Raw genomic sequence first — 135,565 nt, 5'->3', positions numbered from 1 at the left:
AACTGTGACGTTAATGCAGAATTTTAACTATTTCTGTCAGTTCTATAACAAACGATTTATTGGTTAGAGATATATAGGGGCTGATAAATTAAATATTGAGGTTTGGGTTTGTGTATATCATATTGTATATAAAACAAAACAGCCGCAATCTTAATCACATTAGAGACTTTTTTTTCTCAGTCCTATTTTTTTTGAAAAAATAAAAGGCTTGGCAGATTTTTGGGGGCAAGCGTTTTATTAAAAAAAAAACAGAAAAAACTGCAATCAAAGCAAAATAACGCAATAATGATTTTGGCTGTTTTTTTTACATTGATATACCCAATCCCGACCGTCAACTGTCAATAAATTAGCCTCTAAGTTTTAAATCCCACCACAGAATCTGCACTGCTCTCTCCTCATCTGTTGTTGCTGGGGCGTTATCACATTTATCTCTAAGCTAACAGGGCAGGCTCTGGTGCAGCAGCTTTTGGAGAGGTCCTGTCGGCTTGGTGGCACTATCTGGGCAAAATCTACCTTAAGACCACACCAGAAGGCTTCTAGAAGCATTTTTATTTTTTCTGACCCTCTTGTTTTGGTGATAAGAAAACATATAGTACCAGCCTCATTTGATAAGAGGGGTTATATTATTCCCTTAAACAATGTTTTAAGATATACTAATAAAGCCATTGCCCTGCCTAGGCCTGGCCACATAATATTTAGGTGGCTATTTATCATGCTGTGCAAAAAAAAAGGCAACCAAATAAACCACACATCATCAGGTACTGGTGCATAAAATAGCTTACTTATCAAGCTTTGTGTAAAAATCCGACATAAAAGTAAACAGCCGCTTGAAAATGCCATGACAAATAGGGAGTGGTATGACACTTGAGGTTAACAGCATCAAGTCTGGCATTTGTGCAGTGTAAATTAAAACCCCCACCTTGATAATCTGGTTGTTTATTTTACACATCTTTTTATACCATTTTTTTAGCATTAATTGTTTTACACAGTAGGATAAATAGGCCCCTTAATGTGTGAATCCGATGAAAATCTTCTGTACACTCCACACCCTTTGTTTTAGAATCTTCAAGCATAAATATTTGACTCTGACTCTTGAGTCTGTGATAGAACCAGTAAAGTAAGTTGTTTATATTTTATACGTGAGCTATGTTGAGACATGTGCTCCGGTACCCATACCTGTATAACATTTTCTTTGCATTCCAAACATGTATTCTATATATTTCTATCTCACTATTCCATAATGTGTATCCCCTTGCTCATGGGGTTAATGGGAAAACATCAAACCTAGGGATTGGGGAAAATAATGCAATTACATAAAACTAGGATAGGAAAGGGGGGGGATTATATTCAGTCGCTTAGTTCTCATTTATTCCTTTTAATTCAACCTTGTATACCATGTATTTTCTCATCCTTTACTACTGTTTGCTTGGATTTGTGTTTGTATTTCCTTGTACTCGCCTAATTTTGTTGCTGTAGTTTATCCACAGCTCCCATATGCTTTTATATTTTTCATAAGATCCTTGTCTCATTATTCTAATTTCCTTATATTTCTTAATCTCCTCCATAGCTGACAGCCACCCTGTCAGCTACCCACCCTTTCTCTCTGTAAGTACCTTCCCATAAAGTTGGAAAAATGAATAAAGAATTTACAAAAAAAACCAGTAAGATAAACTGTGCATGCAAAAATCAATATTGAATATATAGATAATGCCCCATTATCTCACCAGAACTAAGAGCCCTTCTGTGCAAACCAACCTTTTCTTACAATTCTCAAAATGGTACATGCCAGTCCTAGGTGGACCCAAAAAATAGGAATAAACAGGCCATTCAATACCACATTATTTATAATTTCATTACGTTTAGGATAAGACATCGAAGTTTGAAATTCAGAAATTTGGGGATAAGCCAGTCTTGTTGTTTACCAATGTTTCCAATGCAGCAGTTTCTGACAACATAATCTCTCTTTTGTACATTAAAAACCTCTCTGCACTGGAATTTCTATCATGTTTTGGTCAGTTGTGTTAATATATATATAATACACAAAAGCCATGAATATCTTGTAAATTATATCCTTATAAACGGTGAGTTCTGATGTCATCAGTTATAAACGGTGAGTTCTGATGTCATTGCTGTCACATGACTTACTGAAACTTGTGTATTATAATAAATAAAGTACCCCCAGTTGTGAAATATGAGGATATTAGAAGTTACCTCGGAGTTCCATGACCTGTATAAAAACACTCGGCCTTCGGCCTCGTGTTTTTATATGGTCATGAAACTCCTCGGTAACTGATAATATCCTTATATTTTACAAGAGGGGGTACTTTATTCACTATATATGTTTTTTAATTTGACCATCAATCACAACTAAGACATCCAAAAATGAATTGGACTGAATTAAAATGTAATATGCTCAGTTCTAGTCTTTAACCATTCCATGAATGACACTAATGACTACAAGTTGACCCCAAGGTAGCAAAACACTTCTATGGATCTGCACAAAGTTAAACAATGTCTTATGAGATTCATCTGGATACATGTCTAATCCTCAAATGTGTAAATATATGTATCAGTGCAAGGGGGCAACAGTGGAGCTCATAGCATTCCCTTTACATTGTAAATCAGATATGTATTTCAGATAAAAATAACTGTCATACAGTATTAAGGCAACCCAATCCCAAAGGTTGTAGATGGTACAGTTACACTTAAACCTTGGTACTTTGAGTATGTATTAAAGAAAAAAAAAAAAAAACAAAGCTGTTTATTTATGCATACGGTACATGTTTGCTTTTCATGTGGCAGCAAATAAGGCAAACCATGGAAAAAATATTGGAAATTGTCAACTGAACAAAATGAAAGTGTTCTTTGCCATTATTTTATTGGCAAAATGAGCTTTTCATTGGATATGAGTGTGACGGAGAAAAGAGCTTAGTCCTGCCCTGAATGAAAACTGAGGGATTAAAGAAGGAAAAGAGTTTCATCCTAGGGATTTCTCTGGGCATAGCTGCAATTATTTCTGTACTATGGAAGACAAATTATAGAGCAGGTGAACACAGTCTATGAACTCTATGCATAAAAGCTCACAGCAGGCGGAAGGCCCTTAACTATGTGTTCAGCAAGATCTTATTAACAGTCAATATACTTGTGTACTATGTTTAAAGTTTATGTGTTGATTAATGAAAGCAGTGAGAGAGTAGAGGAATGGTACTCATGAACAATACTAATGAGCCTACAGATTAAAGGTGCCTTTGACTTTTTGTGCATTCTGTTTGTGAAGACTACACAAAGGATAGCGGCTGGAAGCTGGATCTAGCTGCTAAAATGAAAGCTCTCTTTTTATGCCTTTGCCAGCTCAGGTGACCACAAATCAATCTCAGATTGTAAATTTACCTGCTGATGCATTTGCTGTTCCTAGCATTTTGCAATGATATGATGTATATACAATATTCACTCAGTGGTCTGAATCAACTGCTGAGAGGACCACTCTTAGTTTACATCAATTTCTGGGGGTCAAGATCTTTAAATAAGAAGACCACACATTCCCTATTTTAACACTGATAGGAAGCAATAGGGGGGAGAATACATCTGGTTTAGTTTGCTCATTTCAGTAGTATCAAATTAATATACACTATCCTTGGCATTCGTGGCATTTTTTTCTTACAGTTTTACTTAACACACTGACATTAACTGTTCAGACTGAATTCTTAAATGTTTATGACATGAGTGAACAATTATCTGCAATACAGAAGTGGCTTATAATGGCTTGTAATTATTCATTTGAAATTAATAGACAGACTAAATGAGATAGTGATTGCTAAATAGCTTTGCACTTTCTTCCCTCTGCAAAAAGTTATTTGTTTTGTTACTATTAGGAAGAAATAAGACTGTCATAAATATGTACATTGACTTTCTAAATGTTGTAGCAAAACAGTCTATGGAGACTGTAGCCCTAGTTACCCCTTACTTCAGCTTATTAGTATTATTAATATAGCACCATTGTTCCCCATAGTGCTTTGCAGGTACATCCTACACCACGAGTGGTTGGAATCCCATGCAGTGGTAGCTACAGTGTAACTATAAACATGCATTGGCACATGCTTTTTGGGCCCTGGTCTTTCTGCAGTGGCACTAATGGGGAACCCGAGTTTGGACACCATAAAGGTATAAATATAAAATATTCCTGGTTAAAGATCGGGACAGGCTGTAGACATCAGAATGAATAAAACTAGTTAAAGGTCAAGGCATCCTGCAAATTTAAAGTTCAAGCTAGGGTCAGGGCAGGCAGCAATAGAAGTCCATATTGACATGTCAAAATAAATACATGCATACATGTCCATGTAACCCAGTGGCGTAGGTGTGCAATGTCAGTGCAATATCATTACATCACTACAAAAGATTTCAATACAAGCAAAATTATAACTATCAGAAAGTACCTGCCGGACAGGTATAATGCTCAGATTTCCATCAGAGTCCCCTTTGTAATGCAGGGACATTCAGGAGTAGTGGGAACCTAAAAAATAAAAGGTAAGATTATTACCTACTGAAAATTCTTATTGTATTTTAGCAAAACATTTATTGATTTCAGGTCATTGGCACATTTTGTGTCAATTGCCTGAAATCATAATTGATTAGGTATATGCACAAACAAACAGAAGTATATAGAATATAGGGAGATCTATTTCATTGCATCATATGGTGTATTTCAGTTTAGAAATTCTATTCCTCACGTGGACACATTGTAGGACGTGTATTTTAAACATTTATTAGCAAGTGAAATATTCCTTAATGGCAAATTTTTTCTTGTATATGGATTTGTGAAAGAAGAGCCTTTAATAATACTATTACACTGAGCTCTATTTAGACATGGAAAATTGACATCTATTATGGCTAGCAATTTCTGTTGTTCCTTCCTTGTTTGGTGCATTTCCACAGGTATTACAAATTTATAAAAAACATACCTGATATATGTTTTAACAATCTACTCATAACTGTATAACTGTCAAGGCCGAAGGCGTAGTTTGCAGTGCGGACCAAGGAGGAAGCAATGTATAAATAACATAGTTCGTGGTACAGAAGGGTTAGCAAGGAGAGTCGTCAATCCAGGCAAGGGTCAAGGTCAAGATTCAGGCAATAGATCAAAGATCAAGAATTCAGACAATAATTACACCCAGGAACACTATGTAGTAGAACCTATAATCGGGCACTGAGTGAATCTTCAGGCGAGTTTTCGCGCCAAACGTGCCTTGCGTATTGAAGCTGCATGCTGGCATCCAACAACCACGTGGTCACCCCTGGGCACCGCCCATAAATATGCCGCAATATTAGAAAATAACTGTAGCCATAATGCTCATTATTCTTGCCTGACTCTACTAGATCAGTGTGTTATGTGCAGAGTTACAGTATAATACCATCCCTTGACAGAAAGCAAATTATTTAAAAGTACAATAAATCTTTTATTTATGTAACTCAGATCAATGACACATTATGCATTTTCTCACAAAAAATACATTTTAGGTGATAAACTGCACCAGTTTGGCTACTCATGGCAGCCAATTAACAATTTGTAGTTATGATCCAACTAAAACTAGTTATAAAATTAAAGCTACATCTGATTGGTTGGCACATGAATCACTGGTTCAATTTATCAACTAAATTAGTCCCCCTGTAGATTATTATGCATCTTTCCAGAAATTACCATTTTTGTGTTTTATATTCCCAGTATGAGCTAAAGACAGACAGGGCTGCCATCAGGGGCAACAGGTGGGAATTGGTTAGGAGCCCTATGGAAGTAGGATGCTCAGACTGATTAGATGGTCTTATTCATGGATTGAAAATAGGAAATAGGGATAATCTGGGCAGGTCATGGACATGTTTGCCTGTAACAGTATGTGGTTTGAGCAGATAAGAGGCATGGCCAAGCATGCTATATAAGTAAGCATATTTTTTATTGGCACTCCATTCCAGGCGGTTGACAATGCTCATCCCATCCCAAGGGCTTCTAGCTCCCTGACCCTGTGATATCTGCTGGTGGATCTGCACTCACAATACATATGAGTGCAGCTACATATTATTCTCTGCCTTTGTTTCAGAAGATTACAATGCAGATATTTTTCAAAAATCTGGTGCAGAAATACCTCAGACATTTAACAGCAAATTGTTCGCAATAAACTCCCATTCTGTAGGATATTTCTCCTCTCTATTTCTGCTTTATAAATTATGATATGACATTGTAAACACATTACAGCTGCATCTGACAGCACAACAATGCAAAGACAATGTATGCGTAATTTTATAAATGGGCATTTATGGAATTATAGAAATGTCCTCATTCCTTTCAGTATGTCTGCAAGCAACTCCATAATAACACTGTCTTACTCTACTCTTAGCACATATCAGAAATAAAGTGCTATCATTTATTTATAACTTGTTTCTGGCGCAGTTGTCCTTTTCAGCTTGCATTTTATGCATTAGGATTAACTCATTAAATGGTCCAAATTACCAATCATTTTTCAATCATTAGTATGGATGCACAAACAAATGTGATTTCAGTGCAGCTCAGTATATATTAAAACCTTAAAATGTATAGTAAGGTTCTGTTAGTCCTGTGTCACTTAAGTCATGTTGATCACTGCTACTTCTGCTACTACTGCCACTTGGGGTCATACTTTCCATTGACGCTGACATGAAACTCCATGTGATGCTTCCCACTGACATCAGTCTAAAGTCCTCCAGGCCTGTGATTATCTTTAGAAAAAGTGAATGTGTAGAATGCCTTGCATTGCCTCCCATTCATAGCAATAGGAAACAAACTATGATGAACACTTGGGATTGTATCATACAGGGAGATTATTAGCTACCAGGAATAGGTACATGGTTTTCTGTGGACTGCTATTAATCTTCCTGTATGACATATGTGTTTTTGATTTTAAAGATGTATGGTGAAGTTATTCTTTGCATTGTTCTGTCCAAAACTTTGATTCATTTTATTATTGTGTCTCACATTCCACAGAAATAAAATCCATTGATCTTATTTTTCTTTTTTTCTATAGGCTGAGTAACAAAGGAGATTTAATGATTGCTCCCAATCTATACAGCCTTTGCCGACAGTTTCTATTTTTAAAATACACTTAAAAAATGCACAATAGCTAATTAAATACACATCTACTTAAATCATTGATTCTAGACTCAAGTGAACTGACTGACTTGCACTTTTTTCTAAATGCACTTACAACCCTGCTGGGCCTATTGGTTCCATTACATTACATTACACTACCTTTGTTCAGTTAGGAAAGATTCCTATATGCAATATATAATTAAAGTTCTCTTACGCTTTCTATAAATTCTTTCTTAGCCGCATTGTGGAAAACCTTTATTAGAGATTCCAGTAAAGGACAGTACATGAGAGCTGCCCATACAACATCAATGGATGATACAACTGTGTCCATCGCTTATTATCAAGAATAAGCTTAAATTTAAGTTGTAGATTATTATTGTGTATCACATGGATAGATGATAAAAAAGGGACCTTATGGGTTCTATTAAACTTTGGAATGTAAGGCAGTTTTGTATAGTCCTGGTTGTGGGCAAGTTTGCGCCAATCATTTTGAGGGCCAGATCCTAGTGGTTCTCCAATATTTTGCATAAATCTACAGAAATAGAACATAAATCAGTAGACTATTTTTGGATAGTTCAATTAATACCTATATGCGTTTTTTAAATAATTTTGGATACTCAACAATCTTATCTACAAGTAATACATATAATATATTATATGTAAATCCGGCCTTGTGCCTTTGTGCTCTGTACATTACTTATTTAATAGCAGCTTCTATTACTGTAGTTGAAAGTGTAAATGCATTATTTTATTATAGGTTAAAAAAAATCTTGAGCCACCATGTGGTGTAATGGAAACCGATTGTCTTCTCCAAGATGGCGGCCAAGATGGCGTCCAAGATGGCGGCCTCCTGGATCCTGCTGGTCGCAGCACTATGACATCAGCGTCTTTTCGCCCTCGGATTGGTCGCCGGCGTCGGAACGGACGCCGGCGTCAGAATGTGCGTCGGCGTCAGGACGCTGGCGTCAGTGCGTCCGCGTCATGACGTCAGCGCGTCCAAAATTGGCGCCAAACCCAGGCCTATTTAAAGCAGCTTCAGAGTCTCCTCAATGCCCAATTATAGGTTTTCGCTTGCTGATTCCTGGGTGTGTTTATCATTGATTATCTTGTGTACCGACCTTGCCTGAACTCTCGTCTTTGAACCTCGTCTGCCTGAACTGATTCTACTGCCTGTTTACGACTATTCTATTGCCTACTCCTTCTGTACTGCGAACTCGGACTTTGTTACCTCCTCCTTGGTCCTTACTACCTCGGGGCCCTCGGGCCTTACATTATAATTGGGCCATGGACCCTACTGAGGAGCCTCATGTCCCTACAGATGTCGGCAGAGCCGTTTGTGGTTTGGCTTCCCGCATGCAGACCTACGAAGCCCAGCAAACCCACTTCGGCCAGGCACTAGAAGCAATCCTGGAGAAATTGTCTGCCTTGTCTCCAGTGGCTCCAGTTCGTCCGCCGGTTCCAGCTACTCCACTCCAGATTTCCGAACCTCCTCTGTACAGCGGTGATCCGGAATCATGCCGTGGTTTCATCAATCAGTGTGAGATCCAGTTCACCCTGCTTCCAGGTCAGTTTGTCTCGGAGCGAGCGAAGGTGGGCTATATCATCACCCGCCTGCAAGGGAAAGCTCTGGAGTGGGCTTCTCCTCTCTGGGAGAAGGAGGATCCGGTCATTGACGATGCCAAGGCCTTCATCCGTGACCTTCGCACGGTGTTCGACGCCCCAGGTCGATCTGCTTCAGCTTCTGCTCGCTTGTTCCAGTTACAGCAAGGCACTCGTACAGTTCCTGAGTATGCCATCGAGTTCCGTACCCTAGTGGCTGAGACTTCGTGGAACAACGATAGCTATCATGCTGCCTTCTATAATGGGCTGGCAATGCGCATTAAGGACGATCTGGTGTCCCGTGAAATGCCTCCACTCTGGGAAGATCTCGTTGCCTTGGCAGTGAAGGTGGATACCCGGCAGAGGGAGCATCAAGTAGATCGAGAGCGGGCAAGAAAATTCCAGAGATTTCAACCAGTACTGGCTCCTCGCTTTCAGAGACCATTTCTTTCCCGTTTGGCTCCTTCCCCACCCTCTCCTTCTTCTCCTGCGGCTCCTGCAACTTCTTCTCCTGCGGCTGAAGAACCGATGCAGATAGGACGGGCTCGCCTTTCCGAACAGGAGAAACTTCGGAGAAGGGCTGCTGGTCTTTGCCTTTATTGTGGGGGAAAGGCCCACTTCGCCTATGAATGCCCTGTGAAGCCGGGAAACGCCAACACCTAGGTATGTTTGGGGAGACTTACCTGGGTGGAATTGGTCCTTCTCCCCATTATTCTACTCTACGTTTCCTTCTTCCTGTACAGATCCGGTTTGGAACCCAAAAGATTTCTTCCCAAGCTTTCCTCGACTCTGGTGCAGCAGGGAATTTCATGGACAAGGATTTTGCCGGAAAACATTCCATTCCTCTCCAACCCTTGGCTGTTCCCCTTCGAGTTCTTGCCATTGATGATCGTCCTTTATCTTCTGCTATTATTTCACAGTCTACCCTGGAACTTTCTCTCACTGTGGGAACGATGCATCTAGAAAGACTGTCTTTTCTTTTAATTGACTGCCCTTCAACTCCCATTGTACTTGGTCTGCCCTGGCTGAGTATCCACAATCCAGTCATTGATTGGTCTTCTGCTCAGATCTCCCGCTGGAGTCCTTTTTGTCAACAGAACTGTCTGCCTGTCAAATCTCTTATTAAAGTTTCTTCTGTGACCCCGAATTCTTCTTTACCTCCAGTTTACCAAGCCTTCTCAGATGTTTTCAACAAGAAGTCTGCTGAAACCTTACCTCCTCATCGTTCCTATGACTGTCCTATTGAACTGCTTCCTGGATCCCTGCCCCTAGGGGCCGCACCTACCCACTTTCCCCTTCCGAAACTTCTGCTATGAAGGAATACATCCAGGAAAACCTCCAAAGGGGGTTCATTCGTCCATCTTCCTCTCCGGCCGGGGCTGGATTCTTCTTTGTGGAAAAGAAAGACGGCGGTTTGCGGCCCTGCATTGACTACAGGGGTTTAAACAAAATTACGGTGAAAAATCGTTACCCTCTTCCTCTCATCTCTGAATTGTTCGACCAGCTCAAGGGTGCAAGCCTCTTCACCAAACTAGATCTGCGTGGGGCCTACAATCTTATCCGGATCAGAGAAGGAGACGAATGGAAGACCGCATTCAATACACGTGACGGGCATTATGAGTACTTGGTTATGCCCTTCGGCCTTTGCAATGCTCCTGCGGTCTTTCAAGAATTCGTTAATGATATCTTCCGGGATTTGTTGGGGCAATATGTGGTCGTTTATTTGGACGATATTCTTATTTTTTCCAAAACCTTCAAGAACATCGTCATCAGGTTCAAGAAGTGCTTTCCCGTCTACGAAAGAACAATCTGTTTGCCAAGTTGGAGAAATGTTCCTTTGAAGTATCAACCATTTCTTTCCTAGGATACATCATTTCCCAACAAGGCTTCAAGATGGATCCAGCCAAGGTTTCGGCAATTCAAGATTGGCCTCTTCCCACCAGTGTCAAGGCTGTTCAAAGATTCATCGGCTTTGCTAATTATTATAGACAATTCATTAAAGGTTTTTCGTCAAAGATTGCTCCAATTCTTGCTCTTATACGTAAAGGGGGTAAACCTCAGCATTGGTCTCCACTAGCCTTGGAAGCTTTCAAGACTCTTAAAGAATCCTTTTCGTCTGCCCCAATCCTTAGGCACCCTGAACCTCTCCAACCTTTCTTCATCGAAGTAGATGCCTCGGATATTGGAGCAGGAGCAATATTATCTCAAAAATCCTCTTCTGATGGTAAACTGCATCCGTGTGCCTTCTTTTCCAAGAAGTTTTCCTCCTCCGAAAGAAATTATGACGTGGGGAACCGTGAGTTACTGGCTGTCAAACTTGCTCTAGAAGAGTGGAGACACTTACTTGAAGGGTCATCGGTCCCCGTATCCATCTTCACCGACCACAAAAACCTAGAGTATATCCAGACCCTTAAACGCCTCAATCCCCGACAAGCAGATGGGCACTGTTCTTCTCACGTTTTAACTTCATCTTAACTTTTCGTCCTGGTTCAAGAAACAAGAAAGCGGATGCTCTTTCCCGAAGTTTTACCCCGAAACCCATCTCTGGAGACCCAGAATCCATTGTGCCTCCTACAAAGATCATTGCCGCCTGTTTCCTTCCCTTGCTTCTCATCTTTTGTCTATTCAAGCTTCTGCTCCTGTGGAAACTCCTGTAGGCGTAGCCTTTGTTCCTCCTGAGCTTCGTCATTCCATTCTGGTCCAATCTCACAGCTCGAAGCAGGCCGGTCATCCTGGAATTAAAAAAACGACTGAACTTTTATCTCGTCTCGTCTGGTGGCCTTCTTTAAGAAAGGATGTTAAAGACTTTGTTTCCTCCTGCTCCACTTGTGCTGTATCCAAATCTGGACATTCTCCTCCCAAAGGCCTACTTTTACCTTTGCCTGTTCCTTCCCGCCCTTGGACCCATTTGGCAATGGATTTCATTGTGGATCTTCCTGCTTCCTCCGGCTACACTGTCATCTGGGTGGTGATTGACAGATTTAGTAAGATGGCACACTTTATTCCTCTTCGGAAACTTCCTTCAGCTCCAGAACTTTCTTCTTTATTCATTAAACATATTTTTCGTCTCCATGGTTTTCCTGCTGAGATTGTCTCTGACCGTGGGTCCCAATTTATTTCTAAGTTTTGGAGGTCTCTTTGTAAAGCCCTTAATATTTCCCTTCAGTTTTCTTCTTCATATCATCCCAGTCTAATGGAGCGGCAGAAAGGGTTAACCAGGCTCTTGAACAGTTCCTCCGATGTCATGTATCCCTGTGTCAGGATGATTGGGCTGACCTCCTTCCTTGGGCCGAATTTGCACATAACAATGCCTTGCACTCTTCTTCTGAAAAGTCTCCTTTTTTTTGTGTTTATGGTCTTACCCCTTGGCTTTTCCTCAAGATCTTCTGCTCACAAATGTTCCCGCGCCAACGATCAAGCTGCCCACATGTCGGCCATCTGGCAGGCTACTATTGTCAACTTAGAGAAGAGTTCCCTTGCACAGAAAAAGTTTGCTGACAAGAGGAGAGTTTCTTCCCCTCTGCATGTTCCTGGTGACAAGGTCTGGCTGTCTACTCGCAATATTCGCCTCAAAGTTCCTTCACCTAAACTTGGTCCCAAGTTTATTGGTCCTTCCCTATCACCGAGATCATCAATCCTGTGGCTGTGCGGTTGCAACTTCCTCCTGAGATGCGGATCCCAATGCTTTCCATGTTTCTTTGCTTAAACCTGCAGTTTTCTTCTTCTTCTTCTTCTTCCCCAGTTCCTGTCATTGTAGATGGGCATCAAGAGTTCGAAGTAAAGAAGATTTTGGACTCTCGGATTTCTAGAGGCGCCCTGCAGTACCTCATTGAATGGAAGGGATTCGGTCCTGAGGAGTGCTCGTGGGTAAGAAGCTCCGATGTCCATGCTCCTCTCTTGGTCCAAAGGTTTCATCGACAGTTCCCTTCCAGCCCAGGTGGTCCTGAGGCCCCCCCTAAGGAGGGGGGTACTGTAATGGAAACCGATTGTCTTCTCCAAGATGGCGGCCAAGATGGCGTCCAAGATGGCGGCCTCCTGGATCCTGCTGGTCGCAGCACTATGACATCAGCGTCTTTTCGCCCTCGGATTGGTCGCCGGCGTCGGAACGGACGCCGGCGTCAGAATGTGCGTCGGCGTCAGGACGCTGGCGTCAGTGCGTCGGCGTCCGCGTCATGACGTCAGCGCGTCCAAAATTGGCGCCAAACCCAGGCCTATTTAAAGCAGCTTCAGAGTCTCCTCAATGCCCAATTATAGGTTTTCACTTGCTGATTCCTGGGTGTATTTATCATTGATTATCTTGTGTACCGACCTTGCCTGAACTCTCGTCTTTGAACCTCGTCTGCCTGAACTGATTCTACTGCCTGTTTACGACTATTCTATTGCCTACTCCTTCTGTACTGCGAACTCGGACTTTGTTACCTCCTCCTTGGTCCTTACTACCTCGGGGCCCTCGGGCCTTACAGTGGTCGCATGTCTAATAAAGGGGTCCTAAATGATTAACTTTGCCCTACTGCACAGGAAGCCCCGCATACTAATGAGTGCCATGTGGTTATAGTTATAGAAGTTATTCCCATTGGCCTCCATTGAATTAGCAGTTCCTGATTTGCTAGTTTAGAAAAATGTATGGTTAACTTGATGAAAAATTCTTAAATGTTTTTATACTGTCACAGTAGTTCAGCTACAAGACCATTCCTCATTTGAGGGCTTAGCTGAGAGGGGCACATATTTTTTTGTTTTCATGTTTTTTGTGTTTAATCAATCTTGAAGATTTAATTTTTGGAAACTTGAATTCCAATTTGTGATTTTTGCCCTAAACATTTATGGTAAAAAAACTCAAATACGAATGTTGATAAATCTGCCTTGTAATGTAACAATGCTCTACTCTTTAAGAAGATGTGGTCATAAGGGAAATCATTCAACCCCCTTCTATCAGGTACCTTTAACTGACACCATTTAATTCAGGCACATCTATGTTTAGATTGCATAAACTGTACTTTCATTTAGAAGTAAGTCTTATACACAGTTCACAATCTAAAGCTATTATTGTTTTCATATTTGCTATTTCATACAGTTTTGCATATTTTAAACATGTCTCTGATGGTTCATAAATGTCACTTAAACTACTTCTGATTGTTCCTGACAGCACTGCAAGGAAGCTCATGCCACATTTGTTTTAAGGGTGGGCTGATGTCTAGGACAATAGAGGATCTCTTTTGTCTTTATTTTGCTTCCTTGCACATTCTTAATAAGCGGCCGCTTCCAGCAATTTCACCAACATCACTAATACATATATATTTTTGACCTATATGTACCTGCCATATTTAAATTGATGTAACGTAAGTATATTAACAAAGTTTCTTGAGGAAGAAAGAAATGCTAGAAAAAATTTGCTAAGAAACGTTCACACTGATGAATTTTCGCTGACGAAAATACACCAGCGTTCATTTTCCGAGTCAAAGTATCGCATGTTCATAAACACGCGGATTTGCTACAAAATAACATCTGACATAGGAACATAGTTAGGTTGAAAAAAGACACACGCCAGTCAAGTGCAACCTTTTTACTTTTTTTAACCTGCCTAACTGCATAGTTGCACGAAGTATGGCGGAGCCTTCCGAAGCAAAAATTTGCACATAAGTAAATTTGCCCAATGTATCAGGTGGTTATTTTCACAGTGGGTGCCAAGGTACTGTCTGTCCTACCCACTTTAGTCCCTACAATCTGATGAGTGTTTTATAAGGAGTTAATTCTACAAGCTCTACTAAGAGCACAAAGCTGCTCTTAGTAGTATTTTATGCTATATAAGCATGCTATATTAGGTGCTACGTTAAAATCTAGAAGCCTTCATTCATTTCCCATTCATCCCAGGTATTAGGCAAACTTTATGGTCCTGGCTTCTCCATACCCTAGTACCAGATGGAGACCAAAGAGACAGAACCATGTGCCCTCTTCCTTTTATAAACTAGGCAGAATAAAATGTCCACATTACCCCTGGGCCAAATAGCCAATACAGCATAGGGTATACTGCCTGACAGTTGAGATGGTTAACTCCTTCACATTCCTTAAATTGGGAAGAAGTTTATTTTCCTTTGGGAAATCTGAGATTAATTCCTGTGGCACTTCTATTGTGTGAAATGCTGTGATAGTCTAAACAGAGTTTTAGGACCTCATTTCTTACACCTGATCTGTAAAGAAATAAAAAATATGCATATTTTAATGTAGATATATCTGCATAAAACTTGTAACTGGATTTACTGAATATATTTACTGGAGGTTATTTTAAACTTTCACTTTATATGAATTTATGGTATGCTAAAAAATAGATTTAGTTTATAGGGCTCTTTATTCAGTGTGCCGTCGTTAAAAGATAAATCCATTCAAAGGTTAATGATGGCTGCAGCATTAATGGTCTAGAATTTATTCATCTTAATTTTTTAAATCACAAATAGGCTTATAAATCTCACAGCAATATGCGATGTGACATTTAAAAGAAACTGACACATGTACAGTATACTGTATGTTGTTATAAGGCATTAGAAAAGAATTAGGTACCGGCACTCAATATGATTCAAACAGGGGACAAGACCCTTGCATGCTTATTGCATCACAACGTTTTCATCACCTGAAGAAGGGGGAACACCCCCGAAACAATAAACACGCAAGGGGCTTGCCCCCTGTTTGAATCGCCTTAAGTGCCAGTACCTAATTCTTTTCTTGTATCTGTTTTGGAAGTGGCGTCTTCCAGGGTCTGTGCACCAGGCAGAAATCTAAATTGAAGGGACCGGGTGTGCACGTGACTTTCTCTCTACAGTAGAACATTAAAGAGGTACTTTCATGCACCTATTTTAGGGTAATAGCACAAATGCTGAAAATCTAATTTATGAAATTATCTCCCTGGCAAAAATAAATGTAGAGCTTTAATACCAAGTATATCTAGGACAGTAAAGATGTTTTACCCACAAATCTGACACTAACTGGCCTTCAAGCTGGGCTTTCAGGTGGTATATATATATATATATATATATATATATATATATATATATAAATAGGCAAAACTCTCACCTTAGGTTAGGCACCCCACAGCAACCTGTGGGCAGCAACCTGTGTATGACAGAGGCCCCATAACCCCTAAGGGCCCTCAGTCATAGATTTAGCAACTTGCTGATGCCATGCCCCCTTCATGCTTGTACCTTATACTTAACCCCTGCAATCAGGGGAGATCCGGAAGGAGCAACAACTAATGAGGTGAACTTAAGTGTAGGCAAGGACCAATACACATGGAAAACATTGACTCAGAATCTGAATACTTCCACAGCTACCCTACTTCCCAGTTTACATTTTCGCTGGCACCATGACTAGCCTACAGAACTCTACTGTACTCCACAACACTTGGAGAGTCAAGCAAGCCTCTAGTTAAAACTACTGGAAGTTGACTCCCTGTGGGAGTGCAAGTAACTTTTGCTGATCCAGCAGGGGTGCAACCTAAAGGGAAGCTATTATATCACCCCATGAGCGATGCATGTCTGGGTGTAGAGATTCAACCAATAAGCCCAATTGGGCTGCCAATGCGCCAGACCACATTGTGCAAATATATATTAAGTTCATAAGACATGGACATTTAAAATGAGTACTTTCATCTCTTTATTAAATCTGTACAGATGTAGACTGTAAACAGAGAGAAAGAAAGCCATTGTAAACAATGATGCTTGGCAGCCATCAAGATTGTTATTTGTTCATATTGTTTTGCTGGACTTTGAACCTTAGTATTTTGCATCTCATGGCATTGACAGCAGAGTAAAAATTCTGCCAGAGTTTGTATTTTGCTTGATTTTGTTTTGTGATTTTATTGCTTTTATGACCTCCAGCCCTTTTCTAACCATTGTCCTTAAAGTATGCTTCATATTTGTTTGTTTGATGCCTACTTTGACCATGGCTTGTTCTTGGCTACAGTGGCTTCAATGATCCAGACCAATGATCCAAAATATTCCCCTGGTGTTACATTTACTTGGTGGATTCTAGCAATTTCACTAGCCCAAAAGTGAAATATCTTACACCATATGCAATTCCTGTCTGCACAGAAAGTGAATATTGCAGGTGATAAAAAATATAGAATAGGACAACACAAAACCAAAACAAATAGTTCCATTGGACCTCTAAAAGATAAAACTCTAGTTCTTTCCAACAGAGATTTCCAACTGGAAGCCTGTGGGCTTGATATGATTTTTTTCTAATTTTCTCTAACCAGTCAAGGGCTTCATATATACATGTATGGGACTTGTTATCCAGAATGCGTGGGACATGAGGTTTTCCAAATAAGGGGCCTTTGCATAATTTGGATCTCCATACCTTAAGTCTACTAAAAATAATTTAAACATTAATAATACCTAATAGGATTGTTTTGACTTTTAAAAAATTTTATTATTTTATTAAGAGATGTCTTCCCCTCACTTCGCCAGGCATAAATTCGCCTGGACAATGCTAATTTATGAAGATCCGAAGTTGCGTACAGGGTACTGAATGCTGGCGAAATAATCATTAGATCGAACGATTAAATCCATCAAGGATTTTAATCCATCGATTGAACGATTTTCCTTCAATGAAAAAAGCTAGGAAAGCCTATGGGGACCTTCCCCATAGGCTAACATTGAGGTTCGGTAGGTTTTAGGTGACGAAGTAGGGGGTCGAAGTTTTTTTTAAAGGGACAGTACTTCGACTATCAAATGGTCGAATAGTCGAACGATTTTTAGTTCGAATCGTTCAATTCGAATTCGTAGTCGAAGGTCGAAGTAGCCAATTTGATGGTCGGAGTAGCCAAAAAAATACTTCGAAATTCGAAGTATTTTTTATTATTTTTATTCTATTCCTTCACTCAAGCTAAGTAAATGTGCCCCCTGAACTACCAACGGAGATAACCAGCTACCTGTCAGTAACTGACACCTTTTACTTTGTTTTAATGCAGTCTACCGAACAGGTCATGTAAATGTCCTTCTTTTGTATTGTATCTGACTAAAAATCTAATTGGTGTATGGAGTGTCTGGCATAAAATCAACATACTGTACTATTTATCCAAAGACATCTTTTCAAATAAAAGAAAAAGTAATAAGGCAATGATTACTTCACATGGACCCAGCTACATCTACAGCTTTGTTTATGTTGTCTGAAGTATATTGTGGGTTAAATGCCAAAAACCTTTTCATTGGATTGAAAAATTACTGAGGATTTAGCTTTTGATCTTAACATCTGCTCATCCCTTCCAACTAGGCTTATGTGGCATTTTTGTTCATCAATTTGTATCCTAGTAACAGGCCCCATTCTTTTTGTCAGTGAAGAGATAAACTGGATTATTCTCCATTTGTATAAAAAACACATCCTCATCAAACTTTCTATATCCTACATGTAAGTCCTTGCTATGATATTAAGCTAAGATTCTCCTATGTATTAAATAATATCAAAATAATCATTTTGCAATATATATTATGTATATATATATATATATATATATATATATATATATATATAATATATATATATATATATACACATAGTGTAAGGAGGATCAGCACTCACTGTATGTTAGGTGAAGAAAATTTGCTTTTTATTTTCAAGTGATTTTACATCTTAATCCGACGGGGACCTTTTTCAAGGATATTGTGTAACAGTGATGTGATCATTAAATACCCACATCACTGTTACACAATATCTTTGAAAAAGGTCGGGACCGAAACGTCGGATTAAGATGTAAAATCACTTGAAAATAAAAAGCGAATTTTCTTCACCTACAATACAGTGAGTGCTGATCCTCCTTACACTGTCTATGCAACCTTGATCGTGCACCACTTGCAACATAACGATTTGAGTGCTGGTGCTTTGGGATAATATATATATATATATTTGAGTGCTGGTGCTTTGGGATAATATATATATATATATATATATATATATATATATATATTATCCCAAAGCACCAGCACTCAAATCGTTATGTTGCAAGTGGTGCACGATCAAGGTTGCATAGACAGTGTAAGGAGGATCAGCACTCACTGTATTGTAGGTGAAGAAAATTCGCTTTTTATTTTCAAGTGATTTTACATCTTAATCCGACGTTTCGGTCCCGACCTTTTTCAAAGATATTGTGTAACAGTGATGTGGGTATTTAATGATCACATCACTGTTACACAATATCCTTGAAAAAGGTCCCCGTCGGATTAAGATGTAAAATCATCACTGTTACACAATATCTTTGAAAAAGGTCGGGACCGAAACGTCGGATTAAGATGTAAAATCACTTGAAAATAAAAAGCGAATTTTCTTCACCTACAATACAGTGAGTGCTGATCCTCCTTACACTGTCTATGCAACCTTGATCGTGCACCACTTGCAACATAACGATTTGAGTGCTGGTGCTTTGGGATAATATATATATATATATATATATATATATATATATATATATATATATATATATATATATATATATATATATATATATATATATATATATAGTCAAATACAAGAGTCCTCTGCACTCAACCCATTATCAATATATTTAAGACAGACATTTTGTGCATACTGCTACTGAAAAATGCCTTACCCTTTAAATAAAACAGGGATTGTTTGTCCATATATTGCAATATATTTAAGCTGGCCAACTACGTCAAAGTCATCCCATATCTGGCCAGTCCTATGCTTAATTTTCATCTGATTCATTAAGAATTCAATTGCTTCATTATACATTTTACAAAGGGCCTTAGTTTTGCCTGCAACTTACTTGCTGCTTTCAAAGTAAAACTCCCAAACTTGGCTGCCCTTTTATTAGACACCAGTGGGATCACCTGACTATAGCTGGGAAGGGTGGGAGCTACAACATGGAGCTGGTCACTGCTCCTGTATAACTATAACAATACAGTGTCGGACTGGGACACCAGGGGCCCACCAAAAACCCTTAGACCAGGGGCCCAAGTTTTTATGAGAAAAATCATTTTGGTTATTTTTCATTGGTCCAGCCTTGTCTTGTTCCAGTCCTGAATTGCCTAGTAAGTTTCTAACCTACTTAACCTAAGCCATGATTTTTTTAAAGTGAAAATTCGCTAAAGGTGAAATGACATGCAGTTAAAGGGGTTGTTCACCTTCTAAACACTTTTTTCGATTCAGTTGTTTTTAGATTGTTCCCCAGAAATAAAGACTTTTTCAATTACTTTACATTATTTATTTTTTACTGTTTTTCCAAAATCTAAATTTAGAGTTGCATGTTTGTGTCTGTTGTGTTTGAGTCTGGCAGCTCAGTAATTCAGGTGCAGATTCTGAACTGTTACAATTTTGCAACATTTAGTTGATACATTTCTCAGCAGTGTCTCTGGAGTATTAGCAACTATTGTATCGATTCTAACAGCTGCCTGTAATGAAACCCAGAGATTCTGCTCAGCAGGGACAAAGATAAGAAATGTATCAACTAAATGTATCCATTTAGAACAGTTTACAGGATCGGCGACCCCCCTCCCAGAGCTGCTTCAGAAGGTGAAAAACCGTCACACATAGAAAATAGAAAGTCATTGGAAAAAGTCTTTATTTCTGGTGATCTTTCTGAAAACAACTAGTTGTTTGAAGGTGAACCAACCCTTTAAGGCATTTTTAACTCTAATCTGTTAGAGAACTCCTTTCCACCCTGTTACAACTGTTATTCAACCCCAGCATGGTACGTGGACAGCCTCTTAGACAGACAGGGAGAGGGCTGGGTGGAATCTTATTTGATGGATTGATGTGGAAGGCAAGGGGTACATAATAATCACGACTGTGTTTTTGCTGATTTGTGCCGTAAAACTATACAAGGGAGAAAAAGTTTGCTCGTTGATATAATGCAGTACTTCATAAAAAAATGTATGCGTATATACTGAATACACAGGTTACTGTAGATCAGGGGTCCCCAAACTTTTTAACCCACCTTTTTTTGAGCCACATTCAAATGTAAAGAGAGTTAAGGAGCAACACAAGCATGAAAATAATTTGAGGGAGTCCAAAATAAGGGCTGTGGTTGGCTATTTGGTAGCCCATATATGAACTGGCAGCCTACACGAGGCCCTGTTTGGAAGTGCACCTGGTTTTTATGCAACCAAAACTTGCTTATGAGTTGCTTAAGAATTAATAAATAAGCTCTTGCTTTGAAGCACAACATCCAAGGAGATGGTGAGAAACATGTTACTCAAGAGCCACCAGTTGGGGATCACTGTATATAATTTAATTAATTTTAAAACCTTCTATTGATTGGATGAATGAGGCATAACTGTCTGCTATATTTTGTCGGATAAATCCCAAAGAAACAAGGACATGGCTGATCCATTTGTTATAAATGACCCCTCCTTGTTTTAAAATGGCACTGGTCATGTAAAATGCTTTTACTTACAAGTAATTTGTAAAATTGTGTATTGAAAACAAAGTCAATCCCTGGATCAAGACATCTAACATTTATTTTTCTTCTCTTATGCCCAGCAAGATGTCAAGCCAGACAACAGATCTGAGATAGCACATGACACAACAAAATTTTTTAATTTTTTCCAAATGTAGAAAGATTTACTCTCTCTCTCTCTCTATGCATTCTTACAGCGATATTCAACATAGAAGCTGTCTGGGGAAATAAATGAAAATGGAAAGCAATATATTTGAAAGAGATGGAGATTAGAACAATCTTACCAATAATTTAAAGCATAGACTGATGGGTCTGCAAACTCACAAATGGAATCACAGGTCACAAAACACATTTTCTGGAGTCAATCATTACAAAGCTATATTTTGCTAAGCCAGAATCTGTTTTCAAAGAAACAACCAAAATATGTTATACTGAGATCCTGTCGGTGAGGAAAAATATTGTGTGCAGCTGTCTTTGTTATCTCATGGGGGCAGATTTACCCATCGCTCCCATCGAATACGGTAATTCACTAAAATGCAACATTTCGTCCTCGGCTCCAAATGCTGGTGACTTTTCGCTAGCATTACTTCAGCTGTGCAAGCATTTCATAGCAAAGATGCGCTAGCATTCATTTGTGCCTAGCGAAACTTCGCTAGTGATTTTTGCTTAGGTCAATTTGCATAGAGTGGGAAATTTAAAGTTATATGGAGGTCTTTATTATAAATGTTGGTGCAAATGGTTTAAGTCACCAGTTTGTATTACACATGTCCAGGGAACCTTAATAAAGACAAGAGAGTTAAAATAATGCCCTACATATGCGCCCACTGTAAAATGAATGTTCCTTATGTAAGGAAATATCTGGAAAAAAACAGTTCCCCAAAAAAAGTTTGTTAGGACTTTTGCAGGCAATCACTCTGAAAAAAGGAAAAGACACCAGCATTTTTTGAACTTTGATGCATTTTCGGCTCACTGGATATGATGTAAGTGACAGGAGATTGAGGAAGATCTACCTGGAAGATCACTGGTCTGTGGTGGTGAAGGCAACTCTGGCGAAACAGGTAACGTTTAGTAAAATCCACATTTTAGTGAATTTGCGGAGTAACGTCTGTTCGCCAGAGCGAAAAGTCACCTGACGATAGAGGGCGAATAGCCGCTAGCGACTGTCTTTTTCCCCAGTGAATTGCCTCCTATGCCCCTGTGCCCCTGTGGATGACAACGCTAGCATTAGCCACTTCGCTGTTTAGTAAATCTGCCCCTTCATCAGACAAGTGACAAGCTCAGTGTTTATACAGGGGCCAACCTTACTAGGACTTGGTCCCCTCACACAGTAGGGGTTTTCTGTATATTTATTACATCACTGTGTTTAAAAGAGAGGGAGATATATCTATAACTGTTTTTACTGCATATACTTAAAGAGAGATACTGTAAAATTAAGGAAAATATTGCAATGTATATTAAACATGAGCGTCAATATTTATTGGACCTTTGGAAGGCTGTTTGGGGCTATTTCGAATCTCAGACTGTGCCTTTGTGTTTAAGCTCACAATTATATATCGCATAAAATGAGGTCTCTGTGGTGCTAGTTACAGCAGTCTTACCATTGATATGATTGATAGTCGAGGACACTATTCATGGAACCATTGAAAGGGATACTCTCATCACAAAATTACCCTATTTCATAATAATAATAATACTAATAAAATATATTTTTAAAACAAGCTTTAAAGGTGTTCTTTATTTATTTATCTATCTATCAGAATTCCTATATGTATATAATGAAGCACTACTATGCCTTTCTTTACATTGCAAACCCCCCTTTTGGTATTATGTAATAAAAGGTTCAAAGTAGCTTTTGTTCTATAAACCTATAGAAACTAAGCTGGTATAATTAACTGGTCACCTGTGTAAAAGCAAACAATTTAATTGTTGTTATGGGTTACTGTTTGCCAGAGAGGAAATAGAAATAATTAGCAATAATATGCACCAGAATATAAGCTCCCCCATTCAAAAAAGATCCAATGACATTACTTTGTACAATATTACACACAACTATCTTAATTTGCTCAATGTTTCACATTGTTTACAATTAAAACACTGTGAACTTTATCAACAGTATCACTTTAACTTTTCTTACGACATAAAAGGCATTACATTTAAAGGTATAGTATGTGACAGAAGATCTACATGATTCTTCTGCCAGATTCTAGTGTTGGCTCTAAACTCATTCTTAGATTATTCAGTCAGTGATTTGTCTGTTAAAAGCATTCAGCATCTGAAGTTCAACAAACCAATATGGTGGCTCTTTTGCTACTACTACAGTATGTTTCAGTAAGATAGTTGGCCCTCATGAGTTGATTTGTAGATAAAATTAAAAAATCTTAATTGCATACATTTAAAGTATTTCATATGCAATTGTTGGTATGAAGTACAGAGGAACCAATAAGTAATTATTGGATATAAAGTATGAGCCTCTGTTTTATTGGTGTGACTTGCACATCTGCTTTTTTGTATTCATGTTGATAGTGTCTATGTTAGGTTCTAACTTAACTACCAACGTTACTGTTGTGAAAACAAAAACAAAACAAAATGCACTTCTTGAGACATTATTAAGACAGTATCCCCATTGTTTTATCTTCATCTATTGGCATCCCAATCTGTTTTTTCTAGAATGCTGCATGTGTGTGTTTGTGTGAACACAGCCACTTTTAACTGGGTATCTTATTGGCCTGTGCACAACACAAAATAAAGGTGATCCAAAGCAATATCTGCCAAGGGCTCATCATCAAGATAGGGATTGGGTTGGCTATTAAATCCCATGGGATCAGGTGGTAGGCACCCTGGGTCAGTTATTCAGATGAATCAAATTTGGGGTGACCAGCTGTGCAAAAATTTGCTTCTTTATATGGCCAAGAGTTATTTGCTATTTGGTTGACATGACTTTCTACCTGTTTTTGTAAATCCCACCCTCTTTCACATTATCAGTGGCAATTTTTAAACTTTGGAACACTAAAAATAATGATCAAAAATAATTCAAAGAAGATCATATTAAATGTATGCTATGCATTGTCATGAAAGTCATCTTACAAGTTTTATAATGAGATCTAACCTGTAATAAGATTTTGTATCTATGTGGCTACTGCAAGACTGATTTCATTTAGCTAGCATTGTCATTTACTTTATATGACATTGCAAAGTATTATACAGATTAAACGTTAGCATTTTGTCTACATCTTTTAATGAAAAGAACATACATATCTATAATGGAGATTCAAAGCAGCCTGTATCTTGGTATGTAAGCCTTTGCATTCTAATTTCCTTCTTAAAGGCTTCTGTGCTATGGTTGTTCTCATGTTGCAGTAATTTATGTAGCATAAATTGGATTTCATGATATTGATTTAAAAAAAATGTATAGCTATCTGGAACAGCCAAGCTTTCAAACTAAACACTAAATCATATAAACAATCAAATAAATATAGGTTAGTGCAGGAATGATATAACACTGGGAAGTTTATAGGAAGTGCTGTTTTGGACAAATGAAAAAACAGAAAAAACTAATTAGGTTATAAATCTATTTCGGACCAGACATCCAACCTTTCCTTTCTGCAGACTTTTTACTGAAAATATTATTTTTGGCAAGAAATCTGTTTCTGATTTTAAACAATTTTTACTTGGCATTTCTGGAATTGGTAGTAATTACATACATTTTAGTCACTTTAAATGAACTTTTAGAAAACTGTTTAGAGGTCAGTATGAATGAGCAGTAGGAGAGGACTTGAAAAAAGAAAAACAATTAAAAATATCAATAAACAGTACCTCCCATGCCCAATTTTAGCTTATTTATTAATTAAAAAACAGGATTTAATCGGATCTTGGAAAAACTAGATAAAGTCAAGCAAAAACCCAAATCATACGAACTTTTCAGGATTTTTCCCGAATCGCTTGATTTTTTGAATTTTTGCCAGAAAACCCCAAAAAGGTTGAAATTCAGGCTAAACCCAGAATAGATTATAGTAACTCCGATTAACTTGAGTTTTTGCCCTAAAAATCCCATCCAGATAAATTCGAGGTTTAGTAAATAACCCCCTTAATGTCTAAAAGACTTTAGATACAGTGCACTAAAACCACTTATGTAATAAAAGTTACTAGACTTGCTTAAGAGCAGTAACCAATACCAACCAACAAGATGTTTGCTTTAAACAAATGACAAGTAAATGCTACCTGCTGATTGGTTGCTATGGGTGAGTGATCTTGGGCAAATGCCTTTTATTACATACAGGTGCGCTGCGCCAATGAGGCGAGTTGAGTAACTGTAACTGGAAGTTTATGATTTGAGTAATGAATCCTTTAGAGAAGCAGGTAAGTATAACACTTGTAACTCTCTTAGTGAGTCAGAGGTAAGTTATGGATTACCTAAATTAATGATGGGAAATTTCTCCTTTACAGGAACACAAGAGTTATGGAGAAACAGTCCTGGTAAAGGGGAAGTTCCTGTAGGAGGAAGATAGTTCTTTGGAAAAGTCTGATCTAATGAATCAATTGTCTTTTCCGAGGTAAGTTGGCAAACAATTGAAGCCAAGGAAATTAATCAGCACACAAGCAGCCAAATACAGTCAGGGACATGATCAATTCCAGGAACCTTCTGAGTTTTAGCCAAAAATACATCCAAAGAAGCGAGGTGCAGGAAAGGAGAAACCAAGAACTTGCCGAAGTCAGGACCAGGAACAGAAAGGAGCCAAATGTGGTGAGTATCTTCCGTGGAACACTAACTATAACTGCACGCAGTAGTGCACATGCGTGTTCCAGATAAGCCATAGTGTTAAGTTGCAAACATCAGACCGGCTGCACCTCACAGTAGCTGGCCTCAGGCTGCAGTACTGAATGGTAATTCGGCTCTTCTAGTGCAGAGAGCAAAGATGCAGCCCCCCCTGGACCCCCCCCCCTTCATCGCAGGAAAGGTAAGCACTGTGGGCGAGGGGGAGCAGCATATCTGGAGCCTGGTGGCACAATCTTCAAAATCATCCCTGATTACGTAACCCCCTAAATTACAGAAAATAACCTTATCTGGACAATCCCAGGTCCCATGCATTCAGGAAAATAGATTCCATACATGTAACAGGTAACAGAGGGGCAAATCTGACTAGAGTTAGTAAATGAGCTTCAGTGTCTTGCATATGATACTGTCATAGACAGGCAGCTGAAAAGTACTTAGGTAATGATCATGACTAATCCAAATCAGACATGCTCCATGGGACCCCCAACCAGTTATTTTAAAGTGATACTGACAAAAAACTAAGCTACTCATGTTGAGTAGTACTACTGTACATGTTGATCATTTTCTTTGGTGATTGGTCTGCATTTGTAATTAATTGTTTCTTGAAAGTTCCTGCCCACTACTGCTGCACAGATATGACATCCTCTCATAGAGGAGCATGGGGGATATATGACACAATTATTAATAACATGTAAAGACAGTGTTACGATAAGTGTAAAAAAAAAAGTTTAATTTCTGGTCAGTATCTCTTTAAGTTAAAATGCTAATTGTTAATGAAACAATTAAAATACATTGTGATGTGTTTCATGTCTTGCACTAACACTAACCATAATGATCATGATTGACATTAGTTCAGGTAACATGATGGTATCTTCTGGTGTTATTATGTACACATGAAATGGGATGCATGGGAAGATACATTGTAATATTAGGTTAAGTATAAAATAAGGGACCAACAATATGAAGTTCAATATTTATCTATCTGTATTGAGGGATTATCACAATAGCCATCTGTCATTTCAAAACAATACATTTAATATCATTCTTCTGGGGTAAACTCCTTTTAAAATAAATATATTCGTCAACTTGCTTTTACACCATGATGACCACCATCTATATTCCTACTTGCTGCAAAAAATGTGAATAAAGGGGATGCTTGGATTTTTTAAGATTTGGAATAACCTTTTATCTGAAGCCTATGAGCTTACACAGTTAATACACTTTCTACAATGTCTTTTGAATGTGTAACAATTCTGCTCATTGCATATTATCACACATTACTGCACGGTTACAGAGGTTAAAATGATTCAAATTGAGCCTCTGCTAGATCCTTTTTTCTAAATACAATTTTACTTTAAAAAGGCAAAAATCCTAGCGATTTCCATTTTATTCTCTGTCTGTTTCATTTTTTTCATGTGATTCAAAGTTCTTCTCAATTATAAATATTACTAACATTTCTGTCTCCATTATTATGTGCCTAAAAGGAAACTGTACAGAGCATTGAGTGTAATAAATATTTATATAATGTGTGAGCAGGACCAATTTGGCTTCCAGTGTGCATGCTCCTGTTTGGTGATTTACGCCATGGAACCTGGGCACTGTTTGTGCCCAGTCATGGTGGCCACCAAGGTTGCTAAGCTACTGTATATTCTAAGGCCTGGTACAGAAAAAGGGACGGCCTCTGTGAAGTGCTTGCTGCAGTTCTAGAGGTGGGAGACAGATTCGGGGGAGGGGTACTTGCAGAACTTGTAGTGTGGTTTTGCCATTTAATATTGTCATAAAGGGGCCTATTTATAATGTTGTCTAAATATTGGAGATAAACATCACTGATGATGTTGCCTATAGCAACTAATCAGATCTTTGCTTTTGTATTCTAACTTGTGATTGTTGAAATCTACTTGCTGATTGGCAGTGATGTTTTTCTCCAATGTTTTACACAGCATGATAAATAGACACCTACGAGTAAAACAGAATTTACAGTTCAGATATTCCTTGGAGGGCTAATTCCACTTTGGGGAGTTCTAGGATGTTATGGAACTCAGTATGTAGGATATATATATATCACAAAATCCTGGATAAAACATACATTTGAATACAGGGTTAAGTGTTAAAACGTTAAAACAGTATATTTTGCACTGTTTGTACATTTTGAACTTTAAATAACCTATTGGGAAATCGAAACATTGATGTCAAGCATATTACAAAAGACTGTATCATTATTTCATTTAGAAGGCATCATTACTCAGTTACCTACATGGTGCTTTGGTCTTAATTTTTGCATTTGCTAGAAATAATGGTTTGTCTTTTAAATAGATACATTAGCCATGAAATCATAGAGCAACTCTTTCCTTTTATTTCATTTATAGCATGACATGTTGGCAAAATAATCTATTAAGAAAAAGAACAGTTACTAAAAGCTTGCCTTTGTGCTTCCTGGAGGCCCATTATAGTTTAAGGACCAGTGCAGCTGTAGTGAGCTATTCAGTTGAACAATGACACGTTTAAGATGGTTTCAAGGGTGAGGATCATTGATTTTCATGCCTTATAAAGACCATGATTTACAAAATTTAAGATGCTCATTTGTCCTCCCAAAAAAATGTCACCCTAAGGGATAATAAGGTATAGACCCTGTAGTGATCCACACATGCAAGAGTTTAAGATTTGCTATTCATTTGGGTTACTTCTCATTGCTTTAGGAACTCCAGGCATAGTATAAACATGCAAACCCATCATAGAAGTGTTTTTTTTTTGTGCCTGTGAAATGTATTTTAACTGAGATATCAGAGTCTGTAAAGCAACAATAACCATCATTTAAATAACTTAAATGGACCTGCAGAATCTTCATACACTGTAAGAGCAAGTGTTTTCTTCCAGTTGCAGCGACCAACTTTTCTAGTAATCATTCATGACCTTGCTACAAAGAAAGCAAGATTTCCATGCCATTTCTGAAATAATCCTCAGTATCCTCTTCCTGGCAACCCGTCGTTATGGAACGTTCGTTAAGATGACTATTCGCTCTGGCCAGAGTTGACTTTGCCACCTCAGACCAGGCAAAGTGCTAAAAAGAAGCTAGATCTTCCTCAATCTTCTGTCACTTACATCATATCCTGTGTGCCGAAAATGCATTAAATTTCCAAAAGCATTGGTGACTTTTCCTTTTTTGATGCAGGATTGCCTGCAAAAGTCCTAACAAACTTTTTTTGGGTAACCTAAAAAGCTAGGCACAAACGAATGGTAGCGTATCTTCGCTAAGAAATGCTCACACTGCCGAAGTAACGCTAGCAAAAAGTCGCCATCGTTCGTCGCCCGGGCGGAACTCTGCATATTAATGAATTACTGTAGTTGTAGCGCATTTGCGCCTGGCAAACTGGTGTGAGCTGTGCGAAGCTGACACTGGCGAAAATTTGGCCGTTAGTGAATCTACCCCAAGGTTTGCAAGTAGAAAATCTTAATACATGTCTATATCTACATTTAGCAAAAGGCTTTTGCAGAATTTAGGGACGTTGCCAATTTAAGCAAATACACATTAACATTGAACAGTGGTTATATAAACAATGACGCCAAACTTTCCTCCAGTTCATATACCTGGATACACCAGCATCTCCCAAAAGCCAAAGTAAAACATGAGCCTGACATCCCTGCTATTCAGGATAAGAACTAATTTTGACTTTAAGATACCGTAGCTTTGCCAATTTGTGTTGCTCCTAAACCAGGTGGAGCTATGTACACCTTGAAAACAAAAAGGGAGAGGAAAAATTCATAATGCATAAGACATTACAAGTCCCGGCTATTTTTAGTAATCCTCGTTATCTCTAGAAGAACACTCTGCAAACATATTTGGAGTTAGGCACTTAATATTCTTGGCAGATTTCATACAGTTACAATCCTGTCAGTATTTAACAGCTGTGTACTTCATACTGCAGAATATTAAGCAACATTGTATCCCATGCTATATCAAAATCATTTACATGTGTTGGCTTGTGTATTTTCACTTTCTTAGTCAATCTGTTATTATTGAATATTACACTTTTTGGTTCATGTATAAGTAATAAAATATGTTGTATCCTGTTTAGTAAGAGACAGACTACCAAATCACTTTACAAAGTCTTGCCTCAGAGTCAGTAATTCTCAGCCCTGTTGGGATTTCAGTTACTGCCTTGGCTGAACTCACAAGAGGAAACCAATCTCCCCTCTGTATCAGTTGAGGTCTAAGTTAAGCAAGTCATGTCCCTTGTATTACCTCTATATTATTCTCTAAAGGAATGCTATAAAACATAAAGATTTAATCAGCCTGCTAAATATAGTCCAAGAAGTTTGTGAATAATGCTATAACAGATGGTTACTTTATTGTCAACAACATGGGAAAATTTTCCCTCCTACCAAAATGTCCATGTGGCCAACCATCTGGAAAAGCCCTGAAAACACATAATTATATTTTAATACAGTATAGAAAACAAACCAGGATTTTTTTTTTAAATAAGTTTTGAATTGCTGGTTCAATCCCATACAGATATAAAGTACAAATACAACCCCGTAACTTGGAGACACTGCAGAAATAGCTCAGATGCTAGTTTTTTACAACCAGAAATACTGTTCCCATAAAGTCCCATTCTGAAAACATTTAGTATTAAATAATGCTCTCATTGTAAAAAAAAATATGCATTTTGCAAATGGAAATTGTGCATTTTGTCAAAATAACACCTTCAAAGTTTTGCGTCATATTTTATTATATTTTTATTGCAGTTATCAACAAACTCACCTCAGTCACACTGAGTCAGCTTACTTAGCAATTATTATGATAATCACCATGATATGGTTAGCCATATATCACACTACAGACGTTAACTTCTTTGAAATGTCAAAATCTGGAATTAGGAGATATATTTTTCAAATTAAATTTCATACTGTATGGATTATCAGTACAAAGCAACAGTTTACCAGATTGAAGAAACCAGGCACACCGATACGTTCTATTTTAGAGCCCAGCCTAAAATCTAAAAAAAGGATCAAGTAAAAGGAACTGTTTTATTATTGCAGAGAAAAGGGAAATAGTTTTTTTTTTACAATTATTTGATTCTTTCTGGATAGCAGTTTTAGGCATATCCTTCAAGAAATTTTCATTTTAATGGCCCCCTACATGGCCCTCGTCCCAGCCACAACTACCCCTCCACCCCCTTTCCCCCAACAGCCTATACCTCTTCTATCTGCTCTTCACAATTGGGGCAGGTGGAGGTTTACGGGGTGCACAATCTAATGAGGCCATGGGGAGCACTTTGGGGGGTTTTCTCAGTATCCTGCTGGCCCAGTCCACCCTGTCTGCATACCTAAGATTTCCACATACTTTTTTACATGAGAACATTGATATATAATAATACAGCCCCCAAACATGTGAATACTGATTGACTGACCTGCAGCATGAAAAATCATAGGCAGCATTGTTTTAATGAATATTAGCATGTTACTGTAAAATCACTGACCACAGCCAAGCTTTTTTCTCCAGGACAGTTGAGACCAATAGCGAAATCAATACGTTTTTACTATTCATCATATAAAACAATTTATTGGGAATGTTTTACGGCAGCTTCTGGGAAATATTACGGCAATGCAGAATATAGAATCAGAAAGAATACGCTGTTCCATCTGCGCAACATATTAAAAATATACTTTACTTAGAAATAGGACATTGGGTAAGAAGGTTAGATTCAAATAATAGAACAGTGCTTTAAAATACAAGAATTGTGCACAAGACTCTGTTCATACATATTTAAACCTTACATTATTAGGCTTGTATAAAATTCAAGCAAGGCATGTGGATTACTAAGAGCATGAATGTATACATAAGCAGTTCTTGGAACATGGACACATCAATATCCATTTTATACAATCTAATTAGCAGGAAGAACCCCGGTGATTTATTGGAACTCACTCTCCATATCCTGAGATCATAAACAAGTAGCCTGTAACAGATGGGGACACATGATCTCTCTATCTTTAGTCGCACATACATGACACTGCTTCAGAGTTATGCATTAACCTTATGTCCTAAGAAAAACTAATTCGCCTATTACACTAAAATGTGCTTAGCTGATTAAAATATTAGCTACCATAAAAACGTTATCTAAAATTGTTAGGACCATAGTTTACCCGGATAAGTGAAGTTCATGCTTTTTGGGAAATACACATAGGACATGCTTATGCAACTACAAAAAAATGTGCACTGAGGTCAGCTGCTAGGATGCAGTAAATAAAAAGGCTCTGGTAACATGCAGCATTTACAGTTACTGGAATTGAATAAACAAACTACAGCTGCTTCAAAACAACACCACGTTTGCACACAACAGTTTTAGGGTGAAATCCAGTACAACCAGTTAGCTGGAGAAAAAAAGTTATCTTTATATTTGTTATTCCACATTGGCAAGAGCTATATACTGCCTTGAAACAGTGTTTTGTTGCTTTCTGTTAGCTCACATGTTTTGTTCTTCCATGTATGGAAATGTTTGTCTGCATAATATTAAGTATAAAGCATTATTCAAGCTTATATTTAATTGGTAGCGTTGATGAGCAAAATATTTTGCTGCGCTTCGCCGCGTAAGAAAAAACAGGGATAGATTTTAATGTATAGTTTAAAAAATGTTGCACGGCTTAAATAATGTTGCACAAAAAATGGCCATTGACTTCAATGCATTTAACAAACTTTATGCTGTTTTGCAAATTTTCAGAGAAGCAAAATAATTCAGATTCGCCCATTACTAATTGGTAGTACTGTGTGGGCATCATGATAATACTATATATTCCACTCTAAAATGTATGGAGATATAAGAAGTCTCCAAGAATTTCTGTGACCTGTATAACACTAAGGGGCAGGTTTTTCAAAGGTCGAGTTTTAGAGGTTTGTAAAGTTTTTTATACTTCAAATGAACTCACAAGTTGAATATTTTCTGATTTAAGAAAAAACTTGAATACTAAAAACTCAAATCTGTGGGGTGAACAGACAGAAAAATCGAATTAATCGAGTTTTCCGCAGGAAAAACTTGAATTGCTCTAATTAATCTAGTTTTCTAGTGAAACCCACTGAAAAAACTTGAACATCATGAAGGCTATTAACATCTTTAAATGGTTCAAGAGACCACTGCCATTGACGTCTACATGACTTCGACAGCTTTTAGCTGGAGTATATTTTTTTTAACAACAACTAGAAAAATTCTACTACCCTTGAAAAGCTCAAATATTTGGGAAAAATACAATTCGTCCTTTGACAAATCTGCCCCTAGGTCTGTGGCCTCATGCTTTTATATAGTCCCTGGTGATCAGAACATCAGATGCATTATCCTCTGAATCATTTACATCAATGGGTGAAAAAGCAATCTATATTAGCTATACTGAGGCTTTGAGTTGATTCCAGCAATCATTTGTTAATAAAAGTAACTGCATTTAATGGCATTTTTGTCCACTTTAAAGTCAAATCATGGGGCAGATTTATCAAAATGTGAGCTTAAATAAATAAAAATTAACCCATGTTCTCTTCATTCCTATGGGATTGTAGAACTGCATTTATCAAATGGTGAGTTCTAACTTTCACCCATTAATAAATACAATTCTAAAAATCAAAAAAGTAGACGGCACTCCAGTCAAGGAGATAGCAGGTTTATTGCAACTCCCACAAGGATCTCAAGCCCTATGCGTTTCCGAAAAGCGTAGGGCGTGAGATCCTTGTGGGAGTTGCTTTTATGGTTTTGGTGTGATAAAAGCGGTGGGGGCGCTGTGAGCTGAGCAACCAACAAGGAGGAAACGGAACAGCCAATGGGAGGGTAAGCTTTTTAGCGGTCTATTTGGTCTAAAAATCAAAAAGTCACATTTTGATAAATCTGTCCCTAAATGAATGCAACTATTGCTGTATTTCTGTCAAGGAGAAATGTTATCCTTCTAACTTGGTTTTTATTCTGTACTTCTCACAACTAATGGTTTAATTACATGAAATCAGTGTGTTACTATTCATGTCCTTGATTTCCATGTTACATGTGGCTCATAATTAGTCTCTGTGACTCCAATACCTGAGGCTTCCTTTTTATTTAACCAAACAATCCTTCATATTCTGTGCCTCTGGTTCTGGTTACATTTCTTCTATCAATTCATATTTGTCCTTGGCCACTCTCCTTCACTCTATATTCATCTTCTCCATGCATACTAATTACGGCATTTTGATTCTTTTATCAGTACATGAAACAGTCAAATATATCCACTTCTTCTATCTCTACTAATCTTCTTTAAATATCTATCTGTCCATCTGCCAGTTCATCTGTTAAACCAGGCATTTTTGAAAATGTAAGTACTGTTTGTTGAAAATTGAGCCATATATATTTTCCCATTCTCTCGAGTTTTCCAAACCCCTACTATCTCCATAGTAACTCCATCTTCTAATCCATGACCTACATCCAACTCCCTGTGGTTATCTTGCTCAGACCTGCTCTAAATTGTTAGTGTTTTTTCAATACCTTACTTATTCAGAGAGAAAATACCCACTGTTTTCTTTAAAGCTGTTATGAGTTTTGACAAACTGGGATTGTTATTGTCACATTCTCAACATTATTATACATTTCTCATTATGTTCTTCCAACTTTTGCAGGTAAAAAAAAACAAGATAATTAAAATGTGAAAAGAGGAATACTCCATTTTGGGTTATAGGAAAGTAAGCTAAACTAGGAGAAAGATTATATGTAGGTAGAATTAAGAAGGACACTCATGATCAGCTAGAAATCATTTGGTTTGTTTGAAATGTGGCAGGTAAAAGGTAGAGATGTTTGCAGAGAGGAAGTCTTATAAATAATGATACATTGGAAACATTTGATATTTCAAAAGTGTTCATCTACACCCTACTACATTGTTTCATCTCTGTTTTTGTAATGTTCAATTACAAAAACTGGCCTTGCTAACTGTTTAGCTATTATTCTGCTCTGCCAGTAAAATTCCTTTACAATTACAGAAATAATGAATATAATAGAAATAAAGAACAAAGCATTGGAATCTAGAGTAATATATAATCATTAGCAGAGGGCAGTAGCAATGATTTATTAGATAGGAAGCATGCAAGTAAGCCCTTGTCCAACCACTCCTTTGCCATTTAAAAAAGTCGTATTTGTGTGTGAGAACAGTAATGGGGGACATATTTTCATGTTTAGCCCCTTTTCTGCATTGAGTGAGATGAGTATTTCTGTGGTTCCTGACAGAAATAAACTAGAAGACTGCTGCAGGTGCACATGATGCGTTAGTAAGAAGGCAATGGCACCACGTGCATGTTTTTGTGAAGCAAGTGCAATCACATCACTTTATGTTGCATTAGCATGTGGTTTTATTGGGTGAGAACCATAGAATTGCTGGGTGAGTGCATTGGTGCTTAGCACGATTATATGGAGGGCAAATATTGAGCAGCAATTCTGCATGTTTTTGCAATTTGCTCCTTGCCTTCAAAACTGTCTGAAATGCCATTAGCTCCATTAATACACATGGCCTTGTCCTTACCACCTGCCCTATTTTTTTTTATCCGGCATGAAGTGCAGAGCTTAGCCAGACCGAGGAAGAAGCTCTGCCTGATTGAGCACTAAGGGGAGCTCTGTTGCTCTTCTTCTCCTGTTCTTTGTAAATTACCCGGTGTGTGTCCAGGCAAAAATTTCAGTCTGCAGCACCTTCCAGATGCAATGTAAACAAAATAGCATCTGATTTACTTGTCACAAGTCAGAACCCTGGAAATCACGTATCATGTTCAGGCTGGTGGCCGTTCCAATGTTTTTAAGCATCCAGGTGTGCACATTCACACCTGGATGAGAGCGGACTGGACAGGTGTACTTGCATTCCCTCCAAGTAGTCACAAGTTGCTAGGAGCTTGCATTGGTGCAAGTGCCTTTTGTTAATACCATCAATTAGTGGTAAATAGTGATAAGTGAAATGGGCCCATTTTGTTTGCTGAAATATCTGCTAAAATCTGCTAAATGGCAACATTCTGCAACACTGCTGACAAATACATTGGAGTCATTAGGCATTTTTTGCCGCATTTTTCTTTCACGTCAAATGCATTTAAGTCAATGGGCATTTTTTCTTGAGTTTTTTTCTCATGCCAAATGCAATGAAGTAAATGGACTTTTTATCTTGAGACAAATGCACTGGTCAGATGGCATTTTTCTTGCATCAAATTCAATTGCATTGAACCGGAACACCCGTATTCACATTTATGTTCTTGATCCATTATTAGTATATAACTGTTAACAGGGAATTTTAAATAATGTTCTACACAAAACTCAAATAGTCCAAACAGGATTATACTAATGAAAGGGAGGTTTCAAATATAAAGGGGTTGTACACCTTTGAATTATCTTTTAGTATGAAGTAGAGAGTGATATTCTGAGAGAATTAACAACTGATTTTTGAGTCATTCAGCTTTTTATTCAGCAGCTGAACCAGTTTGCAAATTACCCTAGCAACCATGCATTGATTTGAATAAGAGACTGGAATATGAATAGGGGAGGTTCTGACTAGAAAGACGAGTGATAAAAAATAGCAATAACAATAAATTTGTAGCCTTACAGATTATTTGTCTTTAGATGGGGTCAGTGACCTCCATTTGAAAGCCGGAAAGAGTCAGTAGAAAAATGCAAATCATTACAAAACCATAAAGAAAAATAACTAATGGAGACCAATTGAAAAGTTGCTTACAAGTGGCCATTCTATAACATAACAAAAGTTAATTTAAAGGTGAACCACCCTTTAAAGTTTACAATAATACTAAAGCAGTTATGGTCATCATTATCATCAATACAGTGATATGGATTTGATAATGGTGACACATGTGACCCACAGATGTTGAAAGATGAAATATAAATTGCTCCACACCATGCAAAAATTGCAGAGGAACCCCTCAATTATAGGTTAATAACTTGGACAGGGAGAGTTTGCATATATGCTTCATTTTCAAAATTTGCTGTTTATTTATTGTTATTTATATTTATTATATATTACCCTTATCATCCCAACTGTACTACTGATAATAGTTTAACTGTTCATATTAAGCAATAAGCTCACTAGTATGAATTATCAGTAGCAGAACACAGCCTTTTTATCTTCATCCTAACCATACATTTTGCTACCATGTATATAACTTTGGCCCCTACCCAAATGGCATTATTGTACTGCATATGTCCCCTCTGTTTGCCAGCGCCATCACATTTTATTTAAAAAAAATAGCTGCTTTCACCCAGGTATTATTTTCTCTCTGACACATAATCTGTGATATTTACTTGGCCAGCGGGCCCAGTTCTTGTGGGCCCTACCTGCCCAGACATGCTCACTGCAGAAATGATCTTCCAGTCACCACACAAAACAAGTGTGCATATGTAATCTCAGGGCACCCTGAGACAGCTGTCCCCGTGGGCCCCGGGGTCCGCATTCCAATCCTGGACATTTACATTTGCAAACACATGCGCTGTAAAGCATGCTGCTACTTGTAATGGTCGTTAAAAAACGTTCTAATCAATTGCTACTATCATACTAAGGGTCGAATTGAAAAACGAAAAAATTCGAATTCAAACAGACCAACCAAAATTAATTCGAAGATTTTTTTGGTTTAAAAGGTACGTTTTTGATCGAATAGGTCTGTATTCAGCCAAGTTTGAATCGTACGAATCTAAGGAATGGTGTATTCGATCGATTCGGTTCTACATTTTTCCCAAAAAAAACTTAGATTTTTCAAAGTCCACTATTTGACTCCAAGTAGGTTCTAGGAGGTCCCCCATAGGCTAAAACAGCAATTCGCCAGGTAATAGATGGTGAATGGTTGAAGTTGAATTTTTAAAGAGACAGTACACAAAAAATAGCGAAATTTGAATTTTTTTTCATTCGAAGATTCACCTCGACCTTTGATAAATCTGCCTCTAAGAGTTAACTCAAGGGTGGACAACTCCTTTAAATATGACATGGCAGATTTAACAAGGGTCAAATTGAAAATTCTAATTTATAAATTCAAATTTCAAGCTAATTTTAATGTATTTCGACTAGGGAATAGTCCAAATTCTAATCGAATTTGAAAAAAATTCGAAAATCTGAATATGGAAATTTATCATGTACTGTCACTTTGAAAATTCGACTTTTGACTATTTTCCATTTAAAACTTGCTAAATTGCGGTTTTAGCCTATGGGGGACCTCCTAAAACCTATTTGGAGTCATTTGGTGGACTTTGATCGAATACGATCCGAATTTGAATCGAACGATCGAATACAGTCAATTTACCTGAAGTTAAAAAATTCAATTTTTTTTTTTTAAATAAATTTGGTCTTTTTTTATTCGAATTTGGAGGTGATGGGCGTTTAAAAAAACTCCCAACACCTCGAAATTCGACCCTTGATAAATCTGCCTCTAAATAAAAGGCCTCGGAAGTAACAGTATTTTACTAATGGCAGCTCTGGCAGTGATCATATTGAGAACCGATGTTAAAACAACATTTTGTGAGTATTATAAGCGACATTTTCTATAGCTTTATAATCTGTTTTTGTATTGATAAGAACTTCTGCCGGCTCGACGTTTCCTTGCTGACTCATTCAACCAGATGGAGAGATTTCAGGCTTGTACAGTACAAAACCCACGTAATCCTCTAACGCAGCTTCCAAATAATCAATGCTATATGTAATTCACATTCCATCTGAAGATGAGAGACCAGCAGAGCATTAGAGAATCAAAACCAATATATGGTTCGTATCTTCCTCAGTAGCCTGGGAAGAAGTTAAAAGAAATATTTTCCTGAATTACAAGACTAAATGTACCGCTGCACATAGGAACTTAAAAAGTCATCAACTGAATCATCATGTATCCTGTTCCAAATTCAATAAAATGGCAGTCTAAATGTACGCTAGGCTACGCAAGTAATAGAGATGTGATCATCTTATTGCAGCATGCTTGACATCATTCAGTGCAGACTTTCAAACACAAAAAAATCCCTGCATGCGTTTGCATTAGAACTGTTTTCTCTTTTGTTGTCTTTCCCTGGCTTTATCTGTGTGGTGCCCAAATCTACCTTTGGAAGCCCTTCCCAAAGAGAAAGGGTTGCACTTAAGCAGAAGTGCATGCTGAGCTTGTGAAATGACAATGGTTTGGTAGTCTCACATTAAAAAACTAAATATAGTAAGCTTTAACGGAGTAAGTCAGTCCAACTTGTGCAACTCCGTCCATACACTCCTACTTTCAATGGTTATTGTTGACTGTCCTGGTATACCTATTTTTGTTTGATGCACCGCCACATACCCTATCAACCTCAAGAGGATACATGCAAAGCAAATTTAGTCTACTCCTAGCCATTCTCCTACTATAAACTCTCTCTTTGCAACCTCCTCCATGTGCCACTAGGCAGGCATCAAATGCACAGGCTATAATAAGTCGTATTGCACCAGCCTATTCATATTTGTCAAAACTTAGGGAAAATTCAACATATTTACAGTAAAACCTTTGGCAAAGTCTATTAAACACAGACGCTACTTCTGAGTTATACTGACACCAGTCATCATCATTGCCACAGGCACTGAAGCTCTTTGCAGGATGTTCCAGGATTAAACAGCTCATCCTGCTCCCCATGTAGGCACACAATGGTCAGAACATGTGCATTAATCTCCTTTGCACAATATCCTATACAAAAATACTAATTGCTTGGCCACAGTTGTCCACAATCACTCAGTAACCTAAGCCACAGATATACTAGTGATGATATAGCCTCAGGAGGAGGACTATGAATAGGCATCAATACAAGTAGTTCTTCCTAGATTCTATACTGATATTAATTCACTCCACAGTACGCAGTTACTCCTCTTTAGCTGCACATTTACATAAATATCCCATAATATTATATACAGGGAAGTTCCAAGCAGAGAAAACAGTTTTTCTCTTTTTTATATCTGGCTTCATTCATAATGTAGTCTATATCCAACATTCACCCTGACCTGCAAACTTATGACTTGTCCTACTATAAGTAAACTCTAGGGTTCCATAGATTTGGGTCAACCCACTCATCACAGTTAGGGACTGAGAGAGACCTGGAATACCAATGTGCAGAAGTCCAGAACAGAAGAATCATTTAATAGGACCAGAGAATGCACAAATTAACAAATTCCTTTATTAATGGAAATATTTATTGTAGCCATACCAAGATGCAGTTATTCTGTAATATTGTTTTGATTTGAAAGCCCTCAAAATACGATTTTATTATGTCACAGGGTAGTATTAAACTGATACATATACAGATATAGAGATTTGATACAGTATAGAGATTTGAAAAATACCTCTCATCCAAAACACAACATACAAATACCCTTCATGAATAAACATGAAGGTAGTAACCCATAGCATAGCAACACCACTTCAGGCATTCGTGACCTGATGTTCAGAATGCGAAAATCCCCCAGGAAGAGCTTGAGGCTATCACAGCCTAATAACAAATTCAAGTTTAAGAAGTCTATTGCAAAGACATTCTTGATAAAGTGCATATTGTGCTTATGTTGCAGCAACCAAAAGTTTACATTTTGCAGTTATGTGTCTTTGACTGAAAATTCTAGCCGAGTAAGGTATCTAAATAATGTATGACTGTGATGTCTAGCACTGAATTATATTCCATTAATATTTCATTCAGGATGCAGAGATTATTTTATTTACTGGTTCACTGTGAGATTAGAGAAACATAGTTTTAGAATTATTTTTCAATAAAAACAAGAAGCACTGTGAGAGTCATTGAAGACATGCTTTGTTGAATTTATCCCATAAATAACTCAGAGCTAGGCAGGTTGTGGCTCACCAGCTCTTTGCAGAACAGTAGTGAGGCTTTGCCCTGATATAGGATATTTACGGGGGAATGTAATAAAAATCGCTAACGGAAAAACTATTCGCAATGCGAAAAGTTATGCCTTTGTGCGAACAAATTTTGCTTTGTGCGAATTTAATATGGCTTTTGCGAGCCCGGAAACTGTTTAGCGACCACTTCCGACAGTGAAAGACCGTTTGCGAATTTTATAGTTTGCGCCAATGCGCAGTCAATGTAATAAAACTTCTTACTGAAAAAGTCGTTATGTTTGCTCCAAAAGATTACGACACCTTCAAGCACTTCTTATGAGTGCGCAATTAAAATTCGCAATGCGCAATTAAAATTCGCAATGCGCAATTAAAATTCGCAATGCAATAACAGTTTAAGGAACAATATTACATTGCGAGATGTGTATTTTTAGTCTTATTGGTGCGAATTGTTTTGCTCTTTGCGACTTTTATTACATTCCCCTGTTAATGTTAACTAGTGATAAGCGAATTAATTAGTCAGCCATAGATTCGCAGCAAATTTCTGAATTTTGCCATGTGCAATTTCTTTCTCGAAACTGCGGCAAAAATTTGTCACGGCGAAAACGCCCATTGACGTTAATTAATTTGGAGAAAAAAGTCACCATAGGAAAAAATACCCATTGACTTTAATGCATCTGGAGAAAAAAAGTCGCCATCCATAAAAAAAAACGTCCATTGACTTTAATGCATTTGGAGAAAAAAAGTTGCCATAAGAAAAAATGGCCATTGACTTTAATACATTTTGAGTGAGAAAAAGCTAGTTTTGACTTCAATGTGTTTCGAAAAAATGTCAGCGTACTTCAGGTACTGCCACCAGTTAGATGCTTCTGTATTGCCTTTAATATGCTTGAGTGTGTTTTAGTAAAGCATAACAAATGTTATACAGTCCAGAAACAATTAAAGGGCATCATTGTGTCATTTTAATCATTAATGAACTTTGTTGTCTTATTCTTAAAGGGGACCTGTCATCCAGACATGAAAAGCCAAATAATAATGTCCTTTTCAAATTAATAATTTTCCCTTCTGTTTCTTATTCATAAAGGGGACCTGTCACTGTATAATAAAACTCCTTTTAAAATTAAACATGAAACCTAAATTAGTTGTATTTATTTTTTATTTATTTAAATTTTTTATTAAAAAAAACCTGTCATAAAGATATTTAAAAATCTCAGCTGCCAATCATTTATTACCTTCCCACCTCTATTCCTCTAAAGGCAGGGCAGGCAGTTGCTTTCACTTTCCATTCTGCATTTCATAGATATTTCTGCACTCCTCGCAGTCTAATAATTGTGTAGCCCGTGCATGGGCATGGGCATTAGGTCCTCGATTCTGGCACATAAACAAGATTTTGAGATGATTCACAGCTTGTCATAATAACAGTGTCCATAAAATGGCTCCTGCCTGCTTTGTTGTGATTGTAAATTCCAAGACTGAAGGAAACATGTATATATTATAGTGTAAGTAAAGTTTATTTTGGCTGCCTAGCACAAAATAGAAGAATTTGGAATTACTGTATATCTTAGAATGACAGGTCCCCTTTAATGTTAGCTTCGTAGTGGTCAGAAATGTTGCACTACAGATGGAGCATCCCTAAAGGATTTCTCCAGACTGCTATCCCAGGCAACATTTTCTACCTTATATGCCAAGATAATTATTTTATTTGGCACATGAAAAATTATATTGGAATTGTTAACTCAAAAGCATTCTGTTCACCTTGACCCTTCTGAACCAAATAAATCAATACCCAAGCATACAGCTTAGAAAACATTCACAGACAGAGATAACTATAAAGCTTTACTAGGTCAGAGGAAAAAAAACATTTCTTTAAAACAATGTTTCTTTAAACGACATCAGTTGTTTTCATGACATGAGCAGGTGTGAGCTCTCTAAAACTAGAACACTTCTACTTTTTCACTTAAAGGAAAACTATACCCCCAAAATGAACACTTAAGCAACAGATAGTTCATATCATGTTAAGTGGCATATTAAAGAATCTTACCAAACTGGAATATATATTTAAGTAAATATTGCCCTTTTACATCTCTTGCCTTGAGCCACTATTTCATGATGGTCTGTGTGCTGCCTCAGAGATCACCTGACCAGAAATACTTCAACTCTAACTGTAACAGGAAGAAGTGTGGAAGCAAAAGACACAACTCTGTCTGTTAATTGGCTCATGTGACCTAACATGCATGGTTTGTTGGTATGTTTGTGAGTACAGTGAATCCTACGATCCCAGGGGGCGGCCCTTATTTTTTAAAATGGCAATTTTCTATTTATGATTACCCAATGGCACATACTACTAGAAAAGTATATTATTATGAAAATGGTTTATTTACATGAAGCAGGATTTTACATATGAGCTGTTTTATGCAATATCTTTTTATAGAGACCTACATTGTTTTGGGGGGTATAGTTTTCCTTTAACTGGTTAGTGCAGTCTTAGACTTGACTCTCTACATTTTCCTGGTTATGACTCTGCCAGGAAGAGGAAGTATCAAAGTGAACCACCTATGCACAAAAACATTTAAACATTATATTTAATTCTTCTCGTTGTGTTGTTGAAAAGGCAAGTTGCTATTCTGCTTTATTCCCATCCACATACAGAATATGCAATATTATGAGGCCTTCTGATTGTATTTGAAGTGGCATACCATAATTAAATCTAACATCTTATTTCTCTTACTAAATGCCTGTTCACACAAAGTACAGTATATGATTCAAGTACCATGTCAAGTTGTGACCCTTTCACTGTGCTTTTCATACCACCTGGATATTAGTCAACTGCAAAATGCTGGTTGGCCATGGAATTATATCTCCCTATCACAGCAATGGACATGTATAAACAATGAATTACTTATAATTTTTTTTATTAATACATATTTAAAATGAATTATTGTTGAAAAAAACTAAAATAAATTGGAAGCTGAATGGCTAAGTTGTGTTAATGTGTTTGAAGCATTAGGAAGTTCATCTTTGAAGTGCCAGGAAGCTACACAGCCTCAGCCCTCCATTAAAGGATGTGTACTGGATAGTTACATGACTGCAGTTGGATTAGTGATTGGCCTGCTGCCATTTTAACCAACATGGTTATAGAATAAAAGATTGTCACCTCAACTCAACTTGTTCTTGAAGGGGTTGCATATACATATAATAGTGGATTCCATAATAGGCATCCAGGTCTTTAAAGGACCAGTAAATAAAATATTTTTTAAAAAATTAGTTTCTATAACGAAAAAAAAACCACCAAGACATATTTAACTTTAAAATCTCAAAATCTTTATTAAGATATATGTACTCTAAATGCAAAGAATGTGTCAGTGGTTTTAAACATATGAGTGTGTATGGAAACATGCCTATATACAAAACACTATCTTGGCCCACACGGTGCCCCTTGTCCTTTATTGTAGCAGAACATGTGCTATATTCCAACCATATGTTTGTGCACTGCCAGTGAGAATTACAGCGGTTCTTAAAAAGGTTGTAACAATTTATTGGACAGGCATGTTCAAAAACAGTACCACAGTATAAATTAATGACAGTATGTAGAAATGCATATTTATACACCAGGAAGATCACCTGCCTCAAACATGCATCACTAATCAGGCCATTCCTCCTTTCTACCCCATGAACATACGGAAAGGTAAGTGCACCATCTGATACTCTCTGTGGAAACACAGGCACAAACTATGTAGGGATTCACAATATTCTTACATATAAATATTGTTTTTTTTATTATCAGTGCAGCATTTTCCCCCTCATCATTCTGGCTGCAAACTGATTGTCCCCAGTTCAATGGAGTTGAACTGAGTTCATGACTGCAGGTAAAATGGTCAGATTGGGGATTGTGATTGTGTCATTTCTGGCAGGAAGCATTAAAGTGTTATTACAGTGTGATTGTTTTGACCCTAATCTTTTGATCCTATTGACACAATGTGCTGTGGGAACCATGGAATGACTGCCAAGTGCTGGGTGGTGGTAGTTCCAGTGTTCCCAGGAGACACACTTGCACATGATACATCAGCAGACAGATGGATGTAAGGATTAGGGTTGCCCCTCACCCCTCTAAAACGGAACACATAAAGAATCCACAGCCTGCATGGCTAATTAGCAATTTATTTAGATGCATGATGCATGGATGCACATAAATCAGTTCAGTCTCCAGCATGCATCTAAATGAATTGCTAATTAGCCATGCAGGCTGTGGATTCCATGTGTTTGGTTTTAAAGGGGTGAGGTGGCAACCCTAAAGGATGTTGTCAATACATGTAGGAGGTGAATTACCCTTTAGCCTCTTTTATGGATGTAGAGAATTGTGCAAAGTGCAATTTTCAGATGCAAATCACAATTTTATACCTTCAATGCAACATTGTTTACCAGAATTCATCATAATTGCAAGTACACAATAAATTGCACCAATATGAAAGCATATTGGCATCCAATCTAGCAATTTGCTGGCATGTTGCAATGGACACCATTTCCACACAATTTGATCTAGCACAGTGTTACTATTATTGACTCAAAACACTTCAGGTAGGACAATGCAACTTCATCCGACATTTCTATCTCTTTCCTTATTTTTATCGCAGGCGTTTTGTCGCAGAGCGTTGGATCGTGCCGAAAATGGCCATGTAGTCCTACCCTTCAGGAACCCTAATTACCACCAGGTCTAGGCTTGCAGTAATGTCAGGGGTCCGTTGCATTAATGTTTGCACTTACACATAAATTGTCAGAGAAGGCTAAAGGGATACATTGGCCACAGGTTTAAAGGTTTGCACTAAATATCTTTCTATATAGTGTGAACAATGACATATCAGTTACACAGTGTAGTGATGCTGGCAGTTATTGTTATAATTTGTTTTTTTTGTGTGGATATGTGTGTTTTACTTTGTTGAGGGGCTAAAGGATTTAATGGATACAATTGTATCAAGGGGTAAAATCTATATTGATTAATTGCTAGTTTGGATAAAGACCTGCCTTTCGACTAATATGTTGATAACTGGGATTGTTTTTTTTTACAGTGCCACCAGCAGAACTGGAAATAATTTGAGGTATAACCCCATGTGACAGGTAATTACTCTTCCATCTTGCAAATGTGGCTAGATGGAGCCAGTGTCACCCCCTTATACTTAAAAGCAGTTCAACTTCTGGCTCTGACTCACAATAATAAACAGCACCGTATGTTGCAAAAGTCCCTCAGCCTGAAAAAAATCTATTTCTTTCTTTTAAAAAATACTTGATTTTTTAATGTAATTTATTTATTGTGATTGAGAGATCTGGGGAGTCCCAGTTCCAAAATCTGTTAGATCTTCTTTTGCCACTACTAGTAGTACAGAACAGGTTATCATCTTCTTTTTATTTTATATTTTTATTGTTTAATAAAGATAACAGATTGTGGATAATAATATTCAACATAATATCATCCTCTGCATTGGTAAATGGAAACAACAATAAAGATTATTTTCCTTCAATGTATTTCTTTGTCTCATGTTTTCTTGATTTTAAAATGTTATCAAAAGGTTGTAATAATAGGGAACAGCAGTTCAGTTGTTTCCGATGGTAAATTCCTGGATTTCTTCCAGTCGAGTTTCCAGGATTTATAAGACTCGCAGTTACCATTAGGACTATTATCAAATCTGTCTGTGCATGTTAAGAACAAAGTATAAACTATATAAAATGATTTAAAACAATAAAATACAATATAATATGGTACCTTTGGTGCCTCCTACTTTTCTTCACTCTGTCTCTGGTTTCTGTAAACGGGAAACAGTTATTTTACCATTTTGGTTATATTTGTCTCCCTATTTTTGTTTTAAATATTAATTACACTTTCTAACTAGAGAGGAGGGCACGGGTTGTACCAGATGGGACAGGTCATCGTCTTAACCAGTAAAAGAACTGTCCTCACCAGCAGCATGTTTCAAATAACATATACCAAAGATGTTTTGTCTTTTGTGCCAAGGACAAATAATTGCACTGAGTTGTGATTTAAGATAGTTTTTCTACCAGACAGATTTTTGCTTCTGCTTTTTAGTGCTGCATTGTGTTTTCTTTTTTTTTTTGGGAGCGAGCTTGTCATGGCACCCACCATAATAATGCATTGCTACATGCATCGTGCTATGTAGCCTAGCAGAGTATTGGATAATCTACCCGTGGGTTTAGGCCTCTTCCCATCAGCATGTTTTCATTTATGTCATAAGCCTATATGAGACATAACACCATCTGCATCTTATTGTTGTGAGAGTCGACCCTGGAGATCAGATTCTTTTGAGGGCTCTAGTAGATCCAGTCATACTGTTGCCATGGCATCTTTATAAAATGTTCATCTTATATGAAACATAGCTGCTGCTTTGGGTGAAGAATCCTTTTCGCCATCATGTTTTGGATGAAATAGACATTTTTATTAAAAAAAAACATTATTATTCAGAGCTTTACTTATTGTATTTCCAAAGCGTAGTCACCCTTTCTGGGTTGTGAAAGTACCACTTTCCCTTGTCCTTCAAAATGATCAGGTTTTTTACAATGCTGCCAAGTTTGTTGATTTATAGATATATGTTGTTGCGGGGAATGCTACAAAAACACAACTTAAGCTTTTTGAAAAGTAACACAATTTCCAGCAACTTTGCAACATACATAAATTAAAAAATATGCAGACTTTTCATGATTTTTAATGGTTTGGAACAGTTCCCTAAGCCTAGCCCCCTGCTCTCATTTTGATCTCTCTGACTACTTTGCTGAGCTGGCTGATTACTGTTACTTTGTATCAACAGCCAGCTGTCCTCAGCCTGCATCCTCCAAACCCCACAATTCCCTGCACACATGATTTCAATAAGGAAAGGAACATCATAGTGCAATGCATTGTGGGTTATGTAGTTCCTGCATGCTGCCTATAAGCTGTGGAGAAGTTGTTACAATTTGTAACATCAGTGTTTAGTCCCCCCTTCCCTGCCAGGATTTCAGATGATGCAGAAAGAAAAGAACTGTTAAACAGCGGGATTTCAGTATAGAAAATGGCATTTACTCATAATTTTTGAAGAAACCGATAACTGGGCTGGGTATATTAGGGACTTCTGTGTTATGTGGGCGTCTTTATCAGATTTTGGTTTGGAAGCCGGAGTTCCCCTTTAATAATACTAATCCAATTGCTTCTTGGGTACTTACATTAATCTCTTATTGCTAAACTATAACTTTCAGCAACCCTTGCATTAAAATAATAGGTTTATATAGACAGCTTGATAGATGGCAGGTAAATAACCCTTGGATTTCATACACATTCATAACCTACAGTGAATTGCTAACAAGAAGATTCTTGATTTTCCTAAGCTGGTTACAGGGCTCTGGGGTTCAATGTCGGGCCCATTCTTCCCTATTTTATACTGGTTCTTGGGCTGACGATTATAGAAAACACCATGTACCTATTTGTAAACTGATTAGTGTGCCTGTCAGCACTTCTTTTTCCCATTATGAGATCATTATGTGGATCACTCAGACCAGAGGGCTGCAATTTAAAGTCAAGAATCTATAGTAAAGTATATAAGTAAGTAAATATGTTGTGTTTCTTCCTGGCACCCATAAGTCAGATGAGCAAGCAGGGTTTTATCTGGCTTTTGTTCTTGTTTTTAAAGTGGGGCCTTCTATGCTGAAAAGTAATCTGTTTGATTCAGTCACCTTCATTAATAAATCGGAGGCAGTCCTGTTTGTTGTCATTCACTAAACAAAGCTAAAGCACTTATCCTAATTGTACTCCTCTCTCTATAGGGATGAATGGCATGTTTCTCCTCATTTAAAAGGCTGCAGTGGTTTAGTGAAGCAATTTTGTAAATTGTGCTACAGAAAAGCTGCAGTGACATCTTGTGGCTATATGTTACAGTGAAGCTAAAATGTAACTAAAGGTATCAGTTTTAAAAAATTGATGAGTAAAGCTTAAAGTAAAATTAAGCAAATGGTGATACATGTGTAGGGCATGTTATCTGGAATGCTTGGGACCCCATGGTTATCTAGATAATGGATCTTTCCACAATTTGGACCAGCATAATTTTAGGCTAAAAATTGTTTAAACATTAAATATACCCAATAGGATTGTTTTGCCGCAAATATGGATTCATACAGCTTAGGGACCATCAAATACAAGGTACTATTTTATTATAGACATTTTTTAAAAATGTTAACTATTTGCTTGAAATGGACTGTGTGGGAGATGGTTTTCCTATTATTTTGAGCTTTCTGGTTAAGGGATCTCATGCACTAGGATATGATTTCAGAGAGTGACAAAAAAAAAGTAAAAATGTTGCCTCATTACCTGAGTGTACATGGGCTGCTAGGAGACAGCTGCATAGAGACAGGGTGATCATAATTCTCAAGATGAGCAGTAATTGATAGCATCAAATCAGACATTATACATATACACATGGCAGGAAAATGTGTCTGCCTTGCATGTACAGAATTTCTGTGCATTCCACCACATGGCAATGCATGGGTTAACTGCTCTCATGTTTCCCAATGGGTGTGTACCAGCAGGAACAATATTGAGACTGAATGCAAAGTAAGTTATGCTCAGCTTTTCTTTCGATTCATGTGTGGGTACAGAGCCACTGGGAATCATGCAGGCAGTTAACTCATGTTGCACTGCATAGGAATTCATAAAGCCCCTGGTAACTGGCCGCACCATGCTGCCTGAGGCACAGGCTCCCCTAGGCTGTAACTTAGGGGCTCAGTGTGATCAGGGCCCATCTAGATTTTTTATTATTTAGATTTTCTTTTATATTATAATATTTTAATATTTATTTTTATTTGCTCTACTGGATCTGGTCTGGCACACCTGCTGAGAGAAAAAGGCAGGCAAGACATGTGCATGTGCTTGGATGTGTGCAGATCCAGTGATGTCACTAATGTGTGCCGAAACTAGCCCAGCATGGAGAGCTTGGTGCACATGTGTCTGGTTCTGCGCACATCCCGACCCAGCAGTAGCATAGCAGGGGGTCCTATGTGGGGGTAGCCTAGGGGCCCACATGTCATTAATTCACCACTGACTGTGGGGACATATCCTTTTCAAATTCAATAGAGGATGTTATGGACAAATTGTGCAAGAACATTTTTCCCACAGAAAATATTCAGCAACTTGTGAGCAGGTTTTACTGGTGACCCACACAGCATGTGATAACTCAGCACTTTCATAGCTAGAACAGTATGGAAGGAAGAGAAAAAAGAGAAAAACAATAGAGAGCATTTATCAATGAACAATCATTAATAAAATATCATCTAGTGGCCATTTTTATATAGTACACTGAGTTTAAGAATGTATGTTGTTGCCAGGGGCGTAACTACCGGGGGAGCAGGGGGTGCAAATGGGCCAGGGCCCCCGCGGAAGATCGTGTGCGCTGCAGCCGGCTGGAGTCGGCTGCATCGGCAGAGAAAAATCGTGCGGACTAGGGTGGGGGCAGGGGGGGGGGGCCCAAAAGGGTAGAGGAGCTGTGCAATGTGTTATTGGGCAATATTGCAGTGGTAGGTTCCCTTATTTACCTTTAGGAAAGTCTTTAATGTCTTTTTGGACCAAAATTTTGGGCAGGATTACTGTAATCTAAAAGGCTACAGTTAGATTTCATTTGGAGAAGTTGATTTGCAATTTACTTTTTTCAACCCAAATGAACCATGTAATTATGCAATTCCATTTAACAAGTAACCCTATGCCCCAGAGCAAAGACTTTCATCATAGGGGACAGGTGGCCTGCCAGGGGGCCCATCAAAAAGGGGAGTCTAGAAAGGCACAATGGCCAAATTCAGTGGGGGTTCTTCAATTAAAAGTAGTCATTCAGTAATATTGTTTTGAAGTTTTTTTTGGATCAATAGAAGTACTGTGAATACGTTTACGTTTTACGTTACATTTTTGGGGTTTTGAACAACAGATAGCAACTGCAAACAATAGTCTCTTGTATCACTAAGCAGACTCCAACAGACTTCTACTTTTGGTTCTTTAAGACCTACACTTCAGATGCTTTGAGGGCACCTAAAGGCATCACATTCATGTTTGTGTTATAGAGGAAAAGGATAGTCATTGCCATTTTAAGCAATTCTAAAGCATTTCATAAACATATTAACTGAAAGCATACAGAAGTAAAGATTACTTGAGCAAATATTTTCACTTAATTACTATGTATATTTTCAAACAGAATTTTTTTTTCTCAACAGAAATGTAAATGGCTGTATTGTTACCCAAAAAAGACAGTTGGTACGTCATACCAGCTCTTTTCATCATTCCTCATTTATGCTTTTTGGTAGACTAAAATCGTTTCTGTGAACTGTGAGCAACATGTGTTTTCCTCTTGATTTTTTCATGTTTTTTTTAGCACAAAATGGATATTAAAATTCAAGCGTAGAAATATATTTCAACATACCCAGGTTATGGCAATACCTTATTTGTGTTCACTGCGCTTCAGTCAATTTCAGAGAGCTGTGGGATGCTTGCAGAGTAATAGAATATATGCCGGGTTATATAAAGTGACTTGGAATGTTTGAAAAATTTGTGTGGCTTATTTACTCCTGTGAGACTCTTGCATCTTTTTATTTTTCTGATTTGATCACTATAAGTCATCTTTATACATGTTTATCTTATAAAACCCCATCTGGTGTAAGTTGTACCTCCAGCCACTAGAAGGCTTCAGGTGGTATTGAGTGTTTCTTTTTACTGTTGAGCTTTACAGGAATTAAAATATTGTTAAAATCACCTGCTCTGTATTACAAGATTCTTGCATAACGTCTAAATTTCTAATGTGATTTTAAGAATAACAAACCATAAATATGGTTACATTTTCTTTAAAATTATGGCAGGGACAGAGGAGCAAGAGGCAAAGGGGGTAGGCGAGATCTGCAGAGGAGAGCGAATCCGTACTAGGGGAAGGCAGAAGAATCTTGAACAGGCACCTGCCCAGAGCCCCCCACAGTGTTGTGCCCTAGGCAGTTGCCTTATCTGCCTACCTCTAGTTCCAGCCCTGCATGGTTTCAAGAGACAGCTGATCATTCAGGAAGGGCAAAAGCAGTGTCAGAAGGGTTGCACCAGCAGCTACCATAGCAGTAACCATTGCTATAAGTCCATCACTTGCTAGCAACATGTTTTGATACAAAATTTGGCAGCATTTTTAATAGTACTTAGCTACTATGCCAACATGCAAAATATTCAGGCAAATGTACAATGTGAAAACACAAAGAAATCACAAACTGGCAAAGAAGGTTAAAAATCTGCAAATAAATGGAAAAAATATTGAAGACATTAGGAGACAAATTTGCTTTGAGACAAATCTTCACAAATATTCTGACCACCCACTGTCACAAAACTTAAAAGAAAAATGGGCTGAAAGGGAAAGTTAAACCCTAATGGTAACATTCTTAGTAGTCTGCTGTAAAATATGTTATCACTATATATGTGACTGCTGATAATAAACAATGCTAATCATCTAGTGGGCACACATACATTATACTGCAACTATTTTTTTTTTTGTTTAACTTATGACAAACGATGACAACCCAATTACAGTAATGAAGTTAGAAAATAACTTTATTTACATGTCCTAATGCTTCCTTTTTTACAAATGTATGCTTTAAAATACTTTTTAAGAAGTACATTATAAATTAATGCAATCACATTAAACATCGGACCATTGCAGCAGTGTTAGTATTTAATATGCAAAACATAGTAAGTCTGATTTCAAACATAGCTGAGAAATTGCACAAGTGCAGGTGTTCTTCTGTATTTGCTTTAATTTTCTAACTTGTAGTAGACTGTATAAAACTGCTGATACAAATGCACTTGTACACTTTAGCACCTTTTTATGGTAATCAGCCCCATAATATGTTGCACAGTGCACTTTTTAGGCTAATAGCAGCCAATCCACTCCGTCCAATTCCCTCTATGCTTGTGTGTTGGCAAGCACAGGATCAGCTATTAATCCCTCAAAAAGAAGGGAAGATTTTCGTGTGGAAATGCTAAAATTTAGATTTTTATGTTCTGTTATGACGTGCCGCTACTTCACAGCTGCTTTTTCCCAAAACTGGTCTATATCCTTTAACTGAAGTCCCTTGTCTAAATTTATTGCTTTGATTGGTCATTTGTCCTCCTTTCAGCAGGGTGTGTGGATACATTGTACAGTCCTTGAGAGATTCTGTTCTGCGGAATCTTCTTTTAAAAACGTATTTAAAAGCACCGATTTTTCTTTGGAGTTCCTCCACTTCATCCTTCGGTTTTGGAACCAGATCTTAACCTGTTGAGAAATGTAAAAATATATAACTTATGGTGTCACAAGACTATAAATCAAAAAAAGCACTATATATTCTGTCTGATGACATGACACTCTAATATTTACAGTGGCTTCATTCTTTGGCCCCAAAGAAACAGAATATTCCAACTATAATTTCTGAATAATGGATTCATTCACCCAGAGACTAATGTCATCTGTAAGCCATCAACCATAGGCACAATTAAGTCATTATTCATAGACTCCCTCTTTCCTACTTTCATCTGTTGCTTTATGTTTTGTCCTACAGTCCAGTGACAAATGATAATACTGGGTTTACGAAATATCTTTCAGAGATAGAAGTGCAAAAAAACCTACATGAATTAGATATAATAATTACTGTTGAATTTCTACATTCACACAACTGCATGGTCACAGAATCAACTGGAATAATTTTGAGAATCAGTTGTTGAACAGCTCTGCTAGGCTATTAACTGTTGATAACCGGCTGCTATGAACAGGAAAACCACACAAGGACCTATACTCGTATATGGGGAGGTACAGATCTTCCCTGCTAAAGGGCTGTGGTTGCCTTGGGCTGGTATGGAAGCTCACAACATAATGCACAACATTTCTAACCTACTTCTTTAGTTAGGCTTTAGTTCTCCTTTACTAACGCAGTCCTGCACCTCAACTTTATTAGACATGTGAGTGTAGAAGTGCATTTTACCACATATTGTCATTGTGGAATTTATATATTCCTAGTTCAAAAAGCATTAGCTCACCATACAGACTGTATATGTAGAGTAAGTTGTACCTGAGATTCCTTTAATGCAAGCTTTACTGCGAGCTTCTTTCTGTCAACCTTGCTGATGTACTTTTGCTTTTGAAACATCTTCTCAAGAGCTTTCCTTTGCTCCTCAGAAAACACCGCCCTTCTTAAAATGACACGCCTTGTCTTGGAGTTTGCATCCTGGCCAGATAAGGGCAGCAGCATTTCATTTCCTACAAAAAAGCATTTAAATTGCATTACAATCATGGTGTTTATTTGATAACATGCAAGCGGACATGATTACACTTTACAAATACATTGGAGGATATTATAGAAAAATAGCAGGGGACCTTTTTACCTATAAAGAGGCCACCCCTTCAGACTAGAAGAAAAGAACTTTCATTTGAAGCAACGTAGGGGGTTCTTTACAGTGTGGACAGTGAGGTTGTGGAATGCACTGCCGGGTGATGTTGTGATGGCTGATTCTGTTAATGCCTTTAAGAATGGCTTGGATGATTTCTTGGACATAATATCAAAGGCTATTGTGATACTAAATTCTATAGTTAGTATAGATATGGGTTTATATAATATATGTGAAAGTAGGGAGGGGTGTGTATATGGATGCTGGGTTTTCATTTGGAGGGGTTGAACATGATGGGCTTTGTCTTTTTTCAACCAGATTTAGCTAAATGTGTAACAGCGATGCGCAATATGTTGGCGCTCTATAAATACATGTTGACAATAATGATAACACGACAAGTAGCATACTGATAATGCATGAGATATAAATCTGTAAGAGGCTAAGTACTGTTTTTAACTGACAATATACTGTAAAGGGCCTACAAAGAGACATGTTAATATTGAAGGGAACAATGTTATAGTTTAAAAGGGAACTCCACACAAATATAAAGTTAGCATTTTGAGTTAAAAGTAAACACAATTTCAAATAACTTTGCAATATACATCAATTTAAAAATATGCAGACTTTTCATGATTTTGAATGGTTTGGAACAGTTTCCTAAGCCTAGCCCCCTGCTCTCCTGCTGATCTGTCTGACTACTTTAATGAGCTGGCTGACTACTGTTACTTTGTATCAACAGCCAGCTGTCCTTAGACTGAACCTCCAAACCCCACAATTCCCAATCACTGCACATGTGATTTCAATAAGGAACGGAACATCATTGCATTGTGGGTTATGTGGTTCCTGCATGCTGTCTGTAAGTTGTGGAGAAGTTGTTACAATTTGTAACAGTGTTTTAGTCCCTACTTCCCTGCCAGTATTTCAAATGATGCAGAAAGAGAAGAACTGTTAAACAGCTGGATTTCAGCATAGAAAATGGCATTTATTCATACGTTTTGAAGAAACAGGTAACTGTGATGTGTATATTAGGGGGTTTCTGTGTTATGTGAGCCTCTTTATCATGGTTTGGAAGCCGGAGTTCCCCTTTAAATAAATCAGCTTAAAAATATTTACTTAGTCACATAAACTAAGTACTTAAATAAGTTTTAACGAATGCATACCCAAACAAGGAAAGGTAATACTCGTGCAAAAAGGAGCCAAATGGGTAAACCGTGGGGAAGAAATAAAAAAAAAACAGTGGAGAATACAGGAGAAGATTAAATGGAAGGAGGAGGGAAGGCTTTAAAATAAGAAAGGGAAATAAAATGGAGAAGGGGAAGAGCAGAGGGAAAAGATAAAAAAGAACAATGAACAAATGAAAGTGAAAACAAACAGGAGAGCAGTTGGCAAGTAATGAATGCGAAGAAAAGAGTGAAAGGAAAATATAAAGGAAAGGCAGAAAAAGACTGGAATGCAAATTAGGAGTTGAGAGAGCATAGTAAATATGGAAGGTAAGAAATTCTCACACTCTTTTATTCAATCCATATTTACTATCCTGATATAAAGGTAACAGAATCACATTGACAATGGTGGATGAATCAAGATAGGAGAGAAAGACATGAGTTCAAAACGGGAAAAGTAAAATAAAAGAGAGAGGGAACAGCTAAATAGAAAACTGTATGAAAAGAGGAGATCGGAGTAGAGTCTAAAGCATGGCAAAACAAAAGCGCAAGTAAGTAGGGAATTGTGTCATACGTAATTTTACTATGTGTTGTATCCAGAATTTGCCAGCACTTGTTCCCCCCCCACCGATTAATAAATATATTGTTTCAAGTTAAAATCAGATTAAATGACTTTACAGCACTAATGAACCCTATAGCTAACAATATGTAGTCACTACAATGAACTTAAACGTAAAATATTTTCTTCAAACTGTTGTAGCATGAACTCTTCTACAATTGTGTTGGCACCTGCTATGTATGCTGTCCTGCTAATACCAGATCACATTGGAATAAATTACTCCTGTCAATGGTAATGATAAATATGCACTTGATCAGTGCAACAAAAGTCACTTAGTAGAAGACCACCTTGTAAGAGTGAGTAAATGGTTTAGTCATGGCTTCCATTGCTCCTCTGACAGTCAATTCATACTTTTTAAATAGGCAATTAATAGGTCACTTTCAAAACTGTACATCATTCTGGGTTAATAAACAACTCTTGCAGTTGATAATATGCCTTGTGTAATTAATCAGTTTCTCTGTATACTCATCCCATGCTCTCCATTTCTTTTCAGGTAGGAAAAGGTTATAGGGTAAGATGAGCTGAAAGGAGTCTATAAAAGTCACTTTCATTCACTGTTTTATTTTTCAGTCAAGTGTTTTAAATTGTGTGCAGAAACACCATTGGAATGTGAGAAAGGAGAAAAGACTGCATACGGGCCTCTGCTTTATTGTAATACAAAGGGACAAGTGACCCTTGTGAAGGCCTTTTCACTGTGCAATGGTTCTTAAAGTTCATCTGCACAGTGAAAAATTGTGGTGAAGTCGCGTGTGGCAGACTGAAGTCAAAGTGGTGATTGGTCATGGTGCTATCATCCATTCTACTTTGTGTAACGCAATGCTAAATGCTCTGTGGGAAAGTAAAGAGCCCTTAAAGGAAAACTCATACATTTGCAGCTTGTTCACTTGTCAGTTTGTATGGTCTCAGTATTTAAGAGTCATTGACTTCTGGGACTGTTCACAAAACCAACACCATAAGTTTATTTTGCACACTCTCAAAGTAAAATGCCCCAATTTATTTCTGCTTTCTATTTTTACTATAGTGGTGCACTTAATCTAACATTCTAATTTTCTGATGTCATGGAAGCTGCAAAGCAGAGTACCTTTTGGGTTTCTAAATATTCTGTTATATCCTTTATACTGGGCATTATATATAGCATTTTGAAAACAAACATGAGTACATTTTTTTGAACATTTAGAATTTTTCCCTTTTTACATACTGCTTTTTTCTTGATACTATTTCTTCTTTCTTCTGTTTCACCCATACTGGACTATTTGAAAAGAACTGACGAACAAATGCCAAGCAGTTTAACAAATTTTGTTGGCCAGCACAGAATAACCCATTATTTCCTACAGGAGACTGATATCTGTGCTTTGGTTGAAATGAGCAGATTTTCTTACTAACCACCATAAATAAATAAATAAACAAACATACACACACACGTGTGTGCATTGCCCTGCACATAGAAGAATTGCTACAGGTCTCTGTGCTTCATATTGGAGAGCAGAGATCTGCATGTCTCCTTCTGAATACAACCTTGTCTGCTTCTGGCAGTACTGCATTCATTAGGGACGGACAGAGAAGTTATGTCCCCTGCCCGTCCCCTAACTTATGAGTCATTCAAATGCACTCTAACCCAATATGCTGGCTGCAATGGTACAACTGGCCTGTATTTTATCTCACAATAAATGCAGCAAAAATTAGTTTTTGCAAAAATGAAAAACACAGCTCTAATTTGTCATCTTAGGTTTATTCCGGAATAAGCATACTTTGTTTTTGTAAATGAAACTTTCATTATAATGTCTGTCCATTAATCTTTTTTCAGTTTTATAATGTAGGCTAATATTATTCAGTTTCATTACTAGAGTAACATTATGTATGCTTTAAAATGCATGATAACAAGAAAGCTATTAGCTTCTTGCCTGGTTTAGTGTTCATGAAGCATATTCAATTGTCCCATGCACCTAAATCAGATAAATCTTCGGAAGGGGCACTGAATGAGACTGCTGTTATTTTTCTGACAGATTAGCAACTTGCCACAGCATCGCCAATTAGTTTTCCAGGACCCATTAAATCCTGCTGCTTTAGGTTTACAGAATAAGTCAAGCATTACTGATGAAGCATAAAGACTTACTTGGAAAAGCAGTGGGGGATGCAGGGTGCTGACAGGACCCACCACAGCAAGCTGAGTAAAATGGAACGGATTGCAGATAAAAGTACTTTGAGAAATCTGTAAAAAGAATCACAGAATTAATCTAATTAATTACTTAACTCAAAGGTATTTGTTTTTTGTTCCTGCTAGGTCTCTGGCAATTAAAAACATTTATTTTTAAATATAAATATGTATTTAAACATCTAGTTATTTTAACAGTAAAGCTATGTAGCAGCACTTATGATTAAAAAAGATTTTTTAAGTTCTGTATTTCCTTATGCTCACTCCATACAGTTCAGCAATGACACAAATACATTAATTGCCTTTGGGTATGTATATATTTTCTTGTTCTGACTTGCTGTATAGTACATATTAATACTATTGTAGCCACCAAAAATGTTGAACTTAATAAAAGAGATGGGTGCAGTATTGGGCATGTAATGTATACAACTCACCTTCCCTTAGACCAGGCGTTGCCATATCACCCATTTAACATATACATTATACATTAAATAAGCCCAATATGGATATATGGATTAATAAAATTAGTTAGGATAAAGTACAAAGTACAGTTTTATTATTACAGAGAAAAAGCAAATTTACTAAGCGGTGAAAATTCACCATCGACGGCTTCGCAGGCAGCGCAACACTTGGCCAGGTGAAAATTTGCTCAGACAACGCTAATTCACTAACATGCAAAGTTGCGTCCAGGGCGCTGAACACTGGCGAAGCTGCGCTAGCGTTAATTCCGCAAGCTGAGCGAAGTTGCGTCAGCTTTGGCTAATTTGCTTACGGCAGGAAGTTAAAGTTGAATGGGCTTGTATGCTGCAACAAATACATTACATTACACAAGCCCAGGGAAGCTTAATAAAAAAAACAGAGTTGTTATAATGCCCTACACATGAGCCCAGTGTATGGTTTATGTGCCATATCTTAGGAAATTTAGGGGGGAAGCCGGATACCCCAAAAAAAATTACGCTCTTTTGCAGCCTGTCACCCTGAAAAAGGAAAAGACGCTAGCATTTTTTGGGACTTCCTATCTACTCTATTGCACTTCGCCTAGCCTGAGGTGGCGAAGCAAAGTCTGGCTCAAGACATAACGTTAAGTAAAATCCGCATCTTAGTGAATTTGCGCAGTTACGTCCCTTCGCCAGAGCAGAACCTTGCCTGCCGAATGAGTGTGAATGAGCGCCAGCATCAGTCTCTTTCTCTAGCGAAGTTATGACTGCGCCCGTTAGTAAATCAGCGAAGTACCGAAATGACGTTACGCTGGCGGATTTTTGCCAGTGTTAGTCACTTCACCCTTTAGTAAATTTGCCCCTATGAGAGATGGCCCTCTGGTAATTCGAATATTTCTGGATAATGGGTTTCCAGATAAGACATAATATTATACTTTTGACTATTAACTTTGCTCAACCTGTATACAAGACTTCCTTTGGACACCCACGGTTGAGATATACCCCGCACTTTATAATTCTCCCACTTTTACTTTTTCTGGTATAACCTTACTAATACAAACAGCACACATAAGCTGCACCTCCAATGTTTCCCACAACTTTCTGTGATACTATACACAACATCACCATGTACAAATAGTATAAAGAGGTCACAATTTGACCACAAAGGGGAGTGTATTTCATTTAGGGATGCACCGAATCCAGGATTTGGTTCGGGATTCGGCCAGGATTCGGCCTTTTTCAGCAGGATTCGGATTCGGCCGAATCCTTTTGCCCAGCCGAACCGAATCCGAATCCGAATTTGCATATGCAAATTAGGGGCGGGAGAGAAATTGCATGACTTTTTTGTCAGAAAACAAGGAAGTAAAAAATGTTTTCCCCTTACCACCCCTAATTTGCATATGCAAATTAGGATTCGGATTCGGTTCGGTATTCGGCCGAATCTTTCACAAAGGATTCGGGGGTTCGGCCGAATCCAAAAAAGTGGATTCGGTGCATCCCTAATTTCATTTATTCAGGCCATCACAATGTTTCATAAGTTTGGACATTTCCGCCCTTTATACTAATAATAATACTCCTTGTTACTAATAACATAACAGGAACTTTAAAACCAGTGGTACAACTATAGAGGAAGCAGACCCAATAGTTGCAGGGGGCGTGGGGAAAAGGGGGGGTCAGACTGTGGGGTCAGCTTCCTCTATAGCCGCTACCTGAAAATTCATGCACTCACTGCCTACCCATTAGCACACTAGATAACTACTGATTGAGAGTGATAGTTGCAAAATACATTCATTAAATAAATAGCAGTTTAAACAGGAAAACAATAGCCATGTATTTTGCCAATGATATTGCTTTCACATCTATCCCACAATCCTAGATTCCGGACAAACTACATTCCCCAAAATGCCCTTTTCTGAAGCCCTGTCCCACTGTGGCACTACCTGGGTTAATCAGATAAGTGTATTGCCTCATCACAAAATGTATAATAAAAACATACAAAAGCTACAGTGATACAAACTAAACAAATAAATGCCATCACAGCAAATGTCTTAAATTAGTCTTATGGAAAAGACACACAAGGAGATTTGTCACCCGCGCTTAAAATTTGCTAGTATAATTGTATAATTTAAACATCAGGCTAATTAATATGTTTTACATAGTATAGTTAGAAAATAAAAACCTTCGGCATATTTAAACAACAATTCCAGGAGTAAGGCCAGAGGAAATTCTAACGCTTGAATTATATGAAAATCATGCTGCTTTTTTCTCTGCCAAATGTATAAACATGTACATTAGCAACTAACATAAAATCATAATCTCCCATCTAACAACACCGGCAAATATTGCAATTTGCTTGGCTAGGCAGAGGAAACATTCCTCGTGTATTTTAAATAATTGCAGAACTCAGATACAAAATTACATTGCAGATAACAATTCAACTGCATGCAGCTTTATTTCCAGCAGCTCTGTTATATTAATACCATGTTGATTTAATGAAAATGTTCAACAATATCCCTCCCAATATGTATATTCCTGAAACTAGCAACACTGTATCTCAAAGTGGATTTTACAGTTCCCAAATAAGCACTGGGCTACATAATTACCTGTTTCATATACATTTCCTGTAAAGGGTTGTGGATAAAACGCCTGCCATCTGTCTGAAGTGCGAAGAAGTTGGAAAGTCCAAGCTCTGGGATATGTACTCCCAAGAGGGCTAAATTGTTCTGTTGTAGGACACTGTGTGACAGGCAAATGACTGTAAGCCACAGGAAGGCACTTCATAGCCAAAGGGTCCACATCCTTCAACAAATCATCAATAAGAAAACTTCTCCCCAGGTTCCCAAATCCAGGAGGTGCTGTGGAACTCTGTATGTGAGCTACAGGTCTTGGAAGGTCCCATCTCCAAACAGCAGAAGATAGTGCTCCTGGGTCCATTCTGTAGACACAGCTGAATAAACTTCTGATTCTGGTCTGGCTCCTAGCTTTCCTAATATGCAAGGAAAGAGAAGATTTTTAAGCAAGGCTATGGCTTTGGATGACTACAAAAACACTTGCTGCACTTAGGTCTCCATGGATAGCTTAATGAGAGTCCACAGAGATAAGAGAGTTGTTTCCTCAGGGAGAAGGTGTGTCCAGCCATTCATCATGTCAAGTGGGGTATGACATGGCCAACAATAAACTGCTGCACAAGGCTAAATTCAGTAAAGGGCTATACTGAGCTGAAGTCTCAATGTGCTTGTTGTAGTGTAAGGAGATGCAGTTGAACAAGCCCTTTCTGCCACAAAAGTAATGGCTATGCAGCATTTTAGTGTTAAAATAGAGAAGGAGGTAAAGCAATGCTTTGTTTAGAGGTCAGTTGTACAGCATACCTCTTTTAAGGAAATATATCCATATCCTGTATGCAAGCAGGACATAGTTTTAACTTATGGAATAGTATTTTGCACATAGCCTTGTTTGTCTGCATATTTGGGTTTATACATGTGATTGGCAGTTGCCCCTCTACTTACTCATCGGAGCTGAGGGAAAATTAAATTCCCAAGGACTCCAACAAAGCAATGCTTCCAACAAAAACACTTTGTACAATTAAAATGTAACCAAGTAGAATAAACTATTCAGAGACACATTGGAAAGAATATTAACAAAGTATACAATGGGGCTGTTTTATTAAAATTAGAGAATTTTTTTTCCATGATTCAACTGATAAAAAGACAATCGTGAAAATTTTCAAATCAAGTTTTCTGATTTCAGATCGAAATAAAATTGAATTTTAGAATTCAGCAGATAAAATCTAATGAGCTTCTGTAAAAGTCAATGGAAAGAGTATTCATAAAATTCAAACAAATTTTAAATTAAAGTTTTTAATTCATTGAAAATAAATTGTAGAATTTGATTTTCCAGCTGATAATTTTCACAAGATGATTGTGATTTTTCTGATTCAAGTCTTTATGTAAATATGCTGGGAAAAAAGTTTTGCTTTCCCTGTGTTAGTGCTGTCCCTGCAACTCACAGCGTTGCATGTAGCTTATTTAACATCTAGTACTTCTTATGAGTTAGATCACATAAGAAATACATTCATGGGATCCTTGAGCAAGGTAGGCCATAAAACTTATTTGTCCTTAGGGCTATGTTTTTGACAGCCCTGAAGATAAAGTATATTATGTGCAGTGTTTCACTGAAGCTGATAAAAAATGCAGTATTAAGACCAAAGAAATACCTAAGCAAGCTTTTATTTCTTTTAGTTGGGTACAAATGTAGAAATTGATATGTGTGTATGTATGTATATATATATATATATATATACAGTATATAATATGAATTTCATACACTTTTCAGGTAAGAGTGTTTTAATGATTCTGCCAATTTAAAATTTTCCTCAAAAGCTTAAATTTGAAAAATTGTGCCTTACTTTTCAAGTGATGCTGACACTACAAAACTACTCTTCAAATAATTACCTATAGTTCATGCTGATCATTTTTCACCGATAGGCCTGCTTTTGTACACCATTGTAACTTGAAAGGGATCCTGTCATCGGAAAACATGTTTTTTTCAAAACGCTTCAGTTAATAGTGCTACTCCAGCAGAATTCTGCACTGAAATCCATTTCTCAAAAGAGCAAACAGATTTTTTTTATGTTCAATTTTGAAATCTGACATGGGGCTAGACATTTTGTCAATTTCCCAGCTGCCCCATGTCATGTGACTTGTGCCTGCACTTTAGGAGAGAAATGCTTTCTGGCAGGCTGCTGTTTTTCCTTCTCAATGTAACTGAATGTGTCTCAGTGGGACATGGGTTTTTACTATTGAGTGTTGTTCTTAGATCTACCAGGCAGCTGTCATCTTGTGTTAGGGAGCTGTTATCTGGTTACCTTCCCATTGTTCACTTGTTTGGCTGCTGGGGGGAAAAGGGAGGGGGGTGATATCACTCCAACTTGCAGTACAGCAGTAAAGAGGGATTGAAGTTTATTAGAGCACAAGTCACATGACTTGGGGCAGCTGGGAAATTGACAATATGTTTAGCCCCATGTCGGATTTCAAAATTGAATATAAAATAATCTGTTTGCTCTTTTGAGAAATGGATTTCAGTGCAGAATTCTGCTGGAGCAGCACTATTAATGGATTCATTTTGAAAAAAAATTTTTTTCCCATGACAGTATCCCTTTGAAGTTCCTAAACCTGACTGTTTTTCCAACCTGACTGTCCCTTCTCAACCTGTCAGTTAAAGCTTCTAATGCTAATGGATTATTGCTGCACAAATACAGCAGCCCCCTCGTAGAGGAACACGAGGTATCAGATAGGTAATGTAAAAGCATCAGGCAAATACTTAATGGCAAAATTATAAATGGCATGCAAAGACAATATTTTGTCAAAAACGGTTTAATTTCTGGTGTCAGTATCTCTTTAAAGTGCCCTCTTGCTACCTGCTGATTTGTTGATATGGAGTTAAAGCAATTTTACACTTGTTATTTAATTCAGCCTGCATCCTTTAATGGTTTTACTCATGCAATTAAACATGAATTATGCATTGATATGTGCAAAGTCCCTCATAAATCAACCAAATTTGTAACATTAAAAGGTTTCTGAACATCTATTCAAATCATGGTAAATTGCAAAATATCAAATTACTGAAACTACCAAATAAATATGAGGAAGAAATATTATCATAAACTGTCCTTCACAAATGCAAAAATACATTTGCATGGAAACGGATTAATTGTGTAGGGTGCATTCATTTCAGAGTGATTTATTAAGCTTTCACAGAGAAAGGCTGCTTAAAATGCATAAAGAGCTGTGAACAGTAAACAACCATGTCTTAGTTTGAAAATAACAGGACCCACATGCTGTGCATGGAAATTGCCCTTAACAGAATAACCTATTGTCTAACACATAGAAAGCCAAAGGTTGCTTGTAATCAAATTTGAAGTTCCACTTATTTATAAAAACAACAATTCCCATGAATATCTGTTGTCACTATGGATTTCTGATTACATTCATTGAAAACTACAGGATTTTTTGGCTGTTTTTCAGTCATTTAAACTGACATTTTTATAAATCCAATTCAACCACATGAACTAATGATTCTAAACTGAATTGCTCACTCTGTGAAAAATTAAAAATAGTAACCTATGTTTTTATCAAGAGACTACAAATTACCATAATGCATATAAAAGACCTATATGAATAGGTAATAAAAGGAGAACATGCAATTTTCTACATCAACTTTGTAAAAATAGTGGTTCAGTTAACTATTTATCTTGCAAAAACAAAGCTGCTTCCAAATGTAAGAAATGTAATCACATGCAAGAGTGACAATTAAGGCATTATTATTAAGTTAATTAAAACAGACACATACACCCGCGAACTAAAAATAACAGGGTTTCTGTGTACATGCAAAATAATATTATATCACTATGGGATATTTATGGTAACTGAACCATGTTCTGCAAGAATGGACTTCAAATGCATGTCTCTCAATTAAATTCAGCTTTATTACGCATTGATTTATAAACTATATGAAAACTGCTAACATTTGAACAACTTTGCAAACTTAAAGATAATTTAAATTTGTCAATGGTGGTTGCAAATATGGCCTTGGGGGCACCAATGAAAACTGTGACTACATCCTATTGAAAAGGAAGGGTTTAGGTATGAAAATTAACTAAAGGGCTAGAAAGTCATACTTAAATGTCGCTGTAAAAACCTGCAGCATGTCTGTTTCCATTTAAACCTTGGTTAAGAATCTAACCAGGAGAGAGAAAAACACTGGTACCATTCCTGAAAAGAGTAGATATACAAAATACGTTACTGAGAAACTCTTCTATTTTTGACTTTTTAACTGTGAGACAAATTTGCTTCCATCAAGTTCTATATTGTATTGCTAGTCAGTAATTGATTATCTTTGAGTGGAACTTATCTCTATTGACTTCCTTAAAGCCTTTTAGTGGTAATTGAAACTTCCAAACAAAGCATGAAATGTTGACTTACAAATGAGCTCTTCCTTTAGTTGGCTTCAAATATTGTCAGATAAAGGGAACAATGGCCACCTTCTTGCACCAGGCTGTTTGTCTGGTGAGTATTCCTCAGTGCAAGTGTTGGTAATGTGTGGGTATTTATTGTATTTCTATAAAGTCCTAATAAGCTCCATGGGTGAGAGTGAAACCCTTTGCTTTTTCACACTGTGCTCAGGACCCTTAAACTTCATGGGGTCAAGACAGAAGAAAGCGTAATTGACCATGAGGTCTAGATTAATAGACCCTACATTAACACTCTAGCAAGAATGTCACACAATGCAACTTTTGGCGCAGCAATGAATGAAGCCTTTGTTATAGTGACATCATTTAGCAGTGAAATCTTGATGTCACCATGGTAAACCTCTAAAAATGTCAAGGCTGTGATATATTTATCAGGTGTCCCTGCATTATGCGTTAAAATTTGGAATTAGTTGTGGCATTTAGGTCCACTTTGTTATTTATTGATACTTTAGGTTCAGATGCTATTTATATTGTTTAAAAATATGTCTATGTAATTATTTATCAGCATAAAATCCGGCACTCATATCCATGCCAGGGTGCACTATCCTGTCAATCACATTGCAGCTGTTTTGAATAGTAGACTCTGAAGAGATATAATGTAGGTTGTTTGTGTGTGGATATGTAAATTTAAATATATATATTTACATATGCCCCTTCTCATTTACCTCCATTCTCATTTTTGTAATGACTACACTTAAAGGACCAGTAACATAAATTTGTTTTTAAAAAAAAAAACTTGTTTGTATAGAATGAAAAAAAAACACCAAGTCATATGTAACTTTAAAATCGCAAAGTTTTATTAAAAAATAACTTACCAAAACTCTACTTGTGCTCCTCTTCAGAAAAGGCGACATGGCGACGATCCATAGTGCGGCGCTCGATTTCTCCTCCATGGCTCTCCTATAGAAGGAGGGGAGGAGAAATCAAGCTCCGCATGATGGATCAACGCCATGTCGCCTTTTCTGAAGAGGAGCACAAGCGGAATTTTGGTAAGTTATATTTTAAAGTTACATATGGCTTGGTGGGTTTTTTTTCGTTCTATAGAAAAAAAAAATTGACGTTACTGGTCCTTTAACTCGCTTGCGTTTTCTGGCATCAATTCCTTTTTTATTTATACAAGCGCATCATAGGATTAACATAAACAGATTATAATTTACACTCAAGTCACAAACTGAAAATACAGTGGTAGGGTAAGCAATTAACAATGGCCAGTTTTGCAGATATAGTAAAGATTTATTTTTTTAATTCTAATTCAAACAATACACCCCAGTGAAGAGCCTCAAATCTTTAGGATGATTATTAAATGTACATTTTCCAGACTGATAGGATAAAAACATATTGTGCAAAGAATTGGATGGTACTTAGGCTATGGACACAGGCTTTTTTCAGAGGCTGATCAGCAGCTGTTTTCAGCCTGAGTAATTTGCAGGCTGAGAGAAGCAGATCTGCTCAGTGCACCTGCTCCATTGATTTGAAACTGACCAGCCTGTGTGCGGTCACACACAGGCTGACATCAGCCCAAATACGCAGACGACAACAGCCACTGAAAACAGCCTGTGTGTCCATAGCCTTACTTAATGTTTCATATTGTTCAGTTGCCATAAGGGCAAGGCCAGACGTGGCGTTTTTACGTTGCGTTTTTAAAAAAGAACAGCCAGGCGTAAATACGCATAAACTGTGCTACCACTGAAACTAATGGAAAAGCACTATGGCAATTCACACAGGGCGCTTGCAAGCTGAAATCTGCCACAGGACGCCAGTATTGGTGTTTTTTAGCAGAAACGCCAATACGTCAGGTAACTACCAGATCAATAGACTCTATGAGATCTGCACGTTTGAAACCACACTTTGCGTAAATACGCAGCGTATTTTAAATATGGAGTCTAAATTCTCAATGAGAACAATGAGAAGTGCATGTTGGGAAAAGAATCCTACGTGCTGAAAAACGCATGTTGGGGGTAGCAGGTGGTTTCAGTGGCGTATTTACGCCTGGCTGTTCTTTCTTAAAAACACAACGGAAAAATGCAGCAAAAACGCCACGTCTGGCCTTGCCCTAAGAGAAAAAAATCTACATATTATAGAAAAATCCATAGCCTCTCAATAATCCCCTTAATTACTTATATTATAAGACTTGCTTTTTCCTCAGACAAGATTTGCTTCTTGTCAGAGTATTTCTTTATGCAAAAAGATGCTGCCTCCGCAAGGACTAATTGTAATGTGCTTACTATTAAACAATGAATGTAGATTTCATACAGGCTTCCACCACAGGCCTCCCCCCCGGCCAGTGCCCCGCCTTTGCTGGTACCCCCTGCAGGCCTCCTGCCTCAGTCGCAACCCCCCTCCAGGACCACACACGAACCTGTCCTGTAGTTGTAGCTGCAATCAGGGGTGGAGAGGGGTGAGATGGATCAGTGGGCAGCATGGGAATTAGACAGGTGTGGGTCTGGGTTGGCAGGGGCCACAAGGACCGGGGCCCACCGGATTTTTACCCAGTGCCCAACCAGCCCAGTCTGACCCTGATTTCATACGGTGAAATTGGGGGAAATTCTCTGTCCCTTGCCGCCTATGGCGGCTCCCGTAATGCTGCCGCCCAGCACTTCTAGTGCAGCAGCAGGTTCAGGGGGGCCACAACGCTAATGCAAATCACGCTCTCTGCACTAGTAGAGCCAAATTTCTGGGTTAGAAATTCGGCTCTTAAAGTTACCAGCAGAGGCCCTGGGTGAAATATAGTACTAGTGTATGTTATTTGCAACCTCAAACAGATACACATTTACTGCCCTGTGCTTTAATACATCCACATTTACATTTTTATTTATTGTATATAAGTTCTTTTAAAAATACCAGAAAATTTTTGAACCGGTTTTTTTTTTTACTCTCTTTAGGGATATTTCTGGGGTAAAATTTAATTGTACCTTGGAAAATGAAATAGGAGTTAAAGGAACAGGAGGGGGCCATAATGTGGCAAAGGTGGGTTTAGGTGCATAGCAGAAAGTAGTAACACCAACCTGACATGTGGTTTCAATGTGTACAGTTTTATGGGGAGGTCGCAACCCAGGAGCCACTTGTTCACCCCTCTGCACATTGCCATGGGAAAGGCTAATGGAAAATGTTCCCCCTGCTACTGTCTGGGTTAAATGTACCACAGAAGGCATGTGCTCACCTTTTTGCTTGTTGCCTAGGAGCAGGGGGAATAGTAAATGTGGATCAGCATCTGTAAGAGCTAGTGATCTGAAACTGCTGCAGCTATCGAATAATCTACACAAGATGTAGCATTTCAGATTCTTTAGCCACAGATCGGAGGTTCTATGATCTGTTAATACACAAAGCAGGTACAGCAACTCTACTATAACTATGTTATACATCAATCAATGTGTACCTTCTGGGCTGATAGGTTATATGGTCCCTTCCTAGCAGTGACATAGGAGACAGTAGCAACCAGGACCTACAGATATAAATGGCATAACTTTGAAGAGGAAATAAGTACTTTGTATGTAAGTAAAGGTGACCTTGCATTGAAAGGTCTGCTTGTTTGGTGAGATCTTTTCCTGATATGCCCACCTTGAGATGGGCAAAGGCCCTCACTCCAACGGGTAGTTTCAAACCTGCCTGTTCAACATCTGGCTGATTTTGACCCAGATATTAGTTGGGTAGACCCATGAGAGTTATCCATACACAGGTTGATAAGCTGTCAATTTAGTCCATTGCCAGTTTTCATAGGCCCATGTGTGGCCACATTTACTTGTAAATTTTCTCAAAGCTCACTATTCTTGCCTAGCACAAACCTTTCTAAAAGCAGAAGGGCACAGTTTAGCTAGAATTGGCTAGAAACCGTGATCCTTTAAAGATCCTAGCCCATATTGACAAAGTACTGACAATTAAATAAGCAAGAAATATAAATGTGATTGTTTTTTCTTTTTGAGGCATTGTCTCCATAAAAAACGGAGTTAACAAAATAAAGGTAAATAAATAAGTTTACATTTAACAGTAGTCTGCAGTGCATATAAAAGTGTTGGTAGTTATTTCTCCACCAGAGGGCAAAATGGGCCTATATATTCAGTATTACAGTGTACACAGTTGTGTGGATATCCATGCGGAATGAATAATTGGTGACAGTTTCAATCCCTTTGTTTCTTTTGTACTAAGTGTGTTTAACTTCAGATATTTAAATAACGTTTCACAAAACATTTGTAGTAATCTATGAATGTGCCACATTCCTATTGGTTCTATATTTTGTACTTCTATTACTTTCAGAAAAGAAAAACACTCAGAGAAAGGGAGAAATTAATGACAGGGAGTCCTCAAGTTACATACATATGACTTATATACAACTCATACTGACAAACAGAGACTATTACAGTAATGTACTGTGGATTGCTTGGCCTTTATTAACATTTAGCTTTAATTGACCACCTGCCCCAATCCCCTCTGGCATGTGTTGTCTACTGCAGAGCACAGAAAGGTAAAAATAAATATGTACAGAAAGGTAAAAATAAATATGCACAGAAAGCTAAAAATAATATGCACAGAAAGGTAAAATTAAATACTGTTAAGACAAACATCTGTCTTGTTGTATTTAATAAGTAAATGTATATGTTTCAACTTACATACAAATTCAACTTCAGAACAAACCTACAGACCCTATCTCATATGTAACCTGGGGACTGCCTGTTTATATAAACTGTGGAATCCAGAGGATGTGTTCAAATTTCTTTTTAGTTTATTGACACTTTCCTTAGTGTTAAAAAAATGCTTAAAGATGTTTAACGTACTGCCGCATTTTTCAGCTCTCAATGGGGTTACATTCCTTTCTTTAATATGAGGTGTTCGGGCTCAGAGGTTGAACAAATTAGTGGGGGCTTAAAGGGATACTGTCATGGGAAAAAAAATTTTTTTCAAAATGAATCAGTTAACAGTGCTGCTCCAACAGAATTCTGCACTGAAATCCATTTCTCAAAAGAGCAAACAGATTTTTTTATATTCAATTTTGAAATTTGACATGGGGCTAGACATTTTGTCAATTTCCCAGCTGCCCCAAGTCATGTGACTTGTGCTCTGATAAACTTCAATCACTCTTTACTGCTGTACTGCAAGTTGGAGTGATATCACCCCCTCCCTTTCCCCCCCCCCATTAGCCAAACAAAAGAACAATGGGAAGGTAACCAGATAACAGCTCCCTAACACAAGATAACAGCTGCCTGGTAGATCTAAGAACAACACTCAATAATAAAAACCCATGTCCCACTGAGACACATTCAGTTACATTGAGAAGGAAAAACAGCAGCCTGCCACAAAGCATTTCTCTCCTAAAGTGCAGGCACAAGTCACATGACATGGGGCAGCTGGGAAATTGACAAAATGTCTAGCCCCATGTCAGATTTCAAAATTGAATATAAAAAAATCTGTTTGCTCTTTTGAGAAATGGATTTCAGTCAGTGTCGGACTGGCCCGGCGGGACACCGGGAAAATACCCGGTGGGCCCCGACCCTCATGGGCCCCCGCCGGGCCAGAACCCCTCTCTAAATATTTATATTAAAAAAAAAAAAAATTATCGGCGCTGAGCAGCGCCGCCTGCGCATGCGCGCCAAGCGGCGCTGTTGCGCATGCGCACCGAGCGGCTTCCTTGCTCGTCCCCGGCGCGTCACAGTGGGGGGACGGGTGGCCGGAGGGGGGCCCTCGGCAACAGTCCCGGTGGGCCCCGGTCCCCCCAGTCCGACCCTGATTTCAGTGCAGAATTCTGCTGGAGCAGCACTATTAAGTGATTCATTTTGAAAAAAAATGTTTTTCCCATGACAGTATCCCTTTAATGAACTTGGAGAAGCTCTTTATTAAGGTGTAAACAATTGTTACATCTTAGAAAAAGCTTTAAAATCAAACAGTGTCTGTATACTTTTTTTTTATACCGCTTAGTAATAAAAATACTTAAAGTTAAGATGGCAATACATGGGCACATTTAGGCTGACGATTGAGCCCACTGAGGAGGATTTAGCATCTTATCTGCCCATGTATAATCCTACCTCCAACTTCTTCCAAGACCGGGCTGGTTTGAAAATCCTGTTTGGCAAGGATTATATTTATCTTTTTTATATGCTGTGCATGCCCAAGTGCATAACCGTACATGTGTCAATGTTGAATCTAGGGATGCAAAAAATTCAGAATCCAATTTTCAGGATTGGGGTGGATTAGATTTATGTTGAGCTAATCTTTTTATCACAAATCCAAAGATGCAATTTAGGATTTAGATTTGGTTTAGCATTCAGACAAAACTTTTATGGTGAATTCTCTAATAATTTTAATTCAAAACTGTATGGAATGTCTAGTTAAATGTGGCATTCTGTCTGGGGAAAAAAAACTGCTCTGATGACATGAGTTGAAGAATTTAAAGGGGACCCTTCACCCAAAAAAAACATTCCAAATCCTATTTTATCACATTAGTCAAGCAAAATGAACTTTAATTACACTATATAAATTATTTGAATCTTGTTTCCTTCAGTCTGGGAATTCATAATTATAACAAGCAGGAAGCAGCCATTTTGTGGACACTGTTATTAAGACAAGCCTTGCATCATCTCAGAATCTTGTTTGTGCACCAGAATGGGGGACCTGATGTCCATTTCCTTGCCCTGGCTAAACAATTAAACAGTAAAAAGAACGGGGGAATGTGTGGAGAGCAGTGACATCTAGGAAGTGCTGAATGGAAAGTGAAAGTAATTGTCTGCCCCGCCTCTATGCCACTGGCATACAGGAGGGGCAGACAATATTTGATTGACAGCTGAGATTTTTAAATGAGCTTACAACAGCTATGAATGCTTTAATAAAGATTAGAAATTGGATTTCATGTTTAATTTGAAAAGGACTTTTATTATACAGATTTTTGTGTCTGGATGACAGGTCCACTTTAACTGCCCTGCACAGAGCTTTGACCTTATCTGAAATGAACAGCTGTGAGGGGCATCCAGGGGATGCTTCTGACTTAGGCAGCAGCCCAGATACCACCCCACCCCAACTTTGCATAGGAGGTGATCACAGTGACAAAAAATGTTCATTTTAAAATGGCTCTTTAGGGTGGTGGCACACATGGTGATTCCGGGGAGATTAGTGGACCAGCGACAAATCTCCTCATATTCGGGCGACTAAACCCCTATTAGTGCCGGTGGGATGGCACTCAGATCGCTTCAGTTTTCCAAAGTCACCCCGAAGTTTCCTTGAAATTTCCACTCCTTTACAATTGTTAGGTGCATGACTACATGCAAAAAATCAATTTCTATATATCTTTGCACCTGCTCATGCATATTGTGCAAAGGTGCAGTCAGTGTTGGATTGTTGTATATAGGGCCACTGGGGCTACCGCCTGGGGACACCCCCACATGAATCAGAAGCTCCAGCTCCACAAAATGCCAAACCACCCCCGCTGTACACTGCATACCAAAATTTCTCCTTGTGGACGCTATCAGGGCATGGGACAGCACTGGTGCCTGCAGTTCCAGGTGGGGGAACAGCGCTGGGTTGGCCAACATGAGGCCAGTCCAACCCTAGTTGCAATTTGCTCCAGGCAAGAGAGCCCAGACTTCTAACACCTACCTTACTAGGAAGTAAGTGTACTGTGCCTATAGGCACTCCCAGAAGTGTAGGATGAATTATGTGTTTGTGACACTGCAATCTCATAATGCCTTGAACAACTCAAATTCAATTTAATTTCTGCTTGTTCATTTAGCACAGTTAGTAATTGAACCTACATTTTGTCTTTCTGGTTTCTGCTTTTTTCTCAGTGGCAAAATTACATGGCATTGCCCTAGAGGCAAGGGCTAACAAAGCTGTAAAATCCTTGACAATAAACCCCTACAATGTGAATCATTTTATTTGAGCTTTAAACCATGCACTCCACATTGACAAGGATGTGGGTGTATTTAGTAATGGATGGAGACATTATACCCCAGAGGAATAAGTGGGTAGCTATGGCTTGGACTAGATTGGTTTTCTACATTAATTGTAATTATTCCACTCCCACTATTAAGAAGTTAGGCATCCTTAGGTGGAACATTGTGACACGTGTACTGTCTCGCTGCAAAATTTTGCATTTTGCATTTCAATAAACCGTTACTATTTTTCGTGAATATGACTTCTACAAGGTACATCTTAGACATGTTTAATAGTTCCAATGCATATGGCCAAGAAAATATATTTAAAAGCCGACAGCTTAATATTTAGATGTGGAAAGAGGCCTCCAGCTAAGTTAGACACCTGCAGAGGAACAGTGACTTTGCATATTATACACATTTGTTGGCCTGTGTGTTTCAAAGATGTTCTTTTGCCAATGTGGCAAATGCAAAGGGGAAATTAATGTAGGGCTGCCGCAGCCAGTCCCTGCCCCTGGGGGTTTCCGGAGAGGGGCATCCCGTCAGTGGCTGGGCTGCTGGCTTCTCTCCCCAAGTTACTGTGCCATGGGCTTCTGTGGCTGGTTCCTCCACCAGGGATTTTAGGAAATGGACATCTCCTGGTGTTGATGGAGAGCATGCACTGCTGGCTTCTCTACCCAAGCCTCCAGGGAAGCTGGGGGACACCCATCACCAACTGTACACTCAAAACTGCACTCCTCCAGCTGCTGCTTGGTGGGCCAAAGAAGTATCAAGCGAGGTGGAATGCCTTTTTCCAGGTGTGGGCTTGCCAGTGCCACACTAACCCGGAAGGGCTGAGATTGTCTAAAAGGTTTATTCCTTTGTAAATATGTTGTGTGGTTTTGTATTGAAATAGTTAAACAGGCAGCTAAGAAAACACTAAGTTTAAATAGGGGTTTCCATTGGGATATAAACTGGAAGAACAAGTTGGTCTTGTTTTGTTTTTGCATTCAGATTTCAAAAGATCTGTTACGGATTAAAGCATCTGACTGCTTTGCATTTTGTGGCAATGCATCTAAAGTAAAAGTATAACATTTGCTTAATATAGTAGTGTGTCATGACTACTGATGCAGCCCTATGTCTACTAATCAAAAATGCTGCAGTTATGATTTATAAAAAGTCATTATTTTTGCCTGAAATAGGGAAAACAAAGGTCATTAATTATATTAATTATATTAGGTGAGTATAATTGTGCAAAAGTGGTGTATGTTATTTGGCATTTCTTAGGGGTTATTTATTTAGGTTTGAGTTGTGTTTTCCATGAAAATTTGAGTTTTCAGTTGATTTTTTGGTTAAAATTTACATTTTCAGGTTAAAAAAAACTTGAATTTTTGAGATTTATTATACCGTGTTCCGGGAAATAGCGCAGATCCAAAATTACACCATCTTTCTGTAAATTGAATCTCCATACTTTGTCTTCTAAATAATTATTTGAACATTAAATAAACCCATTAGGGTTGTTTTGCCACCAATATGGATTCATGCAGCTTAGTTAACTACAAGTACAAGATACTGTTTTATTATCACAGGTAAAAATGAAATATGTTTTATAATTTTGGATTATTTGATATAAAAAAAAGGAGTATATGGGAGATTAAATGTAATACAGAGCTTTCTGGATAATGAGTTTCCGGATAAGGAGTTCCCATACTTAAATTTGCAAATGGTTATTCATACCTCTATGTATCACAAAATAGCTCACAACTCATCTCAGGAGCCCCCCACCCCAGTTATAAAAATTATATTTATAATTAATTTGGTATAAATACCCTACATATATATTATAGACAGTCTTCTGCTTGGGCTTTATCCTTATAAAGATTTGCCATTCCTGGAGATTATGGGGTTAATATTTTGTGAAAAGGTATATGATACACTGTTTAGTACAAACAGCTTTTTCCCTACTGAATTAAAAGAAAATAATACCCCTGAACAATGTAGGTCTTTATAAAAATATATTGAATAAAACCACTCATATGTAAAACCCTGCTTCATGTAAATAAACCATTTTCATAATAATATATTTTTTGTAGTATGTGGGCTGCCTCTAGTTGATAAATAACCAGTGTAGGTACCAATGGCAACAAATCAGCAATGAGCTTTGATCAGACTACTAAAAGCTAGAAAATGAAACCAGATTTCCTATTTGATGCACTGTTATTAAAGTTGCTATCTTAAACAGTCAGTATTAAAGGCCATCAGAGTGCTACTGGTTCCAAGCTAATAGTGAGGTATAAGAGAGAAGGTCCTGTTTAATGAACCAACAATGTTTGCTTTTTGCTTTAAAATAACAGTAACACCAAAAATGTAAAGTGTTTTGAAGTAATGAAAATATAATCTACTGTTGCCCTGCCATGGTACAATTGGTGTGTTTGCTTCAGATACTCTACAACAGTTTATATTGTGGTAGAGTGACTAGGAAAATGTGGAAAAAGGTCACTCTAGCCTTTAGAAGCATGCATGTGGTATCCCTGATTGAGATGTGTGTGTTGGATCTAATGCATAGGAAAGAAAACATGAGGAGACTTATAAATCCCTTTAAGATAGAATTTCTATAAGGGTTTCAATGTGCTCACCCCTAAGGGTTGACGCAGAGAGGGGGGATATGTGATAGAGTGACTAGGAAAAGGTGGGAAAAGGTCACTTTAGCCTTTAGTTTCTCCCCAGGTACAGAGATAGGCTCCAGGAAGGGAGTTATTAAACAGAGAATCAGCGCTCTGTTTAAAGACTTTAGTAGCCATGGACTCCATTCCACAGATCCAGTCCAGAGATTGGAATTCACCTTCCACAGAAAAGCTGTCCTGTTGAAAGACTATTTAAAGTTAATTACAATGGGAGAGTGTGTCTCTCAGCCGGACACAGCAGGTAGGAGACCTGGCTGTGTGAGGAACTCCCAGAGGCGCTGGGGGTGCTGTCTATGTCTGCCTGAAGCAGAAAGTGACTGGGCCGTGAGTTGGTCAAGCTTGAGGTAACGTGAGTGAAGGAAGCCAGAAAGCTGAAATCTTACAGGAAAGAGTCCTGTGGTGTACAGGGGTGAGCCAAACTATTTGTGCTGGTTGTCCACAAGGGGCCCAGTCTAGTCAGGGACTGCTTCAAAGTGTGAAGGTAGTGCCCAGTGGGCAAGGTTTTTATTTTATGATTTATGTTTGTTTGCCACAATGATCACCCCTGTGCATAATTGACTGTGTTTGTTTAAAAGTGGGAACGCTACCAAACGCTAATTCCCCCAAAAAGTGCATGTGCAGGCCAGTGGCATGTCACAATATAAACAAGCTGCTGTGTAGCCATGGAGGCAGCCATTCAAAGCTGAAAAAGGAGAAAAGGATACACCACAGATAGCAGATAAGCTCTGTAGTATACCATGGCATTCTTCAGAAAGTATCTGTTATCTAGTTTGTATCCTGTGCTTTGAATGACTGCCCCAATAGCTACACAGAAGCTTGTTTATATAATCTATATTTGTGTTTCTATAGCAACCATTTTACCAACGCAGGGCAACAGTACATTATATTGTCATTCCTTTAAACCATTTTAATTTTTTGGTGTTACTGTTACTTTAATATTAGATGAAAGTGAAAAAGGATCTTTTTTGTTACTGAAACAGGTTGGACTGCATTGCAAAGCTCTGAACTGTAACTATAGTCACACAAAGTGGAGTATAAAGAAAATGCAGCTAAAAAAATCTACAGCATTAGGATGTTAAGTGTAAAAGGAGTTTTGTACTTGGGCACTGTATTGCGTAAAGGGGTGGTTAACCTTTAAGTTAACTTTTAGAATGTTATAGAATGGATCATTCTTAGCAACTTTTTGATCGATCTTCATTTTTTTTTAAATTTCTTATCGTATTTGAATTATTTGCCTTCTTCTTCTGTCTCTTTCCAGCATTCAAAATCTAAAAAGCAAATGCTTTGTGAGGCTACAAAGTTATTGCTACTTTTATTATCTTTCTTTTCAGACACTCTACTATTCACATTCCAGTCTCTCATTTGAACCACTGACAGGTTGCTAGAGTAATTTGGACCAATTGCAAATTGTCTCAGAATATTAAGCTCTACGTTATACTAAAAAATTATTTTAAGGTTTTAAAGGGCACCTGTCAGCTGAAAGTCTCCCCCACCAGAGGTGTGGGCTAATTGAGCCCCCACTCCTGTTGGAGGAAAGAATAGTTCAAAAGAAAAAAAAATCAGCAATGTTATGTAGGGCGCATTAGTGTGATCAGTGGTTTGCTGCACACTCATGATGCGCATGCATGTGCTCCAACATGGCCATCTGCACCAGGAGCTCCCTCCAGGGTGGGCAGCCTAGCACTGGCAGGGGCAATTTTTTTTTTTCCTCTTTAAAAACCAATTTCAGCTGACAGGTGCCCTTTTATAACTGATATTAATTGATTCAGCTGATGTAACAAGAAAATTCTTTGTAGACAGTAAATGGCAAAAACTGTGACCAGTATAGGTGCTATGCTCTTAGATGTGCAGTTGTGGCTACAACACATACGTAATATGAGCTGGTGATTAGAGAGTCAATAGAAAAGAGTAAATGTTCCAGTCCATTTCATGCAATAGAGCTGACTTTCCAGGGAGTGTCTCACCTGGGAAGGTCTATATGTTTGCCAGGTGAGTAGACTTGTGCGCAAACAGCATGTGATCTGAAGCCAGAGAGCTAACTGTACATTACAGAAGTTCTGTTGAATACGGGCAGGGATGCTCTCAGTGTCTGCAGGTGAAGGAAGTCAGCGAGATTTGGAAAGGTAGAACTTTAGCATCCCAAGGAAAAACAAAGTGCCCTGAAAGTATCCTGCAAGCCTACAACAACCTTATGTGAGTACAGGGGTTTTCCCCCCAATAGTAAATGTTAATTTTGCTATGGTTAAACCACAAGTGACCAAGAGTATTCAAGTGTATTAAGAAAACATAGGTGTAGTTATAGCTATATAGTCATATCATTTTATAATATAATGGTAACTATGCATGGTGGAAGTATCCTGGGAACACTAGGAAACACTATTGCCCCCCCCCTCCCGTAAGGGCCCCACAATTTGAGAACTGATGATTAGAGTCATCAGTTCCTCTTCCATACTTCCAAATAAAGTGTGATGTATTTTACATTTGTAATGAACGGAAAGGTCTTGTGAATAGGGCCCTCTGATCCTATACTGGGTAACCTTTGTTTGTTAAATTATTGTAAGACCTCCCTTCATTATAAATTAATGTTAAGTGCTGTGACAGCACAATATGAGGCTATGCTTGTGTGCACATACTATTTTGTAACTATACCTTTGCATTTATAGACAAGATCATTTATAAACATTGAGCAAATCAGATGTTTCCTTCCATTGTTCTACCTGCAGCTGATTGAAAAAAAGGAATCCCTTATTTGTGCTATGGGCAAATTTGCCCAGTGTATATAAATGAGTATGTTTCTATACCCCAGGATGATCATTGATCTTATGTACAGTGCAGCTAAATAGTCAGATGCTTCATAAACATTCATGTTTTATATAAGGTATAGGAGTGGGAGTTGTCAAAAAACAGGAGTAGAATCCACTAGGGGGTTCTTTTCCACAAAAGTCACTATTACATGGAGCATGTTTAGACACAAGTATCTTTTAATGAATACAGTACCGCTGAACTGTCACGTTTTTCACGGGACAGTCCCAATTTTGACAGCTCAACCCACAGTCCCTGATTGTTACTGAAATGTCCAGATTCTATCTTTGATCTCCTGCACTGAACAGCCAGAAAAAGATATAAAGCTTCTAACTTAATAGGCTTTTGGCAGAGAGCCCAGAATACATGGCAGGTGCACTTAGATACTTTTGTAACAATTGATGATAAGCAAAATAAACTATTGTAACAATTTAAGATAAGCAGGTCTCTTGGGGAAACTGACTTGCAGCTTAAAGGGCAATTCACCTACATAAGCCGTTCCAAACGCTCAACGGATGATGCCATCGCAACTACCCTGCACTTGTCACTTAGCCACCTAGACAATAAAGACACATATGTACGTATGCTGTTCATAGACTTCAGCTCAGCATTCAATACATTCATTCCTCAGCACTTGAGTGTTAAGCTGGGCCTGAACATCTCTATCTGCAACTGGATCCTGGACTTACTGACCAAGAGACCTCAGGTAGTCCGAATGGGAAAAAACACCTCCAGTACCATCACACTGAGCACGGGAGCTCCCCAAGGTTGTGTGCTTAGTCCACTGCTGTTTACACTGCTGACTCATGACTGTGTGGCAAGTCATGGATCCAATCACATCATCAAGTTCACTGATGATACAACCGTAGTAGGTCTCGTCAGCAAGAACAACGAGTCAGCATATAGAGAAGAGGTGAAATGGCTAACGGACTGGTGCAAATTCAACAATCTGTCTATGAATCCAAACAAAACAAAGGAAATAGTTGTTGACTTCAGGAGAACACGTGGGGATCATTCTCCACTGTACATTGACGGATCTCCGGTGGAAATTGTCAAGAGCACAAAATTCCTTGGGGTACATCTGGCGGAGAACCTCTCCTGGTCCCTTAACAACAGCTCTATAGTGAAGAAAGCACAGCAGAGTCTCTACTTTCTGCGAAAGATGATAAAAGCCCACCTTCCACCACCCATTCTCACTATCTTCTACAGAGGGTCTATTGAAAGCATTTACCGCAGCTACATTCCTACCTGGTATGGAAACTGCTCTGTATCGGATCGCAAGATCCTGCAGCGGGTGGTGAGGACAGCGGAAAAGATCATTGGGGTCTCGCTTCCTGCCATTATGGATATTTACCACACCCACTGTCTCCAGAAGGCTACCAGCATTGTCAGGGATAGCACCCACCCTGCACATGATCTCTTTACCCTCTTGCCATCCTGTAAAAGATACCGCAGTATTCGAGCGCTGACTTCCAGAATGAGAAACAGTCTATTTCCACAAGCCATCAGGTATCTCAAATCCCAAGGACTGAACTGAATATATTCATAAGGAACTGAAATGTCCACTTTGCCCAGCATGACCATGTACTAGAGTTGTATAGCACTGGGGGGTTCTGGAGGAACGCCATTTCGTTTCTACTATGTACTGTATTTACTGTATATGGCTGAAATGACCATAAAATCCACTTGACTTGATAAGAAAACCTGTAATAATGGGAAAAAAAATTAGGTGGTGTGGCAGCAAAAAATGGGCATGGTCAAAAAAAATTTGCCACGCTCCGCACAGCAAATCTTTTCAAGTGCAGTTGTGTCCATTGTGACTGCACTTGCATCTGCGATCATAAATGAGCCCATGAGTCTTACTGTTAATCTAAGCTCTCTGTATCCATGGTCTCTACCATAAATGTACCTATAACCGAATAGAAAGTGTTAGGATCCTCTATATCAAATTAAGAGTGTGACGATTGTGGCAGAAGACAATTTGCTGCAACTTTGCATACCTCTGTGTTAGTCACAAACATCTGCTAATCAGGACAGCTACAGCCTAACTATGTCATACTGTAGAGTCCCTAAAGCCATAAATTCTGCACATAACGTTGTCTCGTTAGTGATAATATACACTATAATTTCTCATTTTAATATAAATACATAATGGTTTATAATATAAACTATTATGTATTTATATTAAAATGGGAAATTTTAGTGAAGCTGGTCTAAAAAGTTCTGCTTTTGGCTAGTCTGCCAGTAAAGCAGATCTTTGTCTAATTTGGCATGTGGTTGATCATATGTAATAAAATGCACTAAGTTTGCCCTGGGGCAGTAGCCCAATAAGATCTTTATTTTTAGACAGGTGACAAGTAAATGCTACCTGCTGATTGGTTGCTATCGGTTACTGTTCCTGGGCAAACGTTGTGTCTTTTATTATATAACTCCCTATGAGTATTAAAGAGGCAGTTCTCTTTCACAAAACGTATAAGTTAAAATGCGTTCTATTTCTCTCTTATACACTTATTGGTTTTAAATCAAAATTGTTTTTCATTACTCCCTGATATAACTGTAAGCTAGGTAGCCAATCGAAGTATTAAAGTCTGATACATTAGCTGATCCATTTCTCAGAAGCTGCAGCAGCTTCAACTTCAGTGTACAGTTTTATGTGTCAAGGCAATGGCAGTCATAAAGAAGTTATTTTGCCGATGTGTTGAAGCAGTATGGGAAATTGTGTACCAGATCACTGGTGCAGCCATACATTCGTGCACGTTAAGCCTGGATTTTTGTTCTGGTTATTTTGCACTGGTGCAATGTCACCAGTAGATCAAATTGTCATGTGAATAGTCAGGGACACTTGACCATAACAGTTTGCAATTTCTCGTCGCTGAGATTGTACAAAACAGAAAACCCTTTAGATAAGAAGCAGCTATACTCATTTCTCTGAGTCTGACTGATTATCAGGGGCTTAGCTCTCCACTCCCCTTATCCTGTACAGCATATATCTTTATCTATTGTTGCTCAGCACCATTGACACTGATAATAGCACACCATGAGCTGCTGCCAAAACTGAGGAGGTTATATTATTTTTGCTACAGTTTTCTACCATTTCATAAACACTTGAAGGCTGAATGGAATTTCTCTACTGGCATGCATACAGCTCCTGCAACTCCAGGTATGCCATCACTGAGCAGTCAGTGTAGTGTCACTGGGACTCATAAGAGCCAATGGGTACTTGTGGCATAAGGAATGTTGCAATGGGTACTTGTGGCATAAGGAATGTTGCAATTACTGTAATTTCTGAGAGACTAGAGGGAAGGAAGCTCAGTCCATAGTTTTGCACGGGGTATTTCTGGGTTGTTTTTTTTTTTTTTGCAATTTATGTTATCGCTTTATTTGTGAAGTTAAATAACTTTTACAAATAACTGGTCAATAGCTGTGTATATGTTTTTCTGGATGTACTGTATACACACACTATTTATATTTGCACTGAACCTAGCTTGACCCTAATGTGATCAGGAACTTAGACTAAAACTTCCACTGGGGCAGAGATTAATATGAATGCTGATCATGAGCAATCTCTGCAAAGCAATGTATAGCACATTGCAGCTAGATAGCTAATTGGATGTAACGCAATTGACACAATAGTATTGCTTTCCAACTGCTCTTTAAAGGGGATGTAAAGGCAAAAAAAAAAATCTCATGTGTGGGAATAGGAACTACCTGCCACTATCTAGCCCTCACATGGTCCCTTTCTTCAACCTTACAACACCCAGGCTTCTCCTACCTGAAGTTTACCGGCCCTCAAGCTAAAGGTGGAGTCCATATAGGCTGAACCTGGGGATAGCTCCCTTTCTTTAGAATAGAAATCTCTCAAAAATCCCCATAGCCAATAGAAACCCATCCCTCCCTCAGGGCAAAGGCTACACTTGCACAACAGGGGAAGATTCGCTCCTTTGCATTCCCTACAACAGGAGTGCCCATACTTTACTAATGTGAAATCGAGTGATGTGATCCCATTATGATCTACATCCATAAAAGCATTGTTAGCATTCTGTTCCATGGAAAATATTACTTAAATACTGACTAATAGGAAAATGCATATTGCTATATTTAACAAACACCTATTTCTATACGTAACCTTAACATGATAAATATCTGAATGAAAAGCATGAAATAAGAGGGTGTTATAGACAAGATGTTGGTTGACAGAGTCTTGAGATCTACTGATCACCAGCTAAAGGTCTATTGGTAGATCCTGATCTACCTTTTGGGCACCCCTGCCCTACAACCATGATAAAATAATAGTGCTACTGCTACACAACTCTCTGTACGTCGCCAAGTATCCAAAACCTGTTATTGGGTGAGACTATTGATCAGAAAGGATGCAGGGGAGTTTTAGGGAGTGCTAAAAGTAGTGAGAGCTTGACTCTGGGAATGGCCAGGGGGACATTTAAATAAGATTAGCTTGGAAGGGGCTGTGGGAATGCAAACATCTTGCCACTGGTTGTGACTGACGTGAGGTAACTAATATTGTGGCACCTTGGCATGGGGACCTAACAAAGAAGACATCAGTAAACTGGATTTTGCATGGGGTGTTACTATTGGTGGGACAATATGATTTGTTTCAGTGGGACTCTTTACTGCAGAAACTGTTCAGCTCATCAATCTAATACTTAAACCATGTGCAATTCATTCAGAGATTTCAATGCAGTTAAAAGCTGTACAGAGCTACCATGAATATAAAATAGTGTTTTGTCTGAAGGAAAAAATTGGGCTAAGTACAGGGCCCCAACTGTGTATCATAGTATTTACATCAGCTTCTAAATTGTTATGCGCCTGTTAACGTAAGCAGTAAAAAAGGTTGTGGGAAAAATGCGATTTCTGTGATTTGTTGTGTAAAAACACACTCTTGTCTCAAACCACACCCATCACACGCTAGGCCACGCCCATGGTGTTTGGCCTCGAGCTTTTTATTGCGCAACCTCCGTGGTTACCCCGGTCTAGGGTGGAGTCCCTTGGGGCAAAAAAAAAAAAAAGAGGGAGTCATACTTGTCAAAACTGCTCATTTGAAGTGAATGACACTGTACAGTATAGGCAATGAGCTATAATGAGATTATCATGCAGGTAGAGGAACTGACTAGGTGTGTAGCGGGCATTATTATTGGATTGAAGTTGTTTAAACACGTCTTCGGGTTACAGAAGTGTCGTACACATGTAGCCGAATCATTTATAATGAGCTTCAGATAGAAGGGGAAGTACGTTTGTTCTGAGTGTTGTTGCAGTAAGCAGTTATCCCATAGCTACAAGGAATACAGAACTGTTAGGGTCTTAACCCCACCCCTTTTCTACAGTAAATACCACTGTTCCAGCCAAGAAAAAAGAAGCGCTTAGCATAGGACTCATCTATAGCAGAGGGGAGTTTTTGAGGACACACGAGCCAGCTAGGTCTTGCCCTCTGCATAGTTGTAGGCTGAACAGTGAGGTTTGGAACAAGCCATTCTTCTGTATCCGATAGTTGCGTGCTGAGTCTGTGGGGCAGAAGCGACAGGCTGCTGCGTCCGGACTTCCCGTGATTGACGTTAGTCAGCCATAGTTCCTGGCGCACGGTCGCACTCTTCTTCTTTGCAACAAGTTGGGCGGGACGCTTGCAGTTGCCTGAAGTTAGGGGAAAGGACTGCTCTTCGGAGCCAACACCCTGCGACTTGTCATCGCTTCGGGAAAGGCAGCTGCGCTATATAACTGCAGCCTGTTTATTTTGGTTCGAGATTCCCCTTGTTGCGGGTTCCTGCCTCACCCTTACAAGCGGCTCTCCCACAGAGGGGCACAGACAGCACGCCATGGCCTCAATGAGGGACGATACCACCTTGGAGCTAGACGATATGTCGGACGAGGATGGGGAGATGATAGGTAAGGATGGACAGGAGCTGGACTCGTGCTGGATTGCATCTACCTTTATTAAACTTCTCTTTCTAATTGCCTGCAAACTATAAGCCTTGCACTGCAACACTGGAGCTGACATTTCCAAGGCATTGTATGTACCCGTGTTCCTCAGTAGTATCAGCTCGAGAGTTGTAGTTTAGGAGGAGCCGTGGCTTTGTACTGTACATTGCCAATAGCCTCTAATAAAGAAATGGTATCATTTATATAGGATCTGCTTAGGACTGGGGTTTAGCACTATGATTTGTATCTAACTACATCCAACAGGCCACACATGGATTTCTTACAGGGCCCATATTTAAAATATATTCATGGTTTAAAATTAGGGTTGGTACTTAAAAATCTCCACTCTAGTCTTTCCACCTGCATAAATGCTAGTTTTCAGGCACAGAATTCATCTAGCCATTATGCCAGACTGATGGTGCTTAAAGTATGCCAGTATTATCCACCCAGTATAGATACGAACCACTGAAGCCAACACAACTTCCAGTGGCAAACAATTTCTGTTACAGCAAGGAATGGTGCACAAAGGCCATGAAAGCACTACTGAAGTAAAAACACTTTCAGTAAGTGAAAAAAGCAGTAGAGTAGGTAGGAGAGTATACTCAAAAGCTAACCAGTGAGTACAAAAATACAAAATATTTATATAGGACACATTATAAAATGCCCTAGCGCGTTTCATGCCTGTTGGGGCACTTAATTATAGGCTGACCAATTTCTGTTGTTGCACTGTGTAAAATGTGCTGTCAATAACCAATATGTATACACGTTTGATTTTTTCTTGCTAACACCCATTTTTATACAAAGGATCCCAGTGTGCACCTTACCTTTTTGATATATATGTGTGTGTGTATATATATATATATATATATATATATATATATATATATATATGTGGCAAGATACATAACCTAAAGGATACCGTTTGCATTTACTACCCCCCCACCCACCACCAAACATGAAGGGAACTGTGGTTTAGGCCCAGGCCAGGTGTCAGTGTCACTGTTTCTACTGCCAAAACAACCAAACCGGTAAATGTTGCTGGGAGTGTTTTCCCATCAACAGTGTGTTGTTTCATCATCAACACTTGCTTGTCTATGGGAAAAAACAGAGCTCCACTGGTTTATGCAAACTGTGACTAAGACTTTGTCAAAAGATGAAACAGCTGTACTTTTAGCAATGTGTGCCATATAACCCCTGAATAAAAAAAAACCAAAATACAGTTTGGCTAATTTTTTGCCCCTTGCTATTCTTTGGACTGCTGGTTCAATAGTCAGAACCATGGAGCAGAAGACAGCTGACTTAACAGGCCTGTGAAGAAACATGCAAGACATTAAAGGGATACAGGGAAAACATGAACCATGCAGCAGAAGACAACTGACTTAACAGGCCTGTGAAGAAACCATGTTTTTTCCCCCAAAAACATCAGTTAATAGTGCTACTCCAGCAGACTTCTGCACTGAAATCCATTTTTCAAAAGAACAAAATTATTATTTTTTTTATATTTAATTTTGAAATCTGACATGGATCTAGACATATTGTCAGTTTCCCAGCTTCCCCCAGTCACGTGACTTGTGCTCTGATAAACGTCAATCATTCTTTACTGCTGTACTTTAAGTTGTCCCACTGTGACCCCATTCAGTTACATTGAGTAGGAGAAACAATAGCCTGTCAGAAAGCAGTTCCATAGTGCAGCACTGGCTCTTTCTGAAAGCACATGACTAGGTGAAATGAACTGAGATGGCTGCCTCCACACCTATATTACAAAAAAAAATACACTTGGATAAGGAATGGAATTTTATATGGTAGAGTGAATTATTTAGTGTAAACAGTGTAATTTAGGAATAACAACTACTATAAAAATCATGACAGAATCCTTTTAAGTGGAGTCATGGCTGAAGGAGAGCTGGCTGCTGCTACATTGTTTCACCAGTCATAATCAGCAGTGCAGCACGTGACTGACAAATACTGATCCCGAGTAACATATTTGCAGTTTAAATACTACAGCAATTAACTATTCAGAATGGGGGTTTTAATTATCTGGGTTTAAAGACATTGGGTGCCAACTCTTATCTGGCACACCCCCTTCTGCGTGGTCCCAGGGTGTCCAAGTTGGGGTCCTGAATGATGCATAAATTCAGAGAAGGCTCAATGAGACTTAACTGCAACATCAAACATCTTGGTACTGTCTGTTTTGTGTCAAGAACTTGGCATGGGCCAGTAGCAATATTTGCATCTTGGTGCTAGCATCTAGATTAACATAGTGAAGAAATGCATCCAGCAGACATTCCATGTATACAATTATGTTTATATTGCTACCCATGTGTGTCATTTGATGGTATGTTAAAACATTTTAATGACAACACTATTTCAGTTTTATTTAATCATTTGTAACCATAGCTTCTATAGATTTAAATGCAACATTTGCAAATAGAAACAATCCTGAAAATATATCAATAGCGCTAGCAGGGAATTCCAACATTTTGTGTGGTAACTGGAATGAGACTTCATAACCCAAAAGTAAAGTTTATTATCCTGGAAAAAAAATGTGTTTTTGTAGCTATAACTGCTTTTGATGTACTAATCATTTCCTGCAGCACACAGCACTGTTGTTTAGCTAATATCACAACTGACTGCATGCCAACTCTAATGGTAGATAAACAGAATAACTGCTTCAGTGTTGAGAAAAAAAGTTGGCCTTTAATACATTTTTTTTTTTAAAAAAAAGCAGATGTCACATGATTAGAATCCACTGGCTAGTATTTGCAGAATAATTTCAAGTAAGTCTCATGCATGGTGCAGATATGGTGCTTTAGCAGATTATATTTAGTCATTGGGGATGTCTAACCGGCATTGACTAAATATAGAATAATACAAACCCTTGTAATGCATGATTTTATTAGTATAAACATATTTTCTAGCTGGTTTCTCTCCTCATTAGGGTTGTTTTTGCAAACTCGGACCTACCTCTATTTAGTAAAATAAGACACCTTTAGTAATGTAATATTTTGGGAAGACTAGGGATAAGCCCATTTGGGAGGGATAGAAAGGTGTATCCTATTCCTGGGAAGTGCTGTTTACTTAAAGGGACAGTATGCACCCCTTTTTAACACACGCTCAATGAATAGGGCATGTGCTGTACATACTCTTTGCCTGTTCTTTTAATTAAAAATATGTATGGTTTGTTATCTCTGGCACTCTACAAGAAGCCAATTTTGATGTAGGGTTAATGTAACCTTCTCCTGTTACTGCACTTGAAGCCACTGCATCGGCTCAGGGGCAGGTATAATGAGCTGATTTCTACACTGCAATGTAAACTCGCACGTTTCACAGGAGAAGGCTGATGCCAACAAAGGGGCTGATTCTCATGCTTTTATTAGCAGGGCAAGAATCAGCCACATGTTGCATTAGCTTTAGCATTTTCTGATCCCTTAAAACTTCAAAGGATCTAGTAAAACGAATAACCAGCCCAACAATAAGCCCCTGATAATGAGCTGCTCAAAGGCTGCTGCTTAGAGAAGGGAGAGGTTGTATCTGCCAGTACCACAGCCTGATAGTTCCACAGCTTTACTGTAAAAACCCTTTTTGCATCTTAAAGTGGAACCTCCTTTTTCTAATCTGACTGTATGACCTTGCATTTGCTGGAAGGACCTACTGTTAAATAAAGTGTCAGAGAGTTTATTGTATGGTCCCTTTATATATTTATACAAAGGAAGCATACCCCCCCCCCTTAAGCTTCCAAAAGGAATTAGATATGTACTAACTTGAATAGTACTAACTTGAAAAAAGGAAAGTTACTTATAATTACATTTCCTTTAATTATGTAAAATGTTATTTTTTAGTTAAGATTCAAATTAGTGATAAAAGGTTAGAATTGCTGTTTTGCAGTTCTGGCGCCCCATCCGGGGCATCTGCAAAGACTTGGTATGTTCTTCCCACAAAAACACACAGGCTGGTATATTGATGGCTAATTAAATCGACCATAGAGCTTTTAAATGTGATAAGGCCTTTAATTATAAACACACTTGCGGAGGGACTGATGTGAATTATGTAAAATAATAATGATGTTGAAGACCTAATGACACAGAGTAGTCCTAAGTGTTCTGTTATGGGAAACCTCCCTTTATCAGGTGAACAGAATTACGATGTGATTCTTGTTGTTAATTTATGACTTACACAAAGCACTGCAGTATATTACAGAACTATATGCATAAAGCAAAATAATACTGTTAGACAAGCCCTGTGGTGTGAAATGCAACACTCAGCTCACCAACAGCCCACCTGCCTTACTAGCCACAACCTATGTGCTGGATAACAGCTGCAGTACCCCATTCAGCAAGTTACAGTTTTCCACTGGAGTGTTTCTATGAGCTAGATTTGTTGTCCATCTGACTTTATTTTAAAGCCGTTATTTTCAAAATGAAAGGAGAATAAACAGCCTGAGAAGAACCCCAGCTAGGTTCACATTTTAATATTTTGCCCAATTTACTAGTCTGATCTTAGTCCAAGGCAGAGGGCACACAAGACACAGGCTCTACTCTACTACTATAATCCCCCTATGTTTTAGTTATTATGCATTAGTTAATGTGTATATTTTATATTAGCAGTATTAATTGCACTTGAGGAAAATAATTTATTTGATGGATATTTTGGCAGTAAAATTAAATGCGGCATTAGGGATGTGCACAGATTGACTAATGTTTTTTGTTTTCTCTTTATAATTCATGATCATTGCATTCTGCTATGCAAAACAAAGCAAGTGATACATCACCTTCTGAGCAAAAGTTGTGTAACACTGGATACATTGTTTGAACTCCACCTATTTACCATGCATCCTTTCTTTCTAATAAGAAGTCTACCCTCCCATGCCATCTTTTGAATCTTGCCTCCTACAAATAAAATAATCTTCCAGTTTGTATATCCAAGCAAACAAACAGCATGTTTACAGAGCCAAAATGGTTCCTCAAAGAGAGTAATTAGCTAAAAATTTAAGCATAGTGCCTCATCTTCAGAGTATACTTTACCCGCTTCTAAAGTAATGTCACGTAAGGAATTATCTCAAATGTAGTGCAGTTTATTACACAAGGTGCCACCAAAATTCGGAGTCATTCTCTCATCATACAGTATTGCATATCGACTGCTGAAGCTCTGTTAATTGGCCTTCGCTTCCAGAGACCACCTCTCCTGTCCACTATGAATGCTGCTGCTAGGCTTATACACCTCGGCAACCGCTCCTCCTCTGCTCTGACTGTCCCTGCACTGGCTTCCACTACCTTTCAGAATAAGATCCAACCAGTACACACCACCCTACATCTCTGAACTTTTCTGCATTTAATGGATCCTTATTATTTTTAAAGAATAATATAGTAATAAAGCTTGGCTCTGCAGTGATGTGCAATAGAAGAGTGTATACATCAAATAGACAAACTACATTAAAATACTGATCAATACAGGTAAAGATGGCCTTGTTTGTGAGCTAAGCACCAGAATTGAAAAGAAATAGTGGTAAAGCAGGGATGGCAGCCACCATGTCTGATTGTTTAATTTCCTGTCCCTTGCTATCTGGGGGAAATCACTGACTAGAAGCAGGCAAGCTTGAAGCAAGGAACTGATCATCTTCCAGTGCACATGCTCCTGTTCGGACATACAGTACACTTCATAATTTAATACTTGCCTAACACTAGGTATTCTGTAAGGATGTCACATGTGCTATTAAATTTCCAGTATACACCAGTGCATTTCCAGTATACATCAGTGTGGGGATTCCTCATTCCCCTCCCGCTCTAATAAGTCTATACTTACTCACTCATGTAGTTATAGAATAATTTTTATGAAGAGCAGCTTATTAATGTCACTTAACCCATTGCCAGAAAACAGACATTGCACAGACTGACTAGAAAGATATTTAATGTGTTCTATCTTAGAAGGGATAATGTAATTCAAATGTCACAGAAGCAGGGGAGGGAATTGGGTGGATCTTGTCTTAGGCCCTAATACTTACAGTTAAATGCAAAGATTTGGGAACCCTTTGCCAAATTATATATTTAGCTTAGTTTGTATTTGAAAAATAGTAACTACTGCAAAATGTCTATTCACAGTTGCTATTTTCTTTGTTTCTATGTGTAAAAGTTTATAGAACAAAATGTAACAGAGGCATGTGCAAACATTTCAACACCCTAGTAAGTCAGGAATTAGTAACACAAATTACCTCCTCTTCCTTGCAGACCACTTCTAATTCTGAGATCTTCTTGGGCAGCCTGGTATGTTTAAAATTTACCCACAGATTTTCAATGAAGTTTGTCAGGGGACTGTGAGGGCAATTCCAAAACCTTCGACTTGCTTTTATTCAAGTAGCTGATGATGGCTTTTGACGTATATTTAGGATAATTGTCTTGTTGTAGGAGCCAGCCCCTTTTTAGCTTGTTTGCTGACTGTTTCACATTGAGATCCTGCATTTCCTGATATTAAGTGGACTCGATTTTCACATACTTTTACCTGTACATTTACTGTACCACTGGAAGCCACACAACCCCAAAGCAAAATGGATCCACTCCATGTTTATCATTTAGAAATAGAATGTTTTTTTTCATCAATTACTGATCAATTTGCTCGAAATTAACCTTTGGTGATTATGGCCACAGAAATATTATTTTTACTTCATCAGTCCACAGCATTTGTTTCCAAAAGGTCTCTGGCTATGGTGTTCTGCCTACTTTAGACATTTGCATCTATGATGAGGTGATGGGTAACCTGATTCAAACATGATTATTTCCAGTTTGTGCAAGAAATGTTGTGCCATGGACAGGGTCAACAAAACATTCATGTAAGTCTTCCTTTCTTGCAAGCATACATTCAGTTCTATTTGAAAGTTTTCTTTGTCTTCTAGGGCTAAACCTTTACCATTTCCCTTTAACTCACAGTTGTTGATGATGTTACAGGCAGTGGAAATTGCAAGATGGAAGTTTTCTTTTTATAAGTTTCACTTGCTTTGTAGACATTCACTTCATTCTCAGATCCTCACTCAATTGGTTAGAGCCTGTGGTTAACAGCTTAAACTGGTTTTGGGTGTTCGAGATTCTATTGATTAAGTTATGTGGTCATCAACAGGCCTAATAGGGTAATTTGTGTCAGTGACCGTGAAAAAAACAGTGTTTATTACTTTTGCAGATCCCAGAATTACTATTTTTTTGTTTCTGTTTTAAAGTGCCTGAAAGAAAATATAACTGTTTTAAAAGGGTAATTCACATTTCAAATACTTTTTTTTCCCAGTTCAGTTGTTTGATAGGACACCAGAAATAAAAACTTTGTTCAGTTCAGCTTTATGTTTATTTTTTTTTTTTTCTAAAATTGAAGTTACTATAATGTGCCTGTCTCTGGTAGTTCAGTCTGGCAGCTCAGTAATCCAGTGCAGATTTTGAGCTGTTACAATTTGCTACATTAGTTGATACATTTCTCAGCAGCAATTGTGGCATATTAACAACTATTGTACTAATAATAACAGCTGTCTTTAAAGAACTCCGGAATTATATTCATCAGGGCTAAGGATAAGAACTGTATTAACTAATGTATGAAATTAGAACAGTTTACAGAGTTGGATAACCCTCTCCCAGAGCAGCTTCAGGTAGTCATGAGAAGGTGAAAAAGTAAACTTCAATATTAGAAAAACATTAAAACATTTTTTTATTTCTAGTGTATTATCTATAAACAACTAAAATGTAAAAAGTTGGTTCAACGGTGAACAGCAAGTACTTTTTTTTTTTTATCACCTTGATTCCTGCAATAGCTGTTTAACACAATTAACTAAATTTGTAATTTGGCCTGGGATGCCCAAACTTTGCATTGAACTATACATAGGATGACTTTTGTGCTTTGCAACTTGGAGCAACATACACGAATAGCAGTTGTAGCTTACTGCTTTCAGTTCTAAGCCTGGTTGTTGCTTATTGCTGTCTTATTGCTTATTTGCTAGCAGTGAGCAATGTTACCATAATTAGCTTTGGTTAGTCTAGTTTATGTACAATGATGGAAACAAATTTCTAATTGGTTGACATGAGTTGTTTTTTTAAAACTTGAAAAAATTGTCTTTTTTTTTTAACCAGAAAAATGTTGACTACAAAATATTCGAAATCTTGAGTTTTTCATGGAAACCCAACTCAAAACTTAATAAATCTGCCCTTAGGGTAGCTTAATGGAGAACTAAACCCTAAAAATGAATATGGCTAGAAAGACTATATTTTATAAACTTAATTTGCTGCACCAGCCTAAAGGATCATTTCTATATCAGTAGTGATTCAGGCCTTCACAGTTGTCACCATCTTGCATTTTGTTAGAAATGTCGGCAACACTGAGCAGCTGTTGAGAAGCCAAATTTAGGGGTTTAAAAAATTAGGCTGACCTGTTTCTGATTCTACAGGGCTGATTAATAGTTTCTGATGCTAACTACACTGGTTTCAGAGCTGCCATGTACAAATAATATGAATGAACTACTAATCAGTAATGAATTACTAATTTATATGCTATATCTATTTTATATTATGAGCCAGTAACTGACAGCTACACAGAGCTTGTGCAGTGAATCAGCAGAAAAGAAGATGGGGAGCTACAGGTGACAGTTGCAGCGCTGGGTGTACAGGGCTGACTGTCACACCCAGCGCTGCAACCGTCACCTGTGTGTATGTTGAAATAAAGCCGGAAATTTTGCACGAACGCTGTTGTCCTCGTGGTATCCTGGATCGGCGCCGAATATGCAAGAGTACTGTTTGTCCTTTTCTAAATGTGAAGTTACAATCCATTTTTAGTTCAAAAAATAAAATGAAAAAAATCCTTTATAAAAGGAGGAGAATAAACAGTAGTGCTTATAGTTAATTGATGTTAGCAACGCCAGTTGTAAATTTTGGTTTGGTTTACCGCAAACCTCATTCTTGTCATTTTTTTCAAAAGGACTTGTTTTATTCTTTGGAAATTTCCCTTAAAGTTGGTCAATATGATTTGTGTTTTATATTCTTGTAATGAGCATGTTTGACTAGTTCAAAGGTGAATTAACAACTTTTTTGTGTTTGTGTGCAATATCTGATGAATTCTGATGAACTGTTGAAAATGTCCTAGTTTGTTTTCTGCATATTGTATATTTATGAAATGCTGTTTGAAATCACTCATTAGTACTAAACTCTTTCCTCTTTCATTATACTTTGGGTGACAGAGACCACTGGTTCATTGGAAAAATTGGATGAGATGGCTTCATTGTTTTGCAAAGCAGTCATAAATAAAGGATTCCAGGCAGCAGTACCCTATGTATATTTTAACTGAAGGGGAAAAGTGCTTTCTACACATCTTTGAGGATTACATTGAATGTATTCCTGGGAAGCAAATTGTAATTGGCATATTAGATTTGTGTGTCTGTTTTCAATACAGAACTTAATTGCTGTTGTGCTTACATACACATCTGTTTTCTTCCTGGCATTTATCAGTGCTATTTTTGCCACAGGAGCCTGCTCTAGCTTTGAAACTGCTGTTATTTGAACATAATACAAGTGTCTGTCCATTTTACAGAATGTCTATAAAGTTATTTGTATGAATGTTACATGTTACCTGTATGTTCAGTACTGATAGGCTGTAAACCTAAATATAACATTTTGCCTAGTGATATCCTAGGGCAGTGCTGTCCAATTTATATGATACCGAGGTCCGGAATTTTTCTAATCTACATGGTGGAGGGCCGATAATGGAAGACAGTGTTAGCCACTCCCTGTTTTTAGACCACACCCACTTTAAACCACACCCATGTTACAGCAAGGCCATGTCCACATTAATAGCACACCAAAAAAACAGATGGTTGGTGCTCACTGCAGGGATCAGGGCCGGAACTAGGGGTAGGCAGAATAAACAGCTGTCTTGGATGCCATCATTGAGGGGCGTACTTTAAATGGGGTTTTTTTTTCTTTTTTTTCAAGAGTTTATTTAATAATTTGTTTCAGTAATCATGGTCACTCATTCGGGTGGAATCCCCCTCCTTCACCCTCTCCCTCTTGCCAGCAAGTAATAGCTCCTTCTGTGCGTTGCAGCAGTGTAGCGTGACGTGCGTATTTGCGTCAATGGCGTCACTGATGCGGTTGGATGACAGAGAGAGGCAGAGAGCTGGCGGCCTGCTTGGTGTGGCTCTCGCTTGCTCTCAGCCTTGCACAGTTGCACTGAACTGAAGACATTCTTTCTATTACTGTAAAGTGTGAAGCTTCCTGCTGGCACAGCCAGGTACAGATTTGGGGGCCATATGTTTGCTGTTACTGCTGGGCTGGACACTGGCACAGGTACATAAATACTTGGGGGCAATATGATGTGATCAGATTTATTTTTGGCTGCTGCTGGCACAGGTAAAGATTGGAGGCAATATGATGGCTGCAGGAGGGCTGTATGATGGATGGCTGCTGAGCTTGCTGGTACAGGTACAGGGAGCAGTAATATAAATGAAAAAATGTTGTACATTTTCTTGCTTTCTTTATTTAAAAACCATTATGGTAAGGAGGGAAATGGTAATGCAGGACAGGGGGCACTGAGTGAAGCTCTTGTCTAGGGTGCCAAATTACCTTGTGCCTGCCCTGGCAATGATGTCACTCATATGTAAAAAAAGTTAAGTCATATAAGACATACACTTAAATCCATATGCCTCCTCCCCTGTGTATAATACAGTACCCCAGCATATGATTAAACACCTTAGGGGCCACTAACAATAATTTTCAAATGCTAACAAACCCGCAGAACAAATACCAAAGTATGACTCACACAGGGAGCATAGGGAAGACAGAACAGAGCAGTAGACAAGAATCAGGACCAGTCTAATATGTACTACATACAGTGACACAGTGCTGGTGCTCCATTAGCATTTTGTGTGAACTGGTGAACAATGTGGGCAGTTTCAGTCTGGGTCTCAGATGTACAGTACAGGGCTTTAGGGTGTGAACAATAGAGGTGTCACAAGTGTGAACAATACAGGGGCATCACAGGTGTGAACAATACAGGGGATTACAGTGTGGATTTGAGGTTTAAACAATGCAGGGGCCAGTCAATCTCTGTAGTGATACCTTTTAAATCTTACATTTGGTAAGAGGACACAGCAGGCAGACTTTGATGTGAAGGGCCATATAAGGGGGGGGGGGGGTTGCGGGCCGCCAGTTGGACAGCCCTGTGCTAGGGTGACAACCCCCTGCTTCCCCTTCCTTTAAATCACCATGTCGAGTTTAGAGCATGCTCAGTCAAGCTCTTGCCTGTATGTATGTACAAATGTGTCTTTGGTCATTCATGTCCAGCAAATCCATTACCACCAATACAATGCCTAGATGATAGATGAAGGGTAGGCATTCTGGCCAGTGAAATAGGGTAAATAGAGGGCTTTTGTTCGCCTTTCATTGCATGTATCACAACTATAGTATGCTTGCAGTGGTCTAAACTATTTATTTCTTTTTAGTTTCAATGGAAATGGAACAAACAATTGTTCCTACATATGGAGCAATGACAGAAAATTCACCAATAATTTCAGCAGCTGATATTGTAAGTACTTTGTAATGCTACTTTTTATTTTTTTCTATTCCACTCTAAAGACAAAAGATATCCTATAAAAAGATATCCACCATCCCCTATAACTTTCTGGCCAGGGACATATGGTACATTTTCTCCACTGACATAGATATGCTAATGGAGAAAATTGCAGTACGCACACACCTGAGACGTAAAAAATGCAAACCTTTGTGTTTCTGCACTGAAATCTGTCCTGTGTGTGTGCCGACAGTCCATGCATGTCATCACATTTACAAACATTGGGCAGAAGAAAGCTGATACACCAGCTGAGCAATGCACCTTGTGCCCTTGCCCCCCCCCCTTTTTTTGACATCTCCACTACTATTATTATCTGCCTCATTATCCTGATATCTTAAAGCTTAGATCTCTTAAAGCTAATTATTCTCATGTCACTACTAATACATGCACTCAGTAATCATAGGCTAGTGCAGATTACTGGCCTGTGGATAATGCCAAAAAGCACAATCCAGCACAGGGGTGCCCAAAAAGTAGATTTTGATCTACCAGTAGACCCTTAGCTGGTGATCAGTACTTCTCAAGACACTGTCAACAAACATCTTGTATAAATCACCCTCCTGTTTCATGCTTTTAATTAAGATATGTATTACAGTTTATTTATAAAAGTTACATAGTAAATAGTTGTTATATCTCCAACCTTCTACAGTGGTTGCTGTATATAAACATTTGACATGTTTTCATGCTGTTTAACCCTACATTATATTTCCCAGCACTTTGTTGAATCTGCATTCACACACCTTAGCAGTAGCCATTTTGCTGTTTAAAACCCAACCCTACCATATAGCATAGTACTAATACATAGGGCCCACTCCCTGTTACCTCGCACTCTAGGGTGTCCTGTTGCCTTTCTCTACATTCAGGTTTGGTAGAGGTGCTCTCTAGACACTTAGAGGCAAATTATCAAAGGTTGAATTTCAAATTCATGTTCTTTTTTAAAAACTCCCCAAAACTCCCATGAATTCGAAATTTATCAAATATAGAATTTTTTTTAACTTGGATGAATGGAATCGACCTGAAAACTCGAAATCGAATTTGATTTAATTTTAAAAACTCGGCCAGATATTGATTGAGCAAGTTTGATTTTTTTTGTTGGTGTCGGTGCTCACTGCAGGGAAATCCCTCATCACTTATATGTAAAAAATTGAAGTCATGTTAAAACATACCTTTAAATCCATATGCCTCATCCTCCACTGTGGATAATACAACAATGATGAAACACCTTAGGGGCCCTAACAACAATTTCCAAATGCTAACAAACCCCTAACAGGCTTACATCCCACAGGTAGCGTAAGGCAAGCAGAGAATGGCACACCCAAGCAGCACTGGGCAAGCAGGGAATGGCACACACAAGCAGCACTGGGCAAGCAGGGAATGGCACACACAAGCAGCACTGGGCAAGCAGAGAATGGCACACACAAGCAGCACTGGGCAAGCAGAGAATGACACACACAAGCAGCACTGGGCAAGCAGGGAATGGCACACACAAGCAGCACTGGACAATCAGGGAATGGCACACACAAGCAGCACTGGGCAATCAGGGAATGGCACACACAAGCAGCACTGGGCAATCAGGGAATGGCACACACAAGCAGCACTGGGCAATCAGGGAATGGCACACACAAGCAACACTGGGCAAGCAGGGAATGGCACACACAAGCAACACTGGGCAAGCAGGGAATCGCACACACAGGGAGGGAAGGCAGAACAGAGCAGGAGACAGGGAAATCTATCATTCTATTATGTACTACATACAGCGACACAGTGCTGGCGCTCATTCCCAGCATAGTAATCCAAACGTTCGGATTAACCCGATATCGCCAAATGAGCGGATCCAAAAGTGTATGGCCACCTTAACTCAGAACACCTGCGAGCATATTAACAACAGGTGAAGCAGGCATGCCTACTTAGAAATACAGGGATACCAATGAACCAGGAACTTAGCTGTCTGCTCATATAGAGCAGAGGTAATGCACAATGCATTAAAATACTAGGTCACCAGTTTAAACCGGGCACGATGTTACACCTAATCTTCTAAAGGCTAAATTACACAGGAGATTTTGTAGGATGGTGCTGGATCTACAGAATGCCTCCTAAATGTCAGATATATTTACAGTACATGGGTCAAAACATACTGGACTGATACAAAAATCTGATGTGTAAGCTGCATGGAAGATTTGCCATCCGACATACCTGTCTCAAGGGAATGTTGCATAAAATCTGACCCACAAAATCTGATCAAATTTATCAGATAGTTTAGCCCTGAAAGATGACTGGCTACAGTTCTGTTTGAGCTGATTGTGGTTGTGCTTTTGCTCTGGCAGCTGAAGTGTTGCAAGGACAATTAAAAACAATAAAACTAATGTACCAAATATACATAGTGTGGGAAGAATAGCTTTTTGTAATGGTATGAAAAGCAGCTCTTATGCAGAGAAGAGACAGGGACATGGAAAATGCCTAAAATAGGACTTTGCTTTTACTTTATTCAGTCAAGTAAGCACATGGACAGGGTGCTTGTCTTCACACAGCATCCAAATTATACAAATATCTCGCACAGGAGAATGTAGTCTTCCTGACTTCCCCAAGACCTCTCCCAGACTCTGGACCACCATAAGGTTGGCCAGGCCACACGGCCTACTTCCAAGTTAGCTTCACTGCTGCACTTTCCCAAATACTGCTTTCAACTTGCTGCACATAAGCAATTAAGAAAAATCGCATACCCTCAGAGAGATAAGCCCGGTGCACAATATTAGAGGATTAGCAACTTCACAATTGGTCAATGAAAAAGGATATCGGCACACGAGGCATTAGCGTTGCAGGGAGCACCCTGCGCGTTTATTGTGCGTAGATGCAACGTTTCGGGGACACACCCCTTTGTCAAGCATCAACTTTGTGCAGCCACAGGCCCCTTGGTTCCCCCCCCCCCTTGGGAACATCCAGAACCCCCAGGTATTGGGAGTGGTCCACTTTTAGACCGCTATGGGCAACTCTACTTTCTGGTACCACCTAATTACCTGACTGAAAGGGGAAATAAGAGAGGGGAAATAACACAATATCCACTTTATGCCAGGTGTCACAACACTATATCTGAGTTGATTTAAAATAGCTGTTCAATCCTTCAGTGTATCTCCAAACATCACTAGACTTGCATTAAGTAAATAAACTCTTGACAACTACATGCTTTTCTCTCTGGGGGTCAATCCAACAAATTAAGTGACAATTTCTATATAGATTTAATATTATATGATTGATACACATTCATTAAACATTTTAAGTGAAATTAAAGTTATTTATAAATGTAATTTCTTTTGAAACAGTGTTTTCTGTTGCTTACTATCAATAGTCTGCTTACTAAAGCCAGTACTTCAATCCCCTGAAATGCTCATTGCATGCTTATGGTGATTTTAACACTTATCTATATAAGGGTGTTTTGGGGTGTGTCATTGCACTATCCACAATAATTCCCAGAACCTTCTCCTTTAAGGAGGCCTGTAACACATACTGTAACAGTTAGTGGCATATTTATTAACACTGGAGACAAACATCACTGGTGATGTTGCCCATAGCAACTAATCAGATCATTGCTTTTTTTTTCAATTTTTTAGGTGATTTTTCTAATCTAATTATTGATCGGTTGCTATGGGCAACATCACTGGTGATGTTTGTCTCCAATGTTTATAAATAGGCTTTGATATTGGTTGTGCCCAATATGTAACCTTGCATTTCTCAACACTGTAGCATTATTTACTGTACAGCCCTCTACTTTATTTCAATCACTCTGTATTCCAATATCTTAACCATTCTAAAAAAAATTTTGTTCCAATTCACAGGTTGAGTATGATGAAAATGTAGATTCTTTGTACTTTACTGATAATCAAAGACGAATTGATTATGTTCTAGTTTATGAAGATGAGACCATGAAGGAGCATATTGCAAAAAAAAGTTTTCTAAAGCAAAAGGTAGGTTTTATAACAACTGCAATCAATTAAAATCCTCCAACAAACAAATGCACTGATATAGGATTGTTTAAACAACATTTCTTTTATTCCCATTTCTCTCTGTCTTGAGCTAGAACTTTAGGTAACATTTTATCGAGGAGTGATATTTGTGCCGGATCTAATGCTGGTACTTGGTTGAATATGGTCGGATCATTTAGTTGTGGTGCAACTCATTGTAAGACATGTTTAAATATGATTAGAAATATAAAAGATATCCCGCTATAGGCACTAGTCTTAATACCAAAAAGGTGGGGCCCTGTTCCACCTTCACCACCTTAATAATAAAATGGTATAGATAAATAAAAATACATTTTATATCTATTAATTGAAATCTATATACTTGGCCGGCCTATCTTATTTACTTCACAAATTTCAAATTATAAATAAAAATAAATTGTTTAACTGGCTGCAGTTCATATATCCCTAAAAAGCTAAAAAGACTTTTAAAAACAAATCACTGAGGATTTCATACTCATTCAATCACAATTCATAGTGATCTATATTTCATAAATAGGGGTTAAAACTTCTCCCAAATATTATTATAGTTCACCAATCCTTCAGATAGTATTCAGGAGGTTGCCAATTCACATTAAGTTTGTATTTTAATTGTGTGAGCTGCTATTGCGTGTGTTTAATTGACTAATGCTTTCTACAGGGCGATTTTCTCCCGGCTTGTTACTAGCTTAAGCTGTAAAATGCCTCTAATATTGTTCAATAGCACCAGCGACTGCTGCAGCCCCCCCCCCCCTTCACAATATCTGCACAAAAAAAGAGAGAAAGGGGGATCCAACTTATGTGCTATGCTGTTGCGTCAGTCTGTAGCATGCATGAGGCCAAAAATTTAGCTTTTTTCCTGCATTTATTTATAACAATGAATGATAATTATGTAAAGACAATAACACAGTGGCGAGAATTTTTTTTGTACTGGGTTTCTTTGCTTCTTTAACCTTCCCATATACATGTACATGTAATTTTTAAAATGTTTTGTATGTTGCACGTTTAAAAAGATGCATTCTGCATGTTACCTCATTCTCTTTCATAATGTAATCATCTTCACACTGGAGGCAAGTCTTACTGCAAATAAATAACTGGCATGGGAATCTCATTATGTTAGCTGCTTCCAGCCAAACTCATGTGTTCCCAATTTAAAACTGCATGAGTCATCCGTTTATGGTTACTTTCCAGTTTTGTTCACTTTGTGTTGCCTCCCAGCACTGGGAAAGTTACATCTCTTTCCCTGACCCCTTTTTTTCAAGGAGCACGCAGATATGCTTAGCAAAAAGCTGTACTGTATAAAATATGATGGTGGTTTACAGATATCTAAACATATTGGAACCTTAGTGACAAGAACATTGGGTCTAGTTCAGATGTGAGTTGTACTTGCCCTGCCACAGAAATCATCTATAATATGAACTAGAGGGGCAAGTCTGGGTGAAGTTTGGGCCATTATTCTTTTTTACACAACTTCAAGCCGAGTCAGGTCCAGGTTTAGAACAGGTGAGGTAGGGTGGGTTCAGATGAAATTCCCAACCAGCACATCACTAGTATTTATAGCCCTGACATGCCCACCTAAGTATTTAGGTGTGTTGGTATTATAATTAACAAGTGTTTATAATGCACTGTACAGTACAAACATGAGATATACAGGGTACATACGAATACTGCCCAATAAAGTAGGTAAAGGTTTCTGATGTTTTTATTTACATTTTATTAAAAGTGATGAAAGTTCAAAAAAACCAAACAAACTAAAAAGTCTTCCCCAAAGTCTACCATTCCTCTCTATAAAAGAAAATCATCGAAGCAGGGCAGCTGCCAAGACTCACTGGCAGTGATCACTGACCAGGAGCAAGTGCACTGAAAGCCAGGACTAGGTAGGCTTCCATTGTGATTGGTTTATTTCCATAAAATCATTGTTAATGTGTTTTGCATCTATATAGAGATAGAAAAAGGTATGATTTTGAGGACCCAGCAAGTCTGACGGATTTGCATTTACCATGGCACACTGCAGTAGTCCAACAATCCCTCTCTTGTGTACTAAGGTTGCCTTGTGGCAGAAACTAGTAATGTTACATGGGGACCACTAGGGAAGTCAAAAGTAACATATAATTAATGTGGATTTTATATATCACTAATAGGATTGCATTCCATTTTTACAAGCTTTTGCATGTTGCTTAAAGGAGAAGGAAAGGCTAAAATTAAGTAAGCTTTATCAGAAAGGTCTATATAAATACACCAGTAAACCCTAAAAGTAATGCTGCTCTGAGTCCTCAGTCAAATGAAACACAGCATTTCTTTCCTTTTATTGTGTACACATGAGCTTCTGTATCAGACTTCCTGTTTTCAGCATAAACCTCCAGGGCAGGGCTTGAGCATGCTCAGTGTGCTCCTCTCCCCCTCCCTCCTCCCATCCCTGCTGTAATCTGAGCTCAGAGCTGTAAGTGAGCAGGAAGAGACTCAGGCAGGAATTTAAGTCACACCAAGTTTATATGGCAGCTTCTATCCTCAACAAACAGAGACAGTGTCTAGAGCTGTTTACTCAGGTATGGTAAAGCATTCTGCAGAATAAATATAGCGTTCTAGCTTGCACTATTGAGGCTAATGACAATAAACCGTCTTAGAGCTTTCCTTCTCCTTTAATAAGATAGTTGTAGATGATGTACATTATGACCTTTGAAATACAAAGTACAGTTGCGTTATACCTAAAAAACTGGTTTCCTCACATTCTAACCGTTGTTCTAAAAGCATTGCTATTTTACAAGTGATCTACCTGCCTCTATAGAATTATTGTGCATTAGTTGGATTGCTCTTCATTTTTGTCTTTGTTTTCTTCCATGATTATCAAATGAAAAATTATCAACATTATAAAAAATCTTTGTCTGAAAGTTTTATTCAGTTTTTCTTATTTCCTTAAGTCCTAATGAATTGTGAGTGACATTTCAAACTGTATGACTATGAAGATTTTCATTCATCCAGGTCATGGTATATCTAGTATAGGTCAATCTAAAAACAACTGGACTTGCTGAGTAATCAATGAAGACGTTTCACTACTCATCCGAGCAGCTTCTTCAGTTCAACTGAAGAAGCTGCTCGGATGAGTAGTGAAACGTCTTCATTGATTACTCAGCAAGTCTAGTTGTTTTTAGATTGACCTATACTAGATATTTCAAACTGTACTTCTTAGGTCACATTATTTTAAACTATACTTCTTAGGTCACATGAGACAAATAAAGGAAAACTATACTCCCAAAATGAACACTTAAGCAACAGATAGTTCATATCATATTAAGTGGCATATTAAAGTATCTTACCAAACTGGAATATATATTTAAGTAAATATTGCCCTTTTACATCTCTTGCCTTGAGCCACCATTTCGTGATGGTCTCTGTGCTGCCTCAGAGATCCCCTGACCAGAAATACTACAACTTTAACTGTAACAGGAAGAATGGTGGAAGCAAAAGACAGAACTCTATCTGTTAATTGGCTCATGTGACCTAACATGTATGGTTTGTTGGTATGTTTCTGAGTACAGTGAATCCTACGATCCCAGGGGGCGGCCCTTATTTTTTAAAATGGCAATTTTCTATTTATGATTACCCAATGGCAGATACTACTAGAAAAGTATATTATTATGAAAATGGTTTATTTACATGAAGCAGGGTTTTACATATGAGCTGTTTTATGCAATATCTTTTTATGGAGCCCTACATTGTTGGGGGGTATAGTTTTCCTTTAACAGACAGAGTTGTGTCTTTTGCTTCAACACTTCTTCCTGTTACAGTTAGCTGCAGTACTTCTGGTCAGGTGATCTCTGAGGCAGCACACAGACCATCACGAAATAGTGGCTCAAGGCAAGAGATGTAAAAGGGCAATATTAATTAAATATATAGACCAGTTTGGTAAGATTCTTTAATATGCCACTAAACTATCTGTTGCTTAAGTGTTTATTTTGGGGGTATAGTTTTCCTTTTAAAAAGACCACAAATAAAAATAGTGTGTGAAAATTAAACTGATCATCCATGCAAGAACAACACACTACCTACTCTTCATGTTTGGCGAAAGCCCCCAAGCGTAAGACCCTAGAAAACTATATAGTGTTAAGAAACTACACTTTTTGGCAACTTCGGAATGTGAAAATATATTTTCAACACCAAACTGCACTTTTACAGCATTTATTACACATATAGGTATGGGATCTGTTATCCAGAAACCCATTATCCAGAAAGCTCCAAATTACGGAATGGCCATCTCCCATAGAATCCATTATATTCAAATAATCCAAATTTTTAAAATTTAATAATAAAACAGTTGCGTCTCAACCTGCGTTCGGCGCCTACACACGCCTGTGTGAGTACAGCCCCATTGGAAAAAACGTAATGCGTCTATTCCTGTGCTCCCCTGCGGCTGAACGCAGAAAAACGGAACACAGGGGAGCGCAGCTACAACTGCTCGTCAGTAAGAGCCCTTACTCATGCTCTATCACTGATTAACATGGCCATTATACAGACCTGAGTATAAAGTAGGTCTATACCTTAATGAAATAAATGTCTTAAATACTGTAGAAGGTTCCACAGACATCAGTTTAATACAGTTGTTTATTTGATATTTAATTGGCATCAGTGCTTGGCTATGGACAATGGCACACACTTACTGAATTTTCTGGCTCATCAGGCAGGCGACAGCACAAGTGGAATAGTGGTTCAGACAATTATCACTCGAGAATGCATTAGTTAGGACTTTCAAGCAATAATCACCTGACCAGGAGTACACGCTTTGGTGCAGTAGGATTACCGTAGCAATGGATGAGGGATGACGCCAAACATTTTGTTGTCCATCATGCACTATTACCCTATAAATACTTACTGGCAGGTGCATATTATATAATGAATGACTCTTTTTTAATGCAGCTGTTTCTTCCATCAGTATATGACAAAAAGAAACCAATACCAGTTAACTATTGGAACAGGAACCTCAGTTTTAACGTAGTTGATTGTAGCAATTCAGTCTATGCCCACATTATATAGTTAGAAGTTTGAATGCAGACAATTCCACCTATTTTTCTATGTATAAAATATCAATGTAATGTTTCCTTTGAGTTAGCAGCTTTCCAAAACTCTCCCTCATTTGTTCATGAGCATCTGCTCTCATGGAAACTGTTATGCAGTCAGACTGCTCCCTTGTGTAAAACCAAAGCACAGGCTTCCTTGTTTTTCTGCATTATAAAAGAGAAACTACACCGTTCTGTACTTATATATAACTGCAGCTAATTACCCTCTCTGAAGCACTTAATGTATGTTTGCAGCAAATTGGCATTCTCAATTATGGTTCATTCAGACAGGTTTAATAATGGTGTTTATTAACATGCGGTGGGTCTTTGTCTCTTGAGCACATATTTTTTCCAGAAAGCAGAAAATAAGTAGTTAATGACTGGTAAGAAGCATTCAGTCAGTTTAAGCTGTAGAGCAGACTGTCCTACTATATTTAATTTGCTTGGTTTAGAATGGTTTCTAAACAGTTTGGTCTTGCAAGCCAATATAAACATGTTTATAGTCTAATCTAAACCAAATATGGGCTTAGAGATTAGTTGCCTGTGGTAAATCTGCTTTCCCACAGACGACAATCTCCAGAAAATTTTTAGTCAGGTTGGAAGTATTCACTGTCACAACAGTATTCTTTTAAATCGCCAGTTAAAATAGGTAAAAGGGTGCCATGTTATACTATATGAATAAAATGTTATGTTTTTCCCTCTCTAGTTTACCAATAATAATGATCCGTAGTTTAATTATTAAGATAATAAAAATGTAATCCTTATATCATACAGCTCCTTTGTCTCGGTTTCCTCTGGTCTCCTTAAAAAATTCAGGGAAGTAATTACTTTTTAAAAAATCTACAATTCATTCTATTAATCCGGAAATAACCCTCCATCCATTCAGTTCCTTGCCATTACATACGTCTCGATTGACCCTATTTAAAAGGGGTTGTTCTCCTTTAAATTAGCTTTTAGTGCTATGTACCAAGTGCTATTCTGAGACAATTTGCAATTGCTTTTTCTTTTTTATTATTTGTGATTTTTGAGTTATTTTGCTTTTTATTCAGCAGCTCTCCATCTCCAGCAATCTCGTTTCTAGGGTCCAAATTCCCCTAGCAACCATGCATTGATTTGAATAACAGACTGGAATAGGAGAGGGTCTAAATAGAATATGAATAGGAGAGGGTCTAAATAGAAAGATGAGTAATAAAAAGTAGCAATAACAATAAATGTGTAGCCTTATAGAGCATTTGTTTTTAGAAAGCTGTTTGGTAGCTGGAAAGAGTCAGAAGAAGGAGGCAAATAATTCAACAATAGTGATGGGCGAATTTATTCGCCAGGCGCGAATTTGCGCGATTCGCCGCCAGCGAATAAATTTGCGTAACTCACGCAAAAATTTTCGGAAAAAATTCGCCGGCGTCAAAAAATTATTTTTTGAAAAAATGGACACCGGTGTCAAAAACGGGCGCCGGCGTAAAAAAAAACGAGTTTTTCGCCGTTTCGCGAATTCGCCCATCACTATTCAACAACCTATAAAAAATAAAGGTCAATTGAAAAGTTGCTTAGAATTGGCCATTATATAACAAACTAAAAGTCAATTGAAAGGTGAACCACCCCTCTAAGTGGTTCAGCTGATGCCTGAGAAAAGTGGACCGGGTTCATAGCTCCTAAAGATACTGCAAAATACAAATGGAAAAACTGAGTTTAATACCTAGTTTGTCTGCTGCCTGAATCTTTGCACCCTGCCCCACCATTGTTAAATGAACAATATCAATAAAATTGATTTATTCCATTAGTTTTATTAATTATTTGCCTTCCTATTGTTACTCTTTCCAGCTTTTAAATGGGGGTCACTATCCCCAGCAGCCAAAAAACTATTCCTCTTTGAGGCTACAATGTCATTGTTAGTTTCAACAAAACCAGATGGGACTTATCCTCCAATAGTATGGGCCCAATTATTTGCAAAATACACACATAATCGTATTAAGGAGTAAAGATAAAAGGCAATATTTATTTAACTACCATGCCACAGATACTTAAAACCATTTAAAATAAATAAAAAACAGCGCTGCGCTGGGTTCAGGGATCCCTTTAACCCCAAATAACCACTTATAAAGAGGACTCCTCTATGTAGGATTTGGTGGAAATTTGATTATGTCTAGGTGGCTCAACAGCCAGTATTCCAATCAAGCGTTAGTAGATACACATGTAAATCCAATTGTTCATGTGAGGGAACGAAAGTGCATCCTTATAATTCACATCCGCAAGATATTGCAGAGAAGAAAATCCTGGTTATATAACACTGAATAGCGTGCTGCAGCTTAGTGAAGGTTACTATCTCCCGCGGGTACAATAGTCCCCGTGATGGTTTGCGGTGCAAAGCCAGTATATCAGGTTTAATGTCTTTGCGGGTAACTGGATTTGCCAATGTCTACTGTCCCATCCATATATTTACAGCCGCCTATTGCTCTCAGTGGCCAGCTGAGAGGTTGCGGCTTCGTGATACTGCGATCACTGACAGTCACCGTATTGTGCCAGCCCAGGTGTAACAGTTATCCCGGCTATCACCAGACCCGAAAATAAAGGTATACAGACCACGTGTCTTTGAGAGTTTTTCACCCGATAATTTCCGCGTTCCATCAACTGGCAGGAGATCTTCTGTCTGCGCACTTAAGTTCCCAAAATAGGGGAGCAGGGTATCCCAAACGACTCAGTGTCAGCGCTGTGCCATAATAATAAGTCCCATCTGGTTTTGTTGAAATTTTGAAAAGTATATGTGGACACCTCCAATTAGGCCATTTCAAATTGGAGAGACACCTTGCGCAATCAATTTAAGTATATAAAATGTCATTGTTAGTGTTACTTTTATTACTTCTCTTTCTGTTTCTCCATCTTCTATGCATCTTCTAGTCCATTATTCAAACCAGATATCTGCTGAAATTGCAGACTGAAGATCTGCTGAACAAAAAGCTAAATAAGTCAAAAGCTACAACTAATAAAAATGTTTAAATATTTCTCTCTACATCATACTTAGTGAACTTAACAGTGAACAACCCCTCTAATAATCTTTATATTTTTACAAAGACTGTACATCATTGTTTTCACTTGTTTAATTACAGTTCTAATTTCTTGTTGCAGAAAAAAAGGCAAGCATATGAGTCAAATCTAATAAAAAGTGGTTTACATTTGGAAGCAACACGTTCCGTAAGTTCTTATTCTTAAACAATTATACTATTTTAAGGAATTAAAATAATGCTATAATGACTTGTCATCTTATTTAAGATCAAACTAAAGTTCCCAAGTTCTAAAAAAGTTTAACGGTATTTTATTATATCGGTAGTTGCGTTTTTTTTTATAAATACGCTATGACTGGATTCACATTGAAGAAAATGGCAGTTAGGCACATTCTAACACATTGACGTTGTATATAAATTTATAAATATGCCATTTCCATAACAATTTCCTGACAGTAAGGAAAGTGTTTCATAACTGTATTAAAATTCAAACTTCTCTAGTTTTCCTTTAGTATTTTCTAGTTGGTTTTCGCTCACTCAATCATTTTTCTGCTTGAAAATACCTTGAAATTGCAGATAATAGAATCTCCTGTTTTAAACCAGTCCAACTGCATACATTTATGAAAAAAAAGGAAATATTTTTACACAATGATGTGATTGGACTAGTTTGAAATAGGCTATTCCTATGATTCACTATACAAAGTTATTTTTGGAAGTTGTGTCACCCACAAGGAGCCAAATGGGCCATTGCTTTAATGTGTAAAGGTGGACACAAGGGTTATTCAGTATGTGACATAATTTCAGGCTGCAGTTTATGGTCACGTTAATTATGGCATTCTTTGGTCATATTTTTTGTGATCTAAAATTGGCAAAGTAAGAGGGGGTTTGGCAGCAATGGGAAGTATAATTACTTTTATAGGGAAACAATAACACACTGTCCCCTAAGATTTGTGGCACACATCTCATTGGCAGGACCGTAATTCATGTGTAACTGCACACAAAAAAGGAAAAAGGAAAAAGTAATAATAAACAAGTGTAAAAAATCAGAGCGGATTTGATCGGAGTTTGTAGCAGAAAATATTGAGATAAATTCGGACTGTGATAAATAACCCCCTTAATACTAATACTAGTTGGCCAGCCATGTGGATCCCTTCCATAAAACTAGAGGGCTTCTGTCATTTCCAGAAAGGAAACTGTGCAAACATAAAAAGTGCAAATACCTTTAATAGCAGAAATGTACAATTTATTTCTTTAAAAACAGGTCACAAAATTAAAGACAATCTTTTTATTTTTAAATGCTGCCAGTTATCTGAGCGTTGCATTGCTCCCAAATGACGTTTCTTTGTGTATCCATCTGCCACACACAAATTGTCCTACAAAAAAAAATACATTTTAAGCAATGGTCATCTATTGCTAATATTGTTAATGATGTTTACTTTGCTTTACTTCTTCGTCTATTTCATGCATATTATGTTTTTGTTTCTATTTGGCTATGGCTTTGATTTTAGGTCTCTGATGGAAAAATCATCTTTGTGAAGGTTCATGCACCGTGGGAAGTATTGTGTACATATGCTGAAGTGATGCACATCAAGCTACCTTTACAACCCAATGACCTGAGAAAACAGCATTCTGCTTTTAACTGCTTTACAAAAATATTCAGAGTTAGTGAAGATAAAATAAAGCCCGAGCAGGAATTTTTTACTGCACCATTTGAAAAAGATCGTATTGATGATTTTTACATTCAGGATAAAGAGACCTTCTTCACTCCTGCAACAAGAAGCCGAATAGTATGTCAAAATTCTTCATATGTAAAATTTTTGTCTGAAGAGCATTGGCAAACATGCCCTTTCTTGGTAGGGGATCCAGTATAGTCCCATCTCCCATAGAGTCTGGTTTAAGCAAATAATTATAGTTTTTTTTAAATGATTTCTTTTTTCTCTGTAATAATACAACAGTACATTCTACTTGGTAAGTAAGCTGCACAAATCCATGTTGGTGACAAAACCATCCTACTGGGTTTATTTAATGTTAACATATTTTTGAAGATTTAGCTTTCTTAGACTTTCATATCTGGGAAACCCCCAGATCCTAAGCGTTCTGAATAATAGATACCTTAATTATGGTATATCCTACCATTTCAGTGATTCCAAATACTGTAATTCCATTGTTATATAAGTGGTAGGTTTACTAAGGTGCAGAAAGTTCTAGTTTTTCCCATGTGCCATGTGCTGATTTTTTCACCATTCTTACAAAGCTTGATGAAAAAAAAGTGTGGTGTGCTATTTACATTGGGAATTGGGAGTCGGAATTCAGCTGATTACAATAATTATGGAGTTAATGCAGCTGTAAATGTGCTGTGGACTTGAGTGTTGCAGAAAGTATGTGGTAAATCATCAGAATTTGGATGAGTAAAAATGCACAATTTGACAAAAGTGGCAGTTTGACATTTTCTTTCTGTCTGGATAGGTTTAAATTTTAGGATTTCCCAGTACAATATTTCATAAATCAGCTCGAAATTAGTAACAAGCTATGTATCCTATAGTGATGTAAAATTTGAAATCAGAAAAAAGCCAGAAAATAGAAATTTCCATCTTAATGTTTTTTTCACTTCAGTAAACAAACCCCAAAATTATTATTAAAAGGTGTTCTAAAGTAAGATGTAAAGAGTAAAATAAAGAGTTAATCATATTTAAAGGGATACTGTCATGGGAAAACATGTTTTTTTCAAAACACATCAGTTAATAGTGCTACTCCAGCAGACTTCTGCACTGAAATCCAATTCTCAAAAGAGCAAACAGATATTTTTAAATCCAATTTTGAAATCTGACATGGGGCTAGACATATTATCCGTTTCCCAGCTGCCCCAGTCATGTGACTTGTGCCTGCACTTTAGGATGGAACTACTTTCTGGCAGGCTGTTATTTCTCCTATTTAATGTATCTGAATCAGTCTCAGTGGGACTTGGCTTTTACTATGGAGTGCTGTTCTTGGATCTACCAGGGAGCTGTTATCTTGTGTGAGGGAGCTGCTATCTGGTTACCTTCCCATTGTTCCCAAGGGAGGGGGGTGGTATCACTACAACTTGCAGTACAACAGTAAAGAGTGACTGAAGTTTATCAGAGCACAAGTCAAATGGCTGGGGGCAGCTGGGAAATTGACAATATATCTAGCCCCATGTCAGATTTCAAAATTGAATATAAAAGAAATCTGCTTGCTCTTTTGAAAAATGGATTTCAGTGCAGAATTCTGCTGGAACAGCACTATTAACTGATGCGTTTTGAAAAAAACATGTTTTCCCATGACAGTATCCCTTTAAGTAATAGAAACACAAACATTATATCAAGCATCATATTATGCTAATTTATTATAAAGTGGATTTTTGAAGTTTATTCCCTACAAGGGAGAGACACCAGGTGAATAGTTTTTCATGTATGGAACCTATAGCTGCTTAAAAATGTGTATCTTTGATTCCATTTTTATTTTTCATTTCACGCTTATATTCACAGGTCCATTTTATTCTCTCACGTGTTGAATACGCAGTAAAGGAAAACGTAAAGAAATTTGGTATAAACAAACTTTTGGATTCAGGGATCTACAAAGCAGCATTTCCTCTACATGATGTATGTAAATTAAATTTGTTGATGTTCTTAGCATTAGCCTGGCATTTATTTGACACTTAGGCAATTTATTTCCATGAACCACCCACTAACTTTTAACATTATACTGGGTGGGACTGGAACTGTAGCTGCAGGTAGTGGGCCCAATGCAAAGTAGCCCACTTGACTGCTAAACAACACTTGATCATGGACAGCAACCATTTGTAGGTCACAATACATTGTAGCATTATTCTGTGCCTTAGTCCTGTAAAGCAAAATTAGTAAGGTGATATTAACTGTATCTCAAAAATAAAATCAGCACCAAAACTATTCAAATGGAGCATGAATTGTTTATAGCTGGAGTAGTATAACGTTCACCAACATTGGCAGGAGCAGTGGGAACCTTCTCTGGAGTGATGAATTATGCTTCACTGTCCAGGGTTAACCATATAGAATTCAATGGCCAAATAACATTCACGTTACATGAATAATTTCCAATACAGTCTTCAGACAATACTACTTTCAGGCATCCTGTGCATAAACAGATTAATACTAAAATGACTGTATTGTAACTATAGTGTTTGGCTACAAATAATATTGTTTGAATTAATTAATTATTTTACAGAAGATTATCATCAATATTGCATCTTAATTAGCACAAAAGAGGTGGTGTAGGGCAAGATAACAATATAATAATAATAAAGCAGTATTAAAAGGACGTATAGTTCCACCAAGATCTGTATACTGTTTATGACTAAACTTAATCTGAAAGTAGCCTGTAGGCAACCAAAGTCAGAAAGGAGACATTTTAGTAGAATGAATTTTTCCCAGGATAAAAAATGCTGGGGTTAATATGAAATAAAGGTAACTAAATAATTAGAAACGTGGAAAGGTCTACAATATGGGGTATTTATTAAAAAACTTTTTCTTCTCTCTCTTTTTTTTTTTAAAAATTGGACCAAACTCCCAACCACGAATGGCCTTAATTCGAACAAAAAAGCATGTACAGGACAAGTTGCGACAAAATAATGCAACAATTCAAATCGTCCGATGTTTTCAAATTGCCACTTGAAAAACACTACTTTTTAGGATTGTTGCACAAAAAACAGCATCGAAATGTCCAAAACCCTCAAAGATCATGACAGATTTTAGCTGGAGTATAAAAAAGCCCGACCAAAGTTCGACCTTTAATAAATGTGCCCCTGTGTGTTGAATAAATAGGTACTCTTTGCTTATCTAGAACATGGCTGTCCAGTTGGGCCCTCCAACTTCTTAAAAAGCTCCAGTGACCTTTCATTATAATATGACTACTGAACATGTGTTATAGTGAATGGCTCACTATATAGAGAACAATTGGACAGAACCGATATAGAACATAACAGAATAAAAAAGGGAAGTTTTTATTCAAAAGCATAAACTACAAGGACATGCTTTTGTTCTTTGCTGGCAAAAACAAAAGAAAGGCCAAAGAATGTTTTTTATCTGCTGATCATAGTTTCTCTGTTTTTACAGTGTCATTTTAACAAAGTGTCTATGGATTCTAGATGCAACAGTGAAAGATATCTTTTGTACAGAGAGTGGGCTCATCCATTTAGCATTTTAAAGTTCCAGCCTCTGGATCTTGTACGGTGAGTTCAATAAAAGTATATTTAGTTAGAAAGGTATACAAATTATTAATTCATAATTTTGAAGCCTTACGTTCAATATCACTGGCCAATACAGGAGTTAAAAATGCTGACATAATCAAGTTTATCCTTCACTATTCCTCTCTCAGCATCTGTTTCTCTTCATGCAGGAGTTGGGTGTCAGATATTCATTGAGTTAGATCCAATATTTCTTATATGGGGGGTCCTTTTGCCTAGAAAATGTATTAGAGCTCACTCTATTAAAATCATCAGACATCCTGTCTCTCTACATGCAGGATTTGTGAAAAAGGCAATTATTTTGTTAGATTTTGTTTGTACTGGAATCAGTTATTTGAGTGATCTCTAATTCATCTGCTAGGAAAGGAAGCCCTTATATAAGATATATTGGATCTAACTGTCAATGAATATCTGACACCTGCAAGAAGACAGAATAAAGAAACAGATGCTGAGAATGGGATAGTGAAGATAAACTTGATTATTTCAGAAACTATGCAGAATTTTTAATTGTATTTAGAAAGTTATTTATTTCAGTACGATGAAGCTTACATTAAATTTCATTTTCGCAATAGTTCCCCTTTAAGTTACTCATATGAGATTTCTTTCAGTTTATAAAAGAGCACTACCTAGTTATAAAAACAAGCAAAAAAGGGCACTCATACAAAGTATGTTCCATGGACCCAGGGTTCCTTCTTGCTTTTTTTTATTTTTCAAAAATACATTTGTTGATACAATTATTGGGCTATCATACAATGTTAATATTGCGGTGCTAATTATTTATAAATAAATCAGCGGTAATGGAGCTGTGACTTATCTCGCAAAAGTGCTTCGAACTTACAAAAATGGCAACTGATCAACACACATTCCATAAACCTATGTTTGACTCATGTTAATTCGTTATATGTACATTTCTGGTTAAAGAATACTTCTGTTGGACAAGCATTGGCTCAAACTTTAAATCATTGTTTAAGCTGTCGAAGGCCTAAACGACGGTTTCTTGGTTTGAGCCAATGTTTGTCCAATAGAAGCTTTCTTTAAGCAGAAATTAATGATGTTGTCTGCATGTACATATTTCTTCTGGTGGTGAAAGACCTTGGGCCACTATTAAAAATTTTTGAAAGTGAGTGCTGACTTTATGTTTCTACTTTAATAATTCATTATATACAATTGCATACAATTTTAAAAACAAGTATTTTTAGTTACAACATTATGATCCTAAAGTCTTGCCAAGTCCATATTTTGAAGCAGTTGATACAGTGTGAGCCTTAACCACATCTGTCTTGCATCACAGACAGGCCTTATCAATTTTTATCCTAAACTCTTCTGTAGAAAAACTGAATGCCACGAGAATGGAATATTTAGTTGAATAATAAACTCACACCGCAATGGACTCTCTAGGGAAATGTTACTATTTTTGTCTACTTAATCTACAGTTTAATGGAACACTTTGAATAATGTTTGGTTCTTTCCACAGAAAATACTATGGGGAGAAAATAGGAATTTATTTTGCTTGGCTTGGTTTCTATACACGGATGCTGATTGTTGCAGCAATAGTAGGAGTGGGATGTTTCCTGTATGGAGTGAAATCTCAGGAAACTTGCACTTGGAGGTAAGTCATATACGTCTAAGCATGTTTAACAAAGTATACAATACAATACAAAAACATATTATAATACACGAGCCATGAATAGCCTGTAATTTATATCCTTATAAACGGTGCTTAGTGATGTCATTTCTGTCACATGACTCACTGAGACTTGAGAATAATAAATAAAGTAATGTTGTCAAATATGAGGATATTCGATGTCACCTCAGAGTTCCATAACCAGTATAAAAACACTCGGCCTTTCGCCTTGTACTTTTATATGGTCATGGAACTCCTCACTGACTTGTAATATCCTTATATTATACAATAGGGGGTACATTATTCAATATATGAACATAACTTGGTTGCAACTTATAATATCCTTATAGTTTACATTAGGGAGAATAGTATTCTCCATTTGATATACAAGAGCCATGAATATGTTGTAAATCCTTATAAAAGGTGCTTGGTGATGTCTTTTGTGCCATGCCAGTCACTAAAATGTGTTTTATAAGACACCTTGGAGTTCCATGACCTGTATAAAAGCCCTCACTTTTGGCCTGGTTCTTTTATATTGTCATGGAACTCCTTTGTAACTTTATAATACCAATACATTGTCTTTTTGCTGAATTCATCCAGGCCATTTTATACATTGTTGCTCAGCAACTGTACTTGCTGAATAATCTGAAAAATGTTTCACCTTTTTTTGTGGCGTCTACAGTTGAACTGAGTATGAATTTTATTGTCCTTTTTGTGACAGTGTATGGTTTGTTTCAGCAAAGAAGTTTGTGATCCCAATATTGGAGGAAAGATCATTATGTGTCCACAGTGTGACAAAGCTTGCAATTATTGGTATCTTAATATCACATGTGAATCCTCAAAGGTAATGTACAGTTTCAGTGTGGCTTTCACTATAGCTCACAATAACAAAAATGCCTGCTATTTCTAAGTTCACTTCATGGAAGTGGTAATATAATGTACTTTTGGGTCCTTTTGGCCATTTTTCCAAAATTGAAGTTTATAGAAAATTGTATGTTTTTCTCTCGGGTTTCAGCTTGGCAGTTTAGTAATCCAGGTGCAGATTCTGAACTGTTACTTTTTGCTACATTAGTTTATACATTTCTAAGCAGCATTTGTGGAATATTAGCAACTATTGTATTAATTATGACAGCTGCCTTTAATGAAACTCAGGGCCAAAGATAAGAAATGTATCAACTAATGTATTAATTTAGGACAGTTACAGATTCTGTGACCCCCCTCCCAGTACTGTGTTAGAAAGACAGAAGAAGCAGAAAAATTAAATTTTAAACTTCAATATTAGAAAAACGGTCAAATGGAAACTAATTGGAAAAAGTCTTTATTTCTGGTGAACTATCTGAAACCAACAGAACTAAATAAAATTGTTGAATGGTGAACAACCCCTTTAAAGAACATTAAGGGGGTTATTTAGCAAAAATCATTCTCTGAACACCTCAAATAGTCTGGATTTATTAAAGAAAAAAAACCGTGAAAAGGCATCAGAAAAATCTCACCAAGTAAAAGCTGGCTAGGTTCTACAGAAGTCAATGGAAAATTTTCCTAACAACTTTATTTATCCTGGTTCATGAAAACATTCAAGACGTTCAGCCTGTTAAAACGGGTATGGATGAAATTAATGAATGTGGTTCGTGCTTGTGGCATTTTTTCCCATGAAAAAAAACAAACTTGACTATCCTGTTCCAGTTTTTCTTAAATAAAAAGTAAAAAAAAAAGATGAATTCAATTGCATTTTTTGCTGATTTTTATTTTTCATACTTATGGGGGGATTTCTAAAATTACATAATTACATAAATCAGCCTCTAAATATATTATATAAAAAGAAATGCAAATTAGGTAGAATACTACTCTATGAAAGTTATTTCTAAAAGGAGAAACTTCCTCTATCTTTATTGGTATATGCCCCCCTGTCCCAATGCTCCTATTTCTTATTCACAGAAGATGTCTCAGTATTCATGACTACAATTGTAACATTTCTCCAGTCTACTAGTAATCAGCTTCAAAACATTTTGGTATCACTTGGTGAAACAAAAATCTCCTTTGACAACTTTCTTCCTTGGCCCCCTCCATTGTGATTTCTGCTGACTATTATTTACAGAAGTAGCCAATAAGCTTCTGCCATGTGGATATGAAGGCCATTATCCAATTCATTTCTAATAGCTTGTTTATGACTAGGGTTACGTATAATTACCTACTTCTGTTTTTACCATTGACTATCTGTCATGTTATGTCTGCATCTGTCCATCTGAAGCTTGTCTTGGATATACTCCCAAACATTATCTAATAGTGAACTAATTAACTACTCTGTATTTAAAGCTCATGCAGTTTACCTTATAGTCATTTCCCACCCTGCATATTTGAACTGCAGATTTCTCAAGTTGATTTCTCCCCTGTAATCCCTATGCTGCAGACTTTTGGTGTCATATGTACGGCTTTTTAATTTTTTGAGCAAATATGCTAGTTCTACAGTAGCTGTTCAAGTAAATTTTCCATACTTTTTTACATTTAACCCTTCACTTTCCAAGAATAAATATGCGCCAAAACAGTTTTTTTTTTTTTTGTTTTACTTATTTGTAAATCTAGTTTAAAGAGAGTTTGCTTATGATATCATAGATTTTATCTGAAGTTATGGAACACTGGTTGGAAATTTGCTGCTTTTAGAAAATGGCATCATCTTGTATAGTATCCAGCATGCCCATGTTGTGTTGCACAGCCTCCATCCTGCCATGGTCAAGTGAACAGTGAGCCCTGTTTTTATCCATTGCATCCAAAGAGGTTCTTAAAGGAAAACTAAACCCCCAAAATGAATACTTAACAGATAGTTTATATCAAATTAGGTGGCATATTAAAGAATCTTACCAAACTGGAATATCTATTTAAGTAAATATTGCCCTTTTTCATGTCTTGCCTTGACCCACCATTATGTGCTGCCTCAGATATCACCTGACCAGAAATACTGCAGCAGTAACAGGAAGAAGTGTGGTACCAAAAGACAGAACTCTGTCTTTTAATTGGCTCATGTGACCTAACATGTTTGGTTTGTTTGTGTGCACCATGAAGTCTAGGATCCCAAAGGGGCTGCCCTTATTTTTTTAAATGGCAATTTTCTATTTATGATTACCCAATGGCACATACTACTAAAAAAGTATATTATTATGATAATGTTTTTTTTTACATGAAGCAGGGTCTAACATATGTGCTGTTTTATGCAATATATTTTTATAGAAACTTTGTTAGGGGGGTATAGATTTCCTTTAACAAACCTTTTAATTTTTTCAGATGCTTCTCTTCTTGTACTACTAGAGGGGAGCTTACCCTGTTTATTACCATTCATGCAACTTAGTGGTTTCCTGGTGGCAATAAATTGAGTAGGCTGCCCTCTAGCATTACAAAAGTGTGTGACTCCTGCTGTTTTCTCAATAAACTTTGCAATGTTACAACAGCATCCCTTTTATCACCTTGCAGCATTTTGTTCTGTATAACAAATTTTTGCTTTGTGGTTGGTCAGTCAATGAACAACCTTTGTCTCTCCAGCAAGTGTGGCTATAGTCTAGCAGCACTTTCATCAGAAGATACAAACATGTACAGTAAGTAATTGGCTCACAGGTTGTAGCTTTGAAAACTTTAAAGTACTGATTGTCACTAACTTTTTGAATGATTATTCCTAATTATTGCTAAATATTGTATTTTTTTTCTTATAGAAACTTTGCATATTTGATAGTTTTGGAACACTTGTGTTTGCAGTTTTCATGGGAATATGGGGTAAGACTGTCTTTTGGTTTTTTTTTTGGGGGGAGGGGGTGTTGAGATTGGACACCCATTTAAAACACCTGTGTTGGGTGTTGTTCAAGCTATTCGGGCACACATTGACTGACACAAAGACTATGTAAATTATACTTTAATAGGATGTTTCATTTTATCAGTGCTGACCAAACAGGAAGTTACTAACAAAGTATACCTAAGAATTATCACTGTGAATTACTAGTGTTGTATTATAATTACATTTATTAAAAAATTATTATGTGGCTGGCCAGTCTACTAATACATTCAATAGACCTATATAAACATATAGTAAATACAGGTTAATTTAAAAATGATTTAGTCCTTGATCCTTGAAGGATTAATTAAGAACAAGACAGCACAAAAAAGGCAGTACAATATAGGCAAAACAAATGTATGCTAAGTTCCATTGTGGATTATTGAAGCCTATAGTTTCATAATAATTAATGTTCAGAACTTAGTCTGAAAGTAAGTACTTAAAGGGATACTGTCATGGGAAAAAACATTTTTTTCAAAATGAATCAGTTAATAGTGCTGCTCCAGCAGAATTCTGCACTGAAATCCATTTCTCAAAAGAGCAAACAGATTTTTTTATATTCAATTTTGAAATCTGACATGGGGCTAGACATTTTGTCAATTTCCCAATTTTTTTCCCATGACAGTTTCCCATTAAGAAATTGTGACACATAACTAAATGTGGAAGTTCTTTTGTCTTGGCAGTCACTCTGTTCCTGGAGTTCTGGAAGCGCAGACAGGCTGAACTGGAGTATGAGTGGGATACTGTTGAATTTTTAGAGCAAGAAGAACAACCTCTGCCAGAATATGAGGCAAAATGCACACATGTAGTAAAAAATCCCATAACTCAGGTACTTTGTACTCCACATACATATATGTATAACATACTCTTGATATCACTTCATTCTAAACATTTCTTTGATTCTTATAATTGCTGAAATGTCCTTTTATATTTTTGCAGCAAGAAGAACATGTGCCTTACACAGCCTTTGGGAAATGCCTTAGGGTGGCTTGCTGTTCAAGTGCTGTTTTTTTCTGGGTAATATCTTTGGTTTATTAGTGATTTCCTTCAAGATCTGAATGTACCTTTTTTGGACTTCAAATTTTAGCCTCCTCAACTATCAACCATGGGAATTTTGAAATGTTTGTTTCTTCTCAAGAATTCTCATAGAACAGTGACTCTTAGCTACTGTCATCCTGGGCTGGTTCTCAGCCTGTGGATAAAAGCAGGTCAAGGATCAGCCCCTATACTCGAATCAGTGCTCTTTTGTGCCTGCACCCAGAACTACTGTGCCAGCCCGGGGGCAGGCACTCTGAGTAGATTTCGGTGCCAAGATACATACTTGTGCATTTTAATCAGTCAATGTGCACGTAGATTTACAGTCATACATTTGTATAACTATAATCATGACAGGAGTATCGATGTAGGCTATAGAAAACCTTTATAAGCATAAAATCATTGCTGCATGATCATTTTATTTGAAATAAAGACTTGCATTTTATGTACATATTTGTAGACAATATGCACGCTATATTTTGTTGTGTTGATAACTGAAGGATAGAAGGGTACATAATAAAGGTTGTTAATGTAAACTTTTGTCATACTTGCAAACAAAGCCTGATAACATAAGATTACTGACTCTCAACTCTTTTTCTGACTCCCAAGTTAGGTTGACTTATTCTTGTTGTATAACAAAACATACAAACTGTTGCACACATATTTTTCCTTCCCATGTAAAAGACAGTTAAAGGTTAATTTGGCATGTTATAATTAAACATTTCTGGAAAAAACAACTCAGTATTTGCTAAAACAGGTTTAGTGCCTCCAATGCCTTATTGTAGGAATAGTTACAGTTAAGGTAGTTACAGTTAGTTAGTTAGTAGTTAAGGTAGTTACAGTTGCCATTGCCTAGCTGGGAATCTTGGGAGAGGCAGTTTACATAGTTTACAGTCATAAACTGGAGAGATTTAAATGGGAATATTGCCAGATGTACAATATTGAGTTTAATTGCATTTTTTGTATCTTTTCACAGATCCTGCTAATTGTTGCTTCTGTTGTTGGCATTATTGTATATCGACTTTCTGTTTTCCTGGTATTTTCTGCCACATTACCAAGTGCAGTGAATGGAACAAATGTAGAAGCAATCCAAAAATACTTGACTCCACAGACAGCAACAACAATTACTGCATCAATAATTAGCTTCATAATTATTATGCTTCTAAACATGTTCTATGAAAAAGTGGCAATCATTATTACAGATTTTGGTACGTTTTCCAGAGTTCTGTTTAGCGTAATGCAGGCTTAATTTCCACTATGTTTCTGCCATTTATTATCTGCCTTTAAAGTTTAAACAGGCCAGGATATAATTTTTAAATGCTATATATTTTTATGACAGTTTTGTTCAATATTGACCGAAGTTTTTTGATACCCGGGATCTGAAACCACATTTGTTTTTGATTTATATGATATGTATAAGGAATAGTAACCCTATGTCTTTGCTGTAAAAATGTTTTGCAAAAAGTTACAATAGACGTCATTGTATGAAGACATATACTACCTTTTAAATGTTTTGATGAGCATTTTTTTTCTACTTATATTTTTTAAAAAATATTGTAGGCTAAATGTACAAATACAATTTCTTTATAGTAATCTAATCTAATATTCTCCTCAGAATTACCAAGAACAAGGACAGAATATGAAAACAGTCTGACCACAAAGATGTTTCTGTTTCAGTTTGTCAACTACTACTCCTCTTGTTTCTACATTGCATTCTTCAAGGGAAAGATAGTAGGGTACCCAGGAGATCCAGTTTACTGGTTTGGAAAATATCGTAATGAGGAGGTACCCCTTTTTTTTTACTAAATACTGTATATGATGTAGCTGTGTTGTGATAACATTTTTATTTGTCATAACAGGCATATTTCTTTCCATTATTATTTTTAGTGTGATCCTGGTGGGTGTCTTCTTGAACTCACAACACAGCTGACAATTATAATGGGAGGTAAAGCCATTTGGAATAACATACAGGAAATACTTGTACCGTGAGTATCTACTCATTTTTGTTTTCAGAAATGTACTTAAAATTGAAACAGTAAAAACCATTGTTAAAAGAAAATCATAATATTCCATTTCCTATTATTATTATTTGTGTGAAATAACATTTGTTTGGCTGGACTTTCCATTTATAATCTAGCCCTTGGTTTTTTAAACCCCTCTGTGTATTAAATGCAGGAAGTCAGTAAAATGTTTATTGGATGCAATTATTTTTGCACTGTATGTCACTTTTTCTTAAAGGAACAGTAACATCAAAAACATTTTTACAAAAATTCGTTAGAATACAACGAAAAAAAAACACCAAGACAAATTAAAATTTAAAATTGCAAAGCCTTAATTAAGAAATAACTTACCGAAACTCCACTCCACTCTTCAGAAAAGGTGATATGGCGACCATCCATAGTGCATCGCTGGATTTCTCCTCCCTGGCTATCTCTCCTATTGTACTGACAGCAGGAAAAGCAGCCTGGCTGGATGAAGAGTTGAAGTGCCCGGTATGCGGCTCCTTCTATAGGGAGCCCATTATCCTCCCCTGCTTCCACAGTGTAACCCTATCCTGTGTGCCAGAAGAAACCCCTTGCAGACCCTGGACTCCCCACAGAGCCAAGGAGGCTACGGTCCTGTGCGAGCAATGCGATGTCTGTGAGCCCCGGGGCACTCTAGCTAAGCATCGCCTGCCGGGTGAGTAGGAGGTTGAGTCCCCGCAATATCTACCCCGAGGTGCGCCGGCTCTGCGGGGAGTCCGGGGTCTGCATAATGTTTCTTCTGGCACACTGGATAGGGTTAGGCTGTGGGAGCAGGGGAGGATAATGGGCTCCCTATAGAAGGAGCCGCATACCGGGCACTTCAACTCTTCATCCAGGCTGCTTTTCCCTATAGCAGGGGAGGATAATGGGCTCCCTATAGAAGGAGCCTCACACCGGGCACTTCAGCTCTTCATCCAGCACTTAAGCTCTTCATCCAGCCGGGCCGCTTTTCCTGCTGTCAGTACAATAGGAGAGATAGCCAGGGAGGAGAAATCCAGTGCTGCACTATGGATGGTCGCCATTTGCCTTTTCTGAAGAGGAGCGGAAGTGGAGTTACAGTAAGTTATTTCTTAATAAAGGCTTTGCAATTTTAAATTTTAATTTGTCTTGGTGGTTTTTTCTTTTTTCGTTGTATTCTAACTAATTTTTGTAAAATCATTTCTGATGTTACTGTTCCTTTAAGTAAAATAAAAACCAGTATATAATGTTCATAATAAGGGCATTTATTTAATTTTTCCAGCAAATCGTAAATTGAGGGCATATTTTTTTTGTTGATCAAAAACTTGAAAATTAGCTCTAGACAAAAATATCAGTATCAGCCCTAAATCAATGATGATACATTATTTACAACTATTGCACAAACAAATTATATATTAACCCACTAGACCTTACAACCACCCCTTGCCCTCCTCATAAAAGTTATGGTTCAAGCCTTCATAGTAGATTGCAGAGATTTGTGAAAGCTGCACTAATAGTTCTGGCAATAGACCAAGGGTTCATGGCCAAATTTAAAGAGCTGAACTATAGAGTGAAGAACCTCTCTGTTATATACGGTAAGTCAATAGGATAGGATACAAGTATAACATTCCATGTAGTGCCAGCGAAGTCACTTGCTAAGTTCCTTTGTGTTGAATTTTTCTAGCTGGGTTAAAAACCTTATTAGTCGATGCCGTTCATCGGGTTCGCAAGCAGTACTGCCAAGGTGGGAAGCTGATTACCTCTTGCAACCAGCTGGAAAGTTAGGATTGTTCTATGAGTACCTGGAAATGGGTGAGTTTCTTATAACTTTAAATAAATTAACATTTTGCCAAAATTAATGAATCTGTAAAAATGTAAACACCTTTGCATGTACTGTTACGTCAAAAAATTTGTACAGAAATGATCTTGCTTGATAGAATAAAATATTTTTGTACATAAATAGTCTTGCTTGATAGAATACAATTAGCTTTTGTTATACAGGTATGGACCTGTTATCCAGAATGCTTAGGACCTGGGGTTTCTTATATATGGGTATTTTCATAATTTGGATCACCATACCTGAAAAAAAAAAAAAATAAACCCAATAGGATTGTTTTGTCTCCAGTAAGGATTAATTGTATATGTATTGGTAACATTATTATTAGAGGGAAAAAGAAAATCATTTAAAAAAACTGAATTATTTGGAGTCTATGGGAGATGGCCTTCCCGTAATTCAGAGCTTCGAGGATGACTGGTTTCCAGATAATGGATCCTATACCTGTATAACCAGCTCTTTTGAAAATGTCTGCTTATTGAGTACAATCAAAATAGAAACCTTTGTTTTTCTTCATAAAAGCACATATCCCCGAACTTTGGCAGTTGGTCTTTTTTTACATCATGAAATATCTAACATATTGTAAGGTGACTGTATAGTTTGGAATTTTAACTGTTACCTGGCTGTTCAGGAACCACTTACTATAGTAGCAAGGCAGGTTTTCAATTACAGACTAAAATATACATGGAAGAGAATATAAACAGAACCAGTGGCATAAATACCTATACAGCAGATAGGGCCTGGGCAACAGGGGGCCCGAACTGTGCCATCTCTTGTATCATAGTCCCCCTTTCTTAACCCATCTTATACTTTTAACATCATGGCGCAGTCCGGGATATTGAGGTGCAGCACAAGCAAGTCAGGAGTGGGGGCAGGGGAGGAGGGACTGTTCGCACTAGCCCCCCCATTAGATTTTATGGGCGACGCTCACAAGTTACGCCATTGAACAAAATATGTAAGTGATCCAAAATGTATTAACCATAAACATCTGCCATCAGCATTAATCCCTGGTTGCTGGGCTCAGTGACCCCCTTCAGTTAGATAGAATTTTACATTTGAAGCTTAAAAAGAATATTTAATGTAAAATACTTAAAAAATCATATAAATATATTGCAAAAGCCCTCAAAGTATAACAAAGTAAATGTTCACTTAAATTAAAGTTTAACTTCTCCCATCTGGCAGTAATTCAGTTTGGATTTGTCACTTTGTTTGTGGCATCTTTTCCACTGGCACCGGTCTTGGCTCTGGTTAACAATTTGTTGGAAATCCGAGTTGATGCTTGGAAAATCACCACTCAGTGGAGACGCATGGTTCCTGAGAAGGCACAAGACATTGGCGCCTGGCAACCAATCATGGAAGGAGTTGCAATTCTTGCTGTAGTGACAAATGTAGGTAACATTATTTTTAATAGAGTGTGAGGTTTATACTTAAAGTATAAACATTCTTTACAATTAAACGGTAAAAAATGTAACTCTTTGTTATATTAAAATTCTAGTATTTTGATGAAAAAATTGAGAAGCCGTGCTTCACAGGTAAAATAGACTATATCCATAAGTAAAGGCGTATATTTCTCTAATAACATTTTATTTGCAGTGAAGCATGGTATATAAGCTGTTGTTTACTCTCTACACTGCTTTTGTGTGCTGCTACCTCACTTTGCATGTCACACGGCGGAAATGTTCTTGCCCAGATTAGAATGTGAGCAGTTGCCTTTATATGCATGTTCTGTAAACGATTACACTGCTTTTCTGTGCTGGCTGGTAACATACTTTTCTTCCTTTCAGGCCATGATTATTGCTTTTACATCAGACATGATTCCACGCTTAGTGTATTATTGGTCTTTCTCTGTACCTCCCTATGGAAACTACAGTACTAATACAATGCAAGGATACATTAATAATACACTCTCCGTCTTCAGTGTATCTGATTTTCAGAGTAAGAGCCAGCCGGCAGCAACAGATTGGTTAAACCTAAATGTGTGCAGGCAAGTATTGGCAAGGCCTCTCTGTTCCCTGCAATCGGGGTCTGAAAAATTGTGTTTCCTTAATTTATTGAGGGGTTGATTGCTAGTGTAGATGTCACTGCCAAAAAAAAGCCCCTATTTGTTTAATTATATGAGTCATTTATGTAGGGGTACCATACTACTGTTTCCTCATTTTTATTTGGCTTCTGCTGCCACTACCCAACATTTTACCATCTTTGTCCCATCAATTAACATTCAATACGATAAACCTTTCTTAAGGTGGCCATACACGGAGAGATCCGCTCGTTTTGCAATGTCGCCAAACGAGCGGATCTCTCCCCGATATCGGGCTGATCCGATCGTGGGCCCTAGGGACCAACGATCATATCCTAACAAATGGTAACGGGCGGTCGGATCGTGGGACCGCATCAACGAACAGATGCGGCCTCGATCCGACGGGATTTTTAGTCCCATCCGATCGAGATCTGCCCGACTTTCGGCCAGATCTCAATCGGGGAAGCCCGTTGTGGGGGCCCCATACACGGGCCAATAAGCTGCCGACTCGGTCTGTCGGCAGCTTTCATTGGCCCGTGAATGGCCACCTTTACTCTGGCTCGCGATTTTCATTTACCAAATGCTGTTGCAACTAAAACACATCTTTAGGGTTTTTTCATTTATCCTATATGTCTCCTAACATATTATATTTTACTTACATCTCTCTATAAAGTTTCAAATGCTACATTATAATTAGCATTCAACAAATAGGGTCATTTTGGTCTCATGAAAAGTAAATGGAATGAGTTTTATGCACTGCCTTCTAGATACCGTGACTTCCGTTACCCACCTGGACATGAGCATCAGTATGAACACAGCGTATACTACTGGCATGTTGTTGCTGCCAAACTGTCTTTCCTCATCGTTATGGAGGTAATTACCTTTATTAGTCTATTGTGCATATATCCCCTTGCAATATTTATCAAGCTATCATTTTTCTGGTAAATCTCTAAAATTTACTGTAAAATTTAAAAGTGTGTAAAAGTGTGATCACTAAGGGGCAGATTTATTAAGGTTCGAATTATAATTTCGAATTTTCAAGTTGGATTTTTGGTCAAAACTGACAAATTCAATTTGAGAATAATCCAAACTCGAATTCGAGATTTATCATACTTTGACCTTGGGAAACACTTGAATTTGACTATTCACCACCTAAAACCTGCCGAGTTCATGTAGAAGTAAGTGGCAGAGGTCCAGTGACCCATTTTAAGTTGTTAATAGCCTTCCTGACATTCAAGTTTTTTTCACAGATGTTTAGTTGAATTCGATTCGAGTTTTCGAACTCAAATAACCTCCCATTCAAGTTGTGAGTATATCTGAATTTATTAGAGTAAAAATTTTTTTACATAAATTCAACTTTTGATAAATCTGCTCCTTAGGGTCATTTATCAACACTGGGCAAATGCTTATGGGCAGTAATCCATGGTATCCAATACAATTGTTGCATTCATTATTCTACCTGCAGCTGGCTGAAAAAAGCCAATTACTGATTGGTTGCTATGGGTTACAGCCCATGGGCAAATTTGCCTGGTGTTGATAAATGAGTGGCACTATAGTGTGTGCTCTGTATATGTATTACTGTTAGAGAATAGCCTACGTGACTACATATATATTCATTAAATTTTCTTGATACCAGTAATTCATTATTTGTATTTCTCTTTAACAGCACATTGTCTACTTTGTGAAGTTTATTATTGCATACATTATCCCAGATGTATCAAATCAGACCAAAGACAAGATCAAGAGAGAAAAATACCTTACACAGAAGCTTTTACATGAAAGACATTTGAGAGTTATGAAAAAACAAATGGGAGGCTTGGCTGACAGGTTCCTAAAAGGCATGGACAATGCCATTATAAATAAGGAAGACTAAGGGGTTATTTATTTAAGTCTGGATGCCAAAAACTCTTAAGAATTCGAAATTTTTTAGTGATTTATTATTCCCCGAGGATGGAAAAAGTCCAAATCCAAAAATTCGCCAACTCAGACCTGCCGGGGTTGTATATAAGTCAATGGGAGAAATCCTGAAGATATCCTGATCTGCGCTGGGTTTCGTGCAATAATTTGAAAATTTTGTGGGCAAAAATCCCAAAAATTTGTGCAATCCGAATTTTTCACAAGTTTTTTCCCGCACGGGAAATTTTTGGGAAAATGTATTGATAAATAAGAGGAAATAACCCGTCTTGGTCTGAGTAGATGTCAGAAAATAATGAGATAAATTTGGATTTTGATAAATAACCCCCTTAATTTGCTACGGACATTTTTTGAAATGCAAAGTCCAGCCAATAATTCAAATCAACATATCATCCAACTAGTTATAAAGTAACCACAGAGGCAAAAAACATGATGGAGATACTTATATTTGCTCATGTCTTATGTCAGTTACTGGTAAAGCATTCCAGTTTAATTTTCACAGTTTCGCACATTTAAAAAATGTATTTACTAATATTCATATATATAATATTGCAGGTATCTTAGTCACACATTGCAAAGTTTACAATATACAAAAAATGTGTCAGATAGCAAAAAGGATTTACCACTTTTCAAAATGGTGCTTTTACCAAAGCACTAAGTAGCACTGCCATTAAGATGGTCGTATTGTCCAAATTGTGCTGAATCTTGTCTCCTAGCAGGAAGATTTACAACCACGTATTTATGATTCCTTATTGCACCTTAAAGGAACAGTAACACCAAAAAATTTAAGTGTTTTAAAGTAATAAAAATATAATGTAGTGTTGCCCTGCACTGGTAGATCTGATCTGTTTGCTTCAGAAACACTTCTATAGTTCATATAAACAAGCTGCTGTGTAGCAATGGCGGAAATTGAAAAACGGCTATATGGCACAGGTTAACGAATGGATAACAGATAACACCATTAGACAGACAGAGCTTATTTGCTATCTGCTGTGTAACCTGAACCTTTTCTCCTTTGAATGGCTGCCCCCATTGCTACACAGCAGCTTATTTATATAAACAATAGTAGTGTTTCTTAAGCAAACACAGCAGTTTTACCAGTGCAGGGCAACACTGCATTATATTTTCATTACTTTAAAACATTTATTTTTTTACATTACTGTTCCTTTAAATGCAGTCAGAATCTTCTGCCACACTGTGCCTCTAGTGTAAATCTCAGGTATTGCAAGTGTATCATACACTGCATAAAAATCAACCTTACACTCTTTATGTGCCAAGTGGTAGCCACCATATGTGTAGATTGAGCTGCAGAATTAATGCAATATACTAACCTTTGATTAAGTTATGTAGCCAAGCAGTTATAGCATAGTTGTACAGATTTTTTTGCATGCAAGTATGATTCTGCTACAGTATTCCGAGCCAGGGTTTTTCTGAAGCAATGATGAAATGTTTCATGCATAAAAGGGGAGCCATTAGTTGGACAGCCCTATCTTAGAGGGATATTTATTAGCTAAAATAACTCTTACCACTATGGGAAAGCCTATTGTGTAAAATCAATAAATATTTATTCAAACATTTAATTCATGTGTGAAACAGAAGTGTAGACTATCCCCTGTGTTATAGGATTAATTTTCCTTAAAGGGGAACTGTCGCTGCTATAAAAAAAATCCACTACTATCAACATTTGAAAGAAGACGTAGAGAGAAGAATGAGGGAAAGATTTATTAAGCAGCCACTACAGTTTAGCAAATGTCGTTCTGAAAAATGACAGTTCCCCTTAAAGGAGAAGGAAAGGCCTGTTTACTTGGGGGTGCCAAAAGTTAGGCACCCCAAGGGATTATATATACTTACCTGAAACCCCAGACCGGTGCTCCTATCAGGAGAAAACTGCACCAGTCCGGGGGTCATTTCAGCGAGTACCACAGATCGATTCTCTTCCGGTTTCTTCGTATGCGCAGTAGAACAAAATAGCCAACTTCTTCGTTCAGCTTTTCGCACTACTGCGCATGTGAACCCGCGCAAAGAAAGAAGATGCTGGAAGCCGCTCACTCCGTGGTGCTCACTGGAATAACCCTGGACCAGAGCAGTTTTCAGCTTAATAGGGGCACCGGCCCGGGGTTTCAGGTAGGTAAATACAATTACAAGCACCCTCAAGTAAATACAGCCTTTCCTTCTCCTTTAAAAGAATCAAATACATTTGATAAACAGATGTCCTCATACTTAACTCTATTTAAGGGAAATCAACCGATTAAACTGAAGAACCCCCACCCCATTATCTATATAGGGCATATTGCCCATAATTAAACTTATTTTGATCTCTAAAAATGTTATGTTTAATCATTTAAAATATCGCTTGATATACAGAAGTGCCTTTATTTTAGCAATATCTTACTTTTTCACAATGTGCAATGCCATTACTATATTTTATACTATACTTTTTTAACTATAATTTCTTCTTGTCTTGAATATCTGCAGTGCCTACTATACAAAGTGCCTGTACGATCCAAAATCAGTGACATTTTAAATGTAAACTCACAATGGATGCAAAAATAATCAGCAGATTACCTTTAACATGAAGGTTTTTTGTTTTTAAATCATTCACTTGCCATTTTACAGGAGAAGGGAATTACAATTACTGAGGTGATTTGCCAGTGCTCTGTATGTTCGAAAGTCATTTAATCTAACAAACGGGGCAAATTTTCTGGTCATAGCAACACTGTGTTTTGAGTTGTATGTGGTTACACAGTAGCCATGCTGGATTTGCCAGCACTAGTATCAAGGATACACTTACATGACTTTTAGTTGTATGAAATTCAAGTAGAGTGACGTAAATAGTTGTAAAATGCCTTCCATTCCACAATGGTGAAGAGTATTTTGTTTGTATTAAAAAACAAGAGAAGTTCAGATTTTTTTCTCTGCTTTATATTTACCATAAAAATGACCATATACATGGTAATTTTGCACACGCTCAATGCACGGCCTAACTTCAGAACAGGGCCTTAACATATGGGTCAGAACCCAAAAGCACTGACTTGCACCTAATAAATTGCACCCTAACCCCTTTTTTGGTGTGGTTTTATAGGCTGGAGAGAAATTCCCAAGGGTCATCCAGTCCACAGGGTTTGTGTGTGAGCACTGTGCCTTATACAAGTCCGTACTAATGGCACTGCTTCATTAAGGTATTATCCAGTGACACATGCCATTAGAATGATCTATTTTCCACAGAAAGGCTTTATTTATATGACACAGTGTTTTACATATGACCTGTCTTATATGATGTAGTTTAATTGAGCCAATGTTTAGGGGTATGGTTTCCCTTTAAGGTAAGTCTGTGGCAACATACCTGTATACAAATAATCACACCATTAATGTTTGCTCACAATTTGGCTTGTGACAATTTGGCTCCTGACCTTGTAACCAGTAGCAGCCAATAAGCAGATGACATTAATCTACGGTTTAAAACACACATCTGATGGGTTATTAGTATAATCTTGGCCTATATCTATTTTCCCCATTCATTATATTAGCATCAAGTATCAATTTTGCTTGCCGTGCCAGGTGACAACCAACATTAAAGGACAAAAAAAAAACCCATTTTTACTTTCTTTAATGAAAAAGAACCCTATCTCCAATATACTTTAATTAAAAAATGGGTACCATTTTTACAAGAAACCTGACTGTATGCAGTGAAATTCCCCCTTCATTTTACTTGCTCTGACTGCTGTGGATAGGAAACTTCAAACGGTCCCTAGCTGCTCTGCAGGGAAACGATCATACTTACAAACAGAAGGGGGCAACCCCGCACCTTACTTCCCAGCCATGCAGAACTCAAGCAGCTTTGTTTGTTTCCCTGTAGAGCAGTCAGCGACTGTGTAGAGATTCGTATTGGATTTTATTTTTGCCTTTACATCCCCTTTAATGTTTCCAACTCCAATGGCAGGAACAAAGATCATGGAGCCAGATTTAAGCAGATAAACTGGGATTCTCATTAAAGGATTATTTTGCTGCAGCCACTAGTTCTGCAGAGTTGGAGAAAGTTTTTATTAAACAATACAAAAACTATAAGAATCCACATTAGATTACATGACAACACATGACCCAGGGCAGTCTGCATATTCTGATTATTAATCAGTCTTGCTGTATTGGCTTGTGGCAGATATTTTTTGACTTGTGCTGTTTTGATAATTTATGACGATCCCTAAGCAGCCCAGACCACACTGAGCATGTGCACTGTCATGGTCTTGCAAAGATGGTTTAATAAAGTTACAAGATGGTGGCCCACTGTGGCCAACTTTGAAAGCATCAATCATTTGTTTTATTAGGCTTCTTGTGCAGTAAGTTCATGTTTATATTTAGGATACAAAATACAGCATTTCTAGCCTTATTCTATTTTAGACATTAGTTCCCCTTTAATAAGCCTGCAGCAAACTTTGCATCTCTTTCTACATTGCTCCTATTGTGTTTTACTGTGTTGACACAGTCCAAGGATAGGAAACCTCTAGTCCTGCAGATGTTTGAGGCCCACAGGTTGCCCAATCCAGTGCAATCCATAGATTTGTCGGACTTCCACTATAGAGAAGTATGATTACTGAGTGTAAATACAGCTACACTACAGACTGTTACACATTTCATGACCACTATGTGTATGTGTTTTGTTATTGTTAATTTTACATTGATTGTTTGTTTGTAACTAGTATCAAATCTTAATGCTTGTTAGTAAGCAGGATGCATTTTTCATTGTATGAAGAATATGCAGAAACATATGTATCTTTTGTATACCGATTATATTCCTGATTTAATGATTTGTTTATCGATAATATAATATTTTGTATATACCATAATAAAGGCTTTCATATAAACGTTACTGTAGAATCTTTACTTATCATCCTTTGCTTGGTCTTATCAATAAGTGTATTATAGTCCTGTCAGGGAAACTATCTTTTAACCCTTTTCCTGCCAAAATAGCGGCCTGTTTAGTTGTGAATTGGGCAACACATTTTCCTGTAACAAAAACACAGGCAATACAAATACATTGTTGTTAGTATGTTGGTAGTAGGCCCAAGAAGTCCAGTTAAATAATCTAGCCTTTAACTAACTTTTTTTATCCTTGATTTAAAAAAATAAAAAAAAAAAAGGAAATTAATAGGACTGATTGGAAAAAGATTTTTTTTATATCCCCCAGTTCCCATTGTAAAATTATTTCATCATTAAAAAAGAGGGTGAATTCAGTTGTGTGGATGTGTTTGCCAAAACAATATAGAGAGACCTGGAACTTCAATTATTAAGAACAGACAAGGTGCAAAAATCTGCATTTTTTTAAACTTACATATTTTCCTACAATATAGTGTTTTTCCCAAGTAAACCATTGCCTGCCACCAGGTGCAGCCGTGTTCAGTATCTACATTATACCTATACGAATGATGTGGGGGGGGGGGGGTATGGCATTCTTTTACATGCTATTCAGTGAATGCAGGCAAAGGGAACCTTGTACAGGAATCTGTTATCCAAAAACCCATTATCCAGAAAACTCCAAATTATGGGATGATCATCTCCCATAGACTCAATTTTATACGAATAATCCCCATTTTTAAAATTGATTTCCTTTTTCTCTGTAATTATAAAACAGTAGCTTGTACTTGATGCAAATTAAGATATAATTAATCCTTATTGGAAGCAAAAACAGCCTATTGGTTTTATTTAATGTTTACATGATTTTCTAGTAGACTTAAGGTATGAAGATCCAAATTACAGAAAGATTCCTTATCTGGTCCTGAGCATTCTGCATAACAGGTCCCATACCTGTACTTACTGCCCTTTTCAACATGAGCTTAATGAATACGGCTCATGCTGAAAATATTTTTTGCCTATTTTAAAAGAGAAGGAGATTCAATCCCTGGGGGGAAGGGGGTGCTAAATGTTACCCCCCCCTGCAGTGATTAATCCTTTGCCTTTTTCCCTGAAGGAAGTGCGCCTGTTACCAGAAAACTTCACCGGCCTGGGTTACTTCTGCTTAAGCACATGGAGGTAGCCTTATTTCATGTTCTATAAACAATTAATCATAAGCTATTATTGAGTGTTTGTAGAACATGAAACATGTAAGGCTACCTCCATGTGTACCTAAATAAACTACTTTAGGATTTTACATGTCTGTTCTACACCAATACGGTTTGATCCGCTCCCATAACTGAAGGCTCAGGGTAGTGCACCTGGGCCTCTTCCAGTACTTTGTGAATTTGTTTTGAGACCTTTCCAATGCAGTTTTCTGCTAACAGGAGCACCGGCCCGGGAGGAAACTTTTGACAACTTCGGAAAGTCAAAGCGATCGAAGTGCCATCCCACTGGCGATTTACATTCTAGCTGGCGGGAAGGCATTTAGGGGAGATTAGTCGCCCGAAGAAGAGGAGATTTGTCGCTGGGCGACTAATCTCCCCCAGTAGCCACGTGTGCCACCACCCTAAGGGGCACAATTACCTAGGGTCGAATATCGAGGGTTAATTAACCCCTTCGACTTCGAATATCGAACGATCGAATGAATAATTGTTCGATCAAACGATTAAATCCTTCGAATCGAACAATTCGAAGGATTGTAATCCATCGATCGAAGGATATTCCTTTGATCAGAAAATTGTTAGGAAGCCTATGGGGACCTTCCCCATAGGCTAACATTGGCCTCGGTAGGTTTTAGGTGGCGAACTAGGGGGTCGAAGAATTTTTTAAAGAGACAGTACTTCGATTCGAAGGTCGTAGTCGAAGGTCGAAGTAGCCCATTCGATGGTCGAAGTAGCCAAAAAAAACATTTGAAATTCAAACTATTTTTCCTCTATTTGTTCACTCGAGCTAAGTAAATGGGCCCCTAAATGTTAAAGCATGGCTTTGTTATTCTTGAGCTAAATAGGCAAACACACAAACTGGAGCTACTCCATATTTGGCCCTTGAGAGGTAAATAGAGCACTAGTACACAACCTAGGGTTATTATATGTGCTTCCTATACAGTTCTGTTTTTGTTTAAAAACAATAAGCACAACGTCTACTCACTGAACTCCTATTGCTCCTTTAATGCCTAAAGTGTAAATGAGAGGTTTCCCTTGCACCTATAGTACTGCACACTGTTCCTTATGTCTGTTACTGTAGGCACAAAGGCAATATTAACGTACATTCTTGCACAAAACAGGTGATGTTATGTCATTATTTGAACTTTGCACCTTGACCCCTCCCTTGACAATTAACCCTTTTTTTGTGTGCATCAAATATACTGTACTTTCTAAAGTATCCACTGTGTCATGTCATTATACAAAATAAATTATTGCAAATTCATCCCAAAAATAGATTTTAATTTCTGGGATTGTGGCCAATATATGGCCAGAGTTAGTCCCAAGATCTGATTAAAACAAATTATCATTCCACTGAGAAGCCGTTTGTATCCCTTCCCATAGCTGCAGCCTTTGTTAGACTTAAGCATTCAGTGAAACTGTGACTAAGCATTCAAATAATCCTTTCATATAATTGTGCATTGGTCCCTTCGTAGTGGACCACTTGTAAGAGATATTTATTGTGCCTATAGAGCCCTCACAGACTCTGTTGCCATTTTTTTGAAATTCTGGTTTTAAACCTGTTTGCTAATAAACTGCTGAGGTCCAAAATGTGGTCAAGCATCCCCTTAGCTCATAATAAGTTTACGGAGGTAACAGTAATATTGTAATGTCACAACATTACTGTTTCAGCCATATTTCCAAGAATTTCTAGGACAGCAA

At 37.7% G+C, this 135,565-nt stretch overlaps 2 protein-coding genes across 4 annotated transcripts; one reads left to right on the top strand and one right to left on the bottom strand.

The window, feature by feature from the left end:
- Positions 1 to 52,605: 52,605 nt before the first annotated feature.
- dbx2.L (developing brain homeobox 2 L homeolog) lies at positions 52,606 to 61,449 on the bottom strand. Its single transcript, NM_001246317.1, is given in 4 exon segments — positions 52,606 to 52,989; positions 53,780 to 53,967; positions 57,988 to 58,083; positions 61,067 to 61,449. Coding segments are annotated over 4 exon segments (756 nt in total). The 5' UTR covers positions 61,398 to 61,449; the 3' UTR covers positions 52,606 to 52,848.
- Positions 61,450 to 76,105: 14,656 nt separating this feature from the next.
- ano6.L (anoctamin 6 L homeolog) lies at positions 76,106 to 127,942 on the top strand. Of its 3 annotated transcripts, none has more exons than XM_018252524.2 (20): positions 76,106 to 76,350; positions 96,192 to 96,274; positions 100,147 to 100,275; positions 108,480 to 108,545; positions 109,864 to 110,142; positions 111,862 to 111,975; positions 113,464 to 113,579; positions 115,069 to 115,203; positions 115,957 to 116,062; positions 118,917 to 118,977; positions 119,716 to 119,861; positions 119,972 to 120,049; positions 121,044 to 121,275; positions 121,683 to 121,852; positions 121,955 to 122,052; positions 123,734 to 123,861; positions 125,066 to 125,271; positions 125,668 to 125,867; positions 126,668 to 126,773; positions 127,567 to 127,942. In XM_018252524.2, the coding sequence occupies exons 2-20, from the start codon at positions 96,197 to 96,199 to the stop codon at positions 127,771 to 127,773; spliced, it is 2,655 nt and encodes an 884-aa protein (XP_018108013.1). In that variant the 5' UTR covers positions 76,106 to 76,350; positions 96,192 to 96,196; the 3' UTR covers positions 127,774 to 127,942. The 3 variants fall into 3 exon arrangements, with proteins under 3 accessions (XP_018108013.1, XP_041442324.1, XP_018108012.1); XM_041586390.1 differs by lacking the exon at positions 76,106 to 76,350 and adding an exon at positions 78,045 to 78,199; XM_018252523.2 differs by lacking the exon at positions 76,106 to 76,350 and adding an exon at positions 83,546 to 84,703.
- Positions 127,943 to 135,565: the final 7,623 nt, after the last annotated feature.

The sequence above is a fragment of the Xenopus laevis genome, chromosome 3L (assembly GCF_017654675.1).
Source record: "Xenopus laevis strain J_2021 chromosome 3L, Xenopus_laevis_v10.1, whole genome shotgun sequence".
Classification (NCBI taxonomy): Eukaryota; Metazoa; Chordata; class Amphibia; order Anura; family Pipidae; genus Xenopus; species Xenopus laevis.
This window is presented reverse-complemented; position numbering and strand designations above follow the sequence as displayed.

Excerpts from the sequence above, each read along its gene's own strand:
- ano6.L (XM_018252523.2), top strand. The coding sequence starts at position 84,634 with ATGGCCTCAATGAGGGACGATACCACCTTGGAGCTAGACGATATGTCG. Across the intron at positions 119,862-119,971 it reads TAAAAAATCCCATAACTCAG|CAAGAAGAACATGTGCCTTA; the intron begins GTACTTTGTACT and ends ATATTTTTGCAG. Across the intron at positions 122,053-123,733 it reads ATACAGGAAATACTTGTACC|CTGGGTTAAAAACCTTATTA; the intron begins GTGAGTATCTAC and ends GAATTTTTCTAG.